This window comes from Melanerpes formicivorus, unplaced genomic scaffold, assembly GCF_026170545.1.
Source record: "Melanerpes formicivorus ecotype bairdi unplaced genomic scaffold, bMelFor1.0.p_v2 SCAF_98, whole genome shotgun sequence".
Classification (NCBI taxonomy): domain Eukaryota; kingdom Metazoa; phylum Chordata; class Aves; order Piciformes; family Picidae; genus Melanerpes; species Melanerpes formicivorus.
In genome coordinates, this window is record NW_027142450.1 from 689,982 (window position 1) to 816,008 (window position 126,027).

Sequence of the window (126,027 nt, forward strand, 5' to 3'; positions counted from 1 at the left end):
TCTGTGTTTAAGTCAGGCACACACTTTGTGCTCTGATAGGAGCTGCAGCATGGGATGGGTGGAGTAGAGGACCCTTGGTGCAACAAGGATTTGGAAGGATGACATGTATGGGTCAATGTGGAGGAAAGGGGTTTCTCCTGCCTAGTTGTTTCTCTGGAAGGCTGCAGTGGTTGTTTCAGATATCAGCAGAGCTGTTACAATCCAATGTCAGAACAGCTTCAAGACTAGGTCTTGCTCTGGTAGTAGCAGTTAAAGTTGCTTAATCCAGGCTGGAACAGGCAGTGGGGTATTCAGGAAGCTCCTTTCTGTTAGGGACAAAAAGCCAGGTTCCCCCCAAGACAGGGAAACAGGCTGTGGTAGGGTTCCTGTGTTTCTATTCAGCAGACCATGTGTTTTACTGGTGGAGTGCGAGCTATGTGGTACAGGCACAGGGACTCCAGCGTGAATGTGTTTTAAACCTGTACATGCTCAGCATGGCAGAAAAAAAGTATTTGTCCATTCTTCATAACAGTTCCTCATTGCCGTGCTGACCACCCTGCCTCTCATTCAGCATGCCCAGACAAATGGCCAAAATCATCTGCATACATAAAACTGATGGCTGGGGGGATGGGGGAGTGGTGGTGGGTGCATTGATCTTGGTATATGGTCACTGTGTTACAATGGAATATGAATCTGGTGGCAAGATGGTGCTAGTTGCTGCATCAGCGACACACAGTTACTGGATTCAGTATCTATGGCAAAGGAACCTTGGAAAGCGTCAGGGACCATACTCTCACTTTACTGATTTATTTCCTAGGCTGCAAGTTGCATCTTTACCTTTTCACTGCAGAGTATCTGTGGTATTTTAAACTTGTAAGAACCACACCTTTGGAGTGGGAAAGTGTATCTACAGTGAGTATTCAGGCAAGGTCATTTCTGAATGGTGACTTCAGTTGATGTTATCTCTGCTAATTTAGCTAGGGGCCATAAGAGCTGAAAACAGAAGTCTTCACTGCCAATAATGCTGCAAGAAGGACTCCATCTGGGATGGACTGGGATTTTTTGTCCAACACACTCTAGTCTTCTGTCCATGACATGACAAATGCTTCTGGCACTATCAGCTGTTTATCAGCTGCATCCTTCGCTGCTCAGCTTGAAGAATTGTCCATTTTTCCAGGGTATCTTAATGACTTTCTTCTTGTTTCAGATGCCAGGGGGAAAAAAAGGAAAAATTCTGTTGAAAAGCAAGTATGATTAATAAATAAATGATGGGCACAATGAATATTAGCTAACATAGTGCTGCCCTACAATAGGTGAAATGCACAGTCAAGCTAGGAGCACTCAATAGTTTTGTACACATTAAATTATTTTTTTCTGCACCACTCAACATAGTCTCATTATGCCCCATTAAACCCTGATAATTAAAACAAAATATATTGGAATTGTTTATCCTGATCTTTGTAAGGAAATGAGGTTCATAATAATGCCAAGGGAAAAAATTTACACCAGAACTTGTAACTAGAATAACAATTAAGCAGAAGTAGCCTTTTTTTTTTTTTTTTTTCTGAATGAAGTTTTGTTTTCCTTTTATTCACAAGCTGAAATAAGAATTCCAAAACAAGAAATGTGACACTGAAATCTTGGTTTCATCAGAACATCATATGTGTGAGTGGCGTAGCAAAAAGCAACAGGAATGAATGGAGGTAGTCTTCACCATGCACAGTCTGGAAAAGTATTGGTGACTCTCTGTGTTGTTGTACTATGTTGCATCACAACAGCAGCAAGACAAAGCAAGGCTGGTAGCAAACTCCGTTGTGATAAGCACTGTGAAGACCAACGAGGAGCACACATGACCCTGAAGAGCTCTCCTTTTGAAGAGCTGAAAGAAAAAAGGAATGGCTGCAGATTTTATATGCAGTATGCCATCAAGACACATCAACAGCCATCCAGTGAATGAAATTTGGAGGTATGCAGAGGAAAACCTATGTGTTAAAGGACTGAGAGCCTTGTAGTATCTCTCACCTGCATCCAGCTCCAAGCCTCACCAAGAGGGCACAGCTACAGCAGGCGTGGAGCTGCCTGAGCCCCCTCAGCTGGTGCCTGAAAGCAGAATGCCCTGTTAATCGTGCTTGGTGCTGCATCTGTACCTTGCTCAGCTTTGTAATTTATGGTCTGCTGGATCTCTGACAGCTCACAGGTCTCTACATCTTCTCCATAGCGTAGGATCAGCATGATCCACCTCTGGTAAATAACACACCTTGCCTTTTATATCCACAGATGAGTGGAAAGCTGGATTTCAGAGTCAGAACTATTCAGACAATGCCTAGGAAAAGAATCTACCACCATGGTAAAGCTGTAAGATTATGCTGAACCCCACGATAAAGAGTTTGGCCTAGCATTTTAAGATACTGTAGACAGAAACATTTTATTTATGGGCTTTGTCTTGAAGGTGTAATTTATTCTCACAGTGATAAATGGAAATAATCCCTGTGAACTTTTTCACTAAAAACTGTGTAAATTTAATCCATAATAATTGTTAACTTCACTGGTTTATCACAAATCCTTCTGTCACACTCGTTACTGTGTGAGGCGGAGACAGCCCTAAATGTAGCCCTGATAACACTGCAGGGGGCTGGTACTGGGATCTGAGTATGTTGTGTGGAAGAGCTAATGGTAAAGAGCACAAATCCACTGGAAATCAGATTCCATGGTGTCCTGTTTGTAGAAATATTTTAGGATTTTCTGTGGTACTTCTGTTGCAAGGTACAGGTGATTGTAAAAATGCTTCTTGGCACTGAAGCAGGAAGAGGAACATGCTGGGGAAAACTCAGGCCGATAAGGCCAGTAAGGGATGGGCTTGTGGAAATTGGTCTGGAATGGTTCTCTTTGTGAGGGGAGGAGATAACTTCTGAGTTCTGGAGCACAGCACTGCTGTGAGAAGCTGGAAAACCTCCTCTCTATTCTATCTGCTCTGCAGGATTGAAATGGCGTTTAGCATGAGGCATCCAGTTAGGAATGTTGATTCCAGACTGCCTTAGGTAGTTACTGTGGTTCCTGTTCTGTGTAGGAAATGGGGCATTTATGTGCTTTACTTCAAAGACCCGCGGAGGATAGCCCCGGAGCTTTTCTCCTGAAAAAAAAAAGAGGAGAGAATCTGAGTACCTATCCTAAGTTCCAGTTTCTTTCATATGGCTGATCCTCCAGATTGTCTCGGTCCCTTTAAGCTCACGCATGCGAATGTGTACGTGCAGATGTGTCTATACATGCGCGCTCTTTCTTCTGTACATCCATAGGCACACATACTCATGTTCTGAGGCAGTGTCCCACAGGGTTCATCCGAATTTTTTTCCCAAAGGATGATGTTACTTACCTGTAACTGAGGTGGAGTACTCGGGGCTCATTTGAGAACATTGTCACATCGAGAGGGTGCTTTTCAATGGCTTTGTGCAAAAGTATGTCACGCCTAGGCCGTTTTTGCCCATCTGGCATTGAATGTAGCTCACCTGCAGAATGGGAGAGGGGAGTAGTTAGCAGGTGTGAACTGCCTGTGGTGCATGAGACAATTGCACCTTAAAGCAGCTAATTACAAGTTTTTTAGTTCTTCCTGGTGGGTTTGTTGCTAGAAGCTGTTCACAGAGTAAGAGGGGCTGCTAATTTTCCGCTGTCACAAGGATATGTGCAACTGGAGATGCATGCGAATACTAACTGCCCTGAAAAACAAAAGCTCTAAGTTTTGCCTGTAAGTGGGAAAATGACCTGTTACTGGGAAGTGATTGTCCTTTAACTGAAACCATGGTTTGGTGATGCTGTAAATGTAGGCCACATGACCCAAAGCAACATTATGACATAAATCTCAGTATATTGGTTCAAATGTGCTGACAAAAGTCCTTGCTTAACGATCAGGTTAAATGGAGTTGTCAGGCAGCATAAAAACAGTGTGTGTACTTAAAAATCACTGTAGACTATATACTAGATCCATGTAGGAATTAACTGTTTGTTTATGTCAAATCCTCTGCTGAATGTGCTGAGCCAGTACAATGGCCAGGGTACTGTGTCCTCAGAAGCTGCAGACAAAAAAAGAGACAAGTTTAATTTTCTCAAAACACATCTAGATTTCCCTGGGGTTAAATCAAGCTAAGCATTGGACCTTTCCTGACAGTGAAAACTCTAAGGATCCAAATGCAGCTTGGAATAAATGATCACAACTTCCAGATTAAGCAGTGAATTCTGGATCTCCACTGCTGCTCCCAGATTTCCCACTTTACTTCTGGAATCCAAGCTGTATCAGGGTTGTAGTGATTCAAAACCAGAATTAGAACAGCTGATGTTGCAAGAAAAAGAATTGAACAATAGAATTAAAACTCTGATTTCTCAACATCTGCTGTTAGAGCTAGGACATCACCACTATTTAAAAATACTGACCAAATGTAAGCATGTTAGATAATCCACTTGAAACCTAATTTAAGTAGAATAGCCCATACCTTCTGAGAGTTACTTCAGATTATTTAGTATAATGTATGCTTTCTGTACCACAGAAAGAGGACCCTGTTGAAAAATGGTAGAAGTGATTCAGTTTGTCATTTGTAAAATACTCCTCTGCTTGATTAATAAAACCACTCAAGAGTAGAATCACAGAACATAATAGGATGGAAAGGGCCTCTGAATATCATCTTTGTCCAACTCTCTGGTCCAGGTGAGTTATGTATATCTCAAAAGAGGGAGATTGCACTTCATCTCTTGACCCCTGTACCAGTGCACACCCATTCTCGGTATATTTCACTTGACCTCATGACTATGCTCTTGCTAATGCAACCCAAAAAGGGGTTGGGGTTAACCTTCAGCACTGCATAGATAGACCAAGGGTATATGATCAAGTCCTTATCCACAAGGATCTCTGCATAACCTAAGGAGTCAGGCCCTGGCTTGAGCCAATGTATGAAGCTGTTCACTCCCAGAAGCAAGGCTCTGCATTTGATGAACTCCCTGTGGTTTTTGTTGCTTCCTATCCTGAATAACTTTCCATTTCCTAAATGTGGCATTTACTTTTAGCACTAGATTTTAGTGGGTTTTCTGCTTATTTTGTCATTAAGACTTTGTCTTTATTTAAAAAAACAAACAACAAACAAACAAACAAATAAATAAATGTAACCTTCACATTTATTTTAAGATTATAACAATACAAAAGTATTTCTGACTTCTCTAATGTGTGTCTGGAAATTCACAGTTCCTGAGTGAAGCTGTTTACATTTGCACGTTACTCTGGAAAGTCTAGGAAAGGTTGGCTCAATAACTGAGTAGATTACAAAATGAAAATACCTGATTTATTTTCTTCGTATTGTAAAACTACATGAAACTTTGCTTTCTATTTTTCTAGAGGACAATGGGTCAGCAGATAGCTAACATGTACTTATTATTTCTGAGGTGGCTTGAGACCTCTGAGGATTATTTCTCCTAGATTATAGTAAAATCCTATTTCCAACTATAATTTATATTTTTTTTTATTGCAGCCTTTCTGATTCACAGGGGTACATTTTCACATGTGCGGCATTTTTAGTGCTTGTTTGGCAGGCTCAAGTCCTATTACTAACTGTAGCAAGTGGCTTCTACCAAGAGGAGTTTTTGACCTGAACGTTGAACTGCTTCTCATGTGCATGGATTGGCCAGTGGCTGAAACTGAGAGAAAATGAGGCTGAGATTCACTTCACTCAACTTCAGGTATCAGTAACATGGGATCACATTAATTCCACCTTGAGTGGCTTGCTTGAAGTCCTACAGAAGCCTGATGGTCTTAGAAATGGCCCACAAGAGTAACTTCTTGCTGGCAGAACGGTGATGATAGTCACCAAGTGACATTTTCAAACAGGCTTGCGAACTTTGAGAGGCAATATTGCTGTGCATTTGGATGGGAGTCAGTCTGGCACACGCTTGCCATTCCCAACTGCTCCCCAGCTCCCTCTGCTGGAGACTTCTGCTACTACTTGGGGTGGGGCCCTGGCCACCATACGGCTCCTCGTATTGGTTTATAAAGGCAGAAGCAGAAAATAGATAGGAGAAACTGTGGTCTCACACCAGGGCACCCTCCCACAACTCCCTCTGCAGCTCAGCACCTTTCAGCTTCACTGCTTCCCTGCATCAGGTACTGCCCAGGGATGGGCAGAAATATTTTTCCCCATTGCATGAGGATTTTCAGGATCAAGCAGTCAAATCAGCTTACAAATTTTTGCATGACCAAAAGCTAAAAGAAAATTTTGTTTTCAGAGTTCCATAATGTTTTATTCTAATTTTAACTACATTATTTTACATTTGTATTTTGAAATTATTTTAGGGTTTTCTTATTTTTGGACATTTTGGAATTTTTTATTATTAAAAAGAAAAAAAGAATGCCAAAAGGGTTGGCTTTGTTTTTTTTTTGTTTGGGGTTTGGGTTTTTTGTTTATTTGGTTTATTATTTTTTTTCTTTCTTTTTTTTTTAATTATTACTTAATCACTTAAAACAAATGTAAATGTTCTGAACAGGTTCATTCTCATTCTAGGCAGTGTTCTGTGGCTTGTGATTGCAAACTCAAATGCACATACAAAATGTAAGCATAAACATTGAAAGTGTGAATGTAACTTGCTTAAGGATGAGCTAAGAAAATAATCCTCTCCTTAAAAAAAAGTTTAAATGAAAGTTTGAACCTCACAAACTCGAAATGAACTCCAGCAGGATCTCCAGCCCATCCAGACAGGCAGCATAAAAAGCATGACTGCAGATGTTTTGCTGTTGTTTCTTGGATGATTGTATCACTTGGATGAATATATCACTTGTTTCTCAAGCAAGGCCAGCCTTAGGTAGAAATCCATCACCTGACCAGAGCTCTGTGGTCCTCAAGACCACGCCACTTTGCTTCTTCACCACATGCTTTCATGAGATCAGCACTTTATCATGACCCATGTGTGATATACCTAAATACGGGTAGAGGCAGATTACCTCTTACTTGATAGGTAAGTGGTCTTGCATGTTTCATGATGAGTTCCTGTGCCAAGTCTTGTCTCTAGACTTCCTGACATTTCACCAAATGCTCCTTTTACCTTAGGTAAAAAAAATGTGACAGAGAACACAGGAAAGGCTGAAGGAAGGACTTTGTGGTCCTGGTTTAAGAAAATATGTTGGGAAAAATAAGGTTCATGAAGCTGGAGGAGAAAGACTGAAAGACTATATGGATAATCTCTAAAGTGGAATTCTTTTTTAGAAAGCTTTAGGACTCTTGTCTCTAAATTTTGCATGACCTTGCAGTGCCTGGTTCTTAAGACCAAGGAATGAATTGCGATTTCCTCCTTCATTCATGTAATATTCAGTTTGTTTAAATGGGTCCATCTCACTCTCCGAATCAACAAATCTCTGAACATCAGTGAACACCATTATCAGTGTTTCAGTAATGCCTTTAATTAGCACAGAGCATCCAGATCCTTGGAAATAACTCTAGAGGGATTTGGATGGAGAAAGGATAAGTTGTAGTTTCCTGCTGAATCACATATTGAGAGGTGGAGCAGGGATCAGCTTGAACTTAGGTATGGTTAAAAGGATGAGCTGAAGGACTTGAGGAGGTGTTACACACAAACTGTGTCACCACCTACCAGGAGAAGAGGGAAAAAGAAAGATTTTTTCCCTTATTTGTACTGTTTCACAAAATAAGCATAAGAGTTTATCTTGTTGGTACTAAAATAAAAATGTGTCTGCATCCTACTTGTCAAAGAACAAGACCATGGTAATATCAAAATACCTAGGCAACTGGTATAAACATGATGCTGGACCACCTCTGTGCCCAGCTGGAGATCTGAGACATTCTACCAGAAAGCCAGTTGCCCTGTCTTGTTAACACAATGGATTGCACAGAAGTCAAGAAACCATGTCTCTGGAAAAGGTGAGCTGTATTCAGGATTTCTAAAGTCTCAGGCAACATTCAACATCTTTGAAAAGCAGGCCATTGTTTTAGTGGATCTACATGGGCCAGGAATCTAAAACTGGGCAGCTGTTTTTGAGAACATGATAGTGTGCCAAAATATGTTCCATTAGAAAAAAGGAGGAATAAACAGTAGTAAAAACTGTCTGTATTTCAAGGTCCAGTTCCTTCAGCCTTCCAAGCATCTGAACATTTTAAAATAAACTGGTAAATCCACGGAAAAGTAAGAATCACCCAAAGAATGTGCAAACCTAAATCTGAGATATTATGTGTCTCTCCATTTTTAACTTAAACTTTCACAAGTCTTGATTTCTAGTAGTTCTTAGTACCTCTTACACAAATCACTTTTCTGCCTTTGACCAGCATAAATAATGTCAATGTTTATATAATATGTATTTATGAGAGAACTGTTCAAGTTTCAAAAACACTAGCTTCTAGTAAGCCAGAGTAGCTTTTTCTGGGAAAACAAACAACTTTTCTCCAAAGGCAAGGCACTCTGAGTCTTTTCAAATGGTAATCAGTGTAGGGACCAGGCATAGGTTTGGTAAAGGCATAGCTCCAGATAAAGAACTATTGCTATTGAATAAGGCTTCTGGCAGGCTGATCCTCTGTGCCACTAGAGGTGTCACAAGTTACCTTTGTGTTCTCCATGGAGAGGGAAGGCAAAGTATGGTTTATGCCCTGTCTTCTGTCTGTTTATACAATTCTAGTCAAAGGACTAATTCTGGCCAGCTCTGAAACACATTAGATGCCATATATGGTGGATAGAACAGAAGATGCATGTGTATTTACCTAAAATTTGTTGTGACCTGGATTGAATTGGTATAACACTTGTGGAGACAGAAAGCCTAGAGGTCATGGAAGCAGCCCTGGCACACTGAATGACTTCTTAGCAGTATGCAATTTAAACTAATATGTTTCCTTTCTCATGTCTTTCCTTTGATACATCATTAAATTTCTGTCCAAATGCATTGGTTGCTCAGCCCTGGTCCAACCTTTGATTGGAGACTTTGCCCTTCAGTGTTGCATGTTCCTTTATCTAAGGATCATGTGGTTACAGTCCAGACACTAGCTCTCAAATGAGAAAAAATATATACAATATATACAGAAGGAAAGAAAAGGAAAAGACAACACACTCATGTGCACCAAAAATACCCCAAACAAAAAAAAAAAAAAACCAAACAAAATCAGCAAACAAACAAACAAAACCACAACAAACAGAACCAGCTCTGATTTGCAGTCAACTACCTCTGCAAATCCATGTTGCATTACATTTTGCACTTGATCCCCAAATCCTGAGATCCCCCATGGGGAGAAATAGGTTACAGCAACCCAGTGCTTTTGTGTGTGAGCTGACAGTATTTTTTCCTCTATAATTTTATTAGTCTACATGTGAGCAATGAAAAAACAGTAGGTTAACAAAGAGCCGCATTAGTTACTCCAAAATACTCCTTATGAAGGAATACATAACTCCTTTTAACTCTCTGAGAGTTTTACTTGCACTCTGAATGAAAGCTACAGTGGCATAAAACCAGCTCAGAGATAATTTTATAACCTAATAGGGATGTTTATATTACAAAACTGTGTTATTCTCAGTCTCTGCTCACGATTATGAAGAGAAACTTCCTTGCTGAAGATTTGTGTCAGTATTTTCCATGGAAAATAATTTAAAGGAAAGAGTTTGAAATATGGAAACCTAGTGGGTTTAGCTTTAAATAAGCATTTCAGTCATCATAAAAAAAACCCCAACTCTCTAATGTCTCCTGCAGCTTTGATTTCAAACACGTCACATTCTTCATTAAAGCAATCATTGTTAAAACAGAGGGACATAAAGCAACATAGGATTTATTCCTTCATCAAACTGATGATCCGTATATGAAGCCAATTAACATTATGAGTCTGGTGAACATCAAGTGTAAAGAGGTTACAGAAAATTAAAAGCAGTCACCTTGGTCTTTAGATAAAGAAAGAACACTTTTACATTATAAATTATAAGAGTGTCCAAGCGGGACAAATCGGCAAATTTGGTTAATTGGAAAATACATTTTACTGCACATGAATTAGGGTAAAATAACCTTTTAGCTGCTAGCCCCCCCCCCCCTTTTTTTTTGTGTGTGTGTGTATGGTTAGGTATTGAGAATCATGAGAAAAGAAGTGTTTGGATGTGGAAAGGAAAAAAAGCCATTTCATCAAACTTCAGCCTTTCAGACTTTCTAGATTTTTGACAGGTGCTCTCCTCAAAACTCATCGCTCTCAAGGAAAGCATCCATTCAGTGATTTTGTACATCACTTCAGTCCTAGGTTTCATTGTTGTGGGAGAAAAGCAAGGTGTTTTTGTGTGCACAGCTTTAAAATAAACACAATCAGCAAAACTTCTATCCAGAATTATTGGACTTTTCCTTGCAGACTAACTAATACTCATGGTGATAGTAATATAATTAGTCAGAGAGACTTTAAAGAATTCTCATTACAAGGGATTTTTTTTCCCCTGAAATATTGAAGGTCAATTATGTATGTTATTTCAAGATACAGCTTATTTTTAGTGCTTGTCTTTGGTAGCTGGATGAGGGGAGCTACCAGCGAAATGCTACCTATGATCCAAAGCATGTCATTGCTTGTTTTCTTTTTTCTTTTTCTTTATTTTTTTTTCCCTCTTGTGGTCCCAGTTCCACAGGAAGATACCTACTGAAAGTGGGATACGCAGACACCCAGAAATAGCCATGACAAAGGGATTTACCCGATGCTTACACCTTAGCGGACTGTGCCGGGACAAGCAGCACGGTGTGGGGGGGCTCAGAGCTCTGCCAGTTGGTGTAGGGGAGTGCAAAGTGGTGCGGGGTAGCTTGGAGCGGTGGGATACCGGGCGGTGAAGTGCCGGGTGGTGTGGCGGGGCTTGGAGCGATGTGGTGTTGGGCAGTGCAGGGTAATTCGGAGAAGTGCCGGACGGTGTTGGGTGGCCTGGGAGCGGAGTGGTGCCAGGCTTGCGGGGGACTCGGAGCCGAGCGGGGCCGGGCGCTCTCCGCGGTGCTGAAACATGCCCCGAGGCTCCGTCCGCCCGAGGAGGGCACCAAAAACTCCCAAGCGCTAACTTTTAATGATGCCAACCCCACGTTTCGTGCACTAAAATTAAATAGGCTCCGAAACGCCGAGAGTGGGGAATTATATATTGCTTACTTATCTCCTTGTTTTGTAGCTGCTGCTCCTTGGGAGGAAGTTGAGCATCGTTCAGCTTAGGGCCTGTCTGCTTCTGTTTAAAAAGCAGCGATTTGGAGCACATTCCCGTGTTCCATTCCACCCCCTCTACCTCCTGCAATACGCTGAACTTGCAGGCTTCAAACTGCTGGGAAAAGTGAGTCTTGAAGCCAAAACAGCAATGCAGCCCCCTGACTAGAGCAAGGCCTGAGAGTGCCATAATTAGGTTATTATTATTTTATTAGAGGTTCTTATAATAAAACACTCTCACTCCTCTCTTTCCAACATCAGAGTAAAAGGGAAAGGCACATCTGAATCTGCTTGAAGGGATGCTGCAGGGATGCTGAAGGGATACTTGCCTTGTGTGGATTTTAAAGTTCAGGATGGAGAGGCTGGCAAGGAAAATCCAGACAACACCACTGGGTTGTATTTTTTTTAAGGTTAACTGACCTCAAGCTTATGCTGCTATTTTAAGGAGTTCAGTCGGATTCAAAACATTGGTCTTGCCTCTTGCACAGCCTTGTAAATGCCTTCGGAGTTCATAGTATACTTTGCTGTTCAGAGGCTTGCCTGGATGGTAAGTCAATGTCTGTTGTCAAACAGATATCTCTAAAAGTGTTTATGTATGTGTATATATGTATATATATGTTTGAATGCAGCTTTCTAAATCTGTTGCTAGTATGCTAAATTTATAGGTGGATCTCCAGTCCAATTAATTTTTGCCTTGCTTTGCTAAAATAATGCTTTACAGGGCTGAAACATAACTTTGGGTTGAATATACATTAGGGAAATTTCCACATCTATGCCTAGTGTGAAAGGCAGATAGAGCAGATGATATTTCTAAGGCTTATTAGTGTTTATTTAATGAGATCATATACGCAGAATAACTTTCCAAAGACATCGTCTTGTCAAAATCTCTATTTCTGCACCTGTATTATCTCTACCCATCTCCTACACTCTGATATGAATGTGCTATGTCTTTAAACCCCCATCAGACCTGAGAGAGCCTGTGTAGATTTGCTCACCCTTCCTGCACAGAACATTACAATGTTTATAAAATATTAAATTTGTGTAGTCTGCTGGAGAAGCAATTGTTCCAAAATAAAATCAGCAGTCTAGACGAAACATAGACACCAGAACTTATCAACAGTTGTCTGACTTACATCTTCTGATGCATCTTGAGTGGGTCATAATACCAACTTTATTTTCAGTGGTGCATAAATTAATTACACGCATTTAATAACCAAAATATCATTATATTCCCCCTTTAATATCATAAAGGCTTTACGCCAGGGAAGCACTTAATGTGCAGGGGGCCATAACAGGCTATTATCCTTGTGTAATGCTATTACAGAACCAATTATGCGCCATTATACTTGCTTTTTTTTGCAGTTTATGTGATTTGATCCAATCCCACGTCCCTGACTTGAAAATTTCATCTGGGTACTTTAAAGTCTAATTTTCACCCGGGCTGAAGCAAGGGCCATCTCTCTCCGCTGAGCCTGTGTCTCGGATGCATTTTAAAAGTAATTGCAAAGGGTCCCGCCGCATATCATTTGCAGACGGGAAGCGAGCATAAATCCAGAGACCCCTCGCTGTGAACAAAATCAAACTTTGCCGTAGTACGATCGCTTGGAAAGGCAAGGCGTGTGCAGCGCGGCCCCCCAAAACCCATCCGGCGGCAATTAGCCGGCGCTTTGTCAGCGCCGGGGTCCAGGCGGTGGGGCACGGCTGGCACTGCAGGGCACTGCGCGGCACGGCGGGCCCCCCTCCCCGGTCCCGCAGCCCGGGGCACCCTGCAGAAGAGGGCTGGGAAGGGGATGGCACCGGGGGCCACCGAGCCCCGGAGCGCCAATGCGCAGAAAATAATGGGATTTTGTTGCTGCTGTTCACATTCCTGGTGTTTGCTGAGAAATGACGGGGTTTTTCTTTTCATCTTGCTCCCCCCCCCCCGCCTCCGCTCTGCACACCACGTGGGCCATTTGTAGGGCCCAATAGACCTATCCAAGTTACTCACTGTAGACAGCGCTGGAAATAATCAGATTAAGGCCAATTATGCGTGAGATTATAAAGGCAAGTGCTGAGAGGCAGAGCATGCTGTAGACAGATATAAAGACATCTGGCCACTTCCAGAACTCCACAGAGCCCTTCTGTCTCTGCAGCCAACAACTCACAGCGCCTTATTCCAGTGCAAAATACCCCCAAACCTTACCGGTGATTTTTACTTCGGTTTAGGTATGGATTACTGTTTTTATTTGCCTCCTGGATTGTTTTTTATATGACTGCATATAAATTTTAATTTTAGTCTGTTTTCATGCCGAGGATGTTGGTTTCCAACTTGAACACAGTGCCCAGTGTGTTGGATGCTTTAAAAATAAGACAGCTTTTGGGCTTTATTGCTGTTTCCTTTAGGCAGAGTAATTCACGTGTTAGTTAGTTTGTTTGTTTTTAAACACGGTTCTTTGCTATAAGCATTTCTTTTTCTTTCTGTAATTATTTACTCTGGAAAGGATGGATGGATGGATGGATGGATGGATGGATGGATGGATGGATGGATGGATGGATGGATGGTTAGATGGATAGTTAGATGGATGGATAGATCACCGATAGATTAATGCATGTGAGTGAACATGTATGAAGGAAGACGGAAAGAAAGAACAAGAGATTGACAGTTTGTTATTTGGGAGCGGGAAACAGAAAAAAAAACCCAACCAACAAAAGAAGCCAACCAATCACCAAAAAACCCCACAAGCCAACAACCAAAACCAAAACGAAAAAACAATCCAACGAATCCAAGACAAGCAACAAAGTTTTACCGATTCTGATTACTATGCACCTGCCGCGGAGTTTTCTGCCTTTGGCTTTTACAGTTCGCTGCACAGGGTTAGACACTACTTCCTCCGGGATGGGATTATCACTGAGTTTCTCTAGGTGCTTTCTTCTGATTATTCACCTATTCTGTTCTTTCCCTCTCTGCCTTCAGGTCGACAGGAGACACCTCGGCGGTGCGTGGCGGTGCCTGACTGGAGAATCGGTGCCGGTGTGTGGGTGCGGGGTGTGCGCGGAAGCCCCGCACCCCGCGTGCTGGCCCCAGCTGCGGCCGCCGTCGGGCTCGCAGTGGCGGGCAGCGGGTGCCCGCTCAGCCGCAGGGCCATGTTCTACTTCCACTGCCCACCGCAGCTAGAGGGTGAGTGTTGTCGCACAGAGACGTGTGAGTAAAAGAGCTCAACTTCGAGGTGCGGGGGGGGGGGGGGGGGGGGGGGAGAAGATGTGCCCTAGTGGATGGAGGGGGAAAGCGTGCTTTGACTTGCTCCTGGACTATCGGGGTACAGATGAATTCTGAGATAAGATGGAGATTTATAGAGACAGCAAGTTATATAAACCTGCATCATCTTTTTTCCTTGAGAAAGCGAAGCGATTCCCCCCCTCCCTGTGCCCAGCTTTCCCTTCTTGTCACAGGATGGAAAGAAAGATTGCTGCCTTTTTGTTTTGTTTTGTTTTGTTTTTAATTTGATTCCTGTTGGAAAGGCCTTGTTTTTACACCCCCACCCCAGTCATTTTGCCACCTGCCTCCCCTCTGTGGATAGCTATCCCGCAGTTGAGCCTCAGGCTACGAAAGAGATGCTTTTCTCCCCTCCCAGCACAGATGTTGGTGTCATGGTCGTAATCGGGACACTTTCAGGACGTGGTCACGCCTCCTCCCTCCAGCCAAAGCGACCGCATAAATCTTTAATGCTCTTTTACAAACATTCTGTGGGAGGATGGGGAAACACGAGGCACGACTGGAGGAAAAAAAAAAAAAAAAAGGTGCGAAAATAAATAATTGGGAGGATTTCTCTTCGTGTTATTGATCAGAGGAGTTCGATTATTTTTTGTTGTTGTTGGTAGTGGTTGTTTGGTTTGTGGTTTTTTTTTTCTTTATTCCTTTTCTCTTTTTAAATTACGGCAGCCTTCAGGATTTCCCTGTGTCACTCCTGCATGTGCCCAGGGTCCTCTGCACCCGCTCCCTCTGGCCAGCTCTCGCAGTGCCGGGGACATCCCTGTAGAGCAACTCCAGATCCGGGCTGGCACTCGCCGCGGTTGCACCGTGTGGGATGCAGTCCGTCCCTGCAAAATGCCCCTGCCCGCCCACCTCGCTTCTTGCATAAGCATCGCCCGACGAGTAAGGGACTTTCCCCGCCGTAGTGCGGAAGAGGTGGCCCAGCGGTTTATTCTCCTCTGGGGGAAGGGTCATCTGACCTTCAAGCACGGCTGCCCCAGGGCCGATAGACCCAAGAGGGTCTGAACATCACCAGCTGGAAAATCCGCCCCCCAAAGTTGTCTCATATTCGTCCTGAATGTCGAGGGCCCCCCTGTGCCCCGCTAGACTGATCTGTCACCCCCCGCCCGAGCCACTGAGCCCTGAGGTGGCATTACTCGTTAGTTTTTTGCACCACAGCTGTGGAAACGTGCTCTAGGTGGTTGAGTTTCGTTTCGCTTCGTTTTTTGTTTTGTTTGGTTCTGTTTTTACCTATCTATTTCTTCTGTGGCAGTTTGGGGCTAATGCCTGATTTTGACGGCCCGATCCGGGTCCGGCCCCTCGCTCTTCCGGCGTGGGCAGCAGCTGGGCGGGGGAAGAGTGCCAGTTTGACCTGCTTAAAGATGAAAACAGCGTTGAACATGATAAATAAATAAATAAATACCCTCATACACACCCTAAACCAAAATCAAAAGTACGCTCCCCTGACCAAAACCCTCACGTTACCCATAGAAAAGCCCTTTGGGACTATCGTTTTCGGTGGGTTTGGACACCTCGGAAGGCCCGGTTGTGCCAGAGAGAAGTAATCGGGCTCTGTGAGGTTACCAGAACAGTATCTCATGAGAGTCTCCCGAGCCTGCCGCGATCCGTCCATCCTTGAGAGGATTCGGGGCCGTATGTGATGCTGCAAGTGATGCTGCAAGATAAGCAGCGCCTTATGCCCCGAAGCGGGACCAGCCCGGCCCGGCCGCTCCACCGGGCAGTCCTCAAGGAGGGTCCTGGGGACACTCAGCAAGGTTTCTGTGGGCTTGCCTACTTTTCTGCTGCATGTGTAGCGTTTTGTTGTGGTTTTGGGGTTTTGGTACTGTTTGGGTTTTTTACCGTTTTGTCAGACATTTCAGCCAGGGTACTGGTGATGTGTAACTGCTCCACGAAAGGTGGTTTGTACCCCGGGAGGGGAGTCTGATCTCTTCTGGCCTCCCACCAGGGACAAATCCCCAGTGATCCAATCTCCCTCTCGGGCCCCTCGGATCCCCCGGCGGCGATGGGTGGGGGCTTCCCCCTTCAGTCCCACTGCCGAGTGCCGGCAGTTCAGCCACAGCCTTGCCCCAGGAAAGCTCCTGATGTCCTCAGTGCCCAGCGCTGTGCCCGCGGGTCACCATCAGGCCTGAGGGCGAGCACATACACGGCGGCTCGGCCGCTTCTCGGATCCGTGAGGGGACAACACTGCCAACGGCCCAGTCCTTCTCCATGCTCCCCTTGCTCCCCGGCAGATGGGCAGGGCTTTTACGAGCTCTATCTGCTCTCACCACGCCTAGGTCAAACCCTCATCTTTTCATCCTTTTAAAACACAAATGGCCCTAAAAAGACCTTTTCCGGGGCAGACTGCCCCTCATTCGCAGCAGGATGACCTCAGATTGGAAGGATCCTCAGGTGCTGTCAGAATCCCTAAACCCGGCGGGGCACCCACTACCCCGAAGGCTGCCGCAGTACCTCCCTGGCTGGCCGAGGTACTCGGAAGTGGGACAGCACTCCCGAACTCCTGAGGCCGGCTCCCGGATGGCTCCGAGCCACCAGCCCCACCAGAGTGACCCCGGCTCCCGGCCCTTTGTCCCTCTACCTTGGGGCGCGGAGAAGCTGTGGCTCCGCTCCCAGCGACCCCTAACCGCTGCTTTCCGCCCGCAGGCGCGGCCCCTTTTGGAGGGCACTCCGCCGGCGACTTCGACGACGGGTTCCTGCGAAGAAAGCAGCGCCGCAACCGCACCACTTTCACCCTGCAGCAGGTAGGAGCCTGCTTTCCTTTGCCACTGACCCGCAGTCTGATTGCACCCTACCTGCTCCCCAGGCCGCCTACCCTCTGCACGCCCTGCCCCCCTGTCAGGGGCGGCCCCGCTTTCCCCATCGCTGGGGCAGGTGGACCGACGCCTCCGGAGGCGGCAGCTCCCCGGCCCGCACCGCGCCTCCGGCCTTGCCTTGCCCCTGACAGATGTTTGCTCTCCTCCACCAGCTCGAGGCATTGGAAGCCGTTTTTGCTCAAACCCACTACCCCGATGTCTTCACCAGGGAAGAGCTGGCGATGAAAATCAACCTCACGGAAGCCAGGGTGCAGGTAAACATCCAGGGGAATCATTTAACTCTCGACTATTCAAATTGGCAGACTTTTTTTTTTTTTTTTTTTTTTTTTTTTTTTTTTTTTTTGACATCATGACTGCAGAGTGCACATTTGGCCAAAGAACGCAAATGAAGACGATCTGTCATTTTCATGATGCACTTTAATAACATCAACATAATGTGGAATATTAGATTAGGTTGATTAATCGGTCATTCATAATTAACTAGTGATAATGTTCTACACTAATTTGTCCGCGTCTCCAAGGTACTAAATTACATCAATGCACATCCATTTCCTTGCTTTTGGAGGGGGTGTGTGTGGAGAAAAGAGCTGAGATGTGATTCTACAAAGCAACTATGACCACTGTCGAGCAACGGGGTGAGCCAGCTGCAGGCAGCCCAGATGCCAGGAAGAAACCTTCCACATCTCTTCAACTTTCCTCCCTTTCACTTTCTTTCTAAACACTTAATTTAGATATCTAAGAGCCCGTGAAGCAATTCCCAAACCTTTTTAATGTGATCCAGTAAACACCACTGGCCATGGTTACTCTCTGCAGCCCCACTCTTTTCCATGCCTTCATTTCTTCCTTATTTCCCCCCTCTTCAACCGCACCTCCCCCCCTCCTTTTTTTTCTTTTTTTTTTTTTTAATCCAGTTGTTTAGTTTTCCACATCCAGGGATTCATTTTGTGTGTCCACAACAGTCCTGCAGTTGCCACAGATGGATCCCTGTAACAGCAGATATCCACCAAAGAGTTGCAAACCATTTCTTGAACATGATTATGTACTCATTTTGTCTGTGGGGCTTTTATGCATGCTGCATTTGTATTTTTTTAAATTTATTTTATTTATTTATTTATTTATTTTTAATTTAGGTGCTTGGGCTTAAGACTATGCAAAGATCTAATTGTAGGAAATATAATAGCTTGCCTTTTGTTCCCTAGGGTCATGTTAGTATCTTTTAAAACCCAATGGCTGAAGAGAGATAATGGAATTCACCGCAGTAAATTGGGGATTGTAAACAAATTATTTCTCCTGTAATCAGATTATGCGATCCTGATTATTAAATCTGAACATGAATCATTGGTCATATGTGGGCAAATTAAACTGATTATTATTTGGAAATGAAAATCTCCTTTTGCCACTGCATTGTAGGTACTGGCTTAAAAAAAAAATAAAATTAAAAATGCTATTTTGGCTATTGGTGCCTAAAGACTGAACTGCAAATTGAGATAAATGGGACAATTATTGAGCATACAGAAGTGGAAGATCATAACTTCTTACTGAAAGGTGCAAGGGTGAGATAGGGGTGGTGACAATTAGATTGCTGAGGACTGGTGTTTAGCCTTGTTGTTGGCTATTATGCAAACAGACAATAGATGCAAGCATTTGTTTAGCTTGCTTTCATGCAGGGACACAGGGAAACACAGAGGATGGGAGATATGTTTACATTTATACCCCTCGCTCATTCAAATATGATTAATGTGCTATAAAGCAGAGTCTTAATCGAAGATGATGTTGTCAAACAATAACTAAATAGGGAAATAAACGACTTCATCATGCTCTTTCCTCAGAAGCAGGCGAACTGTCAGTGCAAAGTCATTAAAATATGATAATGAAAAATAGCTCAATTAAATGTTGTTATAGCTGTGACCTTCATTCAATTAAGACACAAGAAAGTGTCTGCATTTTGCTTTGCATTTAACTGCTCTAAATTTAGAATATAGATAAAATCATTATTCAGCGTTTGCTGATACATGCAATTAAAAGGCAGCTAGCTTAAAATGGAGTTATAAGAGGAGAATAATAATAATAATAACAGTCTCCCTATACTTGAAGTCATGTATTAAAATGTGGATTTCCTGATCTCAAGAGAGGCTATGGCATTTTCCACCTCAAATAAGGTGCTTCCAGAGAATCTGCTCCAAGGTAGATGTTAAAAAAACCCAAACAACTCTTTGGACTAAAAGTCAGGGGATAAAATCAAGAACATGAATATTTGTATTGTGTTTCAGGGAAAAAAAAATAAGTTTGGAAATTGGTGTGTGTTAAACAGCAGAATGAACTTCCAAAATTAGTATCTACCGCCTTTAAATGCAGACTGGACAAATACACCAGAGGAGTAGGAGCAAGGAAATGGGCTGGGTAAGATGGCCTCATACAGACCTTTTTACTTCTGGCCTTGCTGATTCTAACAGCATCTCATTTAAAGACTCATATACGGTTTTCTCAGAGTGCTAACATATGTACATCCCTATGCAAAAGACTTTTGGACATGCTAAAACATAGACATCAATGAGAATTAGATGTGTGCATAATGGCAAGCACACGTTTAAATGTTTTGCTAACTGATGCTGTAACGTCAAAATGCTATTTATTTATTTACTTTTAGCATGCTTTTTGAATGTCTTCAGACATTCCTGGCTTCTTTTCCAGACACAGAAATATTATAGACACAAATGTAATCCAAAAGGTCAACTAGAATAACACTGAAGACACAAAATAAGAGCAAGTTTTAGCCAAGCTTCTAAATTACTGATTTCACTAGAGTAAAAATTTACAATTTCCTTGCTTTGTGTGTGGCTAAACACAGTATTCAGCCTGAATTGCTCTCCTGCTTCAGGTGTGGTTCCAAAATCGAAGAGCTAAATGGAGGAAAACAGAGAGGGGTGCATCTGATCAAGAGGGCCCTAAGGAAACACTGACTGAGGTGGCTCCTCCTGCAAGCAATTTAAATTCCCCTTCTCCAGCAGATCAAACCAGGAATAAAAAAGAGGGTCTGGAGATCCAGCAGAGGTAAGAGTAATACATGTCATTGACCGCCTCGCTTTGGGACAAGCATGCATCATATGTATGTACATATGTACAGACTTGCCTGCTGCTAAGCCTTGGCCTACACAGTATCATCTTCAGGTATAGCCCAAATTAGTAGAAGGTAACTGCTCTGTCATGTAGCTCATGGCTTCTTGTAGAGGTGCTGAGAAACTGGTGGCTGTTAGAGGCTAATGTTACCCAGGCTTGATTCCAACTATTTGTGCCCTGTGTCACTAACTTGTTTTTGTGGATGCAAAAATGCTGTCTTTGGAATCAGTCCTGGCTTTGTAAAGAAGTTATTTTCTCTTCTCCATTAGTTTGAGTCGAACAGTGGGTCCTACAGGACCTTTCTTCCCTTCCTGCCTACCGGGGACTCTTCTCAACACAGCCACCTATGCACAAGCTTTATCCCATGTCGCCTCTCTAAAAGGTGAGTGACTTTGTTTAACTTCAGGGATTAGCTCAAAGAGTAACTTTTTCAAGCTAAGCAACATGGTGCCACTTGAGACAGTGGGGAAGCCTTCGGGAAATGATGGATCCTTCATTCTCTTATGATCAGAAGTAATTTCACTGATGCTGCAGGTAAAGGATTGAGTCTCCTGTTATAACTTGTAGCATCAAGTTGTGGTGGAGCTCCTTCATTTTCTTCAGTTTTATTGAAATCAGAGTCTCAATGAGCAAGGTAGGTAGAGTTTGCTTCTTTAGAATTTTCTTTGCATTTTTTTTTTTTTTTTTTAAGAGTAATATTTATACTAATAAATTAGTTATACACATCCTTTTGCATTATATATTTTCTGGCACTGTTACTGATGCCTCATCCGCTCTTTAGTTTCCTTGCAGTACATCTGTGCACAATGCCAGACCTTTATCTTCTTGAATAGTGGCATCCCTTCGAGATTTTGAATAAAGTGTGTGCACAGGGACAGGGAGGATACAAAGTAATTCCTCATTACCTGGGACCCAGGCTTTAGGAAGGGTATATTCAGTGTCCATATCCTTTTCGGTTCCCAAAAAGCATCAGTGTGCATCTTTTAAAAATAAATTACCAGCTGAACCATTAGCTGTTCCTAGTCTAACAATTTATAAGACTAAGAGTATAAGCAGAATGAATTCAATTTATGGATTTATAGGATGTAAAGCCTTACAGCACTGCCAAGCACAAAGTGGCACATACATTTACTCTCTGCCCCAATGTGGTACAATAATTTGTGAAGGAAAGATTTCCAGTTTAAGACCCTCCACTACAAACACAAATGGGCTCTAATACCTCCCGCTGTGTTCTCTGGCTTACCTCATGTTCTCTGGCATACCTCATTCTAGTTAAATCAGCATTGCCAAGGTATATTCCTGAAGCAAATGATTGGAACTGCTGAGTTTTGCATTAAGTACAGCGTCTTGCCCCCATTCCCCATGCCCTCCTGTCTTTCCAAAGAAGCTGAAGCCAGCCGCACCACACAGCTACTGACACTTTGATAGGTGTGGGATGTGTGAATTTAGTTAAAGAAGAGCCACACAGCTGGGACCTGACTGTAAAGCTTAAAGGATGAATGCCAACCTAAACCCTGTTAAGTGAGCAGCAGTTGTTGGACTTTCAGCTCCTTCCACTGGGCTGGAGCAGCCTCTCTGGAGTAGATATAAGTGAAATTCTTTAGGCAAAAAGATTGATCATTGCTAAATGTAGTCCCAGGCAGGTTGAAAAGTATGGAAATGAGGTTGTGTTCAGTGAATAATTTTGGATGGAGGGGATATTTTTTTCTTAAAGTTTACATGTAAGCATTTTCAAAATTAAATGCATCAATACATGCTCTCAATTGTTTCACATTTAAGTTTTGAGACAAATAACCCAAATAAACAAAAGCCAAGCAAAATGAATGAAAAAAAGAATGTAACGAAAGTTTGGGTTTGTTTGCTTCTTTTTTTCCCCTTTCTTTTTCTTTCTTTTCTCTCTTTTTTTTTTTTTTTTTTTTTTTTTTTTTTTAAGTTGTATTTATGTGGACTACTTCCAGATATCCTTTTCTGTGATTTTATAGCTTAGCTACTAAACTGAGAAATTAATAATTTGCTCCTCCTTGTTTAATGGCAGTTTTACAACCTAGGGGCAGAAAAAAGTCCTGTTTGTGAATCTCTTGTAAAGATACTTACTAGGTAGCCAGTTACACAGGTTAAGAGGCAGTGTCCCTGAAAAATTGGTCCCAAGTGTAAGGAGATGTTTTGTTTTTTCTTTTTAATGATTTGTATGGGGATGGTCAGTTACCACATAGCTGTTCTCTCAATGAATGTTGTCAGCTACACATGCAATTTATTACTAAGATGCCTGTTTTATATTCCCTGCCTGGCACTAGAAATCTTCAAACACATGAAAGGGGACTGGGATATTTTAGTATATTTTGATTTTAAGAAACCCACGTACAGATTTGCATGTCTGCATATCTACCTACCAGGAATTTTGTGGAGCTACCTATACCTGTCCTTGCAAAGAACTAGTAGACTGAGTTGCTGCTTTGAGGGAGATCTTTTTCTTCTGCAGTTAGGTTCAGTAATGTCAGATTTTGTCTTTGAGGGAAAGAATTTCTTGTTCTGTAAGGTGGCAAATTTGCTTTATACAAGCAGAGAATGATTTATCATCTTCTGGTATTTATATATGGAGTATTGTCTCCACTTTCCTTGGCTCATCTCCGTAAGTTCCTCTTTTCCTGTTTCTCCAAGAGAAATTCACCTGATCTGGGGTAGGGACTGTGCACAACAGACCTTGAACTTCAGTGTTGTTAACTTGCAATAATGGACAGGGCAAACTTTAGAGATTCTGAATTGATGAAAACTATCACAGGCCTGCTTTGCATTTTGTTTTCCTTTGCTATGGAAATACCAGGTGAATGATGACTCATCTAAATCAATGTATCTGAGAGCACAACCAAGTTCACATGTCAATCTGGAGGAAGAGAATGGTTGTGGAAAGGAAAGGAAGGACAGGAAATGTTGTGGTGTTCAAAAGACTTTATAAGACCTTCTTTGCCTTGCTCAATTCAGTTTGCTTGACTTTCTCTTCTCATTTTCTGCTTTGAGCTAGGAGTTGATTTGTACACTTTAGGACTGTCAAAGGACAACCAACTCTAAGTTTAGGTCCTTGTGTGCCAGGATGAAATGACCTAAGCCACTGTCTTGAGAATCTAGTTGCACTTTGGAGCAAAAATGATGACAGGACTCTGCTGCAGTGGTTCTGAGGACATAGGATGTTATGCCACCCCAAATTCCATCAAACTCAGCACAGGATGTATAATTGTGAGCTGTTTGGATTTTGGATTTCCTTAATGAGGAGAAATTCAGCAAGTAAGATTTTAGCGAAGAGTGAAATTGTCAGGAGGTCTTCCTGGTAATCTCTCTTGTACTGTTCATGCTTTGAAGCTACCCAGAATTTTATGTGCTTTTGAAAGCAAAATAGTTGCTCCAGTATCAAAGCATCATTTCATTACCAATGGATGCATGACCCTGCTTTCTTCTATGGAAATGTCAAATTAAACACAGATCATCTATATGGATCTTCTAAATTGATATAGATTCCCACTGTTGGAGAATAATCCCAGTCAGTAAAGGCTGCCTGCAGACAAATAGACACTCTCAGCACACCACATGCTACTGGGAAGTCTAGGTTGTTCTTTTATTCTTTTGAGAAGATGAGATACGCTTTGCTGTGCTTGAGAGCCAACACTTTTTTGATGTCAGTGAGTAATATTTGACTGATGCTTTAGAAGGAGACAATTAAAATCAATACAGTGAATAGTAAGTGATGATGGTGATGTAACTAATTAATAATTATTTTATGCTCTCAGGGACCATTTTCATTCTGCCACCTGAGAGTTGTCTGTCTTCTGTAAAGAAACTAATACCTTGCTTTCTCCTTCTCTGACTTCAGTTGCTTGGCTCCAGACCCAGATTTCCAAGGCTGCAAAAAGTATCTAGGGTACATGGCTCCTGCTTGGATCTAATTTGTAGTACAAGGATATAATTGTTAATGAAGAAGCTGAACTAAAATATATAACAGTTGATGATGAAGTTGGTCTAGTAGAGACAGGAAATCTCAGGACAGCCTAGCATGGGGAAGGGTCTAAACATGAGACTTTACCTTCAGAAAGACTCTGTAGTGCACTGTAAGCTTGTCTCTTTGTGTGGCTCTGCTACTTTTCAACAGGCAGCACTCACCTGAATCCCACCTGAATGTGCCACTTCTAGGTAAATGGAGGATATTGTGTGAGCAAGAGACTAGGTCTGTTCTGATAAATGAGAAGAAAGCTGTTGTCCCTAAGCACCATGCTCCTGCTGTCTCTGAAACAGAGTTTTGTTTTTTTTTTTTCCCCTCAAAGGATTGGTATTACCATTGCAGGATGTTCTGTGAGGAAAGCAGTCTGTTTCTATAATAGCAATTCAGAGAATAGGCTGTTCCAGAGAAGAATACATTACTGCTGGACATTTTTTCTCTTCTTCTTTTAAATATGCTTTATTCAGTAACACAACAAATCTTCTTTCCTTAGGTGAGTCCTCACCTCTTCTGAAGTTTAGCACATCAGAGGCTGTACTTAGTAGCAAGCATCTGTTAACTATCGTATCACCTCACTATGTACTATTCTTTCAGGAAATACAATTTCTCATTTGAAAAATTAGCATAAGATCATAATTTCTGTGATATACAGGGTTTCCTATTTCAGGGTTTTAGCTCTTTACCACTGACCAGAGTCAGGTAGGGGTTGGCTCGCACACACTTTACTCTCAGTAATTGTCCTAATTTGACAACTATGCTACTTTATTGTGGTGACTTCTACATTTCCATGATCTTCCAAGATGAATCACTTACTGTAAACTATGCATCTGCAGTCCATTTAGTAGATTTAATTGCAGACCTCAAATATGAAGGGAAAATACTTGTTTTATTTATGGGCTGTATAACAATAGAGTGATCAGGAGAAGCTAGTGTTCTGTGCAGAGAGAGACCTCAAAGTACTTTCTTAATGGATGACAGCATGAATGCAATTCATTAATGTAGAAGATGTTATTAATGGGTGTAAACAAAAATCTCAGTTTTTTGTCAGAAGTGTTCTACCATTCTGGTGGCTGAGGCCAAGAGTGTGTCTGTTGCATTCCACTGAAATTTCCCCAGACCCAGTGATGAGTGCAGTGTACAAGGAGAGGAATAATTACACTTGCCAGGGAATTACTTCCATAATTCACTCACAGCTCTCCTCTGTGCAAGTTATAGCTCAGTTGGTTTTCACAGCAACTCTGCACCACTGATAGAGAAGCAGGATTGCATTATGCACATCAAAGTGGATATTCCAGGGCACCATTGATTCGGCTCTTTTATGTTTTGTTGCTGCTGGGGTGGTTGTTATTCATATTACGAAGCCTTAATTGCAGAATCCAGGAAAAAAAAAAAACAACACCAACACAGAAAGTGAACTGTCCATCCATTACATTTCAGTTTCTGTTATGGAAAGATGGAGAGAATTTGGCCATTGGGAAATTCCCTGTGCTAAGACTGAGAAAGAAGTATTCAAGTACCTAACTTAGCCTTGAGCTGGTGTTTACTGAATTAAAGCACTGCTGCTTGCCAAGAGACTGGGGAATGGGAATCAAAACTCTTGGGGTCCTTTATTTTCTGTCATTCTTGATTATGAACTTGCTAACTTTTGTTATGTAATATAGCAAATATATCATGCAGGTCCTGTTAGGCATTTGCACAAGTCTACATGCCACTGTGACTTCAGAGAATTCTTAACATTTCTTTAGTTTGTTGCAGATGCACAAACTTTGAGCAAATTACTTTAATTCTCACATCACTGCTCTCTGTCTATAGCACTACTCTACCTCACAAGTGAATTTTTTTTGTTATCACAAGTGTTTGGGGATGTGCATATACTAAGGAGCCTTAAGAGCCATGAGAAGGAAATGGGTGCTGGCTTGTTCCTCCAGGACAATTCTTGATTAGGTTTGTGGACCTTAACTAAGCAGGGATTCCTACTGATTCTTTGGGAGTGACACATCACCAGGATTTAGGTTCAGATCATATTTCTGATGTGGAAGGGAAATGCTGTGAATGTTTCCTGAGCTGACAGTATTCAATGGACAGGTTCTACTCTGCCAGTTCTTATGGGCTTTTCTACCACCTTTCCTGTCCAAACAGACAAGATCCTAGCTTTTTATTTTATTTTATTTTATTTTATTTTTTAACAGTGCTAATGGCACAAATAAAGGAGGATGAAATCCTTCAGTTCTGCTGTCAACTTATTTATACAAAAAGGCTAGAGCAATTAAACCAGATTATCAGCTCTTTGTTTGTATTGGGCATATAAGGTTCACAATCCAAGGAGATGTGAAATAATAACATTTGGACTCTTCTGTCAGCTCTGAAGTACTCTTTCAGCCTCTGGGCATCACAGGTGCCTTCCACACCTAAGCAGATTAGGCAGCAAAAGGAGGAACCACCTAGTATAACTTTAGCATCCTTGAAATTACCTTAAATTATACTGGTAGCATCTGATGCCTGGCCCTTTCAGACTTTAAGTTCATGCCTTTTTTCTACTGAACCTCCAAGTTCAGAGCACAAGAAGGTTTGGATAAAACCATTTTTGTTTTACTTGCTTGTGCCTCAGGCTTTAATAGAGTGCTGGCATCATGTGCAGAAAGCAAGAGGGGGCTCCCTTTGAATCAGCTCTCATTGGTAAACAATACCATCAATTTGGGGTTGTGTTGACCCTTCAACCCTTGTGAAAGTGATTTCAAAGTTTACAAGGATTTACAGCTCAAGCAAACCAATGTGATTTCTATCAAAAGGAAACAGTACTTAAATTAAACATCATACTTTCTCTGAAAGCTAACCAGCATGCATGGACAGATGAGGACTTTAAATGGGAATTTTTATTCACATTCCTCCATGACAAACTGCTGAACAACTGTCTACATCAAATGTTGATAGAGAAAGGGAACTGGGATTTTGCCTTTTGGAAAGGCCATCTATCAAATCCTGTTAAATTATATGTTGACCTGAAATATGAAATATATGTATTAAATACTTATGTATCAATATGGGCCCTGTTCCCACCCCACTCTTCTCAGATGAAACTGAGCTTTGGAACTGCACAAAAGGGTCTGCAACCAAAATTGTAGATCAAATATCATTACAATTGAAATGTGATGTTGGCAAAGACAAGACAGAGCTAATTCAATTTTTCTTGTCAGTCTCTGTAGTACATCAATTAAACTGCCAAGGAGATCAAATCTTTCAGACTGTATTTATTACATTAAGTATTTATGTTCAGGCTGAGCATTTAAAGTATGATCTCATATAGGAATACAAGGAGGTTCAGATCAGTACAGCAGAATTTGATGGAAGTTAATGGAAATCTATTTGTATATTTTAATTTTGTGTACAGGAGGCAGTAAGTTCCTGAAAGAAAGAAAACTGTACCCTGTACATATTGTAGCAATTTGATCCAAATCCCACTAAAGTAATATCGGACTGTTGCAGATGTTAGTGGAATCTGCATCAAGATCTAAGGCTAAAAGCGTAAGCTGAGTTTGATGGGATCTAGGTGCCTGAACTCCTAAGGATCCAAAGTAAGTAGAAATGATTCTTTCCTTCCCCACTGCGGATTCAGGGTTACTGCAATATGATGTTAAAAACCTTTGATGTAAATACCTCTTCCTTGCTAAAAGTCACATCCCTTTTCACTGTGTGCTGACTGATGGGCAGGTGGAGACCTTTTGTTCCTGAGTCTCTGCCTTTGTCTTGGCATTTGTACCAACAAAGTCTGATAGATTTTACTGGACTTACTATCTGCAGACACAGGCAATTATAAGGTAGATTGAACCTTCCTTACAAAAAACAGGGCTAAATCCTACTCTCCTGTATTTTAGCTGTACCCTAGAGCAAATGACACCACTTACTTTACATTATTTTTTTCATGCATGAGTTGTTGTTTGGAAGTCTTTTAACCTCAGTCAAAATGAAAGGAATGAGTTTTGGGTGTATTATTGCTAGAGATATTCTAGTTTCCACCACAGGTAACTACACCCTCAGGTTGTAGAGCCACTAAGTAATATCAGGTCTAATTATTAAGCAAAGAGCTTAGATTGGTACTGAAGACTGATAAATATTTTATCCCTCTGCAACAAGGAATGAAAATTATTCTTAGGGGATGAAGCTGATTCCTGCTCTTTTGAAACAGGGAACACTCTTTTCCACTTCTCCCCACCTCCCACTAATCAGACAATGTCTGTGCCCACTCCTGCATTAGGTACCTCAGGTAGGTCAGCTTTCCCATCAGCTTGGGAGCTGAACAACTGCATTCAGAGATCTCATTCTGCGTTAGAAAACAGCAATGCAAAGACAGCTGATGAACAGGCAGGCCTCTATGCTCCTCCATTTTAGAACTGAACCTTAAGATAGTGGCTCTTAATAGTATTTCACTTAATTTCACTTAATAGTGAAAAGTCAGACTTCTGTGTATCTTCTGCAGCTAAAGACCTGCTGCAAACTGTAGGGATTCTGAAGTGCTTATCTTCTTTTCCTCTATCTTGTTAAAGCAGTAGCCATCCAGCACCCCTGAAGTGGCTGTGATTCAACAGGTTGTTGTTGGCAAAAACTGTAAGCCGTGTCACTAAGTGGATCTTGTTACAAACCCTTCTGACCGGTTCATACCAGCCACAGAATTAAAGACTCAGTTTCCTAGTGTTAAAAGCCAAAATCAGAATACTTTAGTCAAGTGATGAAACTTGCTTGTTCAGTTCATTTGAATGTTGGTCTACTGATTATGTTCTCTATCACAGGAGAACTACAGGAGAAAGGAAGGCTTCCCAGTCATGTTAATAACTTGGCCCTTGTAGATTCTGTCTTCTAAAATGCAAAGACTGCTTTTTCCTGAATGTTACCTGCTAACCTCTGACAATTGCCAACATTCTGAGCTCCCTTTCAACCTAAGCCATTCTGTGACTGTAAAACCAAACAACTGTCTGCCCTCATCCTCATAGGGCAGATGGGTGCTGCTGACCCATTGCTACCAAGAGCAGAAGTGTAAAAGAAAGACTACCAGCTCCTCACAGGTTATTAGTTTCATCACTTAGTCATGAGCCATTTAACTCTAATATTAACTGCAGAAAATAAAGGTAAGTCCTTGGCTTGGAAAGATCAGAGGAAGACATTGCATTGTGTCAGGTTGTGCGTGACTGGGCTGTTTCTTTTTGAGAGGTAGGGTGTCAACAAAGGACAGGGTGTAGAAGAGGATGTGGAGTTTAGTGGCTTCTGAGACCCCTGGGAAAATGGTGTCACCCAATGTTTCTCACCAGGGAGCAAATTAGAGTAGTAGCTCAGCCATCCCACTTTGCCTTCCCTCTCTACCCCTCTGACACATTCTCCTTCATTCAGAACCTATCAGGGTGACTTTTGGGATAGACTGCATGTCTGGCCCAGTGGTCAACTTACACTTCCAGGTGTGCTTGTTTGGGAACTGGCTCAAGTCTCAGTATTATGAAAGATAAGCCAAAGAAAGAGCCTGTAGTAGTCCATCTCAGAAAGGCAGCTGGTGGAGTGAGAACTGCCTCTTTCAGTGGGTTACCGGAAACACTTCTAGCTTAAAGGAAGAGGCATGCCATTTCACCCTTTCTCCAGTGTTTTATTGCCTGCTTGGAACAGTCTGTGTGTCTTAGATGATGGGGGAGGTGGTCTGGCCTGTTGCTCCTGATGAGACTTTTAAACTGTGTCAGCAGTGGCAGCTTTAGCTGGCTTTGTCTGGAGGCTGTTCTCTTTGATGTGTCATCTTTAAGTATCACTGGCAATGGACTGGTGAGGGCAGAACAGACTCCTGGATGTAGACATGATTCCAAGAGCTGGCAGGGGTCTGGCCAAGGAAAAGCCTATCTCATCTTACAATGGGATAGGAAAAGGTCATTAATTCCTGTGTAATGAGCAGAATACTTTCACTTTTATCTAGGCAGTGATCTTTAAAGTGTAGGTAAGTAATGAGACTCCCACACTCACCAAACAAACGCATCTGCCCAAATGGATTATGCAGGCAGAGGGCAGAGGGCAGGGGACAAGCTGTAAGGAAATCTCATGTGTGATTTGACATTGCTTCTGACTCTACTTGCCCTCACTCACTGTCACCCTGAACAGCTTCCCGTGTAAGATCTTTCACAATGGGACTCATCAGAACAGGATCTGGCTTTTCTAGCCCTGATCCAGAGAACATCAGTGTACCCACTAAATGTCAGTAGGGGAGGGGGTTGTTGCTGTTCAAGACTCCAGCCCCAGTTCTGCCCTCTCCAAACTGGCTGCAGAGAGAGCGGCTAGCCAGGCCCCAGGACAGTCCCCATGAGTAATGATACTTTGTCTCTTTCCTTCTCAGGGAGCCCGCTGTGCTCATGTTGCGTTCCAGATCCCATGGGCCTCTCCTTCCTGCCCACCTATGGCTGCCAAAGCAACCGTACCGCCAGCGTGGCTGCGCTGCGCATGAAGGCCCGGGAGCACTCAGAGGCTGTGCTCCAGTCTGCCAACCTCCTGCCTGCCACCAGCAGCAGCCCCACTCCTCCCACCAAACCCAGCCCCGAGAGCAGCCAGGACAAGCAGCCCTCTCTGGCCAAGGAGCACATGGAAGGGGAGAAGAATGTATGAGACAGGGCAGGTGCTGGCCCCTCAGCTGAGGGCAGGGGCCCTTGGCTGGGGCTCTGCTGCATGATGAACTGCAGTGTGACTGTGCCGCAGCAGAATATCACGGAATCGCCTGGAACTTGGAAATTCTGAGTGGCCTTTTTGGCTGCCTTTCACACATTCTTGCTTTTCTTGCACCACTGTAGGTTCATTCACCTGATTTATTGGCGCTATCTGTGTTTGGAAACTTGTGTGAAACTATTTTTAGCCCTCCTCCACATCCCATGGACACCAAAATGCCCAGGATCCTGGCTGGCAGCAGGATAACACTTCCAGACATGAGGCCCAGGGCAGGAAGGCATCCAGACATCATTTGGCCCATTGCACAGAGCAGAGGTGAAGGAATATGCAGGTATAATACCAATTTGGCCTGCTGTTTTCTGATGGCATTTGACTTCAATCAAATCTACCCCAGGCAAGCTAGGTATAAGAAAAGCAGAAAATAGAATGACACTTCGGGTTTTTTAACTTCTCCCTTCTTTTCCCTGAAAGTGAAACTTTCCATAGAGTAGATCACTGGGAAACTGCTGAGATCAGTTTACCTGTGGATAAAATCCTAACACTAGCCTCTATGTGAACATTAGTCACTTACTCTTACCATTCCTTGTGTTAAACATAAAAGACACAGAGCAGCATCCATATTGTCAAACAGTAGTGTGGGAGTGTGGTTGTGCCTAAAGCTTCACAAATTTTGGGGTATTTGAGCTGCATTTTCTTGGAAAGGAAGACTAAAAAGCAAGAAAATCCTGCATTGCAACACTGCAAATATGTCCTTGTACGCTTAGTTTTTAATAAAGAGGGAATAAAGGTTGGAAGGATATTCCTTTATGCCATCCAAAATCAGATAATTCCATTCACTGAGAACTTGTTGCAGTGAATGTAGATATGAGAATGTCTTAATTCTTACAGAGTGGACACAGTGCAAAGGACGAATTGATACATCAGGAAATGTAGTCTTATCTCTGGCCCAAAACTCCCCAAAGAAAAACAGACTAAGATCTGATACTCTAGAACAGGCATTTTAATCTGGGGTGCTCCACATTTTTTTTGCTGGGAAATCTACATGAAGACTTAAACTTAATGACATGGACTTGCTTGTCTTGGGTGCCTTTTGCAAGTTCCTTACACTTGTTAATAGATGTCCTTGGAGAATAGGGTGAAACCACTGCTATGGGACTTGACCAAGTCACATGGAAGCTAGTGGGAGGATTCCTGTCAGCATGTTGTTCTGAGGACTTACAATGTGTTGAGCACACACTTTTACATGGGATTGTGTTCAGCTTGCAGCATCTGAGCTTGAGATGTGCTTGGAGAGGCAGTCCTGAGTAAGGTTGGCAGCAAAAACTCCTTCTCTCTACCCAAGTGATCTTGGCCCATAAATTTCACAAGACCTGGGACTCCACTGGAGCTCACAGAACCCTCCCATTCCCCACGGTTCACACCTTCCCTTCTCTGAGACCATTTGATGCCAGCACCCCTTGAAAGGCCAGGAAGCTCTAGTCTTCAGAGGGTGGCTTGGCAGCACCTAACACCATTACTGCTCCAGAAGGAAAGGGTTCTGGGCATTTGCACAGGGTAGGATCTGTGTCTTATGGACAGAAGGCATCAGAGATGGCATTGCTGGGTCTGTCTGATCAAATACAAAGAAAAGTCTGATAGGGCCTACATTCATCAAATGGAATATGTTTGCTTTGCTTTTGCCACACTGTGTCTTTCTTTTGGCAATCCTGAACTGTCCTAATTGCTGGCTGTGATCTGCCTTTGTGTTTCAGCTTCAGGAGCTGCTCTGCTGAGCTGTAGGTAGAAGTGGCTTCCCTGGCTGCAAATTATGGCTTAGTTTAAACAACCTTCCCCCTCCCCAAAAATAAAATACATCACTGTGTGCTTTGTTGTGAGGAGTGGTTTGAGAAAGAAGAACCACAGTTTTCTTAGTGATCCTCCCAATAACTTTCTGTGCTCCCCCCTCAAAAAGACTTTAAAAAGAAAATCCACTCCAAAGAGGCAGGCCCAATTTCATTTCAACATAATTACCTTGCATTCAGTTGAACTTCAGCCCTTCTGTACACTAACTCTTCAATCTAATTGTTTGATTAAACTCGTATTTCCTCCAGAAAGGTACATAAATAAGTGAATTGTTGAGCAAATTAAGAATACTTAACAGCATTGCATCTGAAAAGTAGTTACGCTGATTAAATTTTCCGTCCTTGAGGATTTTCAGGAAATTACTTTTGATCGTCAATAACACAATTAAGTAAACTACACGCACATTAGCATGAATAATTGATAAGAAATTATGTATTACCACGAAGCACTGATTTAATAATTCATGATGCGACACTCTAGTGACTGTGCAAAACTGGGTAACATCGACAAGTCTGCCTGATGTTGCTGGAAATGCTGCAATTATAAACAAGTCCATAGTTTTGTTGTAAAATAAAGAAAAGTATCTGATGCATGCTGTAGTTTCTGTTTGTTTAATACTTGAATAAATTTAGAAAGAAGACCCTGAAAAGTTCCTGTACTGTTTTCATTCAGATCAATTTCTCTGTCCAAGCATCTGCTCATACATTGATGACTGCCCAATTCTGCTTAGACCACAAAAATGTTGCAGAGTGGAGGAGAGTTCCATTCACAGCTGGAACCTGTCTGGTGTCTCAGAATGTGCAGTATTAAAGGGATTAAAGTTTTGCAGAACCTTCTGTTAGGAGCAGAGGCATTAGTCCCCACTAAGCCTGAGACCAAATTCACATAATTTTCTGATGTATCTGTGCTTGTAATTATTCCTTATGATTTTATGAGTGGTTGCTCTAAGCCACAAATGAAGCTTTCTGATTTTGAAGTTTTGAGTCTGCATAATGCCATGCTAAATTCTAGGCCAGTTCGTAGATGATTCTTGCGCCTTCCTTAGGGGACACTGATATATATTTGCATTCTTGTTAACGTGTTGGGGAAGCTGGGGCATGGTCCACATTTCCCTCTGGTCTGCTCAGGATGGCACAGCTCAAGGGTACTTGCTTGAGGTCACTGAGCAGTAGCAAAAGGACAAGAGCAAAACTCAGGAGATCTGTGTCTCAGTCATGCCTGCTGATAGCTACCAGACCCTGCTCCCTTCAAGACAGACTGCCTACCATGGGTGAGCCACCTGCCTTCCTTCTGTGCTATCATATATCAGGGCTATGCCACTTAAACCACTCCTGTAATGGCCATCTCAGTAGCTTTGATTAAGTCTGGCATTTAAAAGTTTATAACTCAGCTATAAAAAATCACTCAGGCTGAACCCCAGCATGAGAGGCTTAAGCCCAAGGGGATGATTTACATGCAAGGTATTCCAAAATCAGCCTGTGTGATATTTTTTCTTTTCCATGAAGGAAAAATCAAAGCCCAGGTTGAGGGTCGGGTGTAAGACAAAGATATTCTGTTTAACAATTACTGCATTGTCACTAGGTCTGTGAATTCCCATGCTAACATGTTTGGCAAAGGCCAGCATAGGGGAGGCTATGGCAGTGCCAGATGGGGAGTGAGTGCTCAGGGTGTGCATGTGTGAGGGGTTATTGCAGCATGTTGGTCTGGGTTTTTTTTAAGGAGGTTGATGCAAAGCACCAGGTCATGGGACCTTGCTTACAAAGGATGCATGCTGTTCTCCATGCTTTTCATCTCTTGCACATCTACTTAGGCCTCCTAAAACATGCATTATAGCAGGAAACATGGAACTGAGAATGCACCAGTTATGCTGCAGGTTAGTCCTTCCTACACTGCATGCTGAAGGCCATGTGCCAGAAAAAGATCTTGATATACTATTAAACTTTTCCTTCATGCAGTCAGTGTCCCCTGCTCTGTGTTCCCCAGACGCTGCTGCCCTTGGGGAGTTTGGCATGACCTCTCAACCTCTCAGAGGACACTTCCATTCTGTTTCAAGACCAGGGTCAAAAGTTTGCTGGTAGGGCTGTGTCTCTGAGAAGTTTGCATTTCTGTAACACACTTTCTACTTTCCCTGCAGCAGAAAGGAGCCAGCGCAGTGTGGAAGGAAGTCGTTTGCTGCCGGGTGGACCACAAGGGAGCAGAGAATGGAGATGAAATGCTTGTGGTGTGCTGCTGTGGCACATTCTCCCTCTAAAAGGGCTGTTATTCAATAAAGATCCTGTTGTGCCTGGGTGTTTGTGTGGTGGAAGCAGTGTGTGAAGCAGAGGAAGTGAGAAGCCCTGAACTGATACCTGAGCACCAAGTACATAATTCAGACCACTCCGCTGAAGACTTTGGCACCCTTGCCATAAATAAAAGAGCACTAGAGTACAATAAACAACATTCTATTATTTCCAGTTAAAAACTTCCTCTGCACTACAGTAAAATATTGACTTCAAGTGACCATATTACCACAAAGTATGATCTTTCCCTGGTACCAACCAAAGAAGCCTTTACATAGACCAGGTCTGTAAGAATGAGAATTTCATGGACCTATAGCATATACAGCCTTATTTGAGAGTGATGTGTCAACAATATTTTAACAATCCAACCACAACATCCTTGTTGCCTGCCCTAAGCTCTCTGCCTCAAGGCATGTAGGTGCTGGTCTGCTGTCTCAGAAATATGAGCATCATTTTTCAGAGCTGTGACAAGTCTTCTGTGGCAAACTCATAATAGTTAAAAGTCACCAGGATTTAAAGTATTGGCCTGCATAACTCTTCCAGTATTTAAATTTGATGGTTTCTTCTATAGTCAGTGCTTTTGCAAATACTGATGTAACATCCGTAATATGAAACTGAGAAGGAAAAAAAGACCACCACCTCTGTCATCGTAGAGAAAACAAAGCAGCACTTTTGTGCCAACTGAATAATTTTCAGATCAGATGTCCACCCCAGATCTGCTCTGACGGGCCTGAAAGTTACCTTGCACCTCTATTTTCTCATGAAAGGTGATAGCAACATTGAAGCTGCTTCTGGTCTTGTACAGCTAACAGTTTATTTAAATCACCTGAGACTGTGGCAGCTGTTTGTACCAAGGAAATAGGCACTTCTCTGGGCTGTTCTATGGCAGAGTGGTTGTTACTGCCCCACTTTCTAAGCCCCAGCACAAGCCAGGGTACTATGATGTTAGCACTGTGTACTGGTGAACATCTGGAAGTATGTAATTGTTGACATACTTGGCCAAGTTCTGCCCCATGGATGGTCTGAGTGTACATGGCTCATTAGCTGCCAAGTGTGTTCTGGCATGCAAATTTGTGTACTCTGAGAAGTGCCCTATGATAGTATGATTACAAAATGCACCCCAAGAGCAGCCATCAGAAGGCAGCTCAGACACAGCCAATCTGGGATCCTGGTCCTTGAGATCAGTCAAGACCAGGAGAAAATTTTTTATTTCCAATCAAATTGTGTTTGCTTTCTCAGCTGAACTGGTTTACCTTTCAGTTTTCCTGCTTTAGAATTCTTGTTTATTAAACTCCAGGATTCAGTATTTGCCTTAGAGACTAACACTTGCTGTAGTGGCAAATTTATTAGGACTCCCTTAGGTGTTGAATAGGCTGAGGGTTTTTATTATATATGCATAGCTTCTTTACACCCGCATCGTACACGAGCTGATGTGTTAAATAAGATCCAAAGCCCATTAAATGAAGAAGCCCATCTCTGCAAAGAAGACTCCCCAGGAACCAAAGCTCTGCCTGTTATATCACAGCTGGCTCGCCCTTGCTCCATCATGCTGACTGAAGCCATCAAGTTTTGGCAGATGCTTGAGAACCAAGATGCTGATGTGATCACCAGTCCCTGGCACAGCAAGGAAGATGAGCATCTCTGGGAGTTGTTCATTTTTATTAGAAAGGTTTCTGTAGCAATGTGCAAGAAATTGGCTGCTGGCAGGGAAGAAAGATGTATAGGAGAAAAAAGCTGATCCTATTTCTTTGAACCATTACTTGTGTTTAGCTCTAAACCTAAGTGGGACTGAGCCAGAGATTCTCCGGGGAGGATTTCACAATCACCATTCAACAGTGGTCCAAAAGTAAAGTTTAAAAATCCCCCCCAGAAAGCCAAATACTTGAATAGTTTGAACATGGGAGTAATGCAGATCGATGTTGCAGCTTGCTATGCAGAAAAATAACACGGACAACAAGCAGACAGGAATTCATTTGTGTGTGTGCATACATATTGCAGCTTCATCTGTTATTGGTGTGGTTTACCTTCACGGGACTCAGAACCTGGCAGTTAGCTGAGTCAGCTTCATGCACTCCACAGAGACATTGTCAGAAAAGCCCAGGACTTGCTGCATAATGTTTTATCTCTACTTCCAGTATAAGGCTGTGAGACTGAGCTCACAACCTGGGTCCAAGATGGAGGGAAGGCAGAGGGTTTCTTTCTCAGTGCTTTCTTATTACTGATCCTTTTGCACTGTGCCCAGCCATCCTGTGTTCTACATAAGTCTTGTTTTTTCATTGCAGACATATCAAAGCAAAGCATTTCTTCATTCCCTTTTTCAAGTAACTGAACTAGCCTTCATAGCTTGGGAGACTTGTTCTCCCCTCAGTAAGAGTTCATGAGCTATCTAAGACTCAATTTGTTTTGTTAAAATTTCATAGGTACAAATGTCAATGTCTAGAGGGATGCTGAGGCTGGGAAGCCTCTTATTTATGGGAAACTCTGGAAATCTTCCAACTTCTACCCAGGTGAGATCAAATAAAAATTCTTAAATAATAATCCAGTGAATAAGATGTGTATTAAAATTACTTTAGAGATGCTGGTGTTCTCTTGTTCTGCAATATACCATGGTAAAAACACTAAAGGAGTGAATAAATGGGAGTCATAGTTATTAATTAGATTTTAGAATTACATTAATAAGCCAGTAATGGAGGAGCCATGGCACTGGAGATTCCTTGTTCCTGCTGCCACTGGGCAGGTTATTTGGCCTTGATTTCATAGTCTCTGTCTCTAGGATTTAAATGTGCCAAACTGAAGTAACTCCTGCATGTCAGGATGGATATATCTGGGCCAGAGTTTAACAAGGTCCATAGAAAAGCAAACCTTAGCACCTGCCACAAAGGAGATGTGTTGTCCAGATGTTACTTTTGCAAAAGACACCACCTTTCAAGCACTTTGCTCCCATTTCCCCTGCTCTCTGTCTGGGATCCTCTCTCTTCTTGAGCTCATCTTATTGTAATTCTGTCAGTGGGAGGGAGCTTTTTAGGCTGCCTTGTGAAGTGCTTCTGCTGGCAAAGACAGCAAAAAGCAGCAAGAGGCAGAAAAGTCTTCAAACATCCCAGCGTGGTATAGGAGATAATGTCTGCTCTGTGCTGTGTTAGTTAACATCCTATGCACAACATTGTGAGCATTAATTTGGGGGAATTAGGGATAAGTGAAGTTTTAGGCTTAGGACTAATCTGAAATAAAAAGCACACGTTGGGATCCTTGTGGTTTTATCTATGGCCTCTGAGCATCACAGGCTTGCTCCTGCTCAGACCTATCAGGTGTATGTCATCTTGGCTGACAATGCTGTTCCAGCAAAAGACCATAGTAAAGATGCAGGGACATGTATAATACCTTTGCTTTACTACTTGTGTTAAGAGTATTTACAGGGTGGACTTTCTGCTATGGCACAAAGCTCAATTTTTCTGAGAAAGCTGTGCCCTGTGAAAGAGAGCTTCAAGGTCCCGCATCTGAGCTGGGGCAACCCCAAGCACTGATATAGGCTGTGCAGTGACTGGCTGGAAAGAAGCCGTGAAGAAAAGAACTTGGGGGTGCTGGTGGATGGGAAGCTCAACACGAGCCCACAGTGTGCCCATGCAGCCCAGAAAGCAATCCTGGCTGCATCCTGGGCTGCATCAAGAAAAGCATAGCCAGCAGGTTGAGGGAGGTGATTCTCCCCCTCTGCTCCGCTGTGGTGAGGTGGGGACCTGGAGTACTGCATCCAGTTCTGGAGACCCTATTACAGAAAGGATCTGGAGGTGCTGGAGCATGTCCAGAGGAGGGCCACAAGGATGAATAGAGGGCTGGAGCACCTCTCCTATGAGCACAGACTGAGGAAGTTGGGGCTATTCAGCCTGGAGAAGAGAAGGCTCTGAGGAGACCTAATTGTGGCCTTCCAGTATCTTAAGGGGGCCTACAAGAAAGCTGGAGAGGGACTTTTTAGGGTGTCAGGTAGTGATAGAACTAGGGGGGATGGAACAAAAAAATAGAAATAGATAGATTCAGACTGGATGTTATGAAGAAGTTCTTCACCATGAGGGTGGTGAGACACTGGAACAGGTTGCCAGGGAGGTGGTAGAAGCCCCACCCCTGGAGGTTTTTAAGGCCAGGCTGGATGTGGCTCTGAGCAACCTGATCTAGTGTGAGGTGTCCCTACCCATGACAGGGGGGGAGTTGGAACTAGGTGATCCTTTTGGTCCCTTCCAACCCTAACAATTCTATGATTCTAAATGCAATATGAATATACCATTGTTCTTACATTAGTGCCACTCTGAGAGCCTGAATGTGTCTGGAAGCTTTTCAAGGACCAGGCTGCTGTTTGGATTTTTCAGATGAGAAGTGTAAAAATTGACAACTGTAAACCACGTGGCTAGTGTCCTGCTGAGTGAGATCAGATAACCTCTCTTAGTGTACTCCAGGGATGCAGATATATTGCACACCATTAAACATGTCTTGGATGCCCAGAAAGATATAAAATTACAGCCAGGTTCATCTACCACTTGAAAACACAGTTAGTTAGTGGCAGGAATAGCCGCTTCTAAACATTAATAACAAGAACCTCAGTTTGGAGCTGGTCGAGGGACAGCTGTATCCAGACATACCCATCACAAGAGGGAGCTCCACAGTGGCTCAGGTGGCACTCACACTGTGAGCTGTGTGTCTCTGTGACTGTGCCAGAAACTCTCTGTGCTCACACAGACCTTGGGTGGTGGTGGTGACATTTCTCCCTCATTCCAAACTGGACAAAACAACCCACTCCAAACCCAAACCACTGGAAATAAAACAAACCCTCAAAAAGCCCAAACAATATTCAGCCCAACTAACCACAAAGTAGGAAAACACCTTAGACTACTGCAAACGTTTTGAGATCTTTGAAAAATTTTGCTTTAGTTTCAACTTCTAAATACATTTCTTTACATGAATGACTTCTTTAATACAAGTTGTTCCAATCCAAGAGAAAAGGTATAGGAATGTTTACTTTTACATAAATGTAAGCAAATTAGGACTGCTCAGGAATTTTTCAGCAAATTTCCCATCTTGCAAGGTAGCAGTTAAAACAAACAAACAAACCACCCCGAATGTACATTTTTTCATTCAATTTCAATGTTTTCAAAGCAGCCTTGAGGGGTTTTGTTTGTTTATTTGTTTGTTTGTTTTTTTTCCAGTGGAGAAGCTTAAGTAAGTTTTTTTGAAAATACTTACTAAGGTGTAGTTGTGTGACCTGGCTGTTTGTCAGTAGGTTTTTGGGCCAGTACTCCAGCTGGTATTTGATCCTGCTTGGTTTATGCTAGGGGTCATCTGGTTGCTAAGGTAAGAAGTTTACTGTTATCAGGATCAGTGCTAGGGCCAGTTATGCTGCTGGGTTGGCCTACTGGGGCTGATCCTGTTGCCAGGAGAAGTGTTTGTTGTTGAGAAGGGTTGGTAATGCAGTGATTTCATGAAGGGGGAGTATTAAGCCAAATGCTTTCGCCTTCTCCCTTTACAGTCCCACCTGACTGCTCAGGACTTGCCAAGTGCACCACCTTTAGCAAGAGGAATCTGTGTGAGGATGACCACTTGCTCCTCCAGCATGAGAGATGGGGGTTTGAGGGCATACCAGGTACATCCGGGTGAGAATATGGAAAAAGGTGAACATTCTTCCCCCTATGGTAGTGGAACATTGGAAGCCCAAGGAAAACTAGAGCTTCCTTGGTGCAGACCCTGCAAGTAACGTGACACTTAGACTAACAGGTGGGAGATGCAAAGGACAGTTCAAGGGCACTGTTTAGAACACATTTAGATACTTCAGTAGAACATGAATACTCCATCTGTAATTATGCATAGACATATAGACATACCTAGCTACATCTCTATATAGGCATAAATCCATGTAGGGATGTATTACCAACACTAACATTCTCTTATATGACATTCTCTTCTCTTTTCTTTCTGACTTTTCCTTTTGGAAAGTTCACAAAGCCACAGCCAGCTCTGGCACACAATAATTACAAAATGTTTTTATGCAGATTCCTTGGGAAAGAATCCAGTCTCAGGAGATCTGATCCAGGTGGGCTGCACTTGCCAGCAGAAACCAGTTCTACCAACAGGCTTTCAGCAATCCCAGTGCAATCAAAGAAAGGGTCTCTCTTGGATCAGATTTAGTTTTCATCTTCTGCAGCTTATCAGCACTGGGAATAGAAATAAGAAGTGCTGTTTATCTCAGAGTCTGTCTGCTATGTGTGACCTGTAAATGTAAGGAAGGTCCTGAAGAAGGGCATCTTAACTCCCCTAAAATGTTTCAACATTGTTGGTGACAACACTGCTATTTCTGACATAGCAATAAGCATGGGAGAGCTTTTTTTATGTGCTCTAAATTCTGCCATTTGTAATGCCAGTTTTAAGCAACTGGAAAGTTAGCTGTGACAAGATGAGGTTCTGACACTGAATGACAGCAGGCAGGAGTGTGAACACACTGGGGAGCTCCAGGACAAGGGACTCCAAGCCAGTGCAGGGAAGAATTTGCCTGTGAGGGAACTTGACTTTGACAAGCCCTAGCTTCTGAAAGCCTATCTCCAGCTTTGAACATTTTTTACTTTTTGCTGGAGTCCAACTTCTTTCTATTTCTAGAAGGATTCCAAAGATTGTCCCTGCTTCTGACTGGTCTCCCCTCTCTCTTTCTTTCAAAGTACCCCAAGTCTTGATTTATTTAATATGGACTTTGCCATGGGAAAGTGCTTATCTTCTAGCATTGCAAGCTGCTGCCCCAGACACTTGAGTTAAATCTGCTTTAATAAAAATACAGAGCCTTAGGCAGTTGGGACAGAAATGGTTTCTCTTCTGCTGCTTTCCAAGTGTGTACAACAGCATATTAGAAACACGTCTCTAATTGGCCACAGAGTACCAAAGACCTGACTATCTAATGTAAAAAATCAACATCATGAAAACTTTGAGAATAACAAAAAGAAGCAAGAGAAGACCACAGGTAATTTTCAGCCATTCCCTATCCATTTAAACCACATAATTACAATATTATTTTTAATACCAGAGGACAGGGGTGAATGTAAGATCATCACAAGACCAGAATAATAATCCTAAAGACAAAATAAATTAATTACTGGCCTCTGTTGTTCTAATGAGCGTTTCAGAAATAAAAAAAATCACATTGAAGCTCAAGTTACTCAAGTGTTCCATGTTCTTTCTATCTCCTAAAAGGCTCTGAAGTAGAGTTTCTGTAATTAAAATGACTGATGTACACCAGTTGCTCCAAATCACACATTTGTGTGTATTCACCAGAGCCCATGCAACCTGTTATGTACAGTATCAGCAGCTTCTGATGCTGTGAGAGAGAGGATCAAACTGAGAGTCCTTTATTTACTCAGAAAGGAAAGACAGTACATCCCCCCAAACACAGATATGCAAATCTATCAGCATATGTCTGGTGAAAACATAACTAGCCAATTTTTGTGTTTATTCTCTGTCATGTTCAAACCACAACAATACTTTTGTTCTAAGGAAGGACTGTTTGGCTAGTCAGGGATCCAGATCTAATTTAAGAAGGACATTGAGACTCTCCTCTTGTGAGGAGAGGCTGAGGGAGCTGGGGTTGTTTAGCTGGCAGAAGAGGAGACTCAGGGGAGACCTTATTGCTGTCTACAACTACCTGAAGGGAGGTTGTAGCCAGGAGGGGGTTGGTCTCTTCTCCCAGGCAATCAGCACTAGAACAAGAGGACACAGTCTCAAGCTGCTCCAGGGGAAGTTTAGGCTCAAGGTGAGGAGAAAATTCTTCACAGAGAGAGTTATTAGCCATTGGAATGTGTTGCCCAGGGAGGTGGTGGACTCACTGCCCCTGGAGGTGTTCAAGAGGGGATTGGACATGGCACTTGGTGCCATGGTTTAGTAGTCATGAGGTCTTGGTTGACATGTTGGACTTGATGATCTTTGAGGTCTTTTCCAACCTTACTGATTCTATGATTCTATGAACATTGCCAGTCTGGATAAAGAATGAGCTAAAATCCCTTTGCAGAGAGTTGTCATTGTGTTTCATAATGCAACAAACAATAAGAGAAATGGAAGAGAAATGTTAAATCATCACTGACAAAATTTTGGAGTCTAGATATAATCTGAAGGACTGGTTAGCGATGAAAAAGACCAAGATACACGAAGTTACACACCTGTTAACTTACCCCAGATTGATGTGGCACAAAGAATGCAAAAGCCCTGATATCCTCTGTGTGGTGGCAAGAAAGTGATCCTCTTATGGTGATTCTGCATTGGGTGCTGGCACCACATGCCCATGGTCCTTTGGTCTGATTGCTCCCTTAGCATGGCAGGAAGGGGTTGGAATGATCTCAGCAGTCCCAGGCCAAAGTTTCTGCCCAGCTTCTTGCTCCCTCCCTTTAGGAGGGGGTGGAAGGGGGATGAAGGCCTGCATCCAGTCATCTCCTAGATTTTTTTAATTGTGTGCCACACATATACACACATTTCCATGTCGTCAAATTGTTCTGCAAGGATAGCTGGAGATAAGATTACAGTGAGACATAATTGCAATGACAAAGCTGGCTAGAAGGCATTGCATTATTATAAAACAAGTCCCATTTATTAGGTTTTTTAATTAATAAATTATTCACATATATGGTTGCATTGATGGAACATGCTGATAGAGTAGAATAGAATAGAACAGAATAGAACAGAATAGAATAGAATAGAATAGAATGGAATAGAATAGAATAGAATTAACCAGGTTGGAAGAGACCTTTGAGATCATCGAGTCCAATTTATCACCCAACACCATCTAATCAACTAAACCATGGCACCGAGCACCCCATCTAGTCTCTTCTTAAACACCTCCAGTGATGGTGACTCCACCACCTCCCTGGGCAGCCCATTCCAATAGCCAACCAATTTTTCTGTGAAGAACTTCTTCCTAACATCCAGCCTAAACCTAGTGCAGCTTGAGACTGTGTCCTCTTGTTCTGGTGCTGGTTGCCTGGGAGAAGAGACCATTCCTTGCCCATCTACAACTTCCCTTCAGGTAGTTGTAGACAGCAATACGGTCTCCTCTGAGCATCCTCTTCTCCAGGCTAAGCAATCCCACCTCCCTTAGCCTCTCCTCATAGGGCCTTGTGCTCCAAACCCCTCACCAGCTTTGTTGCCCTTCTCTGGACACGTTCCAGCAAGTCAACATCTTTCCTTAACTGAGGTGGGGGGGACGTGTGTGATGACACACATGTTCCTGGACAGATGAGTTAGGAAGGCACTGAACAACCAGAGAGGAACCAATAAAAACCCATCCATGTAGACCATCACAATTAAACCACACTCTCTAAAAAAAATTCAGCATTTTGCACAAGGGCATTCAAACTCTTGGGACAAAGCTGTGGCTGCACAATGTGACAAGTCTGCCATGTGACAACTAGACTGGAAGGCATTGCAGCTACCCCAGAAGGAGAAGAAGGTTTGAAGGGAGGTGGCTCTGGCCCTAGGTCCAAAGACTATGTAAACTGTGTTTGGCCTCAGTCACATCTGCCAAGGAAGAACCATCACTGTTAACAAGCCTTAGGCCACCAAGGAGTGCAACTTGCAAAAACGGCTCTGTGCAGGGGAAGGAAGCAGTGAAAGTGAAGAAATGGCCTTCTGTTCCCCTCAGCCTGCTGTGCTTCTGTGCATGCAACGAGCCTGCTGTGCTCTTCAGTCATAACCACCATCTGTTGGCAAGGCAGAATCCAGCTTAGTTTGTTTCAACACCTCTTTAACCTATGATTGAATGTCACTGTCCTTTTTTATCATGAATATGCTTTCCAACAGCTGCTTTCATGACCATTGCACACCTCCCATAGCCCCTCACCAAAGAACAAGGTTAATTCACAGCTGTCATGCTGCTTACTAAGGACCTATTCCATCCTAGTTTCCCATAGCAGGAATGGAAGAAACCCATCAAACACAAGTAGAAAAAGGCAAGGAAAGAAAGAAAAAAAAAGTTATTTGAAAAGGTATAATCTGGCTTCCTTTCAATGCATGAACACCTTGTGTTCACCATCACAGGCACTACTGCTGTCTTATACTGATATGCAAATGGAAGGTCTATAGGTATAGGGTTTATAGTCATTTATGTGTGTGCATGTGAGTGTGCATAGACACACTCTCACAGCCTAGCAAGAAGTTGGCCAACAATGTGATCTAGGCAGGAACATGTTTGCTGATAGTTTCATACTCAGATGGTGACAATACCAGGCTGGGACCCAGAGCAACATTTATATCATTCTCTGTGGCAAAGTGCTCTAGGGACATTTGACAAGAATCATATCTCTGGATGCTTGATGAGAACCACTTTCATATCTGTCTTCAAAACTCTACAGTCCTATTTGTTTCATTTAGCTACAAATTCATTTAGGTACTAATTCTGCAAGTCAAAACTCCCTCTGGGACATATGCATGTTTAGAGACATAGTTTGCTGTAAATGCAGCGTCTTTAAGCTAGCAGAAAAGGACTGGCCAAAATAAACAAGGCCCACTTAAAATGCATTTGGTGTCCATGTTAGGCCTGGCTCCTTTTCAAGTGCCCACATTTCAGGTTGCCTTCACAGTAGACTGAAAAATAGACTCTGCTAACCTCCCATGCCTACAAGTAGTGCATTGGAGAATCTCATTCTCCATAATGAGAGTTTAAGAACATCCCTAAAAAAAGGATGCAGGATAGAATAGAATTAACCAGGTGGGCAGAGACCTTCAAGATCATTGCGTCCAACCCATCATTCAACACCACCTAATCAACTAAACTATGTAACCAAGCACTCCATCAAGTGTCCTTCTAAACACCTCCAGTGATGGCGACTCCACCACCTCCCCAGGCATTATATTCCAATGGCCAATCACTCTCTCTATGAAGAATTTCTTCCTAACATCCAGTCTAAACCTCACCTGGTGCAGCTTGAGACTGTGCCCTCTTGTTCTGGTGCTGGTTGCCTGGTAGAAGAGACCAGCCCCCACCTGGCTACAACCTCTCTTATTATATATAGAAGGACAAATGTGCACATCTACAAAACAAATGGCAGTTAACCAAGCAAAAAAGGATTTTATTTTTAAATGCAGGTCTATATTTTGCTTATCAAATACCATTTATTTTATATCTGTGTACACATACCTTGTATCCACAGCCTCCTCATGGAATGCAAGCTTCTACCCTGTCCTCTGAGAGTCTGCCTACTTCTTCTCTTGTGGCTGTTAAGGGCATCTAAATTTGTAATATCAAAGAAATCCAAATGTCTAGTTTTCCAGATTACATAGGTTCTGTCTAAATGTATCATGGACAACTTTAATAGATTTATTTATCTATATTTTAACAGGTAGATTACATTCTGCTCTGTACTGGTTTGACATTATGCTGCGAACAGTGGCAGCAACAGCTCTGTACTGGATTGACATTATGCTGCAAACAGTGTCAGCAACAGAGAAATGCAACATGAATGACATCATGTCAGTTCAGTAAAATACTGGTGGCCAAAAAAAAGAAGGGAAATATTCATACTAGAAGCTATGTCCCTTAATTTAATAACTTGAAAATTGATCCTTACTCCTCAATTTTCAAATTCTTTTTGTATTTCTTTTAAAGTGAGCTCTTTCCCAGAGAAGACTGTATTTTCTGAGTTCCAAGCCAAAGTTGGCTTAAAAATGTTAGTGCTTGCAGAGCAAGATTATGGAATACTTTAGGGTGTAAGAGATCTCAGGCCTGTTTGAGGGTCAGCTCTGAGGGCAGCTCAGGCTGTTCAGGCTGTATCCAGTCAGATGTTGAAAACATTCAAGGGTGGAGACTGAACAATAAATATCTATTCAAATATGGGCATCTGGCTCAAAACATAAACCAAACTAGTACAAGCTTCTTAATTTCTACCCCTTTGATGCAACTGTTTACTGCCAAATCACAAAATGGCAAATCTGACACAGCTCTGCACAGCAGGTGAAATGAATGTTAGAAAATGATTAAAGACCAAATCCAAACCCCGCTGAAATAAATGAAGAGATGCCCTTAGTGTTTGTTAGGGAAACTATTTAGCAAATAGTGTTTGTTAGGGAAATTATTTAACAAATACCACTGATGAAAGGAAGTGCCTGAGGGGATCAGGGCAGGATCTGAATGAACAGCTTTTGTATGGAGGAAGGCTGGGATATGAGTTCAGGTCAAGGAGTTGAACCACTAAATGTTGGTCTGTGTCCTGAGAGCAGCCTCAGTCCTGGAAATTAAGAATTTACTCAAAAAACCTCTATCACATATATTAACACTGGGAGAGTGAAGCAGGGCCTGTATCCCATCTCCATGTTGCATTTATTAACAAAAGGACTGATTCTTCCCTCTCTTTTCAGGAAGTCAAGAGATGGTTGGCTGAAAACAATCCTGTAAAAATAGCCTAAGATGTGAATCAGGCTGAAAAATCACAGAATCACAGAATCACCAAGGTTGGAAGACACCTCAAAGATCATCAAGTCCAACCTGTCACCACAGACCTCATGACTAAACCATGGTACCAAGGGCCATGTCCAGTCCGCTCTTGAACATCTCCAGGGATGGTGACTCCACCACCTCCCTGGGCAGCCCATTCCAATGGCTAACAACTCTCTCTGTGAAGAGCTTTCTCCTCACCTCGAGCCTAAACTTCCCCTGGTGCAGCTTAAGACTTCTTGGAGCTCCTGCATTTAAATTTTAATTGGGGAAAGCAGTATGAAAATGAGACAAGGTAACACAGTGTTCCAAATATAGATATTTATAAGTAGGCACAATACATTCAATTTTTCCATATTTCCACCAAGGTTGTCTCATTATCTATGATGATAAAAAAGATCTTATGCAAGGATGAGTGATACTTTGATACAGATCTCTCAAAGAAAAGTGATAATCCAAACCACTTTTTTCTAGAAATTCTTACTTTGGATATTTTATCTCTTTTTATTAATTTATTATTTCTTCATCACAATGTTCACAAGGCCAAAAATAGGTACATTTTTCAGGTTTTAAAAGTTAATGCTGTATTTCAGTGAGAGCCTGAAAACAAAACAAAACAAAAAAAGCATTCCAATTATCTTAGGTAAGTATTTGTCTCATTTTAACAAAAAAAATTAAATGCTGTTGGATTTCACCCAACCTTGCTCCTTACCAAAATATTTCAGGCTAAGGATCAAGGTAAGTTGAAGTTTCAAGCTGTATTATAAACAACCTCTGACTCTAGGGGAACTTATTTGGAGATTACCAAGAAATAGAAAGAATCCAGCAGCATGTTAGTGGGCACTGCAAAAGTAATGAGAAGTCTAGAGCAGCTGCAACTGTATTTTGTTTGTGTAAAGGTTTTTTGACATGTCTGTTGCATTGTGCATCCAGTATACAGTCTTCTTATCAATAAGATCTGGGCAATCAATGTGTGCAAAAAATGAATCTTGGGTTTATGGCATATTTGCAGCCATATGCTTTCTACCTGTCAATACAGTTCAAAGAGTGTGAGTGAGGACAGTCCAGTAGATGTGGTATCTATCCTAGCTCTCATAGGATTGACAAGATGGTCTCAGAGGTTTTACTTTGTGTGACATATCATGCAACACATCTGGGCAAAAGGGTTCTTGCATTGGCAGTGCCAGCCACCATAACGGTAAAGCAGCAGTAGCAGCAAGCAGTGGCTTCATACTGTCACATTCATTTTTTCAGATGGTATTATCCCTTCATCTCACTGGCAATTTGGTGCTTACTCAAATTCGTTCTTCTTCCGGAGATCATCACCTTGCATCTTTCAACATGCTTTCATTTCATTTTCCTTCCTGTCCAAACCACAATGAGATTCAGACATAAAGTGTTGTACAAACATCAAATCTGCAGTTGTTTTTCTGTGCACCTGTCTGTCCAAATAGTTCTTTAAAACTCTAATTGGCATCTTTTGTTACTTCACTTTTCAAGATACTCCTTCAGCAACAAAATCATCTAAATCAGTGAGAGACACTATGCCGGTATTAGGGATTGGGCTCATGCCCTTTCCTAAGTGAACCTGAGTTTCTTCAGTGTCTTGCCTGCAGGAGTAAGAGGATGGTTCAATATAGGGCTGAGTATCCACAGCTTCAGTGTATGTGTAGTCCTGATGACCACCTTCAGGCAGGTCAGCTAGTTCTCCTGGTACAGCTGGCACTAACCAGGTAGGTTCAGAGGGCTGAGAAGGTGACTTCAGCACTGCTACAGATGAAGCTGGTAAAGGCATCACTCTAGGGTAGGAGGCATAGGGAGAGTTCACAATTTCTGAAGAGGGTGGCTGGTATATGTTCCCTTCTGAGGAAGGGACTGAAACTTGAACATATTTGCCAGTTTCTGGATCATAAAATGTTTTTAAATTAGCTTCAGCTGGTAAATCAACTACATAGTATTGACCAGAGTCAGGGTCCTGGAGGAGTTTACGCTGGGTTGAAGAGGGTGAAGGGCTTACTGCTGATACACCACTGGATCTTCCTGCACTGATTTCTGTAGGAGTAAAAGCGGAGTGAGGGGCAGAATGGAGGGGAGAATATCCCAAGGGTGAATGAGATGCTAGTGTCTGTCCAGAATGAGAAGGCTTTCTATCTACAGCATCTGTATGCTCAGCCTGATGGTTTTTCTGCTGCTCTTGCATTTTCTTCCGCCTGCTTGCCAGCTTTTTGGCTCTCCTCAGAGCCTTTTCTGTTTTTGGTGGCACAGCAGGAGGCTTGCCTGCTGCTCTCTGCCCAAGTCCCCTGGGCTCCAGTCTCTCAGCTTCCCCTGCAGAATCAGAAAGCATATTCCTCCGTGTTGAATCCAGTATCTCTTCTGCAGACATGCCAACTTGGTTCTTTAGTGCCACGTTCAGCAAGGCAGGGTTTGTAGCATCCTCTGTCTCTCTAAGGCCAGAAATTGTTGGTTTGTCTGATGACAGACTAGCAGTAAGAGAGTGTATATTGCTGCCTGACCTGGGGCCTGTAACAGCAGAGCATGCAAGACTGTCTAGCAAAACTGGTTCACCTTCTGCATGCAGGATGTCCTCTAAACCTTCATGGGATACCGGAGAACACATGTGGTTCTCTGATATGGAGGCAGTCTCAGGGGAAATTGTCTCCCTAGTAATTATTTTCTTCGCACAAGAGCCACCCCTGCGATTAGATAGATGATGATTGTTGAAGTAATTTGTCTTTCTTTCTGTAGGATAGCTGGGGATATTTTGTGATTGGTCATTTTCCAGACCTAAATTTGGCTGTGTTAAGCTATGTCTTGCCTTCCTAGTCTGGGGCTTCTCTTTCCTTCTGCAGGCAATTTCCTCATTCATTTTCCCAACTTTATTTAACAAAGCACAAGCCTCTTCATCCTCTTCCATCAGCTTTCCTGATGAAAAACTCTCTGTATCTTCTAAAATACTGGGATCCAGTGTTGCTGAAGTAAATCCAGGCTCACTGGCCTCTTTCCCTCTGTCATTTGCACCATCCTTCACATCCTGCTGCCCTCTGTACCTTGATGCCAACCAGCCTACCTCTTGGGCACGCAACATATTTCGGTGCTGCTTGTTGTGCTCTGCTGGAGGCATAAACCTACTTTCCATTTCCTTATAACTGCTGCTCACTGTATCATCCAGGGAAAAGGACCTAAACAGAGGCAGCTTGACAGCTCTTATGACCTGTGGAGATCTGAATGTGTTATCTTTAATCATAAACAAACTGGGTTTTATTGAGCTTGAAGATGGTGGTGGTGGTTGTGGTTCCTCAGACCTAGGGATAGACATGTCCCTTACAGTATCAGAAGCAGAATCCATGCTCTTGACTTCTTCCCTTTTCTCTCTTACTTTCTCTGTCAGCAAGTTCCTCTGTTCATTTCCAGCAACTTTCCCCCCTCTCTTCTCTGCTGCACTAGTACCAGAACTGATACAAGCATAATATTGTGGTTCATCTTCCTCAACTTCTTTCCCTCTCTCTTTGTGGTTTTCCTTATTATCTGTACTCATTTCACTCTTAGTCCTCTGGTTTTCTTGAAGGAAGGCCTTCTGCATCAGGGGCACTGGTGGAGACCGCTCCTCCTGAACTGGCTGCTCTACTGTGGAGACAAAAGATTGCTCTGAAGAGCTAGCGCTTCTTTTGCCTTGTGTTTCACGGCCAGGTACTGCCATACCAGTTTGGGTGTCACTGTAAGGCATATCCCCTGCTGGTGAGAGTTGGCTTGGGAGTGTTTTGAAGGCAAAGATGTCATTCTGAATAGCAGCCTGTCTCTCATTTTCCTCACCCTGGACACTGGGACTTTGCACAGGCTGCCCAGCTGTTGTATCTGTATTTTCCCTATTGAATGGTTTCAGTGATGGATACTGCTGATGCTTTCTTAAATCAGATTCATTTGATTCATGTCTGAACAAGGGGAAGTTTTCATTATCCCCTGTATTTTTAACCAGATCTTGATGATTTGAATTATCTTGCTGCAAGTTGTCTCCAGTCTGGTAAAATAAAAGGTCTTCTGTTGTCTGGGGTGAACTCAAAGTCAGGTAATTGTCTGTAAAATGTGCAGTTAAATCAGTTTTATTGTCCTTCTCAGGAACACTGCCAGACAACATGGAGGCTATATCACTTAATTCATCTTTCTCTACAATATTTTTGTTACTTATTTCTTGTAAAGTCAAGAATGAGGCATTCATTTCTGCACTCTTTTTTATACTTTTTCTAGTTCTATTTTTCTCCTCCAAGGCCCTTAGCAGGGGAGAAGGAGTATAAATGCTTTTAACACGTTTACGCACATCCTTCAAGTTGAATAACAAACTCGATGCTTTCGATTTGTAACTGTCCCGAGACCCATAATCACTAAACGTGCTTCCATTGTGGTCTCTCAGTGCCATGCTCTCAGCAGGAGGAGGTGTTAATGGTATCAGCTCACTTTCTACAGTGTCCATCTCCTGCTTTGGTGGTATGATGGGTGTTAAGAGTTCACTGATGTTGAAAGAGGGACTGACTGATCGAGGGGAATTTACCTGTTTAGCTAGAGGAGTCACATCCAGACCAGGTTCAGCACCAGTCACCTCTTCAGACAATGCCCATGTCTCATCACTGGCTGTGATTGTTTCCTTTGATGTCTGTCCTCTCTCTGCTCCCCTTTTTGTAGCCCTCTGTCTCCTCCAGGGAGGACAGGTGTTATCCAGTTGAGGACTAAGGGCCTCCTCTTTGGCCAAGGTGGCCAGAGTTCTTTGTGCAGGTGGGCTGGGTGCCTGGGACATAGGTGAGGGCGAAACTATCCTGTGGGACATGGACTGAGGTGACATAGATTCCTGAGACAAGGCAGGGGGTGAAAGTTGGACTGGCATTGGGAGTGGTGGCACAGGAGGGGCTTCAGGTATAGGGGGTGTTGGGGAATGGCTCTGATGGGTAGGGGGTGGAAGAGAAAGTGCATGCGGGACAGGAGGTGGTTGAGGAGGACCCTGGTGCACACGGGTCCTTGGAGGTGGTGTGGGAGGAAGAGCAGCAGAAAATTCAGTTTCTGAAGCAAGGGGTTCCTGAGGTACACATACAGCTGCGAGAGGAATGCTGAAAGCAGCTTCTGGTGGATTTGGCTTCATTTGAAAATCTTTCTTCTGCTTTTTAGCAATGGTAGTCTTGACAGATGGCAACTTATGATCTTGTGTTTGGGATCCTTTAATAAAGGGTGTTTCCTCCAGGTACGTAAGGTCTTCCTTTTTCACTTTTACGTTGACAAATTGCCCTTTTTCAGTCAGTTTTTTGTGATGAACATTCCATGATTCAAAAGCACTGTTTTCACTGTGAAGAAAATTACCTTTTTTTGCTGGCTCATTAACACTTCTGGTTTTTAAAGCCTTTTTAGATGAACGGGAAAAATTTGACTTGGCTACTTTTGACATTTCAATCAGCACAGGATAATAACTATCAGAGTCACAATAACTCAGGTCTATGTTATTAGGTCTTTTCTGCAGCTCATGCTTGCCACTGAGACAATGGCTATCTTGACTAGCTTCAGAAAATTCAGAAAGTTCCTTGTGGTTGCTTAAAATGTCTGTGTCATCCAAGCAAGCCTTATAATTTCCATGATTTAGTTTACACTTTTGAAAGCTGTTATTACTGGGCTGCTTAATGGTTATCACAGAATCTTGGTCTGCGGTCTTATCAAATGTTTTTATCAATGAGGACACCTTTGAAACATGTTTATTGTTCCTTGGACTACGGACTGGCAAATTCAGATTTTTCCTTTCCATGGAAAAGGTGTTATTCTTAGCAATCCTATTCTCCTCTGAAGCACACTTTGGTAACTGCTGGAATGTGGAAGCTGATATTGTATGTTCATTGTTTCTTGCTGTTAGCTTGTTACAGATGTTGCTTTTCTTGATGGCATAGCTCAATGTCCCTGGGTGAAATTTAGCAGAGAACTGGAGGGCAAAGTCAGGTGAAATGGCAAGATCTGGTTCGTTGTAGGAGTCTTCAAGTTCTGCCACGCACAAACTTTTGAACGCCCGGTCTGTGAGGCTGCTTACCTCTCTATCTGTGTCATCCAGCAGACTCCCAATACTTGAGGAGTCACTGTGTCCTTCTGTATGTTTCTTATTTCCCTGCATTGTTCATAGAAATCACGAACAAATTATCCAAAGGATTAATTTCAGTGTCAAATAGGCAGGCGACTGTGTGGGGTGGTTCCGGCTACTTGCAATTCTCAAACACGAAGTGATTCCTCCAGACAATGCTGCTGCACATCGATTTGTCTTACAGAATAGCTGAAGGAAGCCTTCTTCTCTGCAAAGCCAAAAATTGTAAATTACTTTTTTTCTATATTAAAACAATCAAAGAGCATTTTCCAAATATATGTGACACTGACTAATTTCCTTCAACACACATTCTAACCAAGACGTTAGCAAGACAATGAATTGTTTTGGCCAATTCAAGCATCTAGCAGCTAACTGGTAGATCAATTTCTTGAAAGTGTCTTTTAAAAGAGTGGGCTTACTTCAGATTATTTGCTTAGTTTCTTAAACAAGGTTATAAGAGTCAAATTCCAACCATAAGCACATCCAAGTGCTGTGCACATCTTTAGCTAAGAGTTAGCCTTTTTTTAAAGTAATAATTAGGGAGAAAATTTACTTTAAAAAAGACTGCCACTGTGTACCTCATTGCACACTGTGTTCAAAATGAAGGAAAAATTGATACAACTTATATGGCAAGACATTATAATTATAATTTAAACAATTTTGTTTAAAAAATTGTTATTATAGGGGACTGTATTCTCAGCTAGCTCATGACTGCAGAAAATGAAGTCTATATAGAGATGGCAGGCTGGAGCTTTCCTGTGATAACTACCCTGAACAGAACCCTTGCCAGAGAAAGTAGGATGACACCACAGGTAAAGAGGCTTTGCTGTGCTTTAGCATGCTCCAAGCAAATATTGCTGGAATAAAAACCTTTAGCCACCCATATCCAGACAGGATTGGGTTGGTGTATTGAAGTTGAGGAGGCTGCTAATACCATCTTAGCCAGCAGAAGGCAGGAGCGTCTAGGGGACTCTATCAGACCCATAAAGGAGGGAACATCTGGTTTCAGTTCAGGAACTGCTAAGAGCAAAAGGTAACCCATTCAACACTATTATAAAATATCACAACCTTCCATGAATCCCTGATTATCATACACAGTTAAGGTCCACAGCATCGTGGCTTTTGTTTACCTACACATCAGTCTGAAGGCAGAATGGAAGAATCTCTGGATGGAACAAGTAAACATGAAATAGATTCTTAAGCCATACTTGAAATCTATACGCCAAAATTCTTTAAAGTTTACTCTGTAAACTGTTTCAATACCTGCTCTTACATTCAAGGGCTTGAGCAGGGTATTGAATAAACTACATCAAGACTCAGCTTAAAATCATATTCAAGAGCTAGCTAAACCCCACTCTTTACAAAGAGTCTGATCCTTATCTTCATTTCCTAGGACAATTGTGATGAGCTTCTAGCTGTCTCCATCTCAAACTTGGATCTGCTGTAGAACTGAGTAATGAAATTCAGATTTCAGCCCCTCTAGCTGTCCAAATCCATGATTCCACTTTGGCTTACCTCAGTGAAACTCTTGGAGAAGGGCACATTTTTCCCTGTGACAAGTCAATGCTGGTCAGAGGAACTGAGCTTTATCAGGTGAATTACTCAGGCTCAGTCATTTCTTCAAATGAAAGCATTCCTCACCTTCCTTTACTAGTTAAAAAAGTCCCTCAGACAACCTATTTTTAGACTCAAAATATCATAGTAAATTTTAATTCTATCCTTCCAGCCATACAATTCCAATGACTTATGCAGAACTACAATAGATTTACACCAGAAATAAAATGAGCTTTAATAGAGCTCCTCCATTTTACTTTCTATAAACATTTTTCAAAGGTGAAGTTCACTCTCTCCACTGCATGTACATTTCTGTGCATAATGCAGCAAGAAAAGAATAAGAGGACAAATGAAGAGCCATCCTGCCTTTGGTTTTGGTTATTAACTCTTATATTTGTTGAAAGTACGGATACATACCTGCCATGTAATCTTGCTTCTCATTTTTAGAACTCTCTCATGCTTGTATTTGGCTTCATTTCTGACTGTCTTTAGTGAGGAGGTTGAAATAGTCCAGTGATATAGATTCGACAGAAGTAGCATCCCAGGATGTTTCCAACCTTGAGCATTTTTTACCTTAAACAAATTCTGCAATTTGAGAACAAATACATTTGTTTGCATGATCTGAAGATTGCCTCATGCTGTAGATATTAATAATTATTTTTGTTCATTTATATTTAAAAAACATTCTAGGAAGGATTTATAGTATTTCTTACTGGGAGAGTCAGGTATCCATTCCTGAGTGATAATAACCACATACCTTGAGAGTTTGGGAGCCTGTGGAGTGCAGTCAGGCACCTAACAAACAGCTATCACAACCTCCAGCGCTCTCTGAAAGCTCCAGCAGGGACTAACTGTTGAGTGAGCAATGGTTTCCTGGCAGTCTGCCCATTGCAAAGGGTGGGTGACATCTCCAGGCTAAAAAAGAGGGGTTGCGCCAGATGACTTCATCCCTTCTGCTGTATGTATATGTCCCTGCTGTGCCACCCTTTCAGATGGACTGCACAGAAAAACATGTCTCCACTCAACCTGCATATGACTTCCTACTGTCAGTCTTGTAGACTGGGAACTAATGCAGCTGAGGTTAGAAAGTCCATTCTTTTCACTGCCCCTGTTGTGAAGGAGAGGGAAGGTAGACAGCTGGGATAGTGAGGGGCAGTAAACAAAACATCTTCTTGTTTCTGTGCATGATCTGGAATCGGGACATGCTAAAGGAAACTTCAGCTATGGTAAACATGTGCTTCTGCTTTGCTTTTGCTGTGACGATCCCCAAGGTTCAGGCTACTTTGCTTAATCTTTGCAAGAATATATCCAATTTACCCAAAGAGAGCTTCCTGGCCCTGAGGTAAACCAAATAGAACATAAGTGTAGATGCAGCAGATTTTCTTGAAGCAAGGGTCTTCTCTAAGAAAACTCCTGTGCCAGCCTGTGGTATTCAAAACACAATGGCAAAAGTAGAAGACAGGGCTCACACTCTGGGATGGTCTCCTACAACTTACCTGAGGAAGAACAGTTGTCCTGTACTAATCAGAACTTTTTTGTGGTCCATTTAAGATGTATCAGTGGGAAAAGAAAAAAACCAAAAAAGTAAAAGGAAAGAAAAAATCCCCAGTGCTATGTCTGGTTGCAGACAGATGTGAAAAGGTATCCTCATTGCAGAGATGTGCACTCAGTTATCTCTTCTCAGAAGTTAAATTACAATTGTGCTGCTTCTGTGGTACTCTTAACTATGCAATGCCAACACAGTTGTGGGAGACAGTGATTACGTCCTGGCACACTCATCAAGGGGCCTGTTGACTAAATTCCAGCAGCACAATGTTTGACACTATTTATTGATGGTGGTGCCTGCACTAGGAGGAAGCTTGGCTTTCAGATCTCATGGACAGAGGTCTGAAGAAATATCTTGTGCCTTGTAAACTGAGAACATTTGCTGAAAAGTGAGTAGGGTAACAATAAACGTGGAGATTATGATGTAATCTCAGTAATTATTTTCCTAGATGGAGTCACTGTTACAAAAACAACCCAGCACCGTTGATTAAAAGAAGTATAGTGACTGTCACTGTCTCTGAAGCCCTTGTGAAGATCCTTGTCCTGCCTGGCTGTTATACTAGTACTTGGGCAGTGTCATGTTTCAAGTGGAAAAGCTGAATCTACTCCAAGTGTTCAAGGCTCAGATCACTACTGGTAGTGGATGGAAAGAGCAGTGCTGTACTGATCTAGTTATGCCTTGTACAGGTATGATGACACCTTCTGAACTTTGAGCAAAGTTGTTGTTCATAGCTTGTTTAATAACCTGGTAAAATTCTATTACTTTACCCTTTTGGACAAACATGGCAGCCACTACAGTGCTTGAACTTAGCTCATAATTCAGCTAGTTTAAACATCTAAGATGTTGGAGTTTAGTCTGTTTTCAGGACAGAGGAAACCAAAGTCTGTGAAATACTCAGAAGCATCTGAGGTGTCTGAGTAGGCATCATCTGATAGGAGCTACTGGAAAAGCTTGCATGAATGTAGAGACTTCAAGGATCTTAATCAGAAACAAGCCTCCTCTCTTTTTTAAATAAGCAACTTTTTTTTCAGTAGCTCTCTTAAGTGACTAGCAAGTTGTGACAAGGAGGTTAAATTACAGAGACTATTCTTGCCCTGGCAGAGACTGAATGTCAGCTTTTTTTTCACTTGACAGGAGCTGGCCAATGCAGCAAACTTGGCTGGAGTGTGTGACATCACTGCTGCTGCAATAGACAGAGGATCGGTTGGTTCCCCTGCCCCCCTTGGGCCGGTATGTGGCTGAAATGTTGTGGCATGAGACATTGCGGTGGCATTTTGGCAGCACCCTTGGGAGTTGCACAGCAGTCTGAAATCAGCAGCACTGTATTCTCCTTGAGGATGGGAAGAGAAAGGAGAGGGAGGGAAAGCTTATTTTTAAAAAAATCTTTGTGAGCTGGTTTCTTCATGTAGCTATGTGGCAACCACCCACAGCTCCAGCTCGAAACGCAGAACCTGCTGGTGACTGCTAGCTGAAGTTTATTCAGCAGTGTGCTCTACTTGCACACACTCTGCTGCTGCTTTGGGCTCCCAGGGCCTCATCATAACAGTGAATGGTTAGTGCTTCTTACTAGAGGCAATGGCAGAATCTCTAGTGAACTGATGACTTTTTTGCACAGGTGCATGTTTGTTCATGACACATACGGGAGCTCATAATCTGATGAGAGGGCTGGATGGAAATAGACCTGTTCAGCTATGTGTCATCAGGCTCAGACAACACTCCCAGATGATGGCAGCTTGTCAGTAGCCTGAGTGGGCTCAGTGAGTTTGATTGGATCATACAAAAAAAACCTGCATAGCGGCAGTGATCAGCTTGTGAACAGGTATTGAGTGTGCTGCTGTCAGTCAATGATCACAGTACCCTTGTCTTCTTTGAGTATTTAGGAAAACAGACAAAAAGATTTCGAATTATTGGTCATTCTGTGAGTCCCTGATAGAGACAAAGAGCCAGAATGATGTCAAAGAGAAATTAAAAACTCTTGTAGTCTGCTGTAGAACACCAGGCCCTGTGCTGGCCTGCTTGAACTTCCAGGGGTGTGTGAGCTGGTCATACTGGGCTGCATTGCAGGCAAATGCTTGCTCTGGTCTGCTCTGCTGCCTGGGCTGCTCTGGGCACACTGCCTCTCTGAGCATATCGTGGGGCACATGGACCAGGGAAAGAATCACAACACGCTGACCAAGGAGAGGAGCCATCTGGCAGGAGAGACAGTGGTGCTCCAGCTATCTTTCCCCAAATTGTCAAGAAAGGCAGCTGGTGGACTGAGATGGTCATTAGATGAAAGCTATTAGTACAAGCCTTCATTTGCCTCATCCAAGATTACTTTCATATCCATTTTGTGGTCATAAAGGGCAGCCAGAATGAATTCCCCTGCCTGGGGAAAGTGGAATCACTTTGCTCAAATAAAAATACCTGCTTCAGCTGGTGGACAGTGGAGAACTAGATCTGTCTATCTTAGGATGAAGATTCCAAACACTGATAGAAATGATTAACATAGAAGAAGACATAGAAATGGATAGGCTGGAAAGGGTCCAGAAAAGGGCCACAAGAATGATCAGAGGACTAGAAGACCTGTCATACAATGGAAGGCTGAGAGAACTGAGTTTGTTCAGCCTTAAGAGGAAGCTTAGGGGAGATCTCATAACCATGTACAAATACATAAAGGACAGCTGTCATGAGGGTGCTGGGCCATCTCATTTAAACTGTATTCTTACCCTGAAAGGTTGGATTAGATGATCCTGGAGATCTCTTCCAACCTGGTATTCTATGAATCTATGAATAAGATGGCCTCAGCTATTCTAGAATCAGATATTTGATAATTGCACTGGAAAGCATGGTGAAGGAACCATGTGTCTGAGCCAAACCAGTGTAGACTGGGTCCATTCCTCTTGAGAATTTGGCCCAGAAATTGTGTCTCGAACAGCTTGTCCTGGGCCATAGAAGAGGAGAAACTGTTCTTGACTTTGGGCCAACTTCTGTTCTCAGTTACACCAGTATAAATCTAGAGTCATTTTACTGACGTCAGTAGTATAACTGAGAACAGAATTGGTGACTCTAAATACACCTACTTCCTAAGCCAACATTGGTGCATTACCAGAAGGCTACATAAGTAACTGTAACCAGAATAAAGTAAAATCCAACATCTCTGAAGAGCCAAATCTCACCTGCCATGTGGCATTCAGACCACTTTGTGAAAGAAAGGGATTTGGAACCACTGTGATGTTGCTATGCCACCAAGTCATGTCTTCTTCACAGTTCTGCTATTCTAACCAGTCTTGCTCACCACTGGCAATAGCAGTGTATTTGAGATGAAGCAATTTTACCCTTTTCTGCAACACTCACTAGAACTAGACCTACAAGTGGTGTAATGTCGTGCATTCCCAGACTAGACCAACAGAGCTGGCTGCCAATCCAAACTGCCATCCTATGGACAACATAATCTTTTGGAAATGTGTTTGCGTGTGTGTGTGTGTGTGATGGAAGGATGCTCTCGTTTAGCTTGTCTTTGAAATGTCACAGGGAATAAAGATTCTGAAAGGAAACTAAATTACATATTTCAAAGTTTCATTCAGCATTTTTGGAAAAAAAAAAAAAAAGCAATTCATATTATTTCACTATTTTTTGCACTAAATGCCATGAGAAAGAGCATGTATTATATAGTATAATAGTTAAATAGTATGTTATTACTGTCCTTAAGTTGGAGAGTCTGCATGCTATTTAACATGAACTGAAACCCCTGGTTTTAATTTCCATGTCAAACAGCACTCTGATGGCATTGCAACAGTTTTGAAATTTTCAAAACATCCCAGATGATCATAAAAACAACTTTCAATTATTTTTCTAGGAGAAACATTGTTAAAATTAATATAATTGTGACTTTGTTTAATCAAACTGTTTTGTTTTTTTTTTTTTCTTTTCTGAAGGAAAGACAGCTGAAGTCTTTTTCTCCCAGTGGTGAGGCTAGCGCATCTGTTGCCATGGGAGCCAGAACCAGGGACTCATCAGACTCACAGCTCAAGGAAGGTCAGTGCAACCTACTGGAAGCATGAATGCAAAGAGGGAGCCTACCTAGCTAATGACTGTGTGTTAAGTATTCTTCTCTGGGCCCTTTCCCCAAAGGATGTGAACAGCTTCCAGGCCCTACTTGGAATGCTTACCTCTTCAGCTCAGACCACAAAGCTTCAAGCATTGGAAGATGAAGACCTCACGTGAAGAAAAATGGGAGGAACAGAGATGGCTTGTGACAGCTATGGAGAATCATGGCAAGTCTCTCTACCTTTCCCTTTCTTGTTCACTGGCAAACACCCAAAAGTTATTTCCAGTTGGTCTCCGGACTGCCTTTCCCAATGTCCTCCAAATGCCTCATCCTGTCAACAGGCCTGTCAAGTCTGGAAGAAGGAGATGTCTCTCAGAAAGGGTTGTATCTGAACTGAGACTTTCTTGCAACTATTATTCCCTCCTTCATTTACCGAGCCCTATCCCCTGCCTTTGTAGACTTGGTGACATGCAGACATGATGGACAAAGGCAAAGGCACAAAGCGCATGCCTAACGCAGGCAAAGGGAGGGTGCAGCACTTGACAAACAGCACAAGTCTATGAGAATTACAAGGCAAAGGGGTGGTGCTCCTCTCATGACCTGGAGTCAGTACACACAAGTGACATTTAAGCAATTGAACCCAAACAGTGCACTTCTTGGCATTAAACGTCTGACTGGAAAAGGCCACTGTCTGTAACTGGATCAGTCATTATACACCAGGATATCTCTACAGCTCCCCAGTAATATGGTGCATGAACACCTCATGTCTATTTATCTTTACAAACTCTCCCACTGCAAGCAGGATTTTTGCCTCATTTGCAGATCATCAGCTAAGACCCAGCTTCATCTGACTGATTTGTTCAAGATCAAACAGTGCATCTGTGGCAGGGTAGGGAACCTAATAATATTTTCTGAATCACATGAGAAGAGCTTAACCTTTGCCAGTTAAGGCAAGAATGTGCCTTCCCACTACCCTTCACAGGGCATGGTACTTTACCATGAGTCTACGCAAAAAAACCCTTTCAACTAAGTATGGTGCTGAGCTTGGCATTATATCGCATAGTGAAATAAATCCAGATTTGCAGGTGACTGCAAAGACCTCATCTCCACCTCAGATGCTCGATACCTATATATCTCTGAGATCATGAAGGCTCCCTCACTAGTTCAAGTTGATAACTGACATTGCATTGGTACAGCCCCCTCACTGAGCACTGACAGAATTTTGTCTGGTGAGACAGGAATTCATCTCCTTTCATTTAGTCTCAAGCAAGGCTTAGAGCATGAAAGCTTCCAAGTTTTCAACTCCTGAGAGAGACAAAGGAGACTTTTTGACATTAAAGGGAAAGCTGTTGAATACCATAGCATCACAATGGCTAGAGGTGAGAGGTGACAAAGGAGGAAGAAAAGAAAAATACATGGACAAGAAAACAAATGTGATGGCTTGGATGTCATGTAAAGGAGCATGACAGACAGTCCTAGCCCTGTCATGGGAAAATTGTAATGATACCAGCAAGCATGTTAGACACAAGAAGGAAGCAGGTGTATTCCCGTCTGTGACCTACACAAGGAAATCTGCAGCTAGCAGCCAGCCGTGCCTCACTTGTTTTGAGGCTGGGAATCTGAAACAATCCCTCATTTACACTGTCTTTCTCATCAGTCCCAGTGCTCTGGTACCATTTGCACTGGCAAGTTTACATTTAGACCATGTAAGCTTCTTGACAAAGAGAGTCTGACCCACACACTCTCATGTAGGATATAGTCTTGGGAAATAAAAGGCTTGCAGAAAACAAGTATTACCCTGTTACTGTTAGTCTGAGGTACTCCTTTCCTTTACATATTCTGTATATTTCTATACTTTGGGCAAGAATTTTGCAGAATTTGATTTCTATAAAGAAAAGAATTCAAGCCATTTGTATGTCCTAGGTATGAAACTGTTTGAACTAGTTTTCTTACCCACTGAATGCAACAAGATTTAGGAGCATACAATATCCTGAAATACCTGTCTTATGTTACCAAAGACAAATAAGTAGTTGTACCAGGAGAGGGATGGGAAGGTGAGTGCTTTGATTTTCAACTGGCTCAGGTTGCAGGAATAGAACTATTTCTTACTTAAACCTTGCTATAGCTTTCTAGTGCAGTCAAAAGAGCTCAGTTCTTGAGCAAGCAGTGTGGCAGGGAGGGAAACATACACTTATATACAAGCCAGAGCACATGACTCAGGTACACAAACATCCACATCTTTGAAAACAAGCTGTTCCTCAATCATTTGTGATTATAATAAAGCAATTCCATCTGAAAGACAAAAGTTGTGCCTTGTCTTATTCCTGTCTGCTATCTGGAGTATGGCCATGGAACAGTTTTCCACCTATGGGAGGACTTTTAGAGGGTAGAGGACAGTCCGCCTACTCTTGCCCCCAGGTATTATCTCAATAGAGCATAAAATTTTCCTCCTTTTGAGGAGAAAAAGCCAGGGAGGGATCTTTTCCTGAGAAAGACAGAAGTTCCTTCCAGTTTCCTTTTAGCTGTGCAACAGGGGTTGAATTTTTTTCCTGGAAAATGCAGACTCTTTCTTCCTATTCAGAGACTGATTCATTGTTATGATTTCATCGTGTGTCCCCAAGGCAATTTCTTGTTCTTTTACAGTTAATGAACATGCTAAGGCATTTCTTGTGGTTATTCTGTAAAAGATATCTGCAAAAGACAGAAAGGAAAATAACAAGAGTTTTAAGCAGAATCCACTCTTGTTACCTAAGAGACAGGCCAATGACTCTGCCTGAATCAGTCCCTTAGCAACCTTAGTGATGCTGTCATCATAGTGCCTTTCCAGATCTCCCAGACCCTCTGAAGAACCCTGCAGGCAGGCAATAGCATCACCCACAGTGCTGTCACCAACCACTTCTTCCTTATCCCTTCTCAATTCTCCCCCACATCCCAAGTGGCAATTCTAGCTACTTGTCTATGGATTCAATCAATTCACACGCCTGCTTAAAGAATAATTTCTCAGTTTTGCAGAAACAGACTAAGTCCTAATGACACTACTTGAAAGCAAGTCACTCAAACCAAAGAGTCTCAGTAAAGAACATTATGATCAGGAATTTTCTCGAACTGCCCTAGGACAAACCCTGGATGTGGCTTGCAGGGTCCAGTTCCCTCTGATCATGCTGTTGTTCTTGCACAACAGCCCAGAGAGTCCTGGGTACTTCAGTTTCTGAACAATGGAGCTTTACGCTTTGAAACATGCAAAGGATAGGGACAGGGACACATCTAAAATCCATCTCACAGAAGGCATCAGAAGTGTGCAGAACTGTACAAGGGCCTATAATGAAGCTGACAGGCAAGCCAAGCTGACTTGAAGGTATGACAGCTTATGTTTGATACAGGTAAAGACAATAGACAAAGGTATATCTGAGACTTAGGATCTGCAGTAGCTATGAACTGTCAGACACAGCTGTTTGCTCACTCTGGTCATTAAGGTGTAACCAAATGTTAACTACCTGCATATCTTTCAGAGAGTTTTCAAAAATTGCAAGGATTTTAATCTCTATATTTTCCAAGTGGAAAGAGCGAATTAGGTGGCCTTCATGCACCTGACTATCTTAGCTCTATTGCAGTTGCCAAAGCAGCCTCAGATATTGTGTATAACAGGGAAAGCATCCCTGAAACTACTGGGATGTAGCTATGTGAGAGGCTGAAAATAAAGATGCATCACTATTTGACCTGCTTGGCTCATAATAAGATTGGTTAGACTGCTACCAGATGATTTAGATTAATCATTAGTAGCTAATGGCTTCTTATATAGCATTATTTGCAAGCATAGGAGATGGATGATAAAGAAACTTAGGGCTGTAATTAAATATCTGTTTTCTACACTTGTCCAAAGAAGATCATTTGGCAGGGGACCTCAAGAGAGAGGGAAATATTACTTCTGGGAAAAGGTCGTCCTCTTATGGCTTTGATGTTGCATCAGTTTTTCTGGGGCTGCCAAGGAACAGGGGTCTCAGTAGCAGTATATCTGACACTTGAAAGGCATAAAAACCTGGCAAGCAGCCACTCAGTCACAATACACAAAGCTCAATACACATACACAAAAAAAAAACCCATAACCAAAACCTGTGTGTGTATATATATATGTGCAATCACTAACCCACCCAAAAGCATATACCCTTTTCTCAAGGGTAAAGTTCCCCTATCAGTGCATGCATGCAGCCTCCACTGTATTCCCTTTCCCCATACACCTGTCAGCTGCCTCACAGACTGCTGGTCCCAAAATGCAACACTAGCTCAAGCAATGTACACTAGTTCTAAAAGCAATGGACTCGCATGCTCATTTATAGTAGACAAAGCTCTGGGTGACCTAGCACCTTGGCTGCAGGCAAGACAGCACAGCAAAGCCTGCAGCCAAAAACCTCTAGAAATTGCCTCTGCCAACAACTTTCTGTGTGTGTAAACTCATCTTGACTAAAGAAAGGAGAGACTGATACAAATGAGTGGCATTTTTTTCCCAGTCTGGCTGATATGGTTAGTAGGCTTCTTTCCTGATCTTGGAGGCATTCACATTTTCACAGGCCTTGTGCACAGCTCTAGTAATGCAAGCACAAACGCAACAAACACTGCAGTGAAGCAGGTAGGAATGAGAGGCTGCAGAGTGAAATGTCATTGTGCTTTTGGTTTGTGCTGCAGGGATGCAATTATACCTGCATACCTCTGCCCAGCTGTGGTCTTCAAGTTCACTGCTGAGTATCTGTTACAACTGTTTTAACTAAGTTGTGAATATAGATGTAAATACCCTCCTGGTGACAAGTGTGGAAGGATAGAGACATTAAGTTTTTTTGAGCTTCCAAAATACTGAGAATCTTTTATTTGCTAGTATTTTCCACAGGCCTTGTCCTTTAAGCATTTAATGGAGCCCATTTGCATTTTACATGGTCAGTTCCTTGAAGAAGTGAAGGAAAGGAGCCATAGGCTTTGATCCTGTCCAGAAAACTTATTTCTTGTTCTTATCTCTTCTCAGTTTTCCTTCTCCTCAGTCTCCCTCCTAGCAATGGCAGAAGACTAATGAGGAACCTCCTAGCTGATACTGTACAAAGTCTGTGTGAACTGGTTTCCTTGGCCTTCTGCTGGAAAACTTTATTCAGATTTAATTGGATTGTCTTTCACAGACCACTTATAAAAGCATAAGAAATTTGGTTCTCATGCTCAATTTTATATTTTTTTCTATTCTTACTTTGCTGATGAGTTCTGCAACTGGCCTAATAAAATGCAGTTCCTTGGAATGGCAGATTAAGAAGTTCTGCAGCAACTGGACTTGGGAAAGCTTATGCTGTTCAAGAATTTTTCCACTGATTAAAATTGGATAGAAGTCACAGTCACAGTCATTTATAGTGGCCTCTTACCACTGCCTAGGTATTTGAATTGCTTTACTTTTTTTTCAGGCTCTGTAGCATTCTAATCACTTTCTATAAAATATTTAATTTATTCTCTTTCTGTTTATTAAAAAAAATAAATAAAATAAAACCCCTTCAAACTCCTATACAAAAATCTGAAGTTTTTAAGTGTGTCTTCTCTATAGGCAGAAAATAATCTGAAAAATAAAAGCAATGCATATCTGCTCAAAGTTGCTTACAGCACAATGTGGAAGACAATTCAATGGAGCTTCATAGCAATTTAGTGGTCTTTCAAAAAGATCATACCCCCTTTACCAAATAATTATATGCCATAAATAGTAACCACTGCATACAAATCTATATGTATGAGAACAGGCATTCAGAGACAATCCTGCATTTTTCAGAGCAGAAAAATTCTGGACACCATGAAAGCAATTTCCACCTCTAATCATTGGAAAAAAAAAAAAAAAGAAAAGAGATAAAAATGCTCTTTGATTTCTCTTATCTGATCAATTACACAACAGATCTCTCAGTGCACATACATTCACATGCTCTCATTCACGCCATTCTTCACCAGTTCCCTCCTTTAAAAACGCACATATGCTTCCCCCTTACCTTCTGTGCTCCAGCTTCCTGATCAGGGACAGTACAGTGCTACGCTTTCTTTCCTTAAGTCAAAGCCCCAGCACATTTCTCGGCAGCCTGCTTACTATTAGCACTTCCCATTTATTTATGTGTTTCAGACTCTCCTTCTGAACATGGTTATCTTAATAGAAATGATCACTGGAAAATAAATAAAACAATAAAATTGGAGGAGCTAACCCTTGAGCCTTCACAGACCTGCCCAGCCAGGTGAAGAAGTGAGCAAGGAATCCAAAGTTAGTAAAAGGTATTTAAATAGTTATCAGGCAAGGGGAAACCAAACAGAGATCATAGTGGGGAAGAGGCAAACATACGTATTGGAATAACCATGCGGTGTCAAGTAACAGACAGATGAAACAAACAGTCATCAGCTATTTTTACATTCAGATTTGCCATTGGTAATGCTTCAGAGATAACTAATACAGAAAGTAATGCTGTGCTGGCTTGCTCCTGCCACTGATTCAAACCTTAAAGCCCTGCATTTTTGTTTCTACAAGTGGGAGTCAAAATGCCTATTAAAGTCACCATTAAAAATACTGTGCAAGAAGAGTGCATATGAGTAACACATTACTGTCCTGCTGGTGCTTTTTCATAAATAACTCATTTCATCATCAAGATTGCACAGATGTATATCATGCTCTTTGAGTGAGGACCCCATTGCACTGTTCTTCCAAAGCAAACAAGACCAGCCACCCTCCTGGGAGGCATGTGCCAGCATTGGGTTTCATTTGGTGAACTGCAATAGAATGTTGAGCAATTGGGGAAATATGCCATGGAGTCAACAAGCTAAGTTTTTGTATTGCAGATATAAACAACGGATTGCATCCTGTGCCATGCTGAGTGCACAGAGCTGCTTACTCAAGTCATGGGGCTCTCTGGGGGTTCAGCATCATGCTGGACTTGAGCCACAGCCGGCAGCAAAATGAAGAGCAGAATCTCCTACAATTACAGTCCAACTCCTGCTTCTATGGTAAGGCAGGGCTCCCCATGAGCCCAGTGCTCATTTGCATTTTAAAAAGAGCTGCTAATTATATAGCTGCAGCATGAGCAAGGCAACAACCATGTGGTGTATGTTGCCTGAGAATTTCCAAGCACCAGGAGGTTAGGGATGAACTAATCTTCTCTGTGATCCAAGAGCACCTAACCTCACTAGTCCATCTCCAGGAGAGACAATGATCTGCCTCCTCCAAAGCAACTTTCAGCTTTCAATTCCCTGTTTGGGAGAGGTATATCAGATCCCAGCAGGAAGATTTTGCAAAGCCCACTCCTCTAAACTTCTGGTCTGTGCTTTTGATGCTCAAGCACTTACCTAATTCATTCCAAACTGAATGCTGGTCTTGCCAAACATCAGGGCACTTCCACTAAGATCTGGCCCCAAACAACACATTTCCAACACCTACTTATGCCCTGCATACATGAGAGAACTTTTACACACAGATTTGCTGCATCATGAGTCATGCTATCTACAAAATGAGAGAACTGGTGCACACTGGAAAAAACAAACCAAACCACCTAAAAAAAACCCAACAAAACCCCTTTGGGATGAGAACAAACAATGGAAAAGTAGTTTTTAGGCACCTACTGCCACTAATGTTGGCAAAATGGTCTGTATATGTGTCTCTGTCTCTCTCACACATTGCTAAAGAGGAGTGGAATGTATTTCTGGAATACTTGTGCTAAAAATAAACCCAACCATGCTGTCTATGAAGAGGAGCAGGTATAGCCCTGCTTTCTGTAAGCCCATGAACTTCTGAACTGCTTAGAGGCTGAACTGTGACTAGAAAGACCTTTATGGAAATTTTAACTGCTAGTGCATGAAGGGTAGCTGATTGCTTGGAATATCCAAAACAGGCCTCTCAAAAGGAAGCAGCTGGGGTTAATGCTATTCATCATGATGAATGTGCTTTACAGACTCCAGCTTTGCAAGGATTCAAATCTTGGGACAGGCATTATGCTTATTCAGAGATAATGATAACAAATACATATATGTGCAAATTCAGTGCTCAGATGAGACTCTGGGATCAGATGGCCTGTCATTAAAATAAAACCACTTCTGGGGGAAATTACTGAATAATACACAGCAAACACAACCCAGCGGCACTAAGATGTTGCTATCCTGCTCCCAGGAAATTTAAAAAGCAAAAATTCCTGCTGCTTCCTTTCAGGAAAGACAGAGCAATAATAGATCACACTAACTTTTGCAGACAGCAGTTTGGAGTGAAATTCTAAATTTATATGAAAGAACTACGCACTTTGCACAAACATGTCAATGGAAAATGAATGTATGCATGTGTAATGAACTCCATCTTACACACACACACATTTGAAACTTTGTATGCTTGGCAAAGCTGAGAACACAGACGTGAGAACCTTATGCAACAGCAGTAATTTTCAGCCTTTTCTGACTTGTATCCCTTTCTTTAAGACTTTCCCCAGGGAAATAAATGGAGTTCTGCCCTCCTGAGAGAGATTACACACACACACACACACACACACACACACACACACACACACACACACACACACACATACACACCCCTTTGTTACTTTAGCTGTAAATCCCAGAGAAGCAATATGGTGAGCCTGAGTGGCCAATTGATGGATAACATTCAAAAAGCCCCAGGTACATGGAAACCAAAAGGTGGAACTGATTCTAAACAGAAATGAGAACATGCCACTCTAGACTAGGAAAATATAAGCATGAAAGTGCTCTGGTTGTAGAAAGTAAATGGTTTGTAATTCTCTTGGCATTAATGAGCAAGGGGTCTATTTAATGACCCATGAGAACAATATAACTATATTGAGGTTCCAGTTGTTTGTTTACAGCACTTTTTGTCCAGCAGAGCAACACAGGTTCAGTTCTTACCTGGCAGCCACAGAGTGAATGATTTGTTGACTGTTAGCATGCTAAGTGCAACAACTTGATCTCTGAGCACTGGATAGATAAATGCAGAGTATTGCCTGGACAGAGCTGCACCAGGGTCATATTATCCCAAAAAAAGCAGTGAACTAAGGACTAGAATATGTCCCACATCAGGAAAACACCTTCCTCTGCTCTGCATGCTGAACCTCATGCTTGCAGGTAGATATTACTGTACTCTGCCCAAAGTCTTGCAAGGCCTGCATTTCTGTGGGGTATTGACACCACTCTGTGTCTGCTTCTGGGTATTCCCAGCAGTGCAGCAGTGCTGCACAAGCAGTGCTGAGCAAGAATCATGGTGCGAACCAGTTGTTGATTCACATGCATCCATGTCAGCAATAAGCTCCTCCAGCTTGTTTTCCTCCCTGAGACCTATCTGGATGGGGTGATGGCAGCCAGTTCTATCCCATTCTTGCAGCATGTCAGCAATTCCTTTCCTTCTATACTCAAGCTGATGTGAATGCAAACCTTGGCTTCCTGGGATGGAGGTGCTGCATTTGTTCTTCCTCTGTTGGAGGAGAGAGAATGTCTGAAAATGAGTTGAGGTCTCCAGTTTTTCTTGACCCTCTAGGAAGCACTAGACTTGCCTAAGCATCTATAAACTTTTTGCTAAACATGAAAGTATTGCTGCTTCCTCCTGCAACTGGGCTTTGCTGAAAAGCCCTGGTCAGACCTACCCTTCCTCCCTGACTCCAGGAGGCAGCAGAGACCTGAGCGACCCAAAGGAGGATGATGTCACAGCATTGTTATAGGTATATTTTTACCCAAAAGGGAACAAGAAAGTTTCTATTTATTTGCTCAGCACCTCCTGTCAGCCAACACAGGCTGTGCTGCACCTGGTATCAGGGGAAATGACAAGCAGATCTCTGTCATATTCCTCTTGGATTGTATCCTCTTCTGGGTCCAGCCTCAGTATAAATCCAGGTTTGAACCAAATTCTTTCCTGACAAACCCAGCTGATCAGATGTAGGTGAAGTCAGAAGGGTCCACAGAACTAAGCATCAGTGTCAGCCCTACAGCCTCTTCCCTTGAGGCCATTTCTCCACCTTGCTGGAAAGGATGATTATCCATTCCTTGTGCTGAATTTGTGCAACGAGATAGGTGCAGAACACATCCACAGCCTCTTGTAGGCTAGTCCTTAGGGCTTAAACCTTGCCACTAGCTGGAGTTTATCAGCCTCAACTTCAGAGATCCCTAGAGCTCTGACAAGGAGAAAGACCATGGAGGCTCTATTTGTCTATATTGCAGCTTTGAATGAAGCCTGGCAAAGTAAAAACTCTCTGCAAAAGGAATCTCTGGAAGAAATTTCAGTGTAGTTCAAGCAAAAAGAAAGATTTCCTTGATTTAATCTTTTAGAATTTTATAGTATGGTGTTTAATATAATCCATTATCAAAACTATTTTCATCCTGCCCTCAGAAAGTAGGAAAAGATACTATTTTCCAACAGAATGCTATAATTCTTCTCTGAATTCATATTCTCATGAAACTAACAAACTTTGCTACATTAGAGCTTTGATTGCATTTGTATTAGTGGGCTGGTGGTTCCAACTTTTTATGTGTCCTTTTAGCTCTCAGAATGTGTCCTAAAATTCAAATATAGAAGAATTTCTACCATCTGATCTGCTCTGCTTGCTGCTGTCCCATCAGTACCACTCAGACTCAGATGACTCAGAGGTGACTGTTCTCGATTCCAGTCTCAAACACTCATCCTAAAACTCCAGGAGGAGTCTGGCTGTGGCACCAGACTACGGCACAGCAGCCCTCTAATGGATTTCAGGGACAGGAAGTAGGCTAGAAGGACTCTAAAGACATAGTCTCAGTGGCAGGTTTGGCAAGGATTGCTCACAACCATATTTTACTTAACTCCCCCAAATCAAACAAACTCTTCATTCAGGAGCAGTCTTGCTTTTGTCACTAAGACAGCTGTCTCACATACATTGATCATATCTGCAGAATCCCCAAGGGATTGTTTGATATAACTGTTTAAGCATTAAACACTCTGCCAAGAGTGGAAGACAAATGTGGAAAAAGAGAAACTTCTGGAAGTGCTAAACACCAGACAATGGCTAAATCATTCTGCAAGTAACAGTTTCATCCTGCAAAACACTGTTCTATCTGGGACAAATTTTCAAAGAGACAGCACTGTCTAAAATAGTTTAAAAACCATGTAAGGTACCTATCTGCCCACTGAGCATCAAGTTGTTTTGGAAATATTTCCCTTCCAAGCCATAGGGAATATTTTGTGACTTCAGTAGGAACTGATAGCACATTGCAATTTGAAGGAGAGAATTGGCTTGTTCCAGAACATGCAATGGATCACTCTTTCAACTAAAGGCTAAGAAAGGAGTACACTTATGATAGGTCAGATGAGGGGAAAAATGTCTGTAAACAGCCTGACTGATCTAAAAATTAATTCTCTTTAAAAACATTTTGTAGAAGCCAGTGTCATTCAGCTATATTGGGACAAATGCATTAGTTATTTTATAAGCATAGCTATAATGCATCTAATTAAAGAAAAGAGGTTGGAGGAATGTGGAGTTGCCGGCCTGGCATAAATATTTCCTATTTACAAATCACAAAGCAAAACCTCGAGACCACAGGCTAATTAAAATAGCTGGACAGCAATGATGGGAAACATAAGGTGCTATTTTTAGGGAATCATATGAGAGTCCAAGCAGCTTGAAGTCTAGTCAACCCCGAGGTGTCACATGGCTGCTGTCAGAGTCCTTTGCACTGTATCACCCCATCACAGACAAGGTGAACTAACCAGTATGAGTTTTATTCCAGGCCTGCCCACCCCATCCAAATTTCATGCAATATTTTGCATTTTGCACATTGAATGAATTTCTATGGGAGTTTCCAAAGTATCACTGGCCCTGTCCTGCGCCTGGATCCTTTCCAAGCAAGAGATGGGTTTTAGGGCAGCATTTGCAGGGCTGACCCTTCCCACATATTGAGGATTACTAATGTTTTATGAGAGGAATTGTGTTATGCTGCAGTAGAGCTGGTACTGTAGAGGTAATTGTGGTTCAGACGTGTGCTTAGCTGTGTGTGAGAAGGGTTAAGAAAGGAAAGCTAAAATATTAAAACTTATTATAGGCTAATGAGTTTGCCTGAATTACATGGGTTTTCATTTTGTGGTTTGCAGAATATGCTTGCTGGGGGCCAAGAGAAGGAAACAGCAAAGCAAAGCAAAAAAAAAAAACCATGAGAATTTTATTCTTCAGCAGGCACTGAAGTTTCAAAACCTATCTGCATTATCTTAAAAACACATAGCACAGCAAAACACGTTCAGAAAATACGGGGTTGCAAAATGTCTGCCTGCATGGTTTTGTAATGTAGCACTGCTGGGCAGCAAGGGGAAGAACAGGTTGGCATAGGAGAGAGGTTTCAGCCCAGATGTAAATCAAACAGGGAAGAAATTTAAATTTGCACTTCCTACTTCTCAAACCACCTCTCTTCCTAGCTCAAAAACCTTCCCTGAAAAGGACCCCTGGAAACCACAAAAGATTCTGAAAAATATTTCAGTTTTGCATATCTTGGAAGAAACTCGGACACTACTGGTATGCAAGTCACAGCAAACACAATTGATTAACCTATTTCCAGTCCACTAGCAGATCAGAGTGCCCCAGTTAACTGCAAAAAGTAATACAGCTTTTTGACTTTTCCCCATTTCAGTAATCCAAGGAATTATAATTCTGCATTTCTAAAATGACATGATTTAAAGTCACATTCAAGAAGAGTAAGTAATCTAAAATTGGTATTCAATAAGACAGGAAGCACCACAGAGAGAACTAGAAGTTTATGCCTAGTCTTTCAGAAAAAGCCAATGTGCAATTGTTCAAGGTTTTGCTGAATGTCAGGAATGGAAGATTAACAAGCTGACAGATGGTGATGCAGTAAGATTATCACTGTTAGCGGGAGGAATTCATGCAAACACAGAAAGGCCAAGAACAGCTAAAAGCCTGGCCTGAAAGATAGCAAATATGCTTCTCTGCAGAACAGTGCTAAATAATGACTGAGAAGAAAGGAGCCAAATGAGAAACAGAAAGCAACTGCTGCAGAAAAAGCGAGAAAATCGAAATGTGGCAATCAGAAACAGAGCTTAGTGGCGTAGATTCACAGCAGCAATCACTGGCAGCCTCCCCTGCAGTACACCTGGGCTGGTCAACACAGACTAGAACCTGTTTGAAAGGTTCTTGGCACAATCTGCCTAGGGAATTGGGTAGACTGGATAACTAGGGATGGATCTTCATCCTTTTGCTATAGTTGATCTTGGAGAATAGGGTCAGTGTGATACATAGAGTAGGTAAGAAGACAGCAGCAGAGAACACAGTAAAAATCCCTGAAGCCTAAACACTAAGTCACAACACCTTAATGAGAATGAAACAGATGAGTCCCAAGTAATCTGAGACTGTTCTGAGCAGTAAAGTGATTCCTGGGACTATGCCATATGTACTAAAGTGGCCTGCATTACTAAAATGACAAAAGCAAATGAATTCTTCTTTAACCTTAGTTCATTAAGGAAGGGGCATGTGGTTTGAATTGTCATCATACAGACTACTGACTTCAGGCACTTTTTAAAGGTTGCCATTCTGCAAAACTCATTAGAAAGTGTGTGCTGTCAAATATTTGAAGAAAAATATAACAGGAATTGAGAGATGAATACTGCCATTTAAAAAATGCCACAACTGACTTCCTTTAAACTTTACAAAGGCATTGTAGGCAAAAAGATAAACAAAAGACAAACAGTAACATTATTACTGGTGAAAACTGTAATCCTGCAAACATGCATTGCTTAATTATCTTCCCACAGAGATCAGGGGCCTTTCTCTTGAGAACAAAAGTAAACATGTTTACAGAATCAAGGCTCTAAGTAAATCCATAATATAACCCATACAAATATCTCAGTGATTTCAACAGAAGTGTTTGCACACAATATAGTGCACAAGAAACCCCAACAACTGTCAATTTGAATAAAATCACGCTGCAAACCACACAGAGATTCATATCACTTCCTATTGGAATGATTTCCAGATCTCATCTTTAGTTAAATATCTACAACATGCTGCATAGAGATATTGTTAGATTCTGAGCAACTAAACTATATGCTCAAGGTGACACTGGGAACCTATAGAAAAGTCAGGAAGAGAATTCATCTCTCTCCTCTTCCAGCATTATGGACTATTATTCATCAGCTTATGCTGAGTCCTAGATGGGAAAACCTCCAAGGGAGGATTTTTATTAGCACATTCTGCCTTCTGCAAATTACTATGGCATGATCATAATGCTTTTGTGCTTTTATCTAACTACTGGTAGTATTTAAAAAGTGTCTATTGCTCTTGAGTCTAGAGCCGTATAAACAACAACAATAATAATTAATAACTTTTGCAATTATCTTCTGCCAAATGAAATCCAATCTTCAGCTTCAACTGGATACATTCATCTGTCTTAAGTTGTTGTCTAGGGTTGCTATGCACTCAGAGTTGGTATGTTGCATCCCAAAGGTGGTTTTTTGGGAAACTTTGAAGCTCTATAAATAGAAGATATTATTATCGAGAGGGACAGAAATGCAACCATTTACCCTCACAGGACAGGAATACTCAAGAATACTTTTTCCAGCATTTGAATGCACGAATGGTTCACAGTCCGTGATGTGAGAGAAAGAAAAGTTTTAGTGCAAAGTATCCTGTATGAGCAAGGAGATGAGTTCCAGTGGATGGAATCCATCACACCCAGTGCTGGCCTTTTACAAGGTGAAATTGGCCATCTAGCCTCCTTTTCTCAACAGTGGAGGTTAGCAGACACCTTAGGTAGGTTTGAAATGCCTTTCTTCCCACAAGAAGAAAGGGACACAGGAAGCTTTCCTGACTGGCTTACTCTAGGCACTGAGTGTTGGAACAGCTCAGGAGAGGTGGCAGAACTCTGACCCTCAGAAAGGTGAATGAAAGCCAGTAACGACTGAGATCTTCAGAGCAAGAAAATACAAAATTTGCACAAAAGGAGTTATAAAGGGAATGGGGATACTGGGAAAGCCCTAAAACTGAGGAAAAAAATAAAGGGAAAACTAGGAACAACTACAAACCGAAGTAATTTGTTTTCATCTAAATGTTGTGGTTCTGGTGCTATTTCTGTTGAGTCTTTGAGAATTTTCCAGTAGGAAATATGAGTAGATTAAGATTTTATGTGATGAGATCAAAGGCACCTAAATGACAAACATTCTCTTCTGAGTCCCTTCATTTCAACATTCCTAAGCAAGCCACAGAAAGCTGTCACTGACTGGCAAGCTCTGTGAGCAGTCCTGCTGTGCTCTCAATGCTGGGCAAGCACCATCCACCTTGGGTTGCCTTTTGCGTAAGCTTTTGCTTTCAGAGATGAGTGCCATTCTTGACTACTGCAAAGCAACAAGACTTCAGAGCTAGGCTAAAAAAAAGAAAGAGAGAAGGTGAACACTGAAACTGCTGGCAAATTTGATTGAAACAGGGAGGTACCTCTTGCCTGCAGCAAACTCACGTAAGCAAAGGGCGTTGTATTTAGTTTCAAAATCAGTCAGGAAAGAGCACTTCACCCAGAAAGATGAACTGAAGAGATACGTACCCTGTCATTTTCATAGAGGAAATCTGCCTGTGCTGATGTCCTCCTTTCCCCACACTGGCTGGGAGGAGAACTGTGTGAAACGGCAAGGCTGCAGCAGTGTGCCCTGCATGAGTGAGGTGTGCAGAGCACTGCTGGCAATGATATCATCAGGATGGACATCTAACCCTTCTTCCCTCACTGCATAGCCCATTAGAGCCATGGCTGTTGCAGCATGACAACACAGCTCCCCTTCCTACATAATCAGGTGCCTAAAGGACTTTAGGGTGGAGCCCATGCTGCTGACAGGAGTGACAAGCAAACACTGCCTATGCGTAAAAAGACAGTTGTTGCTTTCCCGTAAAACGAGCCTTTAAGCTGCTTCTTTCACTGTTCATTTGACAGCCCTGGAAAAAGAGCATGCCCTCAGTATGCTGAGTTACAAGGGCAGAGGAGAGGGTGGCAGTGGCTTGGCCCAGTTTCATCAGCTTTCTGTCTGGAAGCAGTGAGAAGGGTGAGTAATTGCAGTTCAAGTTTTCATTCACTAAATGAAAAAAACTGCCTTAACTATACCTCATTATTCTACAGAAGTCCAGCAAAGACCTAGGCCAGTGCAACCTGCCTCTGTCTAGCCACTGGCAAAGACAACACTAACTGACCTCTCTTTAACTTGTGCCAAGTGTCAGGAAGCTCAGGTGTGATATCTGACTAGTGAGACATGAGAGGAGAGTGGAAAATCAGTACCCATGAGAAGTGGCCAGTAGCAATTAGGCTTTTGAGAAATGCTATTAGTTAAAAGCCCTTGATTCATACTACAAAAGACAAGAATCCTTGACCACTTAGAGCTAGACATCTGCTGCCTAGTAAAAATGCCAGGATAGAAACTGTTGATGCAACCTTTATCAAATAATCAGGTTTTTGTAGCACTCTAGAGACTGCACTGTCCACGCAACAGGACAGGCCACCAAATCCAGATGGATGCAGGTATCGTGATTCAGCCTTCTATGATTCTTCATAGCAATCTGGCTTCTGTCCGGGTGTGCCTCAGCAGATTATTCAAAGACAAAGATTCAGGGAGGTCCTTTGGGAACTTGTTTGACTTCTCTTTGTGCTGGATGATCATCATACACCCCCTCCCCTCACACAAATCCTATTATTCAGTGTCTTGCAAAGAACATCAGAAAAAATATCCTGTGTCTGACTGTGGCCAGAATTATTTTTCCACTGGTATTCATTGTGCAGTCTGTAGTTCCCAGATCGTAGAAATGGTAAAAAAAAAAAAAGTTAAAACCTCCTAACATTCCTATCAATTATCTACGCTGAAAAAAACCCTACTATTGGATCATTTCTTATGGAAATTGTTCTTACACACTTCTCCAGACCTCTACTCTCTATCTTCTCTAATCTACTCCTATTGACCTTTCTGAAGTGAGGACAATTACCACAGCCAGTATACAGAACAAATTTGCACAGTTATACAATATTCTTGACCACTTTCCCAGTCTTTTGTTTGCCTTTCTAACAGCTGAGTGTAAAGCAGACACTTTGGAGGTATAAGTCTAGCCTACCAGCACACAGAGAGAGAGCCGTTAAAGCCATCACAGCAACACACTTCTGCAAAGCATCTTGGAAAACCCTGCTCTTTTTAGCTCTTTGCCAAGACAGCATCTCCATGCTACCCCATGAGTTTATGCTGCATCCACAGCAGATCTGAAGCCTCAGTAGGTCCTGATACATGTGTGGAATACACCACTTGATTTAGCTTGTCCACTATCTCCTTAACTACTCCCATTCCCCATGTCTGATATTAATCCTAGCAGCTACCACTAACAAAAAAATGTCTCTTTATCCAATGAATTTTGCACTCATTGCTAAAGCCTCACAGACAGGGAGCACTGAACTTGTGCCTATTAATTTGCATTGAGTATAGATGGTATCACTGATGCATCCTACAAAATACCCAAGCACAGAGATAACGGAATGAGTTAGGTGGGGAAAATGATTTGCAGGTATCTCCAACCTAGGCTGGCATTTCTGATTTCAGAGCTTGATGATACAATTACTACAAGGTGCAGCACTCTGTTAGCCTTTGATCACTTGTACCATAGGTGCAAGATCAAATCAGATATTTCTAGCTCCACATCTTAGTCACAGAATCACAGAATTTTAGGGGTTGTAAGGGACCTCCAAAGATCATCTAGTCTAGCACCCGTCTCAGAGCAGGATCACCTAGAGTAAGTCACACAGTAACACACAGAGGCAGATTTTCAATGTCTCCAAAGAAGACGACTCCACAACCTCTCTGGGCAACTTTTTCCAGTGTTCTGTCACCCTCACAGTGAAAAAGTTTTCCCTTATGTTCACATGGAATGTCCTATACTCCAGCTTTCACCCATCGCCCCTTGTCCTATCATGGGATATCACAGAGAAGAGCCTGGCTCCATCCTCCTGACACACACTTTACATATTTTAAACCATTAATGAGGTCACCCCTCAGTCTCCTCTTCTCCAAGCTGAAGAGACCCAGCTCCCTCAGCCTTTCCTCATAAGGAAAATGATCCACTCCCTTGACCCTAATGGCTCTGTGTTGGTCTCTTTCAAGAGATCCATGATGTCCTTCTTGAACTGAAGGTGGCAGAATTGGACACAATATTCCAGACGCAGCCTCACCAGGGCAGAGTAGAGGGCTAGGAGAACCTCTCTTGAAGTCTGGCATGCACAGTAGCTATTCCTTTCTTCCTCCATGGCGCTGCTCCTGTCTGGGATCATTCTGTTCTAGACAGGAGCAGCTAGTTCAATGGTCCCGGACAGGAGCAGTTCCATGGTCCCAGAAATGAGCAGCTCCTGTCTGGGAGCATAGAGATGCTCCTTTCTGGGACAGGAGGTGCTTCAGCTGTCTAGGACCATGGAACTGCTCCTGTCTGGGACAGGAGCCTTTCCATTTGCTGCTGCTGGGTTTCAGTTTACCCAGCTAAGACAGGTTGCATTCAAATAATTTAAAGGCTGAAGTGCAAGAGAATTTCGGTAGTGTGTGATGCACTGGAGAGTGGGTTATAGGGATCTCAGCCTGTCACTGAGAGCTCTCACTCTGGCAGTGGAAGGCAGAATTCACCCTCACAGCAGTGGCAGTGCTGTTCAGGGTGAATCAGCTGCACTAAGCAGCTGTTTCCCAGGGGCTGCAGCAATTCAGATGGTGGTGTTCACAGATGTCTGTACCACAGAGTCACACTACTGAGAGCTGAATTCCCAGAGGCTCCTGAGACCTAAGCCCACACACTGTGGCAAGACACCCGGGAAAACCTTCCACTAGAAGTTTTTCCATACTTGTCATGTTTGCTAATAATTTTATCTCAAACATGATCTGTTTGCCTTGAAGTCAGAAATGCCTTCCATTTGGTGAGTTAATTCAGTCTTAATGCCAGAAGGCAGGTTTTTGTGGTCAAATATATTGCCACATTAATAACTTCAGAATATTACATGAAGCACAAAAAGAAAAGAGAATAAATTACCAGAAGAAGCCTGCATGGCACACTAGAGAATTAAAGTGGCATTTTATTACACACACCTTAGAGTTAAAGTTTTAATTTTAGTTTAAAAGATAGCAATATGTCATTTTCTCCCTCCACATTCAAAAACACTTAAAGAGGATGATTTGTTCTTTGTTGTAATCTACAGGACAAACAAAGTTGTAGCCAAGTGAAGTAGAGCAAATCTTTGCAATTTCACAGCAATAACACAATTGTGATTATTATTTGTATCCATTATTCCTCTAATAAGGGACTGTTCTCCCAGGATCCTGATGTACTTTAAATACAAGAGCATGACCCTGCCCTTGTGAGCTGTTATTCAGTCTTGTTTTACAGAGGGATTGAAAAAAAGAGCACTGAGGCAGAGGGGTTACTGGTCTTATTTTCACAGGAACTAAATTTGAAACGATTCCTAGTTAGTGATTTGGCTCAGGTCAAAGCTCTAGTGCTAAGTCAGGGGCAGCTCCAGGAATTATTCCCATCCCCCTGCTTGGAACACGCCTCCTTGTCCACATGTATGGCTGCATACATTCATACAGTGCAAGTGCAGTAAGCACTGCCACTTGCAGGTTTCACTTGCTCTGCTGACCTGGCACTGAAGAGCTTTTAAAAGTCAGAAAGCTTTTCAGAGGAACGTTTTTCTTTAACAAAATGCAGACATTTACTTCTAAGTGAAGGTGGTCACCAACCAGGCATAGAGATCTCAATGGATATCACTGCAGCACAGTTACCAAAAGGCTCAGTCCAGCAGCTCTCCCCACTGCCTTATACTGCAGACCAGCAGAGCTATATTTGGTGACAGATACAGGGGTTATGTTCCCAAGGGCCTCTGATGGAGTAAGTTCAGAGAGTGTTGCCATGATGGACATGCACATATGTGCCCTAGCAGGGTAGAGGTCAGCCATCATTCATGAATACATGGAGACAACTTACAATCAGTTAAGGCATATGCTAGTAACACTTGTTCCCCGCCCATCTTGCTTTCTCCTCAGTAAGCTGCTACATTTTTAATGTCTCCATTAGCTCTTGGAACAATAGGCAGCTTCAAGTCTTTCCCTGCAATGAGCCACACAACTTTCAATCACAAGCCAAATGGCTAAAGATTTTGAGACAAGATTTCAGATCCAGAACAAGCAGCCTGCCCAGCCAACCCCATACCTTTAATATAATTATTAATTATTCATAAACAACTATGAATGCTCCTGCAGTACCATCCGTCTTTGGAAATGCCCTTGCTGAAATCGCAGGTAGGCACCTAAGGTTTTCTCTTTCAGTGTGCCTGCACCTAAGACAATGTTGCTGGCTCTGATGTGTCGACTGGAAGTTAAAAGCCTCAGTGTTTAATTCAGACATACCATTGTATCCCTAAAACATATCAGTCATTATGTTTCTTTGAGCACAAGAAATTGTTCCTTCATTTAAAAAGAGAGCAGTGCAATGATGTGGTTTCTACGTAAGGCAGTTAGAACTTAGTCCCTCAGAAGCACATAAGTTCATGTTCACAGCTGCAGAATAAAAAGTTTAAATAGAAATAATATGAAGCATCCTGAAACCTGGTGTGTTTAAAAGATGCTGTCAGTCCCACCAGCAATGAAATGTGTGCTCTGGTAAGAGAAAAAATAACATTAGTTTAAGTGCCATGTGATTTAGCCTGGGAGCAAAAACTCACTCAAGGCTCTTAATTGAAACATCATTGACAATTACAATTTTGTTATCAAAAGCTGGCTCAGTTTTAGTGGAAATGCCCAGCTATGGAGAGACATGACCCTGTTCCCTGATCAGGTGATTCAGCTCTGTAGAGCTACTAGGAATAAAAAGAGGTAAAAATCGTTCTTCTGTCACTGAAAGAAGCCATGCACACAGTTTGACCACCAATCTGAATCAATTTAGAAAGCAATTTTGTAAAAACAGATCCTCACCTTGGTATACTTGCTTTGATTCTAGCTTGACATCACTATTTTGACTAAGGGGCTGACTGAAAAAAGAGCAAAGCAGGTCACTAAAGCTGCAATTACACATGCTGTGCTGGTTGCTGCCAAGCCAGTCAGGAGGTTAGTACCCAGCAGTTTTCTGACTTAACCTTACTGCTCCATCTACCCCACTCCAGTCTTACTGCTCCCTTTGGATTCACCAACCCTGATGGACTCGCCAGTTTCTGATGGAACTGGGTTAGGGAGAAACCACACATCATTCTGTTGGCAGACCAGAGAAGATAATAAGTAAGTAGTGATATGTGTTAACCCATACACTGTAGGAATTCAGACCTCAGTCTGAGCCCAAAGTTATACTACTTAAAACTCTGCAGACTTACTGCTCTCTTGAACTTAGATCCTGCAGGCAATAAAGCCTCATCCCTTTGTCTTCATGCTCGAGCTCCTATTTTCAAAAACACAGTGAGCACTTAGGGGAGTAAGTGCCAAAGAAAATTACTATTTTGCAAGTGGCTCTAAATTTCCTTGGCACTTTCAGAGTTTATATCTTGACTGCTGCTTGTGCAGTATGACAAACAAAAAGCAAACTCTTCTATCCAGCTGCTACCACCTTATCTGCAGAGCACAGCTCCTCAGGCTCCTAGGAAATATTAATTTCTGGACAAGACAAAGCCAAAATTCACTAGATCTAATGTTAGCAAGAGACCAGCTCTGAGGATGTGATTGTGCAAGAGACCCTGGAACTTCCTTGCTACTCCAATATTCCCATGATTTCTGTCTACTTGTATCACAATGAGTCCAGAAGCTCTGTCTTCATTATTAGAGATTTAAAAGGGAATTATGAGATGCACTTATACCATTGCAGTAGAAGACTCTGAGATCATGAGATCATAGAATCACAGAATCAATAAGGTTGGAAAAGACCTCAAAGATCATCAAGTCCAACCTGTCACCTCACGACTACTAAACCATGGCACCAAGTACCATGTCCAATCCCCTCTTGAACACCTCCAGGGACAGTGGCTCCACCACCTCCCTGGGCAGCCCATTCCAATGGCTAATGACTCTCTCTGTGAAGAACTTTCTCCTCAGCTCGAGCCTAAACTTCCCCTGGTGCAGCTTGAGACTGTATCATCTTGTTCTGGTGCTGGTTGCCTGGAAGAAGAGACCAACCCTCTCCTGGCTACAACCTCCCTTCAGGTAGCTGTAGACAGCAATAAGGTCTCCCCTGAGCCTTCTCTTCTCTAGGCTAAACAACCCCAGCTCCCTCAGCCTCTCCTCGTAGGGCTTGTGCTCAAGGCCTCTCACCAGCCTCATTGCCCTTCTCTGGACACATTCAAGAGTCTCAATACCCTTCTTAAATTGAGGGGCCCAGAACTGGACAAGATGTGTAGTCTTCAGTTCTATGATGAGAAGGGTAGAGCCTACCCTTCTCCTAAGGAAAGAAAAAAAGAGAAGGAAGGCATTTTTCTGAAAAATAACAGTTTAGACATTTTTTTTCTGTAATATCACAGAGTTCAAGAGAGAGTGTATGTGTGTTCAGAGGAATGAGCAAATATTTGTAAATGCTGAAAGTCTGAAAAAAAGAATTAAAAAAAAAATCACTGCCATCAAACTCTGGGAGAAATCTATCTTTGTATTATTTGGATGAGGCTCTGTCATTAGTTCAACCTTGCCATTTTTAGAAATTATTAGAGTTTTATAGCAGGTCTGAAACTCTATGCCAATGAGATTGTGATTTTAATGCATATTAATGGGACAAATGGGGGAGGGGAAAGGAAGTTGGAGTGATTCTCTCATAGAGTAGAATGCTAAATAAGAAGATTCCAGCTGTGCAACAGGAAAGTTAAAATGGTTTGTTTGGATCATTAATATTGCAATGAAAACTAATTAAACCTACAGCTACAAGGAGGAGATCATTAGAGATTTGAATAGAGGCAGCACAGCACTTGGCAGCCTTGAGTTTTAGCAGTTTCTTTTATCACACCAAGAGGGATAGCCAGAGTTCACTGGATAGACAGAGAACAGTCTGAAGAGCCAAGGGGATGTGGATGCTCAGTTCATGGGCTGCAACTGCAAGAGGTACCTGACTGTTACAGGCCTTCTTTGGAAAACACTGTGTGAGTTTTGTGGCTCTACAGAATGAGCCAAAACCTTTTCCTGGGTTTTCCTGTTCAGACTAACATTACTGTGCTCTCTACTGTAGCCTTCAGCTCCAGCCTTGCCTCCTGCAATGGTACACCTTTGTCTGACTTGTCATTTGAAAATTGACCTGTAATGTACTTATCTGAAGAGCCCCATAATCTGCTTTGCAAAATGTATCTACATCTTCAGTCCCTCCTTGCCTATCTAGGCCATGGCAGTACACAGTCTGTAATTTTAGCGTGAACCTCAATTTCGTGTTTCCTTTCTTCTTTACCATGCCATACCATGTTATACCATTTTTCCTATACCCAGAAAACATATCTCTGCCTCTTCTCTATAAACATCAGCATCCTCCTATAGATATTTAACTCTTCTCACCTCTGATATGGTCTTTTTCTTTCCTGTGCCATCCTACATCCCAATCGCAACAAAAATCTTGTCGTAGCTCTACATAGAAGCCCAGTGACACACAACTGTATCAATCTCTTCCTTAGGCATTTGTTTCAGGAGTGGACAATAACCAGATTTGGCCTCTTTAAGTCTTGTATCCTTGCAGCCTCAAGTAAATACTACAGCCCCAATTAAGCTGCTGTTTATCCATGCTAATTACTGGCAACAATGCTTGCATTTCACCCCAAAAAAGGTTGCAAGGTTGAAAGAATGAACTCTTAATGCTGAACATAAAAGAGGGTCCTCATAGAAGAAGACACCTTGTAATTTTATTAATGTTGTCAGACTAGGATCTTGTTGATGACATGAGAAATGTAAAAATACTTTAGTAACAGAGAAAACAAAATAAGATACTAAACTAGTGACATGCTAAACTATACACATGTAGCTTAGATGAGAATTTTCCTTTTTCAGTTAGATAACTGAATGCCAAATAAATGTGATAAGAAATGAGTCCTTGCCTCCCTTCCTTACAGTGTCAGATCATTTGAACATGGACATCACTGGAGACCTTCTCATTCTAAAGGGAGAAATCTCCCACCGTTATAGGAGAGGGTGAGTCAGTTTTTTATTAATTTTCTCCATCTTTGGGCATCAGGGAAATACATTTTGAACAAAATCCTCTACAGCATTCACTGCTACAAGACAGTACAGCTGAAAGGGTTGGCAGGGAAAGAGCTCAGAACCAAAGAAAATGGTCAATTAATACTGAAGATCCCAAAGGGATGAGAATTTATCCACACAAGTCAGCAAGACATCAGCTCCAGCACAGCCTGCATTTCCAGGCAGGTGTTGCCAAAGCATAGACTTCCCTAGATAGCCAAAGAGAAGAAAAACATGAAAAAATGCTGTAAAAGTAAAAAGAAATTACTGGAGATGCAAAATTAATTTTCAAATATGACATCCAGTTATTCAGTCTGCTGAATCTGTGCCAGTGAATTCCCACAGAAATGCCTTTGCTGCAGCATTTCATGGTGGGAGGCACAGAGAGGCTGTTGGACAATGAATATTGCACATCTTCCAATATTGCCAAACTTGTTGCACACCCCCAGTTGGTGCCGGCAGCCACAGGAAGCACAGAGTTCCACTCAGGCACTGAAGAGATGATGTATCCCATCTGTTTAGAAGTTTCCAACAACACAAGCTGAAATGCTTTACAGAAAGGCTGACAGGCCTGGAAGTGTGTGCTACAGGCATAAACATCCCCAATGGCTGGAGGAGTGGCACCTCTGTGAACGCCTCTCACCCTGTCATCCCAGGAGAGGATGGTGGCATTTAAGGATACTTATCACTAAAGAGGGACAGTTCTGACTTTTTGCGGCCAACACCTGCAGAGAAATTATCTCATCCTCAGTCCTTACCCCACAAACTCTTGCTTCACTGAGCCCATGAACAGACTTGCTGTCCACAGGCAGGCTCAGGTTACAGCAATCCCACAGGGAATAAGAGCCCAAATGAGGCAAAAATGTACTTAAGATTGCCCTTGAACACAGGAGGCCCCAGATAGATTTAGACGCATGAATGTACACTGGACTAGATTTATACAAACCCTGCAAAATTCACACTAAGACACCTGAGCTAATGTCATCTGTACTGTTTCCACATTTTCTGTAGGCGGGAAGTAGGCAAGTTTGTGATGATGGTACTTCTGCCTCTTAATAGACTGCAATCCTGAGAATTTGCATTCCACTTTCTATTTTCCCTTCCCTGATATGCTTCCTCAAAGTCCTCAACAGCATAGTTTTGGAATGACAAATATCTGTCCAGGCTTGAGTGACTGCAGTAACCTTACATTCCCTTTTCTGGTGCAGCTTGCATAGCACAAATTCACATAGTTCAAAGTTAGCTTTTGAATACTTCACATGCTGGTTTTGCTCCTTCCACCCCAGACATCAACATCTTTCAGCAACCCTGGATAGTGACAAACAAGTGGCAAAGAAGACAAGAAACTTGTGGCCAAGGGCTTGATTTCCACAGAACAACACTTCAGCGCCACATGAGTTATGACCAGTGGCTGCATCGCATTTGCCATCCACTACATAAAGCTTTTATGGACATCTTCAAATATATCTAGTTCACAAGGTACTTTGTATGAGGGGAAGCAGGGAAGCAGAAGACTGCAAGATCAACAGAACCAGACAATGCAGGGGAACGGCATCTACCTGAATCTGGGTGTCTCAGGGACTTAGAGGGAAAGGCAGTCTTGTTTCAAATCCTTCCCATAAGATTAATTTGTGTTGTGATGCAGGCAGACGTTAGTAACTTCATCAAAGTTGGATGCCTTGGCTGTCATTCAGTCACACATAGTGATGATTTGACTAGCAAAGTGACTACACACTGAGATGCTGTTTCTGCTAATTGCCCATCATTAACACTCCCTCTACAGGAAAGACCTCAGGCCTGACCAGTCAGAAAGACAACACTGGTTAGAATCTCTAATGTAGTGCAGATGCTGTTGAAGTAGCTAAAACAAATGTTAACATATCTAAATCTATGCATAAGTTCTTAAAGAAAGCAGGGAGGTAACTAGAAACATATTTAAGCCTCTCATTTTAGGCATCTCAGTTTGGATTTTGGTGCCTTTCTTCATCATTTGTCAATAAACATCTCTCCACTCATTCTGCTTGGCATGCCAGAACAGGAACTGAAATTTCTGAGAAGCCCCTGTCAGGGGCTGAAAGCTTCCAGCTTTCCATAGCACCTTGAACAAGAGTAAAATGATGGTCTCTGCAGGCAGATCATGTATCACAGTATCACAGTATCACTAAGGTTGGAAGAGACCTCGAGGATCATCGAGTCCAACCTGTCACCACAGACCTCATGACTAGACCATGGCACCAAGTGCCATGTCCAATCTCCTCTTGAACACCTTGAGCGATGGTGACTCCACCACCTCCCCGGACAGCCCATTCCAATGACTAATGACTCTCTCTGTGAAGAACTTTCTCCTCACCTCGAGCCTAAACTTCCCCTGGTGCAGCTTCAGACTGTGTCCCCTTGTTCTGGTGCTGGTTGCCTGGGAGAAGAGACCAACCCCTTTCTGGCTACAACCACCTTTCAGGTAGTTGTAGAGGGCAATGAGGTCACCCCTGAGCCTCCCCCAAAGAGTATTTGGGGGAATCTGCATGGAAATGAATGACAAATGGTTATTTGATTTTTAACTTGCTGTTTATGAAGATTGCCTAATGACTTCTAATGCTTTTCAGGGTTTGTTAAATGTAAAAGGAGAAAAATCACATAATTTTAATCCCAAAGCAGGGCAATTGGCTTGTTTATGCCTATTATATTCAATTAAAGATGCAATATCTGCTTTATCTCAAGAGAAGTCCCAGCTTATTTATGCCTAGTGTTAGGGCAAATATTAGCACCAAAACATGATGCAGTTAAGTCTACATCAGCTCACATTAGAAAGACAATAAATGGCACATACTTTGAGGCAGAACTGGATAGTTTGTTCAAGTGGCTCTGCTTTTTATGCACATTCAAGATTTGCTTACAATAACAGAATCTCAAAACAAGTGTAGATTCTCCTGGACCAATATGGGGAGAAGAGAGAGAGTAAATCCTGGTGTGTCCTGCCCTCCTTCTGTAAAACAATGAGGCTGTTCATTCAAATGCCTCCCTAGACTGCAGCTGTTGCATGGAAAGAAATGGTCTCTGTGGCTGTATTAGCAAAAATGGTTAAATTATGTCTCCCAGTTCTCCCACCACCTCCAAAAGCACAACCTGTCCTATGTAGGACTCAAAGGACCTATTTCATTTTCCTGACACCAGCATAATTAAAACAGGACAACACACACATGCAGACAAGAGCAGAGCATCAGATCACCTCCACTAACACAACTGGAAGCAATCTGTCAACCTTTCCAACTTATCCTCTCAACCACCTCCCTTCATTTCTTCCCTTCAAAGTCTCATTGATCCATTAAAAAGAACCATTAGAGGTGGGCAATTTTGCCGTCTTGTTATTTTTCCCCTTAAAAAAAGGCAACAAAACCAACGATCCAACAAAACCCATAGTGCTTCTAAAAACACTTAATATCCCAAACAGCTGAAGACACTGCACAAACACAAGGCAAACACATCAAGGAAAGGAAAGCTAATAAACAGGAACTGACCACACCACATGTCCTGTCTTGCTCATTTCATCCCCTGCTTTAAATTAGATAGGTACTCTAACATAAACACATGCCTTAGAAAAACAACAACAAAACACTGTGTTTTGGCTGCAGTGCCATTACTTTGCTAGCATTTGACTTTCTAAGTTCTTTTTCTTAATATCATCTGCATAAAACAAACACAAGTTTGCATTAGAATTACATTCTGTCCAAAGAGGGCTAAGAAAACTTTGTGCCTTTGCAATTATTCCAACATTTCTGACAGTTTAACTTTCTCTAAAGTATAACTAGAGTTTCAGATTTTCAGAGTCTGGTGTTTGGAGTTTAGAGGCTTCTTTTTTTTTTTCTTTTTTTTTTCCCAATAACCACAATGCCTTTGGAAGTGTTTACCCCATGTTACTGATATAAATTATTCACAGTGGCTTCGCTCTAACAAAACCCAACATGCTTACATAGAGTACAGATAGACAAGAGATGTATGAATAGGACCTGGATGTACTTTACCCTTTCTTTTTCTTCTGAATTTTCCTGGGCACTGCATTTTGCTCCACCACCACACATGCCACCCTCAAAGAGTAAACACCCAGCCATTTTCAGAGGCTGCTAGGAACTTCTAAGTTATCATCATACTCTTCAAAGGTATTTTAAGACACAGCTGAGCATATCAGAATGTGTAACAACGACAAAGCCAGGCTGCCTGGGATGTTTTGTTCATGCCGTATGAAAGCCTACATAGGAAAAATTCCAGCAGTACTGCCTCAGTAAAGGAACTTTATCAACACAGAGCCTTCCAGCAACAAAGAGCTTGATAATCAGAGGAGCAGACAATACAATCCAGTGAGTACTGGAGCCTTCATTTACAGTCACCAAGTCCTAAATTTGTTGTTCGGAGAGCCAAACTCTCCCCCAGTCACCTTTGTGAGATTGTTACTTCCTCCCAGAGCCTCGCAAGTTCTCTAGCACCTTTCCACACGCAACAGTATCTCCACTGTAGCTTACTGAATCTCCTCCTCCAGTAGCTCCATTAGGCAAAATTGAGCAATGAGAGAAATGCAGTGTAGTGAGACTTTCCCACAGGGTGCTGAATGTATTGAAATCCACATTCTCTGTGAAGAGGGTCCCTTCTGTCCTTGAGCAGATTCTTAACTCTTGCCTGGAGCTGACCAAAGCCAGGCAAGGAAAACAGACACCTCCTTCCCTAGCCAAACCTAGCTTTCTGATGGAGTTGGACAGAGTGGTAAAAGGCCTGCTGATACATATGAGCAGATTTGCTATGATTAATGTAAATTTGTTCTGTGTTTGACACAGAGACTAGGTAATAAATAAGGTCTGTTAGTCCCACCGAATAATGGAAATAGATATATTGAACAATTGCCTTCTTCATTTTATCCCATTTATTATCCATTTCAGATAAGTTAAGGATGTGTTCTTTAAGGTAGGTTGAGATGGGACAGGGAGGACTTTGTACCTTTAGTGCCACTGAAATCTGTACTATCATGGAAATATGCAACAGGCTGAATTAACATGTCATACCTGAAAATTCACATGGTAGCACAAAATACCATTTCCCAGAAGCTTGTCTTATTGCAACACGGTTATTTGAATGTTATTTGGTAGTGTTACCTAGGCCTGTGTTCTGGGATTGGTTTTAAATTTATAAATAAATTAAAATCCAGATTTGGTTCTCTGACTTTGTAACAGATCTGTTCAGGCATCAGCTGCAGAATTAGACTACTGAATTTTCCATAGTGTAATAGCTATTTTCTACTCAACACAAGAAATCCATCCTTGCAATAAAGAAGAACACACAGTCAAAAAAACCCCAATGAGCTCTCCATATGGCAGTGTAAATGCTCTTTAGACAACCGAGACAAAAATATTGCAGGATATTTCCAAGAGACCGTGCAGGTGAAAGGGGATCACAGGTTCTCTATGCATGTTTCCCTACAGCAACAAAGTTTATGTGATCACACTGTCTGTGTGTGTTCGTCAGCCCTCTCAAAAGTATCTGAACAATTTCAACTAAATTTGAGAGAAGGTTAAGACCTTTTCCAGTTGGTGAAGTTTTCATAATTTAAAAAGAAAATTTCCACATGTTAGCCCTCTGAAAGATACCAGAGTGGAAAAATAATCCTTTTTGGGGGGTAAAGAAAAGTCAGATCAGTTGTTCTCAAGTTGCTACTGAAATGTGACCTGATTCTGTTTATAAAAAAAAAAAAAAAGCCACAAAACTAAACAGAAACTCTATCTGTGTTGGCAATTATCTGCAACCTTGCTTTTGGAGGAACATAGGCCTAACCCTTGGTCACCTCAGCTCTTTGGACTTTTTAAACTTTTGCTCCCTGTGTTCCCACACTCACCATTCCCAGTAACTCATGGACTACTATTTCTACAGCAGGATCCTGACCTCTTTCCTATTTCCTTAGCTAACTAAAACACTTCCCAGTCGTCTCAAGCACGAACACATCCCTCCTACTTCTAAACTCCTATCAGCTAACTGATAGACCAGCTGGTGATTTTATGAGAAGCCTGGAAGAGTCTCTTTAACCAAAATAAACTAGGCAATTTGTCTCCACATTTCATAAACATTGTATAAAACAGGATATAGATCAGAGTGTGGTTGTCTAAGAGAAGATGACAAGTTTCTGTAAAACTATTTGACTGAGCTGTGGTTTAGAAATACATGTGTGGCTGGGGACAATGTTTGACGGTCAGCAAAGGTTATCCTAAGAATGTACCTGCAGGCCTAAATGGGATTGATAGCTGGGGATTGATAGCTCTCCTACAAAATTTCCAGCTGAAACCAGACAGGAATTAAATCCTTTGGTCTAAAGCACAGGGAAATGGCAAAAAACATTGCCACTGATGATGTTTTCTGCATGCTGCCTGGAATTCCAGCCTGTAGGAACTTAACAGTGAGCAACACAAGGAATATGCTAGAAAGACACACAACAAAAGCAGGAGGTGGAAGATTTTCAATGGATTATAGCATGTCTAGCTCTAAAGAATCTCTGTCCCCTCACCAAACATACACACAGAGGACCAGTATAAAAACTTACCACTCTGACTATAGGATTGCCTCACTGAAAGCCCTGCTACACTGTGTGTAGGTGCCAACGTTCTCCAGCCAAAGGCTATTGGTATGGAAAAACACATTGGAGAAGAGGAACTGTGAAGACTCCTGATGTCTGTATTCAAGTCTGATCTATCAACTCTGTCATCAGGAAAGAGAATCAGTAGGTTCCTGAGGATCCCAAACCATGCCTACAGCACAATGTCAGGAGTCTGAAACTCCATCTAGAATGAATTTTACTGTATTGTATTGTATGCAAATATCAAATATGCACCTTTCAAGTGCACAGATTAGCCACAAAAGGACTTATTTTTTTCAACCCAAATGTATGTCTGCCTGCCAGTGTTTCATCCCAGCACATAATGTGCTCATTGCTAAGTGTTAACCCAAAAGATACACAACTTTCCCAAGTGATGAGCAGGCACTTTTCTTCACAGTGGAAGAAATTGCCCCTGTTAGAATACACTCTTTGTGGTTTTGTTGATTTTTTTTTTTTTTAATATAATTAAAAAACAAACAAACAAACAAAACCAACAACTCCACTGGGAAGCAAGGAATAATGATACATAGCTGCAGACCATTTTGATGAATAATTCAAACACAACTGACATGGAAGAAATGAAGGCCAGTAAAAGTTGTAACTTTTGTGAGGGACACCACAGTTTTACAAACCTAAGAACAGAGCAAGATCTGGAATAGGACATCTGCAAATGAATGCACTGCAAATGAATAGACTGCCTATCTGAGCCATGGACTATTTTGGCATTTTCTTTCCTGATGTTGCATGAAAGACTTGAGTACACATCCCAAGACTTTTTCCTTTGCCTCCTTGCACTTCACTGAGTCTGGACCCAACCATCATCCCACAAATAAAACCAAGAAAACACATTTCAAAAATGCACCTCTACATTTTAAAAACCCATTTCCTTCAAAATGAAGCAAAGACAGAGTGTGGGGAGAGACAATCAAGACTGAAAACATTGAATGGGTTTCCACAGTGTTCCTTAATGTCAGAGAAGGAAGGTGTTAAATAACTGGTGCAGGCATGTTTCCCTTTGTTAACATACCCGCCATCTGTGATTCTACTGCTTGCTGAGATGTGGAATCCCTCCCAGTTGTCTCAGCAGCTCAAAGTCTTGACAGAGGAGGAGATGAAGAAAATAGCAAAGTAAGAGCAGCTGGGAGTTTTCAAGCATAGTTTCCATTTGTTCCGGATGCCCTCAGCAAAAGCACCTTGATTTTTGGCAGTAACCAGCCTGAACACGTTTTCTTCAGTTTGTTCTATGATATGATGTGACACGTTAATGGAAGGCAGCATGTCCATGCACACCACACTACCCCCAGGTTACCTAATCTCCATCAATATCCATCAAGTCAAGTGAACAGAAGCTTCCAATCTTTTTCCAAGAATCTTTTTCAATCAGACCACAAGACTTGCTTGGCCACACCCTGAATGTATATATTTGAGTCTGAGGACTGGATGCATGTGATGACAATCTTTCTTCAAGGGCTGTTAATGAAACAAAGAAAATGACCCCTTGGATCAGATCCAGAAGAGATCATGGATTCATTCCATGTCTGCCTCCAGTGGCCAGCTCAGAGGGTGTTAACTATGGTTACACAGGCCAGTCAGTAATGGAATATCTCAGTTATCCTGAAGGTTTTCTTTTGACTACTCAATTTGGGACTGACATGTATCCCTTTGCACTGGAGTTTCTTCTTTCTTTCCAAATAGGCTGGATTGCCATCATTGAAACAACCTCTTAAATTTATTTACCTAATTTGTCCTGCCAAAAATCTTAATTTCAAAACATTTCCTCTCTCTCTCCTTGCTCATTTTTGTTAGATACTTTAGCTAATGTTGTCTGTAGATCTGTTACAATTCCTTATATTGCTGCATGGCTGAACATAAGATGAATTTTGTTTTTTCTACTTAATTCCTCATTTTGATTCATACTTTGCCCTTTAAGGTAAAACAAAGAAACAAACAAGTCCCACCACTCTCAAAAACCCATGTAGACAATTCTGCAACTAGGACAATTGAGCTACTAACCCCTGTGAGAAAAGAGGCATTGCTATGTGGGTAAAGGCTTTGGAGAATGCACTCCTAAATGCCCAAATTCCTTCTCTTTCAGTTAAGAAGTATAAATGTAGGCATCTCCAGAAATGCAAATATGTTAGACAAGTTAAAGCAAACAACAAAAGGAACAAGCACTTGCATATGTAGTCCCTCAGAATCTTTTTAAGGAGCTCACCTTTTTGTACCCATCACAACTACCCTGGCACCTCATGCAATCACATGGTGCCACACTCTGCTTTACTTTGTCCTGTTTAGTGCAGTTTGATTCCATATTTTTTGCAGATGGGTCAAATTCCACAGAGAATCAAAGTTTGCTGGAAGGACAGATTTATTTTGAATCTCAGATGGAAGAGAAGGAGCAGCATTCCAATGTGCCTCTCATTACAGCCACCATGACAGTTCATATGTGTAACAATAAAAACAACTATAAACCTACCTAGTCATTAAAGTAAAGTGAACAACTCCTCTCTGTATCATCATACACAGGTACTGGAGTTGCTAATAAACCAGGAAGAGCACTGAGGCACTGGAGGAGCATCTTTCCTATCTCCACAGTTTCTTAAACAACTTTAGAGGCATATTTTTATTAAGTATATGCAAGGCAGATGATCTTAAACCTCAAGAAGAGTCTGTATAATAATTGTCTGCTCTTCTAATGCTCTCCAAAGACCTATTCAGAGTCCATTCTGAAAGACAATAATATATCAAGAACTTCTGCAAACTTCCTCCTAATGAACACATGCCAATTTGAGACCAAGAAATCTGGCCTCAGAGGACAAAATAACCAATGCTCTTAGTCTCTGGGTGTTTTGCTACTTTATTTCAGAGTGATTCAAAATCTAATTAAATTTCTAAACTCTAATGAAATTACAGAAGAAAAATCATTTAGGATTATATTATATACAATTACTCACAGCTGAAAATTACAGTTAGCCTCTTTCACCAGGATAGGGTCTCCTGAGAAATCCTTGTTATTCATATAACATATAAATCTGACATTACTCTCACTATTTACAGGTCGAAGGTAAAAGCAGAATTAATTAAACATATATATCCTGCCATGTAACTGGATGGTGGAAAGTGGATAATAGAGGGAAGGTTGATAATGATGACTCTGCTTGAAACTGCATTTCCTAGTTTGGTCAAGAATCAGAATAAACCTACTACAAAGCAGGATTTTATTAAGCCTGGCTTACTCTCATCAGTGCTTTTCCTCACTGGAGGTATGCTGTGAATGAGAATAGTGAAGTATATGTAGTCAGTAGTGTGAAGTCAGTTAGCTGAACTATCTGAGGCATTTTGTAGAGAAGTAACAACTAAATAAACCAAGAAGCTTTAGCGGGTACAGTCAAATACTCAGATGTTTAGATGCTTCTCTGAAATATGGGTGCCCTGAGACCACTGACTTGGGTCAGAGGATGCAAGCAAGCAAACAAACAAAACAACAATAATAACAGATAAAAATAGAGCTGAGAGTTGATATTCATGCTATTACTTCTATAAGAGGTTCTCAGGAGTCTTGGAGCATGGGCTTATTTGCAGATGAAACGCACGAAACACAAAAAAGAAATCTTGGAGGCTTCTTACAGGGATCCTGTCCAGCTGACACAGAGATTTTGATTTGCATAGTTTTGGTGTTTTCAACTCTGATCCCAAAGAGTGTACTTCACACACCAAAACAGGCCAGGAATTAAGGCCACACAGGTAACCTTTATTTATATTTTTAATGCCTCAGGAGTCTTGTTTGTTGGTTAACACTGTGCTTTTCTTATCAGTCCACAAACATCTGGAAGTCATAAACACAAATTTTCATTCACAGCTTGTAAGAGCAACTAAACACTTGTGGACATCTTGCTCATTTGCAGTCATCTTTTCATCAACATGGCCAAACATATGCGTCACTATTATTCTTTATGGATTATAACAGTTCCATTTAAAATTGCCTTCTACAAGGGCTTTACAACTGCAGTTTACTCATCAAGACAGGTGTTTCATACAGGCTTAAGATGTGACATTCTGCTGAGACAAGAGTACTCAGACATTCCCTCACCAATGGCAGGAAAAAGAAATATGCAAGAGTTTTCTCTCTTAAAGCTCCTCACTCAAGATGCGTTTCAGATTATTTTGATTGGAGTATATAAGCATCTGCATGAGATGAAGACACCTGACAGCAAAGGACTAATCTAAAGCGAAAAGGTACATCAAGAGCCAAGAGGTAAAAGCAATATGGAGACCTTCCAGAGACCTGTGCTGAAAAAACCCCTAGGTCCATGTTTTTGTGCCTCCTCCTTCTGAAGGACAGACTTGATATGAGTTGGGAGGAATGGATTCATTTTAACAAAAAACATTGATATTTACTTGCGTACACGTTTTTCTGTCATCCCATTTTGGAACAGGTTAACCTGCTGAAAAAGATTCCTGAAGAATGGAAAGAACCCTATTTTTGCACTGTGCTCCTGAAAAAAAAAACTGATGATGAAAGGGAAGCATTCAGCCAAGTGTTCCTCAAAATGCTGCAATGGCTTTCATGTTGACCTAAAAAAAATAAATTGCTAGCAATACTGAAAAAGATTGCCTTAGAATGTTCTGTTTCTAAGACAAAAGATCCATTTACATCTCCATGGATTTAGAAGATTTCAGCAGAGAAAAATTCACTGTGGTAGGGCTTTTTCAGTTTTGTAAACATAAATGTCAGCACTTAAAGGTCCCTTGCAGAGCAAAACAGCTCAACTAGGCTGTGACCGCTGGCTATCCACCTTCTCCAAATAACAAGTTTATTTATGAGTAGAGCTGTGACCCAAATAAGGGAACTTCTCTTTGCAAATCTTACAACTCAGGATGTGACTGTAGTTTCCCAACAGTCACATGATCAGTTTTGGCTTCTTTCTTCTATTTATTGATTTTTTTATTTTCTTTAAAAGACACTGCAGGAGAACCACACTCAGAAAATTTGGGTGAAACCTCTCTGCTGTCAAAACTTCAGAATGACCTTAGTAACAAGATGGATATCAGTCCTAATGGTATTTCTTCTTCTGTTACGTAAGTGATCTACCAGATTTCTTTTCCATCATTTTTTAGAGCTTTCCCCCCCACCCCGGCCCTGAGCTTAGTGGGTTATTTATTTTCCAATCAGTTGCATGTATGTTGCTTAAAACTTTGTTTAGAATGCAGTTGCTTGGAGAAAGAATATTTATTGAGACAATGGAGTATTTTTCTAAGCTTTCTAGCTAACTTTTCCTAGACTGAGTGCTAAGGGGTCAGCTGTGTGCTGTTCATATGACAACATGAAGTTAAATACCTGCATCTTGGCAGATGAGATGGCTGAGCTGCGGAGCATCCTGCTAGGCACTGTACAGAAAAGAGTACTTCAGCAGAGTATAAAAAAACCCAACCAAACACCAGTCAATCTGCATGCAAGCTATCTTCCAGGCACTTTTGTGTTACTCTCCACTTACAGGACTTTGAGGTTCCTAACGCATGATGCTTCTAATGCTTCCTGCCAGCCCAAATCAGGACTTAGTCACAACTTGCCTCTTACTTCTTACTTCACAGTTACTCACCTCCACTTCACAGTTACTCACCTCCACTTTGTGCAGGAAAAGAGTGGAGCTCCTGGATAAGAAGTGTCAGCAGGGGTCATATTCACACTGGGACTAATGCAGACTAATGGGAAGGATGCAGCCGGCATTAGTTACAAAGACAAACGTTCACACGGGTTAACATGGTCTCCAAGACATTAGGTAAGGAGGCAGGCACCCTCTGGTGGCAAAAGCCTCATCTTTACCTAAAAAGCACCTCCTACACTACCCTTCATGCAGGAATTCATATAAAATCATCATCAACCCTTGACAAATCACATAAGGGCAGTTTGATCAACTTGAAGCATGCAGACCAGCTATTCCAGCTTGCATCCACTGATTATCCACTCCTGTCTCAGCTTCTGGAAGCAAAACTATCCACACATCTAGAGCAGTGCTCTATCTTCTTGTAGTCCTCAGGGTACATATAGGAATGTGTCACTCTTACTATCCTTTTAATTTTTGGCTCTTCAGGCCCTCTGTGCCTTTCTATAAACACTTCCAGGAGTACAAATGGAAGGAGACTGTCCATCACACAGGACATAGGTAACCAATCAGCAATATTTATTCAACGTGAAATCAGAAGGACTGCTCTCTAGTTACTGACTAGTTATTGCTCAAGAATCAAATAGCACAGGTTCCATTAATACAGTAGCACTTGTTTAGAGCAAAGAGATGCAGACTCTAGAGCAGCAAGAAATGCTCTACAGCAAAGGCACTTCACAATAAGGTAAATTTATATTTGCCTGGATACTGAGGGTGCCTATCTTAGGAAATTTACACACAGGTGGGAATTTTGCTACATTAAATACCAGTCAACATACCCCCTTTTTTTTTCTTCTTAGACTTTTTTTTTTTTTTTTTTTTTTTTTTTAATAATGGTTTCTATTAGGATCATTGCCTGTAACATCTTTGTTGTGATAACTCAGACATCTGCTGTGAGCCATCCCTTTTTCCCACCCTACACCTGGGTTTCCCAGATACTTGCTTTCTTTCCCATTTGCTGCTTGAAAGACCAATGGTACTGAAACCTCTGGATACTATAACTATCTGCTACAATGAGAAGGAGAAACCTGAGATGGGGGAGGAAGAGAGAAGAAAGTCAAATGGAAGGACAAGGCAACAGAAAAAAAGGGACTAAGGCGAGTTCTGTGCACTTAGAAAGACAAGCCACGTGTTGCTGCTTATCAATGTATGTTAGGGTGGGACTTGTTCACAATAGGAATAGCTCACTTTCCCCACTTCCCCAAGGTTTCCACCAACCTTAATGATACTGTGATACTGTGAATATTTCATAAAGTGGGGAAAGTGAGCTATTCCTGCTCCCTGATCTTTTGCCCAAATGGCATCCTTCACCACTTTCCTCGTTATGCTGACTTACGGGTGAGCACACTTATGTAGCAGAGGGCACAGGAAGAACATGTCATCCCTCAGAGCAGCTCAGAAGCTATTTTTTTTTACTTAGCTCATCTCCATGCACAGCAGGTCTAAGGAGAGCTAAGCCTGTCCAAGTATTCACTGAAGTCACAGAACAGGGACTCAGCCCCTGTGGGTCCATCAGCTGCTCAGCAGATGGACCTTTAGGGATGTAACCACACTGACAGACGGCTGCAGTGGGCAGCTGGAAGAAAGAGCTTCCTCAGCTGCACTCCTGACTCTGGCAAACCTAAACCAAGCCTGGCTCCTCAGTAAGCCTGCAGATTCCCACTCACACTTTCTCCATCTCTCCACTTCCAGTATAAGGCCAGTCTAGTCTGTAGTCTCATATCTGGATTCACTGTCAATTAGACACACATGAAAACTTTACCTTATCATTTGGAGACACAGCCTGTGCCTCTCACCAGCCTTCAGGTGCTGGCAGTGCTCTGGGGACAGATCCCTATTGCAGCATGAGTTGCGTGTTATGCCTGAGACAGGCCACAAGAGAGGTGAGAAAGCACTGCAGGTTGCTTCAAGACACTTTGAAAACTGATCCACGAGTCCCTCAAGCATAGGTATGAAATTCATTTGCAAGGCTCTTCAACCAAGATGCAGACATTCTGCAAGTCCAGAGGGCTTGTTCAAGGCATAGGAGCTAGTCTAAATCCAGTTAGAAAGCTATCACTGGGACTGGAGTGCTGCAGGATGTGAGTCATCATTTCTAATCCCTCTGTACTGGGAAGTTTCTGAATACTCCAAAAGATCTAAATTGAAGATGGGATCTGGGTCAAACAGCAAGGCTTGTGTATTTGACTTAGTCAATCCACTTCTTTCCACCCAAGAAGAAACTGAAACAAACAGAAGCTGGCTATTGAACATAGTCCTCAAAAGCAAACAGTATTTAAGCATCATCCAGTAAATGATATTAAGCCTTAATTAAAACCATATTAAAGTATGAATTGAAAATGTTCTCTCTAGTCCTCTGGGTTGCCAGAGATTTCCCTCCCTCTCTTTTTAAAAGGAAACTAAGTTTCATCTCAATATATGAAACTGACATACATAAAATATTCCACGTAAAATACTATTTCTGCCATAAAACACATAATCTGTCAGTGGTTTAACTCCATTAGAAGGCATGCATTAAGGTCTATGTATTATGACCATTAGAATAATAAGAGTAATACAATATCCCTTTTATTATATTTGAATGTGAAACATACTTCCCATGAGCACAAAGAATCACTAAGGAGATGGAAGAAAGTTTTTTTGTTTGGTTGGGTTTTGGCTGTTTTGTTTTTAACATATAATGAACAAATTCACAGATGAGAGCAAAGAGAAATTCAGGAGATATGCTTTTAAATAAGCAACTTTTTTATTTATTTGGTTTTTTTTTTAATCCTTGTTCTTTGTAACTTTGATTTTGGTCATTGAATTATAGGCAGCTTTTGTGATTGTATCTGCAGTTGGATTACTCACCCCTCCCAATTTCCATCTCTGAGTGTCGGGGGAATTTGGCAAGTGAACAGTTCTGCTACTATAAAGTAAGCTTCCAAACCAACCAAACAAAAAAACCCAAACCCCTGACTTTCAGCTCAGAATTGTGGTTTCCTAAATGCATTTACTTAAAAACTCAGGATTGGTTTTTAAAGCTCACCTCGAGATTTTTGAAGCTTGATTTGCAATTCATGAAAAGTTGGGATTAGAAATGCAATTAAAACCAGGAAATAAACCCAACTCTATTGTGAGCTACCCAATATATCTGATTCTTCTGATACAATTGCATGAGCCCCAGAACTCACACTTGGGCCAAAAGAGAGTTTCAGCAGTCTGAAAAGCAGACCCAAGATGAATTTCTGTAAAGATATCAAAATGGCTGGGTTTGGAATGGGAGGATGATGCTTTGAGGTTAAAAGATATCCTATTTCTATCATTCGTTTTACTGGATAAGAATTCAAAGCAGAGTGCCGAAAAGCCTAAGGCATAATTATTTTCCACAAATGGGTGGAGAGAGAGAAGCAAGATGGGACTTAAAATGTTGGACACCTTACCAATAGGAAAAATGGGTGCTTTTAAGATGTTAAAACCCCACCTGAGTTTGTGTCAGTCAACACTCCCACACAATTTCCCACTACAGTGGGGAATGTTTATGAAGAAACTATGTTATGATCAAGACAGCTTTCTTCCTACCAGCTCCCATATGTACAGTCATCCAGGCACCAGACTGCCAAAGACCAATGGCTGTAGGAGAAGATGCCATGATTGAAGTATGTACACAAGACAAAATTTTCACAGCCCACTGTTTTAAAATGCAGGAGTCACCTCTGCCTTTGAAGCATTATCATGCTCCAGGCACCCCATGTAGCCACACATGAGTTATGCCACTTGGGGCCACCTGAGAGACTTTAGTGGCAAATTCTTGCATGACCATCACTTAAAAAAACCACCTGTATATACATTTTTATCAATTTCCTATAATAAGCAGGCAACATTAAAACTAAATGTGACTTCTTTCCCTTTCTTGACTTTAAAAATAAAAAATAAGAAAAGATTTTGAATCTGTTTCTTTCAAAAAATATGTGGGAATTGTTTTCTTCAAAGTGTCTTCATGTTGAGGGTCTACACACTTCAAGGGTCTACACACTTCAATCTTCAGACAGCATAGCTCAGTGGTTTTAGGGAAAAGGGATAGGTCAGGGTGTCCTTTTGCTGAGCAGGGAACTTGGCATGGGAGACTCTGAAAAGGCTGCTTCCAGGCCATAAAGTTTGTTTCCAAGAGGAAAAGGCTTCTCTTCCAGCAGTAAATCACATTTTGAAGACTGGAACTACAGGCAGAGCTGTGACTCATATTTTCTGGAGATGGGTGCTGGAATGTGCCATATCCTCTCTTCTTAGCATGTCTTATTTATTGCATCTGCAATCTTTTTCTTGATTTATAGCAACTTCACTTGCATACAGCTCTCAGGTTTGCAGTGGAATGGAAGCAGTGCTAAGACAACATAAAACATTTAAAATTGTATTTTCTATTCTGTCCAAAAACTGGCGTGTGGTGGCCACATTCCTAGTTATGTGGTGGCCACCTTCCTCATTAATTTGGCTGATAACACTACTCCAGGAAGCCTCAGATTTTTTCTTAAGCTTTAACAGAATCAACCATTCCCTTGGAAATACCCAGATATGGCATTTGCCTTGAATACAGAACATTCTCCCTGATGTCCTAACATGCTAAAATATTTCCATTTTAGATTTTTGGAGATCAAAGGTCTATGCTTCTGGAAACTCGGAGGAAGAAATAGGTGAGTTCCTGCCTGACAGATGAAGATGGACCCTTATGTACACACAGTGATGCAAAAATCACACCGTGGCTCATAGTTTACTCTTTACTGCTTCCTCCCAGCAAAGACTTATAGAGAAAGAACTGTCAAGCAGGACAGGTGGCTGTGGACTGGGAGGTGGAGATGTTGCCTGCACAGCTATGGGAGGCCCAGAGAAGAGTTTGGTAGCATACAGAGTAGCAAGGGAGTGGCAATGGGCAGTATCACTTTAGGGGGAAAAGTAGAGGCCTAACTCTAAAACTCAGCTGAGATCTGCACACACCAAAGGCTAAAGTTGTTTACTATTGTAAATGGGCATTGAGCCACAGATTCACAGATCTGCAGGAGCTACCACAGCAGACGCTTTTTATTAGGGTGGCATTTAAACTTTGGAAAGTTGGAGTCACATCTGAAACACTTAAGGCTGTAATTATTGCTTATTGGTGTACACTGCTGTATACTCACTGACTTGTTCTCAATTTTTGCAGATTTCACATATGTTATTATAGGAGTTACTCTGGGAGTGTTTCTAGCAATTGGTTTTATAGCAGTAATAATATGTATGATCAAAAACCAAATGATTGAAAAAGTCTTTGGAGGTAAGAAAAAATACTTCTGCTTTCTTATCCACAGATCTAGATATCTGTATGTTCTGATACAGCAGGTCTGAGCTTCAGTTTTAGGAACTGTGCATGTAACACAGTTCTGGTTTTCCTTTAAAGAACTGTTTAACAAGTGTCTGAAGTGCTGGAGTCTCTAGAACTGCAGATTCCTGTTTCAGTATAACCAACTCTGCTCTTTAATTTTAGAAGAAAAATAGAATTAATTTCAGTACACTAGTCAACAGACTCTTGCTTAGTAAAGAGGGGAGCAGAGTGGTCTTAACTATTAAGCTTTCAGTGAAAGATTGAACTCTGCTATAGTGAGCTCAGCCTCTCAGTCATGACCTGATTCCATCCTATTTACAGTAAATATTGGTCTATTAAAGGATAACTTTGCAAACAGACTCCCCATGAGGATATAAATGACAATATAATGCTGCTTCATGAAAGACAAATGACTCATGCTTTCTTTAGTGGCGCTGCATAGCAGGCTTAAAGAGAAACTGCTTCGCTCTCATTCTCATCAAGCACCTGCCCTCGAATCTATTTCACGTGACACTCTGGAGGTGTGCTACAAACTCAATATAGTCAAAATATTAGCAAAGCTACAGCTCTGAGAAAATTGGCATGAGATATTCCAGGTGGAAAAATCAAGAAAGGCTTCAGGAAGGTTGCATGACGTTGCTAGTGTGAATGAGTTTTTCCTCATAAAGGGTGGCTGGGTATTTGCCTGCTCTATGTTCTCACAGTTGCATCCTCACAACTTCTGAACAGGCCTGTCACCACTTGGTCTCTGGTTTCTTAACTAACCACATTTTCCTGTTTTCTCTTTAGAGTCAGATGGCAAAATGGATAGAAGGTAAGAGTCATTAACCCATACAATTTTCTGAGGTGGTGAGATACCAAACTAATGTTTAACTTCTCTGTCTTCATGCATGATGATTCCCCACAACAGGTTTGAAGTATGACACGTTACACACATGCAAACCTCTAAAGGCGCACAATACATGTGGAAAAAGGAAATTCCTTGTAACATGGTTTTGATGTCTCAGAAACAGGAAAGAAATCGCAACATTTTAAAGAAGAAAATCCTTCAGACAGTTCTGATTAAGCTTTCATTTTTTGTTATTTTTGTACTGTGTCTTATAATAGCAAACTCATTAAAAAACCCGAACTCATTAAAGAAAGGGACAAAAGCCAGAGGTCTTCCTTCAAAAGTGCTTAAGTTGGTTTGAATTTGAGTTTAATTTTTTATATAATTCTGTAAGTTTTCCAGATCTGTTTCTGAAACAAAGTTTTTAGTGTGATGTCATATAGGCAGTGCTAGACCACATAGGCAATAGCCACTCTTCATGTCCTCCAAGGACAGGCAATAGGGATACACTAGCCTAGAAACTCTGAACTGCAAATTGTCTATTGGCTCATAGTAATCTACAGATGTGGACATATTTTGTGTCACTTCGAGACATTTTTTAAGTGACTAAAAAAAAAACCCCAAATGTTAATTAGCCATCATTCTCCTGAACTGAAGGACATGGCTGTATTCAGTGACCTAAGAAATGGCTTTGGCCTCTCTCAGAGAGCTGTATAGATGGCTGTCCCCATCACAGTTGCTCCTCATAAAAACAGCACAGCATATGTAAACACTCAATTGAAGATCAAAGTGAGAGCACCCCTTGCAGCAAGTACTTCAGTGTTTTGTCTGTCCAACAGAGAAGAGCCCCAACTGTTAAGCATTTGTTATTTTCCCAGGGAAACATTTCCCCAGCCTAACACAGCTAACTGTCAAAACGTTTCTGTGCTAGTAAAGCACTATTCTCTTAAAAGACACTGACAATTTCTGTGCATTAACCTAACATTACATTAGAACTCATATACAGCCAGACAAAAATAGAATACCCAGTAAACTTTCTGATGTATCAAGGACAGAACAGACGGAGCAAAGAATGGGAAGGCCCTGAGAAAAAGTTAAACTGAAACCAGAAAAGCCAAAGACCAGAGTCGAGAAAACAATGGAATAAAAGTGGAGGGACAAAGATGAAGAGACGCTGACCACAGTAATTTTTACTGCCTGGATGAAATTAACTGCTCCACATTGAGCTTTTCTGCCTTCCCTTTCTGTTTATTATGAGGACTGTGGCCAGACCTAGAAAATCAAAGCAAAGTTTATCTGAAATTACCTTGTTCTAGATTTCCTCCAACCAATCATACACCCATCCCGAATCCCTCAGAAAACAGTCAGCCTGAACCCCTCAGTGATAACCAAGACACCACCCCTTCAAGATCAGAGGGGAGTACTGGCATACATTCTGCAGACACTTCATTTTCTGCTTGACCAGTAATGATTATTATTTTGTTCAGGGAAAAAACCTTAATCCACCTGAAAGAGCACTCACTGAATTAATCTTCAGCCAAATTTTGTTTTAAATTTCACATCATTATTCTGACAAGTGCCTCAAGTCACTCAATAATTTTCCTCCCTAGCTGGGACACACTCTGAGTGGGTGTTACTCAGAACCATCATAGTCAATGGAGTTGCTCAGCCCTGTGCACTTCTAGGTCTTGATGCAGATAATCTTTTATGCTGAAAACCTGATTAGCTGCCGCTGAACCTAACCAACACACTGGAAGAACAGTATTCCTCTAAAATCAGTAATCATTCCAATGCATCCCCTTGGCACTTTCCCAAATAGTTAAACCAGAGCATTTCTACACCCACATCACACTGACAGCTCATAGTGAAATAACTAACAGCATTTACCACTTTATTTAATCAGGTATATAACATTAAGATTTACACAGCCAATTCATAATAGGATGCCCTTAAAGTGCATGGGATATTTACTAGCACGTGAGAAGGTAAAGAAGCTTCAAGCAACTTTCTGTCAGCTAACAAAACAGTAATTTAAATGTCAACTGACAATTATTTAATGTCCTCTTTTTTTTTTTTTTTTTTTTTTTTTTTTTTTTAATTAATAGCTCATGTCAGTTTCAAGTGCCATTTTGGTGTAAGCTTAGTAAATTATAATGCCTAAAAATTCCATGCAAGTTTAATGTATTAATAAAAATGTCTGAGGACGTTTAATGCTAGCAGTATTTTGAGTTAACTACAGTGCATGGCAGCCAGATTTATTTTGACAGAAGACAAAGAAAGAGACATACAGAGACAAGAAAGATGAAGAGACAGAAAATGTTTCCTAAAAAGAAGGTATACATTTTAAACCTGCTCTAACAACAACAAGGAATTTGCTGCCTCAACATATGCTGGGCAGAACAACACACCAAAACATGCCATTCACACCAAACCTCCCCATACCACTCCCTGCAGACCCCCATGTAAAACACTGAGCAGGAGATCAAGCTTTAAATACAATACACAAGTCATCCTGATGTTTGATGGAGGAGCTTGGGAGTTGCACTGGCCAAGTGTCAAGTGTATCAATGATTTTCTCCTGCTACCCTAAGCAGCACCTAGATATTTAATCATATTTTTCCACCCAACTTCTTCTAAGAGACTTTCTCTTTCCTTTGATAGACTATGCTTAGGAAACACAAGGTAGTTCTGAGAATCAGAGTATTTAGCTGAATAGAGGAGGGCTTGGAATATAATCGCAAGTTGAACATCTCCAGTCTCCTCTTTGCTTAACATGAAATTGTTGTTGTGAAATCAACCACTTGGTATAAATATCAGAGATGGATGTCATGGCACAGACTAGATTTGGGCAGTCATATGCAAGTTTTAATGTCAAACTGCATCTTCTTCCAATGAGCAGAACTGTCTCAGTCTAAACATTTGAGCCAAGAACCATTTCACTAGCATTTTGTCATGTTCAGGTCTGTAGCCAGTTGCACTGACAGGCAGAGGCAGAGAATGGAATCTGATCTAACAAATTCATATCCTTCAAACAGGTTTAAGGTTGGATAGAAAGAAAAATCTTCTGTTTTGGAGAGGACAGTAGTTCATTCTCAACTCTATACTCCAAACTAGTCTGTAATACTGTGAATGCACAATGTGTCATTTACCAAACCTGAAGCTACTATATTAAGCACAAGTCCTGTCACTGGTACTATCAGTTTCAAATGAAAGCTATAACCTGTCTAATCACTGGAGTTTGAGCACACAACCTAGCTTTGATGCTAGGGTACTAGAGAAAGCCACAAGTAAGAGTTATACAGAAAATGGGCCCAAAATTACAAATTAAAAACCCATGAGTAAAAACACATTGAAAGAAATGAGACTTTGGCCTTGTCTGAACATGTCACTGGAAGACTGGTGCACCAGGAAAAGCAATCAAGATCTAAACCACAACTTGCATAGGACACTGGGCATTGGAATGAATTGTAGTGATTCAAATGCTGTATCAACTCTTCATGTCACACTATACATTCAGCCCGCAGCCAGGGTGTTCAGTTTTGGGCCCCTCGCTTCAAGAAGGACATTGAGGTACTAGAGCATGTCCAAAGAAGGGCAACAAATCTGGTGAAAGGTCTGAAGAATGTCTTATGAGGAGTGACTGGGAGAACTGGGGCTGTTTAGTCTGGAGAAAATGAGGCTCAGGGAAGACCTTATTGCTCTCTACAACTACCTGAAAGGAGGTTGTATGAGGCGGAGGTTGGTCTCTTGTCCCATGTAACTAGTGATAGGACAAGAGGAAATGGCCTTAAGTTGCACCAGGGGAGATTTGGATTGGATATTAGGAAGAATTTCTATACTGAAAGGGTTATCATTTCCCATATTTCATTCAAGCTAAGAAGTCCCATTAAAAAGTTAACAGGATTTATTTGTACACCTTTGCTGAGGCAGATGAAATATGAAATAAATTACTTATTATACAAAAGATTTGACCACTGAATCATCTATAAGTAGAAAGTACTAACAAACATTGCCAACTGTAGATGGATATGAAGAAATACACATTTTCCTAGGCATAAACCTGTCTGTCATATGCTTTTGGGAAATGGGTGCTGTAGCATCCCATCCTTACCTGCAATATTACAGTCTCCATCTTCCAAGTTTCCTGTTGCTTAACCATGCTCCTTCAGCAGCTTCCAGTTGTCTCTTCTCTTTCAGATTCACCTCTTCCAACACATGAGATGTAAGTAAAATACAGGCATAGGAAACTAATTTCTTAAGCACAGTCACTGGTATGGAATGGCATGAAAAGATGAGTTGGCTTAGCCTTTCATGCAAAGTCCCAGCTACTCCATCTCTTCCTAGCCTGGCATTTGGGCACATAACAATGAAGAATGCCAATTTGCAAAAAGTACTTTCTCCTTTAAATTTAATAGATGACTCTCCTCCATTCACTCAAATGGCTACTGATTAAAATTGCAAACTCAACTCACTAGCCTTGCAATAAACAAAACAAAAAAATCCCAAACCTCAAACAACTACTGACTTATGAAATGGAAGAGTTATCAGAAGCCATTCAAAACCACTGCACTTGATGAATCTCTCATGGGCAACCCTTCCTCGGATGTCTCATATTTCTGCCTTAGCAGAACAGTGTCTGGAATAGACTGAATGCTCCAAGATACTGTTCAACAGCAAATGTAAAAACCAAGAGCTTCAGCTGTCAGAAACTAAAGCTGCCAGAAAGACGCCCAGCAGCAGAAGTCAGCTCACACTGCAGTGCAGATGGGCCTCCCTCTCACAACAATCACTTTATATGGTCCAAAAACACACACTCTACAGTATCTGCCCTTGCTCACCAGTTTCCTCATTCAATTAAGCTTTGTCTTTTTTTAATGGAGCAATGGCTTTCCCGCCATAAAAAGACAATTTTGTCTGGTCTGGAAAGAGCAAAGGTTGGGCAGAGGGATATGGGAAAGCAGAGAAGAAAAAGCACTGGAGGACATACCAAAAAGCTGAAATCTATTCAATTTTCACTTGCCTGTGACTGTCACTGTAGCCAGTGGAAATACCAGACCTCTCTTGCCTCCTAGTCCATCTATTCTCTCATCTCCATTCTAGCTATCTTATCCAGGGCCCACTGGGATTTCCTAGAGCCTGCAGGTGACTGTTTCTTCCCATGTGGAAGACTAAAAAGGGTGGTGCTCATGCAATATAAAGTGTGCCCCAACACCACCCCATACCTTGGGGATGTTATACCTTGCTCTGTTACTGTCCTGTCTAGCTGAACTTGTTCCTCTGAACAACTTTGGATAAGTTACTTTGACCTAAGTTACCCTTTCTCCCCTTCCATAAATTAATCTTTATATCACACACTTCAAAACTAAGGACACTGAGATTTGCACTGTGCCAGGGACACCAAGCTTTATAAAGCAAAACTAAGACGCTCTGTAGGCATTTTCAGGCTCTCAGTTCCTCTTAGCACCATTCCAGAATGGAGAGAATGCTTCATCTACAGGCACATATGCACACTGAAACAGAGTTAGTTGTTTGGTTATTTTATACACACACGCACACATACGTATACAGACTGTTTGAGATTAATTCATTAAACCCGTTTCCAGGATACAGCATACATCAATGATGTCAGTTACCAGCCTGACAGGCAGAGCCACACTTCTGGCTATTTTTACTCCTCCATGGTCACTCTCCACATTCCTCAGGAGAGCATCTGGCCCAGGATGCCTGTGTTCCCTTCAGATCTGGGAGTTGCATTTGGGGTTGACCTTTTCACAGCTGCCAAACAGGGAGGAATCCCTACTCCTTCCCACTCCTCTGCACAACTGTTTGAGGTTAGCCTTGAATAGCTCTAAATCATTTGATTGTAAGAGTTGGTCCCAAACCTGCTGAGTCAGGAGAATGTTTTCCTGATATTATTCAGACACCTGTCAGAGGCAATTCCTTCCACAGCCATCGTGGTCTCTGCTGGCAAACTTGCTGGTGTCACAGATTCCAGCAATAAATGAGTAACTCTAGCCTTTTTTTGGAGCTGCTGTAAGTCTAGATTGAAGAAGGAAAGAAAGAAAAAGATAAAATCAGAAATGTTTGTGGAAGAGTACCCTCTTCACTCCTGTCAACAGACAAACAGGATAACTCACATATTAGATGCCAGTGAGCAGAAAGCCTCCTGCTCCCAGGCAGCACCTGTCTGCCATCCAGAGTAGCTTTGTGTTGACTAGTGCTTGTCAGGGAGGTGACAACATGGGATTAGCTAGGAATGAAAACTGATATCATAGCTAAAGGACAGCTTAAACCCAAAACACAACAAGGCATCCTGACACAAGAGGAGGCATTTCAGGTCTTAGCTTGAAAAAAAAAGCACCAAATCAGGGTGCCTGCATATTCCAGCTCACAGATTTTCATGTAGCCATTGAATTTCTGGACAAAGTTGGACACATATGAAAAAGGAATAAATAATCTCAGGTGGACTCCTAGGAATCTTTTTTTAATGACTTCTCAGCTCAGATTATTTTGCACTGGCCTTGTTCTACTTTATGCTGTTGTCATAGAAAGAGGGAGAATTGTTGTGTTTTTTAATCATAGAATAGTCTAGATTGGCAGAGACCCTAGAGATCATCTACTCCAATCTCTCTGCAATAAGCAGGGATGCCTCTCAGCTAGACCTGGTTCCTCAAAGCTCCATCCAGCCTGACCTTGAACACCTCCAGGGAGGGGGCTACAGTTCCCAATAAGTAGACATTTGTGTATCTTAGTTGATATGCTTTAATCTGTATTATTTTGTGTGAAGAAATTCTGTCAGGTTCCTAAGTGCAGCCCATATCAGGTCTTCTCATTAAGTTTTGAAATGTCTCTCCTTTCTGGGAAAGAGTTGTCACAGACTGCTTGGAACAAGCTGAAAAATACTGCTGCATACCTGTGACATCCTGGGTAACATCAGAGCTGTGTCACTAAAAGGAATTCTTTGTGTCTGTGAAGTGCCAGCCTGGTGCAGGAAAAGGAGGCTGAAGACAACCCTGGGTACCCCCAGTGTGGTCAGCAGGCTTACAGGCAAGCAGACTGGTGGGCATGTACTGGCTAGGTGCCAGTGAGCTTCTGTCCTTGCACTTCAGCAGGCACCTTCTCAAGATGCTCCGGAAGATCCCCAAGGGCTGGGCAAAGCAGGCAGTGTGAGCACTTAGTTGTGAAAGCACTGCAGGACAGTGCACACACTGCCACCTTACAGAGCTATTTTATCTCACTCCCACCCCCCACTGGAGAAAGAAATAAAGGAAAAAATGGAGCAGAGTAGAAAAAAATATATCTAATTTCAGCCTCACCATATAGTCTCAAATGGACTGTATGTCCAGTTCAAACTAGAAAGATGAGAATGAGGTCTTACCTCTTTCTTATAGATGCCAATGGTTAGTGCAGTGAATTTCACATGAATGGAAAATTTCATCGCAGCTTTCTAAAAGAGACATGTGAAAAAGTTCCTCGCATAGAAGGAGAAAAGACTGAGACAAATTACAAGAAGCACCCCCCTGACTGCCAAAGCTCCCGTGGATTCTTTAGCTAATTCACCAGAAAATGTGTAAGTAATACTGAAGGGATTACAATGCCATTTCCCAGTGGAATCACGAGAGCTAGTATAGAGGACGGCGAGACAAGATCTTATTTCCAAGCGCTGACACTAGATGGAGTAAAACTGAATAAAAGATTTAAGAGCAGTGAAGGGAGAGAAAGAGAAGTTGCCTGCATTTCCCGAACTTCTCGTGTATTGCTTCTTTGAATGCTTGTCTTCGATAAGTGCTCTGAAAGTCACAATTGATAATGTATTCTTATACTTTCCAGGTCAAACATGGGATCAAGCCAAAACAAGTATGTTCTAAGGAAAGGGGTGGAGTCTGGTGGAGCAGGGACGTGGAGTGACAGTGCTAGGCAGGCAGACAGATCGAAGTTGTAACAGACATCCACCAAGGTAAAGGGAAAGATCCTGCAGTAGGCTGTAGGATTACCCCGACTTCCTACTAACAGCCCAGAGCTGCTACACACTCTGCATGGCCTATGGCAAGGAGTTTAACTGCCTTGTCTTCCACCTTTGCAGTCGTATACATGGAACATTCTAACCTAAGGCCCAGGAATACTGCAAGGATAGCTGCCCCCACATAGGAGATACCCCAAACTGTACGCTCTTGGAAAGATGCAGCCACAGTATGGATCCAAGAGCTGCTCAGCTGCTCCCCACTCATGTGGCAAAGGCAGTATTGGGAAGCATCCCAAATTATATTAATTCAGAGACTACAACATGGTGAGCTGTTCTTATAGTGGGATACTCTCCTAAAATATATTGCTTGCATCTAGTAGATTCCTACCTGGCTTGCAATTAGTAGCAAGTCCTCACATGTCAGTGCAGAGGGCATCTGGAAGCCACCACAACAGCCAGAATCACACATTTGCTCTGTTCAGTCACTTAGGAAACAGAGGTACCTCCAAAGATAAAAAGGAACATGTGAGAAAAGAAAAGTTAAGTGCTGTTAACTGCTGTAATTCCAGAAGTTATCTTAATAATTTTCTAGAATTTCTGTAATTTTTATCTAATTATCTCCAAGCTTAGTTTTTGCAACGATGCTATGGATCCTCCCAGGTAAAACCAAAGCCAGAAAGCTATTTAACCTATGATGTTTCTTTCTTTTCAGAGTTGACATCCATGCACTAGGAGAACAAAGTACAAATGATCAATAATCCTTTTGCAATCGACAGCTGCCTGGTCTGATGATCAATAGAGGTCTCTTGTGCACAACAGGAATCTTGCCAATACAAATTCCTTTCTTTGTTCTTTAATTGAAAGACTGATTGATGGATTACAGGAAGAGTTTGTAGTGCATGCTAACTTCAATCACCTGCACACAAAAAGCTTGCAATCCCCAACAGCCTGTGTATGAAGGAAATGTATGAGAAAAATAAAAGAGATGAGCTCTGTTCATTAATAGATCCTGTTTAGACTGCAATAAGTACACGATTGATTTCTAAAATCAATTAAATACAAGGTAATCAAAAAGGTAGGAATACATTTCAGTGGCAGAATTCATGGTCATGCCTGCATTTCAAGTCAGGTAAATGATGACTGGAGTAACTTTAAAAATCATTAATTTGCATCTGCAATAAAATGAGGCTTCTCAAGTTTTCCAGGAAATACATGTTTTGTGTCAATGCAAAAACATTTCCTTCACACAGAAGTTACATCTTTTTTTCAGTTTTAGCAATGATGTATCTTTTTAACACTTGATGGCAATTTCAGCCATTTAAAATGAACTACAGTAATTTAGAGTGAAATATTCCTCTCTGAAATAATGTTTTTCATGGTTTATTTTAAAAACATTGACATTAAAACAGCTTTGTATATGAAACAAACAAACAGTTTTGGGACATCTGAAACAAAACATTTGATGTCAACATTCTGCAATGCACTAAGTTCAGTCAGAATTTGTGCATAATTTCAGTCTCCCAAACCCTTCATTCTTATCCTAGCCTTATACATTCTGCTGAATTTTATTTCTCAAAATTGCTTTGCCTGGCTCCAATTAAAAGCTTCTTATAGTGGGAGTGACAATAAGAAATATATAGAGCTTTGTCTCAGAGCATTTGGAATAGTTTAAGTTATTTAAACCAAGGTGACTTTGTAAACCCATCCCACTTTCTACCAAAGATGTGAGCCTGTGGCTTTAATCTCAGTTGAGAAAACAATGCTATAGATTCTATTCTGTTTGTTTAAATCTGCTTCTTTCAAGAATGCTTTATTATAACAGATAATGTCATCACAGGGTGCAAGAAATGCCAGAAGATGTTTGCATTTCAAGCCAGGCTTTTCTTTCAGTTTGTGAAGGCAGGGCAGCAAATGCCAGCTGTGGGGGCTCTGGGGGCACTTGGCTAGCAGCAATGCCATGCTGGGCATCCTCTGCCATTCCTACAGCTCCTCTCAGGAAACCCAGCAACATTTAAAAGTCTTGAGAGCAGATGGCATGCAGAACATGAAGTAGTATCACACTATTTCACAGGCAAAGCTGTTATATCCCAGCATTACAGGATGACCCCAAGCAGGATGTTACACTGTTCATTGAAACTTGCAAATAACGACTAGACAGATCCAAAGACCACAAACTGTAAATAGATCAGACCTGCCTAAAGTTTTAGCTCAGGCTACGGTCTTCATATGTATGGATTTTTAAAAATCTCTCAGTTAACATGCACTCTTAAAGTTAACTTTTAAGCCAGTGTCTGCTCTTAGTTATACAATGCGGCAGATCATAATAAATTAAGTTTTTTCCAGTCCTTCATTACTGTAATACAGCAGAAGTTATTCAACTATATGAAAAAATAAAAAAAAAGGCAAATGTTAGACTGAAACTTAGTCGAGAAATCTTTGCATTATTCAGAAATATCACTCAAAAAACTCATGGAATCCAGGGCCTCCTATCTAATAATCAACTTTCAGACTGATAAGAATTCCAACTATCCCTGCAAATTAAAGGCAGAGCTGATGTGCTGAGTCAGGGACTTAGAGCCAACACACTGCCAGAGCATAAGAGCAGAAGTGTCAGAATGCTATTTCTATGAAGAATGAACCACTGTACTACTTGTAACTGAAAGAATTTGAATGTGTGACTATTAGCTAAGCAGGTAATTTTCCAAAATGCAAAGGAACCTGCCTGGTATCTTTCTGCATATTTTGAACAACAAAATGTAAGGTTTATTTTGTGAGAAAACTGAAATATTGGAATAATTTCCCTGGATTTCTAGGTTTCTGTTACCCGGTTCAGTAACACTGCAACAACGCTGGTGAGAGGCCTTGAGCACAAGCCCTACGAGGAGAGGCTGAGGGAGCTGGGGTTGTTTAGCCTGGAGAAGAGGAGGCTCAGGGGAGATCTTATTGCTGTCTACAACTACTGGAAGGGTGGTTGTAGCCAGAACAGGGTTGGTCTCTTCTTCCAGGCAACCAGCATCAGAACAAGGGGACAGAGTCTCAAGCTGTGCCAGGGGAAGTTTAGTCTTAAGGTGAGGAGAAAGTTCTTCACTGAGAGAGCTGTTCGCCATTGGAATAGGCTGCCCAGGGAGGTGGTGGAGTCACCATCCCTGGAAATGTTCAAGAGGGGATTAGAAGTGGCACTTGGCACCATGGTCATGAGGTCTTCGGTGACAGGTTTGATTTGATGATCATTGAGGTCTTTTCCAACCTTGTTGATTCTATGATTCTATGATCCTAATTCATTAGCAGCATTTGCTAACAAGTAAACTACAGCAGTAATGTGATATTTATAAGTAATTGTATGCAGGTACATGTGCAAGTGAACAAACCATCTTGTAAGGTATCTGTTAATTGATTTGCTTCCTTTAGCACCATTGTAATTAAGACTTGGAACAGAAGAGAGCATGTGGTCATGGAGAGAAGCTATTATCTTCTCTTATTTGTGTGAACAAATGTTATTTCTGCATCATTTCAGTACACTATGGGAAATAAAGAGGAAAATAAACAAAACAATCGCAAGTTACAAGCAGTAGAGGAGAAAAGCCTGGATCAGGCAAACATGATGGGCTGGGGAACAGATTCTGAGTTTCTGAAACCTTTTGGTGTGTGTTGTGGCTCCCTAGGTATGAGAAAAAGATGGGCAGTGCTGAGACAGACATCTGGGGACCAAGTACCCCCAAAGATGCTGATTCTGCTGCCACTGAAAGCACATGTAGTAACTGCTATGGATACACTGGGCTTCTATGGCAGCAGCAACTAGTGCTCCATCAAGCCTAACCCTCCCATTCCATAACTGCAGCAGCCAACACGGCCCTCTGCAGACAAATCAAGCTGCCACAACTTTTTTGCCACCCCAAGAAGCTGCTGGATTTGCCCATTCCTACAATCGACTTTACCAGCAGTGCTTGCAGCATGAGCAGCTCCTGAATTTGGGTCAAACTGCACAGTGCTGCTTGGAAATAATTAGTGAAGGAAAGAAGAGCATTTTGGAGGCATTCAATTAAAAAACAAAAGACACTGTTAGCTCCACTAATTCTTGAGCAAAGATGCAGCCCAGGCAGCCCATAATCAGCACAATAGGTATCTGCACTCCCCTATTTGCCCGTTCAGCACAGATTACACCTGCCCATGCTGAGCACTTTGAGCTTTCCTGGAGATCATTGCCATTCTCCAGAATAGACAACAGCAGGAAAGACTTCAGGGTCGGGGTTTGGACACATGCCCCAGTTACCTCATGCTGGACATGCAGTCTCCTCACAGCAGATGCACAGCAACATAATGATGCTTTGAATAGACTTATTCAGAAGAGGAGGCAGTTGTAGAAACAAGAATTGAGCTAAGAGGTGCATACACAGCACGCATTTTTAAAGAGATAACGATGCATCCTTGGCTTTAGCTCCAATACATATGACACAGAAACAGTGGGATCATCCAGGTCAAATCCTGCTGTCAGTGTAAATTGGAACTAACTGGACGATCCACACAAGTTAGTGCAGCACTTGCTTAACAGTATTAAATCAGACAAAAATCCACTGAATTCAGCAGAGCTGCACTGGTAGAAAAGCAGTGACTCTGGGAGGAGCCCTGTACATCAGACCTCACTGATACAAATCTTCTGTGAATGGTGTGTGGATTAGTTTGATTCAGTTTCTTCCTAGCAGAAAGGATAGTAAACATAAGCAAAGGAAAGCACCTACCTAGCAAACCTGATAAAGACAGATTTTTATCCTCACCTACAAAGAGAAATATAAATGGAGCGTGAATCAAATGACAGAGAACTGTGATGCTGTATAATGGGAGAGACAAGGTCTGAAATATGGAATGCCTGTAATTGCAGAAGAAACAAGTATGACCTGTGGAGGCTTCAGACTTCTGAAAATCACACTAGCTCACACTGCACACAGGGAATATTGGAATAGCCAGCCTAGGTCTAAGTCTGTCTTCTCCAATAGTCTCTTTGCCATAGTGGCTAAAACAAGTATCTAGCTGAAGTCTAAGAATATCTCATGTGCCAATCCTTTCCCAGAAGACCCTAGAGCAAACTTCTTCGTAGCATCACTAAGCCAAACATGGTCCTGTTGAATTTAATATTGTCTGATATACTATCTTTCCACAGTCAGAAGTAGTTGATTCCATAGATGTATATTTATACATTAAAAAAATAAATCACAAAGGCCTTCGCCATCCCTGTCACTACATCAGCAGTTCGCATACTCCTAAGAAGGTGTGCCCACTTTTTACAGAGAAGAGAAATGAGACATGGAGCATGCTGCAACAAAAGCCAATGCAGGATTAGCACCGTAGAGAGCATAAATACTTTCCAAGTTCAGTGTGGATGATCTAATTATTAGACAATCACTCTTCTTTACTGATGCCTCCAACAAAAAAAAGAAAAAAAAAAGAAAGATGGTTTTGAGTTGGTTTGGTGTTAAGTATTTCCACTTACTGAATATATATGGCCCAGATTCTTGTATGTCAGGCTTTATGCTGTATAATCCTATCCTTTCACTCAGAACTGCATCAAACAGGAGCCTCACAAAGTCAGTGGCATTACAATGGGGTTGAACACTCTGTGGACTAAAACTAAGCCCCAGTGCTTCACAGGCAAACTGGCACAGTTCACATTTTCTGTCTTCTGCATTCAGCTAAAAAATGTGCTTCCCACCCTGTAGTCCATGCAGTTTTTACAGGAGGTTAGTGATGTTTCGTTTGTATCCATCGCACCACTGCTGCTGGTGGTTTGTCCTGATGCAGACAATCCACAAGGCTTTTTACTGAACAGATCAGGCTCTACTCAGTGCTATCAGAAATCTTTCTGAGTCAATGGGCAATTAAAATAATTGCCTTTAATCATATTCTTCAATTACTCCACAGTACTGAGGGAGGATTCACAGGGCTGGGACCAGATGCAGACATACTCTGTTGTGATTAAAACTGGCTGAAATGCTCCAATGAATATAAAACACAGACTATTCACCCCTTTTGGGAATGACCCCTGTATGTTTCAAGCTGCTTGATATTTAAACTCATTAGAGTGACACCAGGGAAGCAGCAGAAACCTGTGGTGAGCGCACAAGGGCTCCTACAGAGATGCCTCCAAAAGAGCTGCCACCTTGGAATGCATACAAAACACAAAACATACTTAGAAGAAAAGACTGCTGCATATTCACAGGATAAATAGCTCTAACAGCAACTGGCAAAGCAACCATGAAGGCTGGGCAGGCTGGTTGGTGCATCTGCCCTTCACACACTGGGTATCTCTGACAGTTCTGGGACCTTGCCATTACAACGCAGTCCCCTCTTTGTGAGGATACTGGCATCTTTCTGTCCTGAAGGAGGGCCCCTGACCTCAGGTCTCAAAGGCTACCTGGCTATTTCCTTTGGGGCTGCCCTTGCTGGAAGCTTCTGCTCCTTCCTGCCAAAGGGATGCAGTGCCCAAAGTAGAGATGGGGCCGAGTATGAGAAGCTGACTAGTTGTGTTTGATATGGTATTGGGGACACTGTCAGGTCTACAGCGAAGTGGCTGGGGATGCTGGGGAAATTGCTTGTTCAGATAAGCAAATTGATGTTCCAAAGGTTAACTAAATAAAAGAGAGAACTAACTGATGCTGGGAAGAGAGGAAAAGTGATTGCACAGGAAAAGACAGTATATGTGAACTTACAATTGCATCAAATGACTGCTTTAGCAGAGTCAGGAACAGAAAAAGCAGAATGCTGCCAACAATCATTGCTGAATTTGATAGTCTGCTTAAAACACCAAGTCTTCAAATCATGTGGCTGTGGCAACCCCCACTTTAATTTAAAATGGATCTTGCACTTAAGTTCACAGAGAACAGTTAGGAGCTCTGACCTCTGCTCCATAATAAGGGCTCAGAAACTGGGAGGTCAATAGTCATAATTAAAAACCTCAAAGCTTTTAAACTATCAGGATTATTTTGAGTGTGCTTATTTGTGAATTCTCAGTGTTTCAAACATAAGCACAGTAAAAACCAGGCCCTTACCTGCTTGCTACAGGAGAGGCAGATCCTCCCCTTTGACACACACCATGTTCAAGAAGTTCTGACTTACAAAAAGCAAACGCCCAGTCCTGCATCTCCTCTCAAAACTACTCCAACATGTAGTGAAGGAGAAATCTACCACATATTGCTGGAAACTCCTGCAAATTACTTCCACTAGACTGGCAGAGGTGAGTTTGAGGTATGAACAAAAAGTATGCATTGGCATTTAGATGTAAATATCATGTATGTCCAACTATGCAGTGCCAATAGTAAGGAGTTTCTTCATCTCTGTTCCCATTTACTTCACTACATTGAGTCCTCTCTTAAATTTACCCAACAAGGTCACTGCCTTAGTCCTTCATCCCCAGCACAAAAATGGTTCCTACAGTTGTTTTCTCTGAATACTATCATCCAGATACCAATACAGCACATCAATAAATAATTTAGATCTCATTCATAACATTTTCCAAATAATGTTAATGAGACAATAACTCAAATCTAGTGCTTGTTAGACAGCATGATCTACACATACATGAGAGTGCAAAGGGAAAATTATTGTCAAGCCTATATGATCATTAACAAACCCAATAAACTTTTCATTCTGTTTTATCACTTGCCAGGCTTTTCAAACAAGATGATGAAAGCAGGCAACGTTGTACACAGAGTTCAAACATTATGATCAGATTTAGGCACCCTTGTCCTGTGCTTTTCTGAATATGACTGAAAGACGCTTAGATCAGATTACGCATGAGAGGAAGCGCAAAAGTCCTTATTTGGCACTCCAGCACCAACCTCATCCCCAGTCTGTGCCCAGACAGAGCAGCTTGCAGCTTAATGCAGCAGAACATGTCCTATATTTGGTTCTTTGCTCATTGTTGAAGCTTGAACTGAAGCAGCAGACTACTGAGCAGTGTCTGAATATGCAGAAGCCTTCTCCTAAAGGTGAGCAGATTTGTGAAGTATAGTCCCTTAGGCACACTGTGCTGAATGGCTTATACACACTGCATTCAGAGTTAATTACAGCTACAAGAGATTTTAATTTCTCCATAGTTTAATGGGAACAAGATGAAGCAGTGACTGGACCTTCTGTGTAAGCCATAAATGCTTTCCCACCATGATTAAGGAAAAATTAAAATATTATCTCATGTCCTTGATTATTCAGTAACTAGAAATTACTCACAGGCTTAGAAGCATGTGGTTTTCCAGGTGTCCTTCTTGGGTGATGATGCTATGATCTGAACTGGGTTGAAGCTTAGAGTATGTGGGAGAAAGGAGCAAAGACTGGCTGTGACTGCTGTGTGACTTGTCTACAGCAGGGGCAAGGAAACCACACAAGGGTCAGGGTGAATACAGAAGTGGTACCAAGCCTCAAACCAATTAACAGCTGCTAGTTCTCTGCTCCCAAGCCTTCCTACTGACTTATTTATTATCTCCTCCTGCATAATTTGTCATAATCTCTGACTCGTCAGGCCAATTAATCATGCTTCAGAAAAAATGAGATTTCTCACAAGGAGATTATCTGTCTCTGACAAACAAGGGATAATTCAATTAGTTCCCTTTTCTAAACATTTATTAACTGTTTTTGGTAAATTAGTCCTTTTTGTAATTTAGCTATAATTTAGGAAGATTTAATATGTCATTAGGCACACCAAACTCTGTGCTAATATAACATTATGGCTGAGATTTTAATTGCCCCAGAGTCAGGAACTGTATACATAAATGGCTTCATTCCCACATGGAAGTGACTGATAGAAAGTACACAAGGCTCCACAGAAATTCTTCTTAAAATCCCTAAGTGCTTTAGGACTCTAGAAAACAGAAAATTTTCTCTGACTTGGGTATGAACTCTAAGAATTAAGTGAGAAAAATAAGTATTAAAGAAAAAATATGCAGATATTATATATGCTACATACATTTCTACATAAAATTATAACATGGACTTAACACAGTACTACCTGACTGTGGACTGCCAGATGGTACTTTCTTCCCTGTTTCATTCGAGACTATGTCTTTTAGTCCTTCCAGACACTGTCAGTTGATGCTAATGTAATGGCATTAAAGAAGTTAATTTAGCTTTATGCTGAGAGTGGAAATCCCCCTCTTTGATGCTCTATGTGTGTGTGTGTATAAACAAGAGAAAATCAAAGCAATTGAGTTGTGTGGATGTTAAAAGACACAAGAGTAGAAATAGACAGAGTTTTAAAGCACAGTTAAGTACTTAACCATGGCAGGTTAACACAGATTGCCTAAACTGGAAGAGAAGAGACGCTTTAAGCAAACTAATCCCTACACACTGCTGGCTGCAGCCTGGATTCAAAGCATCATAAATGGACACTGGAACAACCAAACTCAGGGTATTTCCTGGTATACCTGGTTGTAACCTGCACATGGTATATCTTTTCAGATACTATGTTTGACAGAATGGCTCCACCATAAAGTGCAAGTGTTTGAGGAATCTTTACTTTCAGAGAATTTTGGAGCTCAGGTCAGGCAACTTCCTCCAACACTTGAATATATTGGCCAGTTTCTATGGGGAAACTGACAAAAGGACAGAAGCCTCTCTAACAGTTAGATTCCAGTATGTTTCATGACTAGCAGCTAGAAAAAGACCTTATTAGCCCTCTCTAGAGTGCCAATGAAGACACAAAACCCCATCTGAAGCTTTCCCCAAGGCTGGGGCATTCTCCAGATGTCTCTTTACAGATTACTTGACATTTGATAATAGCCATAGCCTTGTTTAGCTAATGTCAGACAAGCACATAAGACAATTCTGTTGGGAAGGAGGCTTCATTAGTTTTGCTGCTCACAAGACATATCTGCTTACACTTGAAATATACATCTCCCAGCAGAAGTAGGAAAACAGACACAATTTAAGATAAGATAATTCAGCCCATCAGACTGGCACAGCCAATACATGCCAGTTTTGTGGTAAACCACATTTATGCAAACAGAAGCTGCCTTTCTAACTTCAGCTGGAATGACTGGCACCCTTTTACAGCTGAGTTGACCAAGAAAAGCCTCACAGCAGAAAGATCTGATTTTCTAGTCGTTTTGAAAATACTCATTGACAGCATGACAATGAAGCTTATAACTCCGGCAAAAAAACAGATGCTGTAACCACTCTGCTATCACACCTTCATTTAGGGAAAATAAGAACCATCCTTAGTTTTATTTTATGGTTAAGATACTCTGGGACTCCTTAGATGCAGTTCACTAGTTTAAAGCCATAAATTCATAGTTGAAATAAACTGTATAAACCCAAGGCTTATTAATAAGTAATTTCAAGTGATTATAGGAGGCATGATCCTGCACTCAGCTATACACCAACAAAGACTGGGAATAACAATATACTTGCTGTAGAAAGAACTGTGCAGACAGGAGGAAAGCACAACTTCTGTTTTTTAATTTAAAATATTCCTATATTTAACTACAACTCCAAACTCAATAATAATAATTATTTTTAAGGGATTTATTAGGCAATGGTTCCTCTGGAGAAAGCTCAGATGACCTCAGTGGGAATTTTGACCATATAAACTTCCCACTGCATTATGCAATACTACTCCTATGCTCACACTCATGAGCATTAGTAGTGACCAGACTCATATCTGAAAACTGTTTTATGAGCTCTCAATGATGTCACTAGTGACAGAAGTGAAGCTTAAAAAAACTGCTGGGACAGATTCCCTCTGTCCCTTTTAGTTCTGCACAGTGTCCATCAACACTTTGCTGGGCTGCAGGGTGCATTGAGCTCCTTTAATTTTTCTCCTCCTCAATGTCCTTTGGAGAGTATAGAAAATAAAAGTGGAAAGGTAAATGTCCTGGGGGAAAAAAAGGAGTCTTCACAGCATGTGTGGAGTTGTGCCTTTAAAAAGTGCTAGTGTGAGACCTGGAGAAGGAAACATTCTGTTTGATAGAGGCTCAGGCAGAGCAATGCTGGCATGTTCAGAAATCACATTTATAGTCTGTCAGACTCCCAGACTTGGCGCTATCTCAGGAAAAAGTACAGTGTTGGGAGAGAACCAAACTATTCTGCATGAAAGAATACAATAGAATGGGTATAACCCCTACCAGTGAAAACCTCTTCGAGAAGACCTGCACAGTTTCTACAGCTAAAAAAAAAAAAAAAAAAAAAGAAGAATGTTATCAGATGGGTATTGGGCAGAAAGTGAATTTCTTTCTGATAAAAGCTGGATCTCAAGCACTTGAGGTTTTTAATAGTTTTCAAATAAGACAGCCAAGAGGCTCACAGAGAAAATGGATTGCAGAATCTTAAGGAGGATTGCATTCCATGCGAAAATAGAATGAGATTTGTTAATGCAAGGGAAATGGGAAGTGTAAAAGGAGTTTGTAACAGATCTAAGACTTGAAAGATGAACATTTTTCTGGAGAAGGGAGAAAGGGAGCTGAGGAGGATGGCAGGTGACTTACTAAATCCCTGATAAGAGGTCAGTTCTTCACCGGTGTGAAGACAAACATGCATGGAAGTCAGAGACGGGCTCATGAAAGACCCAGAAATAAACTCTGGCAAAACATCTAGAAACTGCTAAGCAAAGGAAGTCACCCAGACTAGACTGAAGCTTACAGAATGCAGGCTGCTCTGATACCATGGCCATGATAGAATACAAAAGCCACTGTAAGTAAAGAAATTAAGACAGGATTCACCCGTTCAAAACCACAACACATGACATGGTGCACAAGCCAAAACTATGCCCTGAGTTTAAAACTATGCAAGAGCCATAATTCTTGACCTGATGGCAAGCAAGGCCTAGCAAGTTCAACATCATAACAACAACACTGCTGCTCCTGAGGAAGTCTGGACAGCATGGCTACAAACCGTGATTTGGCTACCAGCTGTGGGATGCTGACTAGTTTTGTCTCTGATGCACAAGTCAATGTAAAGGCCAGGAACAGTTGTATTAGCATTACACTGAGGATAAAATAAGTCAAAGGCAAAGCCTTTTCAAGAACTGTGAAAATTAGATGTATGGACATTTAATAAACTGGAAGCAAGGGAAATTTTCTAAGATTTGCTGGAGAAGGGAAATCTTATTGCTGATTTTCATATGGTAAGTCTGATCAACACAGAACACTCATCAGAGGAGTGACCAAAACAGCTAAAGGCTTTAGAGACACCTTTCAGGAAATAAACAAGCTCTTAAAGGGTATTGAACAGCACCAAAAAGATGTAATTGCTTCAAGACAATGTCCCCAGGAAAGCTATCTTTGCCCTAAGGAGACAAGCTTAGGCTCACTTCTGTAGGAAGGTAGGAAAGACATATCAGTTCAGTTGTTGAACATCTGTTCTGGCTGATGGAAGGAGCAAACCAGACAATTCATGGAAAGCCAGGAAGACACCGACAACAAAAGCTGATACAAGCAAAATCAAAGTACAACACAGGACATTATAATGTTAAACTTTAATTTTTAAATATGCTTTTGCACATTTTATTAATCCATAGAATGTGAGGCATTTTAAAATGAAAATATCACAGCTAGAAAGAACTACAGATGTTAGCAATTAGTAGCACATTACTCACATTTTGTGGTAAAACAGATGTGTGTATTATTTTAATTACAATGACTAATATAACATATGCCTCTGACATACATATATGCATAATGTTTTCTGTGAGTCAGTGCTTTAAACATGGTTTTGATTTTGTTTACTTTCATGAGTTCAGTGTCAGAAAAGGAAAGTAGATTTGCTACATGCTAACAGATCAAAAGAAGCAGAAAGTCTCTGTGTATTATGGGAAACCTGTGTTTTGATAATATGCATTTGCAACCCCTAAGTGGAACATTATCATCTGATCTTCAGTTTCACTCAAATGACTTCTTTTTAATGATAATATTTCCTTACCCTGAGGCTATACCACAAACAATTATGGAATATTTTGGAGCCTGCATTGTGTGCTATTACTTTTAAAAGACAGTATACTGCTTCCCTTTTTTCACTACAATCTTAGTTTTTTTCCTTCAGAGTAATGTCCAAACACAAATGTACTTTTTGAAAAGTACTTGCATATGCCATAGCTTGTATTATGGTCATTTAGCACTGTGGTAATTTACTGCATGGTTAGCTTTTCTTTTTAGTCAAATTGTTTACTGCCTCTGCACTGACAGTCAGAGAGAAGTCTGCATAAAAAAACACCAAAAAAAAAAAAACCAAAAGAAAAAACAGACTTCAAGAGCAGAATCATCAGCAGACATTCAACAAGGTACTAATATATTTTATGTGCCATTCAGGCAGAATTTAAGTGCTTCCTCCCACCTATCCTAGTTAATTTTAGAGATTGCCTAGATTCAGAAGAAGCTGAGTCCTCCCCCTTTCCGTTTTGTCTCTCCATAGCCACCCAGGCACACAAACCTTTAAGCCCCTCCATTAACCTGGTGAAGTCAATTCCAAGTGTGGAGTGCTCAGTGTACAAGCTTTAGCAATAACCCTCTCATCTGGAAAGCTTTTTCTCAACATCTTCTGTGGACACCATGCATTTTGATCAAATTGCTGCTCCAAGAAACAGCATTGATTTTTTATATATGATCCCACAGATCCATAAAATGAAACAGAGAGCTATAGACTATATCTATGGAGTAATCCTTTCCGTGGCCAAGTGAAGATTGTTTTGGAGAACCTGAGATGCCTCACCTAAAAGTGATGCAGTGGTCACAATTTTCACCTTCTTGACATTCCCACTCCTCTACCCTTTTCCATATTCTCCTGTCAGATCCCCCCTCCCCCAAAAAAAAAGTGGACAAAGTATTGTCAAGTACCATCTTCTTAAGGATGTCACAAATCACCATGGTGGCAAATCAGTAAATTATACCCTTGTTTCCTAGCTGCTCTCTAATACATCACAAAGCTGCAGGAAAAGCCCTCAACCAGCTGCAACTACTTAGATTTAGCGTGAAGCCATAGATGCTTGGCCTGTTGGTATAAGCTGACCTGTGTCAGCTCTGCTGCTCTCAGCATTACTGTTGTGACCTTTGCTGGCAATTTTCCCATAGTTTTAAAAATCTGACTTTTAAAAAATGTCACATTTTAATGTTTGCATTGCTGTAATGCCTCTGCCACTGCACCCAGCCACTGCTTATTGCCACTCTCCACCAGCAATCCTCATAAAACCCCTCCAACTCCTACTGTTTATAGCTTTTGACAGACTTTAACCATTGCAGAAGTGGTCTATGCTTGAGCTGTTTGTTTTTTTTTTTTTCAAACTAAGCAAATAATAGTCATGCATGTGAAAAAAACCAAAACCAAGAGGAGGGAGCTTTGCCAACATCTGACATAAAATCTACAAAATAAACTTTTAATGCTTTCATAGGTGAGAAAAATAATTTGTCGTGTTTCCAGGGGGTAATCCTGAGTTGAAAGCTGTCTTGGCCAAGATATAGAGAATCATTCATATTGGTTTTCTGTCATTTAGATAGTGCAGAGGTAAAACCCTTTTAGTACTTGCACAGAGGAGTATGATGGATTTTCACTTCTAATTCTGCCCACGTCCCTGCTGCCCTGCACAGACTATTGTTCCATGTAGTCATGGAGCCAGCAAATCAGATCAGACACAGCCAAAAGGGATCCGGCTGCTACTTCACCACATGAAAACAACAAATTTTAATGGGTTA

General features: G+C 41.6%; 3 protein-coding genes across 8 annotated transcripts; 2 read left to right on the plus strand and 1 right to left on the minus strand.

Annotated features, from left to right (window-relative positions):
• The first annotated feature begins 14,267 nt into the window (after positions 1-14,267).
• DRGX (dorsal root ganglia homeobox) lies at positions 14,268-30,933 on the plus strand. Its single transcript, XM_068166200.1, has 6 exons — positions 14,268-14,301; positions 17,038-17,135; positions 17,360-17,461; positions 20,086-20,258; positions 20,594-20,706; positions 30,668-30,933. The coding sequence occupies exons 1-6, from the start codon at positions 14,268-14,270 to the stop codon at positions 30,931-30,933; spliced, it is 786 nt and encodes a 261-aa protein (XP_068022301.1).
• Positions 30,934-47,636: 16,703 nt separating this feature from the next.
• Positions 47,637-88,992, minus strand: CUNH10orf71 (chromosome unknown C10orf71 homolog). Of its 6 annotated transcripts, none has more exons than XM_068166221.1 (5): positions 66,777-67,017; positions 62,967-63,468; positions 60,899-61,129; positions 55,619-55,786; positions 47,637-53,855 (listed from the first exon to the last, which is right to left on the minus strand). In XM_068166221.1, the coding sequence occupies exon 5, from the start codon at positions 53,678-53,680 to the stop codon at positions 49,043-49,045; it is 4,638 nt and encodes a 1,545-aa protein (XP_068022322.1). In that variant the 5' UTR covers positions 53,681-53,855; positions 55,619-55,786; positions 60,899-61,129; positions 62,967-63,468; positions 66,777-67,017; the 3' UTR covers positions 47,637-49,042. The 6 variants fall into 6 exon arrangements, with proteins under 6 accessions (XP_068022322.1, XP_068022324.1, XP_068022327.1 ...); XM_068166223.1 differs by lacking the exon at positions 62,967-63,468 and adding an exon at positions 65,480-65,567; XM_068166226.1 differs by lacking the exons at positions 62,967-63,468; positions 66,777-67,017 and adding an exon at positions 88,972-88,992.
• Positions 76,756-111,346, plus strand: TMEM273 (transmembrane protein 273). The gene is made up of 6 exons (XM_068166227.1): positions 76,756-76,810; positions 96,542-96,659; positions 101,860-101,910; positions 102,417-102,527; positions 103,365-103,389; positions 111,235-111,346. The coding sequence occupies exons 2-6, from the start codon at positions 96,605-96,607 to the stop codon at positions 111,344-111,346; spliced, it is 354 nt and encodes a 117-aa protein (XP_068022328.1). The 5' UTR covers positions 76,756-76,810; positions 96,542-96,604.
• Positions 111,347-126,027: the final 14,681 nt, after the last annotated feature.

What these genes read in the sequence shown, in the direction of transcription:
- DRGX (XM_068166200.1), top strand. Translation starts at nt 14,268, where the DNA reads ATGTTCTACTTCCACTGCCCACCGCAGCTAGAGG. An exon ending in CTGCCCACCGCAGCTAGAGG is followed by an intron (nt 14,302 to 17,037) that starts GTGAGTGTTGTC and finishes TTCCGCCCGCAG; the next exon opens with GCGCGGCCCCTTTTGGAGGG. An exon ending in CCACTTTCACCCTGCAGCAG is followed by an intron (nt 17,136 to 17,359) that starts GTAGGAGCCTGC and finishes CTCCTCCACCAG; the next exon opens with CTCGAGGCATTGGAAGCCGT.
- CUNH10orf71 (XM_068166226.1), bottom strand. Translation starts at nt 53,680, where the DNA reads ATGCAGGGAAATAAGAAACATACAGAAGGACACAGTGACTCCTCAAGT.
- TMEM273 (XM_068166227.1), top strand. Translation starts at nt 96,605, where the DNA reads ATGACCTTAGTAACAAGATGGATATCAGTCCTAATGGTATTTCTTCTT. An exon ending in AAACTCGGAGGAAGAAATAG is followed by an intron (nt 101,911 to 102,416) that starts GTGAGTTCCTGC and finishes CAATTTTTGCAG; the next exon opens with ATTTCACATATGTTATTATA. An exon ending in GATGGCAAAATGGATAGAAG is followed by an intron (nt 103,390 to 111,234) that starts GTAAGAGTCATT and finishes TATACTTTCCAG; the next exon opens with GTCAAACATGGGATCAAGCC.